This window comes from Stegodyphus dumicola, chromosome 1, assembly GCF_044657685.1.
Source record: "Stegodyphus dumicola isolate Sdum_Otavi_A_Nest chromosome 1, ASM4465768v1".
NCBI lineage: Eukaryota > Metazoa > Arthropoda > Arachnida > Araneae > Eresidae > Stegodyphus > Stegodyphus dumicola.
The window spans coordinates 230134411-230278589 of record NC_140768.1 but is presented as its reverse complement, the minus strand read 5'-3'; the positions used below and the strand labels follow the sequence as shown (position 1 = coordinate 230278589).

The 144179-nt window shown below is 32.3% G+C and overlaps 1 protein-coding gene across 1 annotated transcript; it reads left to right on the top strand.

The window, feature by feature from the left end:
• Positions 1-77185: 77185 nt before the first annotated feature.
• CSN4 (COP9 signalosome subunit 4) lies at positions 77186-143956 on the top strand. Its single transcript, XM_035359813.2, has 11 exons — positions 77186-77564; positions 77700-77782; positions 81774-81925; positions 106828-106931; positions 114261-114414; positions 116718-116868; positions 120278-120362; positions 124210-124295; positions 125943-126058; positions 133118-133202; positions 143706-143956. The coding sequence occupies exons 1-11, from the start codon at positions 77491-77493 to the stop codon at positions 143837-143839; spliced, it is 1224 nt and encodes a 407-aa protein (XP_035215704.1). The 5' UTR covers positions 77186-77490; the 3' UTR covers positions 143840-143956.
• The last annotated feature ends 223 nt before the right edge of the window (positions 143957-144179 follow it).

Below are 144179 nucleotides of genomic sequence, written 5' to 3'. Positions count from 1 at the left end.
TTCACGAAGTCTTTAGAGGATTAGAATTCGTTTTTCCCTATTTAGACGATATACTCATTGCATCCAGTACCCATGAAGAACACGAAAATCACCTTAAATTAGTTTTCGAAAGATTACATACATTTGGGTTAAGAATTAATGTTTCAAAATCTGTCTTTGCTGTTCCCCAAATCGAGTTTCTAGGCTACCTAATTACACCTAAGGGTTCCCGTCCTTTGCCAGAAAGAGTTCAAGCTATTACTAACTACAAACGACCAGAAACAATTCATGAACTTAGAACCTTTCTTGGAATACTTAACTTTTATCGTCGTTATATAAAGGATGCAGCGAAGAATCAAGCATTGTTACATGCGTATCTCAAGGGAGCTAAAAAGAGGGACAAACGTAAAATCGAATGGACTGAAGAAGCTGAAAAACAGTTTGAAACGTGCAAGAATGACCTGGTGAACACGGCACTGTTGTCTTTTCCCAATTCTGAATTACCTCTGGCGTTATTTACAGATGCTTCAGATACGGCGATTGGCTCAGTGTTGCAACAATATGAAAACTCCTCGTGGAAGCCAATAGCATTTTTTTCTAAAAAATTAAGTGATACTCAGCAAAAATATAGCACCTATGATAGAGAACTATTAAGCATATATCTTTCAGTTAGACACTTTAAGCATTATCTAGAAGGAAGAGTATTTACAATTTATACAGATCACAAGCCCTTAATATTCGCCTTTCGTCAAAAACTTGACAAAGCAACACCTAGACATGCTCGCCAACTTCAATACATCTCCCAGGTTTCGACTGATATCAAATATTTAAAAGGTGAGAATAATATTGTGGCGGATACGTTATCTAGAGTTAATGAAATTTCATCGATAGATTATGATAAAATAGCTGATGAACAAACTCAAGATGAAGAACTGAAGAGTTTGCAAACCACTACTTCCTTGAATTTCAAGCAATGTTCTCTACCATCGGGGAAATATTTGTGGTGTGATACATCAACTAAACATGTTCGGCCGTATATTCCTCAGGCTTTCAGAAAACACGTCTTTCAAAGAATTCATGGTTTATCACATCCAGGAATAAAATCGACTATGAAATTAATGACATCAAAATTCATTTGGCCTAACATAAAAAAAGATGTACAGTTGTGGACAAGAACCTGCATTCATTGCCAAAAAGCTAAAATCAATCGGCACACCAAAACAAAATTAGGTGAGTTTGAAATATCACCAGGAAGATTTTCTGTCATCCATATCGATCTCATAGGACCACTTCCACCATCTAAAGGGAATATTTATTGTCTTACTTGCATAGATAGATTTTCGAATTGGATGGAAGCAATTCCTTTAGAAAATATTTCTGCTGAGAACGTCGCAAGAACCTTTTATAGCAACTGGATTGCGCGTTTCGGAACGCCAAGTAAACTCATTAGTGATCGTGGATCCCAATTTAAAAGTGATACATTACGAGCTTTGTCCAAAATCTGTGGCATCAATTTACAACACACTACTGCCTACCACCCCTCGTGTAATGGCAATGTTGAGCGCCTTCATCGAACATTGAAAACAGCATTAAAAGCCCACAACAGCATATCTTGGACGGACACGTTACCAACAGTACTTTTGGGTTTGTAAACTATTCAACAGTACTATTCAAGAAGATACCAATCATTCTATTGCGCAAGTAGTTTATGGCCAGAGTCTCAGACTTCCTGGCGAGTTTTTCAGCGAACCAAGTATCCAGACAGCATCGGAGACTTTTGCTAATAAACTCCAGAAACAGATGGAAGTTGTTGGACCGAGACTAATTCGTAAAAATTCATCTGAACAGATATTTGTCCATAAAGACTTAAAAACTTGTTCTCATGTGTTTCAGCGAATAGATCGGATAAAAAAAACCTTTGGAACCTCCTTATGAAGGACCATTTCCTGTTATTGATCGCAAGGACAAATATTTTACTATTAGCACAAAAGGAAAACATGTTAATGTATCCCTGGATCGCCTGAAACCAGCATATATTTTAGCTGAGGAAAATTCTCAGTTGATACAACCTGACTACAGTAATTTGCAGAGACCGGACTCAAATTCGGATGTGAATCAAAAACCTTCTCTCACAGGCAGAACTATACGTTTACCTGTTAGATTCAAGGACTGACTAAATTATTTTGATAGTGGTTAACACTGCAATACTAGTTACTACCTATTTCTCCATCTTCGTAACGTAACTTAGTTACTGGTGGGGGAGTAGTGTAGTGGCCCAGTTATTGCATGAGAAATAATTATTTTTTATTTCATATATTTGTTCATGTGTTTAATTATTTTATAAAATTAACTTTAATATTTTGTTAATATTCATATTTATATTTAAATTTCTTTATGCTGAATGGCAACTAGTTCTAGTTCTGATTCATGATTGCTAGGTTTTGGTTTCAAAACGTTGCTCGTAGCGTCGCATTTCGATAGCTGGAAAATAAAATGCAATAACTTAGCTATTTGTTTATAATTCATGCTGTTACTAGTCATAAATTAATTTTAAACATTAGTAGCCAAGGCTACAGCGTCACCCCTGATCAACTTCTTCACTACTGAAGACTTTGCACTTTTATTACAAATGCATATGACTTTTCCAGTTTATGGAATTTAACGAACTTTTACAGGTCCTTAGGGGATTGATAAACATGTAGTGGTAAAGGCCCTCGGGTCGAACACTACTTAACGAATAATGATCTCTGATCTCCCCGTTGAATCACTATTATAAATGTTCGTTTTACTTTTCAAACTGTTGCCACCAAATGTTAGAGTCTTGCATTATATTTGAAGAAATTAAATAATGAAAAATTAGAGTAGCTCCTAAACACTATACCATCTGGGGGGCAAGATCTTTTTATTATAAATTAATTTTAATAGAAAAGTTATTTTAACATATGTGCGTTTAAGAAAAAAGAGCAGCGAAAATTTCCCAAAAACGCAAGCACATGAATTTTGGCAGCATAGTTTTGTCGAAAATTGCGCGATTTGACAACGTTGAAACGTAAAGCTGATTCGCTGGTTGTGTTTGCGCCAATGAACAAATGTGTTATTTACCGTGTGCTTTTCTTTTTAAAAGTTCCGAGACTTCAATGGATATTGATGCGGGTGATGAAGAAGAACGCTTCAAAAGGCTTGCTGTGTATGTTTTCACTTATATATATATTTTTTCAAATACACAAAATATTGGTAAAAGTTTACAATTGGGTGCCCCTTGTTTTTTGGCGATTCTTTTTTTGATGCCAAGATCGGCACCAGGAAGGTACAATTTCTTGATGGTCGCTACACAAAACAAAAATAAGAAGTCAAAGAATTGTACAGACTCTGTGTCCATGAACACATTGATCTGTTTTCACTTAAAAAAAAAAATCCTAGAATTGCACAAACTAGGCATTGCGCACTGCCTTAAATTTGCCCATGTACACATCAATCTATTTTCATTTAAATAAAATCAGGAAGCTAAAACAGAGTTAAAACTATCATGGTAACCAGAAGTAAGGTTTCATCGCCAAAATTTAAAAAAGTTGTCGTGAAGCGAAGGGGCACTCAGTTCTACACTAGAGCGAAAATATTTATATTCGTGATCTGTTTGTATGTAGGAATTCAATATACAATTAAAGTAAAATGTTTGATATCCAAATGTAATCGAATATGTGTAGTTTCCTAAAAAAGTGCCAGAATATTTAAATGTGCGAAACTAAAAGTATAAAATGTTAGTTTCCTTGAATTATGCGTTTTCTTAGTCTTCATTTTACAATAAATCCAGATGTTAAGTATAAGTTCAAAAATAGGCTGACTATATTTTCGTCATGTCACATGTTATATTAAGTTGACCATTATTCTTCAGAACCGTATGTTTAGCTTAAAATGCTCGTTAAAAATGGGACAAAATGCCATAACGCACAAAATACCTTAGATGGAGCTCACACTGTAAATAAACTAGAAACTCTTAAATTTGTTATTAGTTTGCAAGTAGAAAAAGGGAATTTTTTAGTAAAATTTTTGGTGAATCTTCGGATTATGGTAACTTGGCGAAACTTTGGCGACCATCCCTGCTACAGCAACCTGCTAGTTTTTTTTTTTTTTTTTGGATGCCATTTTGTTTTCACGAAGTAAAGCCATGTTTTATTTTATTTTTTTTTTTTACTCAAAATTTTTTCCAACAATCTGCTAGCCGAATTACGCTTATGCTAGAACTTTTATGGAACAAAAGTGCTTAATCATGACGAAGATTAGGTGCGAAATTGGGAGGAAGTGTAGAATCGCCCACTGCTTGCTGCGTTTTTAAGAATTGCATATACACGATATCTATGTACACATCAACCTATTATAACTTAAAAAAAATCCCAGAATTGCACAAAAATGGCATTGTGCACACTTTGGTATTGCGCACACAAAAATGACTTTATCCATGTACACATTGACCTATTTTCACTTAAAAAATAAAAATTAAAAAAAAAAAAATTACAAAAATCCAATTCTTCTTACTCTTGTAAAAAGCACCAAACAAATAAGTGGGCGATTCTGCACTTTAGCAGCGAAATTGTTTCTAAGTGCTTATTAGCTAAAATCCTGTTTGGAATTTTCCGGAAAATGTCACATGACATGTCTCATGATCTCTCATTTCTCTGAGACAAAATAATCTGTGATTCGAACTGTGTACTTCTCAGATTATTGCTAAAATCCTAGCTAGTAACCTTTATCACCTTACCAAAATGTCACCAAACTACCTGTTACCATGTTCCAAAGATTAACCAAATTTTTGAAATGATCTTTCTGAAAATTTCTAAAATCATGTATTTAACAGCTTTTGACACTATAACATATTTTCTGAAGCAGGGCAGAATTTGAAAGGTGAAACCTCTTGGAAAACACACAAAGATGTCTTGTAGAATATAATACAGTATTATCAATTAATTACATAACTGCTTTTCTCTTACTTGAAGCAGAACTTTACTAATCTTGTGAGATATTTAGTCCAAGACAATTTAATTATAATATTGGGTACTTTTCCGTTTCGCCGGCGCAAATCTCGCCAAGCAGACTTTATTGACAGCAACATACAGTATACACATAAAAAATTTAACCAATGTTAGTTTTAAGAATTTTTTATTTTGAAGGCATAAGCATTTTAGTATGGTTTAAAATTTTGTAAAAAACCAATAAATAAAGACAATAAATTTGTAAAAAGACATTAATTTAAGAATTTACTTTGCTTTCATCCTGATTCGCCGGTTCATATTACGTGACCCCAAGTGATCTTATCTCCTGTAAACTACGCTACAAAAATATAATTCTCTCAGTAATTATCTACATTAATTTCAAGTTAAATCTTATGGAATACAAGTTCAAATGCAAGAATTATTTTAATTCGTACGAATAGCTTACTCAAAAATTATGTAAAACCGCAGTGCTTTACTTCGCTAGTGCATTCTCATTAGATTTGATGAATTTAACCCTTGATTTTCCTTTTCTATATCTTTGCGTTCAGGTGAGTGGTGTGATTGCATCGTAATTAATTACCGCGAATGGTCTTAGGGCAAAAAATTTAACTATCTTGTAAAAATTCTATGTAATTGTATGTCAGTATTGAAAGAAACAATCAATCTGATAAGAAATGGCTGCGACTTGTTTTGAAAATGAAGGGTAAAAGTTTGCCAGCGAAGATATTCCGTTTGGCATCAGTTGTACCATTATTGGCGACTTTATCGTTTGTGCCGGCAAAACGGAAAAGTACCTAATATTATTTTTCAAACTTAGGTATATTTATATTGTAATAGATGAGTAAGAATTAAGGATACAGTGGATATTTAGCTGAAATATGCTAATCAGCCTAAATGCTACTATTTATCCAGTAATGTTAAATATTTAGGAAGAGAAAAATTTCCACACTTTTTTTTAATAATTCAGGATCTTTATTGATTATTTATAATGGGGATATTTCCATTCTATTTTATTTCTTTCTTCCTGTTAAATAGTCTTAAAATTTGTTTTAATTAAAAATAAATAAAAGTTGTAGATTGATAGAAGCTTTCCGTAATGTGAAACAACCTTTCCATGAATACGTTTTTTCCCATAATGTTATGCAATTGCAACTTTAAAATATTAGATTATGTTAATTAAAATTTGGGTAAAATCCTCTAAGAGCCCTTGGCGACAAACTGGGAGAGTGCAGAATCACCCACTGCTCCGCACGTTTCTCAAAATTGCCAACTTGAAAATAGCAAGTAAAAAAATTGGGGTAGAGTAGACTTTAAGGTACCCCTTGTATTATGGTGAAGTTGTTGTTTGATTTATCACCAAGTTGTTGTTTCATTTATGGTAGCCTGAGTAGTTGAATGTTATGGAAACCCTATTGTGACATAATCGGGTGCATGATTCTGGGAAATTTTGAATCATGGGATGTTTTGTAAGCGTTTTTGTGGTGTGTGTTGGTTTGATTCTTTAGACAGTAGAATGGCCGAATGTAGTAAGATTAATTTGAAGTTTCTGTACAATTTGGAGCAAAAGGGAAAAAGAGCTTTAATTGACTGGTGTGTAAATGTAGGTTTACTTAGTAGCCATTATAAGTGTTCTGTATGTAGGAAGGATATGCGTCTAGTCGAACGTAAAAATCGTTTAGATGGATTTGAATGGGTTTGTAGGAAGAAAAGTTCAGATGGTCACTATGTGAAGTGTTCGATCAGAAAGAATACCTGGTTTGAAAAAAGTCATTTGAGTATGATTGATATTTTGATTTTTACGTGGCTCGGGGTGTACGAAGCGAACTCGAAAATCATGGTAAGTGAATATTTGCTTTTGGTAGTGCTTAAATATATAACATGTTTTTTCTTTTCTATGTTATTTTATTTTTTGGTTTAAAATGTATTTTATTGACATTTTGCATTTTTTTCCCCTATATTGTAGAATTTGGTGCTCCTTTGACTTTTTAAGTGTAAATATATCAATGTGTACATGGACAAAGTAAAGGGAGTGTGCAATGCAAGTTTGTGCAATTCTGGGATTTTTTTTAAGTGAAAATAGGTCGACGTGTACATGGATAAAGTTAAAAGAGTGCACAATGCCATTTTTGTGAAATTCGGGGATTTTTTTTTTTAAGTTAAAATAGATCGACGTGTACATGGATAAAGTTCGTGAAATAATGAAGTATTTATGACCTAAAGGGTATCAAAATTTACAAAAAAAAAAAAAAAAAAAAAAAAAAAAGAAGCTTAATATTGATTTGTTTGCCTTATTAAACATTTCTCTCAATGCAAGTTGTTTAAGTTGCTCCGTTTGTTGCGCTAATACATTCTCTTTAATTCTGTAGACAGGCATAATCCTTTGCTTAGTTACATTGTTGAAGTCCTGTAACTGCTGTTTCGAGAATTCCGATTAATTTGTCAATCAAAATTTTCTCGTTGTCAGTAACTTCTCTGTCACTTTCTTCACTATCAGTAGCGTATTTTCTGGATCTAGAACTATACTACAGATTTCGCCATTCATTAATTGATTGATGATTGAGAAGGATTGTCATCACAATGAAAACTTCTTTTATATCATCCTCATTTATTACAGCTTGTCCACATTTCTTTACAAAATCCGTTAATTGGAAAATTTCGCCTTTGTTTTGCTATATCCGAAAACCTTTAAAATTAGTGGCTATCATCATCAAATTTAGCTATCCTTCACTGTACATATTTGGCTATGCATCATGAGCTTGGCGACTAACGACAAGTTGTTCTGTTAAATTTTATCTTGCTTCTATCACGCACTGAGACAATTATGCCTGAATTATATTAGTTTTGTTATTTATCATACTTATGTCTATTTCTTTCACGTGCTTAAGGCTTATTAGAGTTCTGAATAAATAAATTCCCACATATATTTCAGCCTTATTGAAGGCCGGCGCTAGATATCTTACCGCCTGATGCAGTCTCTGTGGGTCCTAAATTCTCCGAGTCTCTGCAGCCATACGAGCCCTGGTGCTGGTTCTGGGTTTATGTGAATAACAAATCAATTATTCTTAATTCAAATAGCCATAAATTTAATCTTTGAGTCTATGAGTATCATCAACAAAATCTATTTTTATCACATGGAAAGAAATGTTTGGTAAATGTTTCCTCGTAAACATTTTTTTAGCACATTTAACTTAAATCTGTAATCATCGCCAAGCGTAATGTCAACATATAAGGTTACCATACACCTTTATTATTCAATTACTAACAAGAAAAATTGGGTACTTTTCCGTTTCGCCGGCGCAAATCTCGCCAAGCAGACTTTATTGGCGACAACAGACAGTATACACATAAAAAATATTAAAAAAATCTTAGTTCTAAGAATTCATTTTTTGAAGGCATAAACATTTTAATATCACTTAAAACTTTATAAAAAGCCGATAAATAAAGACAATAAATTTGTAAAAAGACATTAATTTAAGAATTTACTATGCTTTCATGGTTCAAAATCCTAATTCGCCGGTTTATATCACGTGACCCCAAGCTATCTCATCTCACGTAAACTACTCTACAAAAATCTAATGCTCTCAGTAATTATCTACATTAATTTCAAGTTAAATCTTAATTTGGAACACAAGTTTAAATGCAAGAAATATTTCAATTCGTACGAATAGCTTACTTAGAAATTATGTAAAACTGCAGTGCTTTACTTCGCTAATGTATCCTTATTAGAATTGATGAATTTAACCCTTGACTTTACCTTTTCTATATTTTCAGCTTCGGGTAAGAGCTGTGATTGCATCCTAATTGACTTAACTACTGAAAATGGCCTTAGACATAAAACTGAACTATCTGATAAAAATTCTATGTAATTATATGCCAGTATTGAAAAAAACAATCAATCTGATAAGAAAAAGCTGCGACTTGTTTTGAAAATGAGGCGTAAAAGGTTACCAGCGAGAATATTCCTTTTGGCATCGATTGTACCATTATTGGCGACTTTATCGCTTGCGCCGGCAAAACGGAAAAGTACCAAAAATTGTTTAGGCATCGCTACATGAGTCATTACTGAAGTTGTCATGTTTTGATAAACATGCGGTGATGAAAGGAAAGTATAATAAATAATGATTCCCAAGGTTGGCGTCAGATCAATGATGTATCTATGTGGAATGTTTCAGTTTGAGATGTGTACCATAAAGCGGATACGCAGGAATGAAACCAAGTTACTGATCCTGATCGTACACATTTATGCTAAAAGGTTTGTTTCTTCAATAACAATGTATTTCATTTAGTGTCAAAGTGAAATTAAGAATTGGCACACTCCAGATGTTTTATTATGCTCGGAGGGGGGTGGAATCAAATGTGCATGCGTAAAACCTAGGAGAAAAATGTTGTTGGTGGTTTTGAGGTCCGGATTTTAGATCATTTCGGATAATGGACGTCTGGATTTCAGACTTTGTACTGAATTTCTTATTTATTTTGATTAATATAGCAATTGGATTATATGGATGATCTTTAACTTTGTTAGAGATTTCTTGCTGGTAACTTTATGCTTTCTTGACTACTGTTATTATAATGACTTTTGAAATTGCTTGTTTTCATGAATGTGTTTGATTGATTTAGAAATTCTGAATTTTCATCCACAGAGAACCCGTTGGCGCCGTTGCTGTTTTACTCGCCAAGTTCACCTATGGTTGATGGGCGTTGGTTATGAGATATTAAAACACATGGAAGTAAGCCGCGTAAACATGATATTTAAAGAATATAATCAAAGTAATTAAAGAATAAGTAACATAAATTCACGTTAGCAGAGAAAACAATATATTAAGCATATGAAAGTGAAAATTCAAAATTAACTGGTTAAACACGATGCACGAAAATAAATTTGTATTTAATTCAAGTTAGCACAGAAAACAATATGTAAAGCTTAATGGAAGTAGAAAAATCATGTAATATTGAGCTTTGTAATAATGACCCTTTTTCTTGGCAATTTCTTGGGAAATTGAGATCTGTCTTTGAATATCTTTCAGTATTATAAAATTCCAAAATATTTATGTTTTTAACAGTGCAGTTTCTAAAGAAATTGTGAATTTACGATTAATATCTTCATTGCATAATTTTAAAGTACTTCCAAAACTACGATTGAAAATCCATTATGATCGCATAAATGAAATGAATAGATATTCTCATTTAAATAGAAACTTAATTGCAACTGATTACATAAAAGTTTTTTTAGTAATAAATTATATTCTGCTCTGACTTATTTTTTTAAATTTTATGTATATGTTCATGTATTGCACGAAAAAACCAACGTATTAACTTTACATTTGGCATATCGATTTTTATTAAGACTTGCTTTTTTGCATGTAACCAGGGTTCATAGCGGTCCTTATAAGTGCTTATAAGTCCTTATATTTGAAAATAAAATATAAAGGCCCTTATAGGTGCTTACTTTTTCTTTAAAGCCCTTATTTTTTTGTTTTTAGTGCTTATTTTTTGCTTTTAGTGCTTTTTTTTTAATGAACGCGCTATTTTCCCCCTACCAAAGCCGAAACTAAATAAACAACTTTTCTTAATATTGAATGTCAGGTGGTGAATCATACTCCCGGAAATAGCTTTTCCCCCTTTCTCTGCATTAACATAACCTTTGGTGCGCACAAAGAGTACAGACAGGTGCCCGTCGTTATATTGGTCAAAGAATTGCGAAAGCAGTAGAAGATTTCGGTACATTCGGCATTCTTTTCCTCTCACCCAAATACTATACACGTTTAAATTTCTATCCAGATCTTAATAATTTGCATTCTCGTTCCGCTTGGTCAGTTCATATTTGTGTTTATTATGATCATTATGCTTATATTATGAGTATATGTATGAATGTTTATAATAACAGTTGCAGTAACTGCTGAAGTATAGTAAACTTCCAAAAATGGTTGTATTTTAACACAGCGTTTTAGGAATAATACTCGGAATGGCTTAAATAAAGGGAAAGTAATCGAATAGTCAAAATAATTTAATTTTTTTTGGCCAATACATTATATAGTGCGAAGATTGGGAGGTTCTCCCCTTTCTCCGCAAAATCTCAAATATTGAAACTGTTACAAGTTCGCTGCAAAACAAGCAACGGACTTTTTTTTTTTTTTTTTTTTGTCACTTTCCAATCTGGATTGAATAGGACTAAAAGTTCTGCGGTCTACCAACCCAAGCGAAGAATGATTCTATTGCGGAAATTTAACGCCGTCTGTTGAAAATTAGAATGAAAAACACCCCAGTTACTCATATTTAGTTCTTTATTCTCCCAATTTCAGCAGCTGTTGATTCCGATTGCGTAATATCACGTAGGGAAGAATTATGGCACACGTATTGTGCAATAACGTTTGCGATATTTCGCAGAGATAATTAATTAATTAATTTTGATGTTCTGTTTGAGATTTGTTTATGAACACTTAAAAGAGTTTTACTGTGCTTGCTAAGCAGAATATTTTTCAGTTCCATTGGTTTATTTTTATATGATTCACATATCAAAATGTCAAAAGCATTTATTTAGCGGAAAAATCTAAAAAGTGGCTACAGTCAACCCCCCCCCCCTCCGCTCCTCTTTTTCAAGTTACGCTCAACTGTCCGAATATTCGCCAGTTTCCAAGTATGCGGCTTAGTTAAGCTTTTACTGTTAAAGGATGACTGCATGAAGCAAATTTCTGTCTTCTGATTTCAGAAATGTTCCTCTTTTTTACTTAAATTACTTTGCTTGCAATATCTGTTAAGAGAAAACTGATATACAATGAAAATTTAGAAAATATTCAGAATTTAGATTTAAATTATTTAAATATTAATATGAGTGGAAAAATAAATTGTATTTATTATTAGGTTCCAAGCAAATACAATAAATATGCCTTATTATTATTTATTTTCTCTATTTTGAACTGAAATTTCATCATTAAATCTTGTAATATAGTTTAGTTCTGCATAGTTTTTTTTCTTTTCTCTCATTGTAAACTAGTTCTGTAAATTGAACTGTTATTTAAAATTTAAAGGGAAAAAAAAAAGTAATTATTTTCCATGGTTGAGGTAATGCTTATTCGCTCTTAATAAATACTGCATTTCTCATATTTTAAATTACAAGTCTAATTAAGGTTATGCAGTTGTGTATAATGTCATTAGACAGGTGCTTATTTTTTTTCTTAAAATGTGCTTGAAAAGTGCTTATTTTTTTAACTAAAATGTGGCTATGAACCCTGTGTAACTCATAACGAGAACCAAGGAATATATCATTTTTTGTGCACTGCTTTGCAACTGATATACAGCTCATCAGCAGCTAAACAGTAAAGTGACTGAACTCTGGTAATTTAGTTAGCCAAGCTAATGGGCAAGTTGTATGATTGTTTTCATGGTATTCCCAATATGTAACGTGGATTCAAACCAGTGTCCTTCAGAAAGACCTCCTTGAAGGCATCTTTTCTTTTAGGCAGATATCTCTCCCATGCTTTTCCATAATTTAAACAAACCCAAATGATGTATGCTGCTAAAAATTTTATTTAAAGTCCATATTTAATAACATTACAAAAATTGCAAATATGGTCCAAGTTAGATCATTTTTAAATGCATATATTTATTTTAATTACACTAATTGTATATATTTATTATATGAATATTTTAAATGTCCATTTTATCATTAATTATTATTAATATATTTATGGGCAACTTTTCTTTTTTGATTGTTCTGTCCAATGTATCCTTGATTTTAATTTCACATTTAAATTTTCACACCATAATTTTATAAGTCTTCTGAAATTTAGTCACAATTTCACTCAATTTAACCGCGTAGTTCACAAATGCAGCATAAAAACTATGTTAATATCAGTCACCAAGGATGTATGGATTAGGTTTTTCATGCATAACCATGAGTTTTTGAGTATCCATAAAACTATTCTGTCATTTTAGAGAATCAATAATACTTTTTATTTCAGTTTAATCATCTCTTTGTGTGTCACACCTGAAATCTTCTCAAATGTTATTGTTTTGTTTATTTCATGCTTATGACTGCATAAGAAGACTTAAGTGAAACAAATGTGTCACAAGCAGTGACACTGAGATGTTATTTCACATATAACTGAGAAGTACAGCACTAATTAGCACTGTAATTGTTAAAGAAAGTATCCTGGCTTGTAAAAAGCTTCGTTGCATGTAATGTGAACTTAATAACTTTATCATTTTAAAAATAAGAAGGGTTTGTGTGTACTTAATTCAATATACAAAGCATGTGAGAGCTAGCTGAAAAAGGAATGCTTTTGTGAATATTTTCTAGGGTAAATAGGCTCATGGAAAATCACGAAAATGTCACAAAATTCACAAAACACATACGAAAAAAATAACCTGCACAACCAGCTCGTTTTTCAGGATTTGAGCCGAGATTGAACTACCACTATTCAGCCTTCTTAACCACTCGTAGGACTAAATATGTAATATGTAATATCATGTAATCAAAAGTTAACTATGTGTTGTGTAACAGGATTGCTTTCTCAAGTATCGAGGTAGGAAATACTTAATCTATTCTTTTTTTTAAGTGTTTGGTCATGGTATTATTCATTACATGTACTTTCCATAATTCATATAGAATATTAATATTTCTACTACAAGTGTCTTTTTTAAATTTTTAAGTTTTTTGCTTGTTGATATTCTCAAAATTGTATCTGATAATTAGTATAATAGGTATAAATACAGTAGACATATATAATCGATCAGGAGTGGCTAAACTTTATGTCAGTGAGAACCACAACTGCATATTTACATCATAGGTGAAGTAGGTTTCAGACAGCAAGAAATGTCGATTCCAAACAATCATTCAGTGACAGTCTTAGTTCAATAAGAGCCATGTGCCTGTAATAAATTAATGAATGCATGACTTTTAATACATCCATTTTACATAAACAGTTTTTCAATGTTATTTTTATCAATTTACTTGTAAACAGTTTAAAGCATTTTATGTTGAAACAACTGCCTGTCTTTCATAGTATATTTGACAGTGCCAATAATTTTCAGTATTGAAATTCTATTCAGTAGCATTGTTAATAAAACTTTTGAAGAGTCATTTGCACTTGGATTCATTACACAAGTAGTGGTTTGCTAATTTTGATGACTTTGAGTATCCATAAAACTATTCTGTCATTTTAGAGAATCAATAATACTTTTTATTTCAGTTTAATCATCTCTTTGTGTGTCACACCTGAAATCTTCTCAAATGTTATTGTTGGAAAAGCATTAACAATATATTATCTGGTTAAAGTTTTAAGCCATAAATATTGTTTTTCTCATAATTTTAGATGACCATACCAATAATAAAAACATTACTTAATTAATTATTTAAAATGCATATTTTGGCAGGTGATGAAGTCAAAATATTTTATCGGTTGGAAACCTCATGGTTCTGTGTGCTTAACGCTACGTTAACAGCCATGTTACCAATTATCATTAACCCCTCTCCCGCCATATTTTCTTCCACAAACTAGCATCTGTCACCGAAAACTTCCTTTATTATATGAAAATATTTCTATCTATTTGTTAAAAGTTCATAAATAATAACGTGAAAATACAAAAAAATAATAATAAATAAGTGAAGAATAATTTAAATTGGCAAATGCGAACAATGACGGTGATAATTCAACAAAATGAACGTTAGAGGAATGGTTGCAACCTTCTTACAAGCGAATAGGTTGAATCTGCCGGATTACCAGGTTTGAACTATTATCGCCAAAGTTGGCGATGTTTACATTTGCCGGGTTCTTTGCGGAAGTGTTCCGAAATTCTAATTAGATGTAAACAAATTTCATTTAATAATAATTAAATGCCGTGTAAAGCTTCAAACTTATTTTTTTTTTAACTAATACTTAAAAGATCTAACATTGTGGTTCTCAACCTATTTTGCCCTATTCCACCCCTTTCACCATTGCTAGAAGATCATTCCCATCATGCCCTTCCTTTTCAGTACTTGAAAAATGCATATATATATTTATTTAGATTGCTTTTGAACTTACTTTATAAATTAAACCAAAAAAAGTACAGAAAATGTTGGTATATACCAGGATTCGAATAAAAATAGTTTTTTATATTTATAAACCACAGCTGCCAACTCTGCTTTTTCTTCTGGTCTCCTGGTAGATCACCAAATCTCGATAAACTTGTCTCAGTTGCAACAAACAGGGCAAAAAGAATGACCGGGGTAAGAAACGTTTTTGTTATTATTTTGAAAGGAAAAATCAGTGACAAGATCTTACTTACCATTGTATCATTCATCAAGAAGCGCTTTGTGCTCGACATTTCCAGAAGAAATTTGCAAAGTTATGGAATTCATAATTATATTATTGTTAACCTCATTATTACTACAGCTTTTAATCATCGCCAGTTTAAAGAATTTTTAGTTGAAATGGAGAGCGAGTACTCAGATCTTCTGCTGAATAATAAAGTGCGTTGGTTATCAAGAGGAAATGTTTTGAAATGTTTTGCATCCTTATTAACAGAAGTTAAAGCATTACTCCTTGAAATGAGTGTTTATAATCCAGAACTAATGAATGATCAGTAGATCCAAAAATTTTATTTTATGGTAGACGTTACATCTCATCTAAATCAGCTTAATCAAAAAACTATAGGGAAGAGGTGTGTGTGTGTGTGTGTGTGTGATTATGGCAAAGCCTCGAGGGCTATCTGCCTAAGAGGAGGGATGCCTTCGTGGAGGACTTTCTAAGGGAAACTGGCTCGTTTTTAACACGTTACACATGGGGAAAACCACGAAAACGCCCATGCAGCCAGCCCGTTCGCGGGATTCGAACCTCCTATAGGGAAGAGGAAACACAATTTTTCTGATGTTGGAAGAAGTTATTTCATTTGAAAGCAAATTATCTCTTTCTGCTTAAGATTTTTGAAACAGAAACTTTGGTTCACTTTCCAAGCCTGTTGAAACATTCTCAAGAAAATAGATCTAATATTGACATTTGCCATTTCAAAACAACAGTTTTATGACAGAAGTTTTTCTCAGCAGGTTTCAGGAATTCTGAATCAGCAAAGCAACATTAGCCTTTGTTAAAAAACCTCTTAATACTAGTGCAATGGAATTGCATTTCTCTGTTTAATATTCACATTGGCAACTCTGAAATCAATTGCTGAATTTAAAAAAAAAAAAAATTATGAAACTTGAAATTTGAACATTTTAAGTGCTGATGTAGAAACATTGGAGAAAAATAAATGTGTGCTTAGTTCACAGCACAAGTAATCTGGAGAAGGAAAACATGTGGAATAATATTATTCCCGACTCATGTAATCAGCTTAAAAAACTAACGTTTGATGTTTTTCTTATTCGAGTCTACATATTCATACGATCAATAATTTTCAAGCATGAACTTTTTGTCAAGAGTAAATAGAGAAGTCATCTTATTCATGAAAACTTGTAATAAGGCTTAAAATGAAAAACAACATACAAAATGCAAACTTTTCAAGAAGATGCAAGGCCATTGTTTACATTAGTGTTTTGTTAGTCATTATTGCGATTCAAGTTTTTCAATATATTGCAATTCTCTTTTATCAATAAAATAGTATCGTTATTAAGTATAATATCAAGTTTTATTCGACATATATATATAGTTTAACTAAGACTTAAAAACTGAAATATTGAGTTAATTTTAGGGAGTGTTGTGGAGCGAAAAAAGATGTAGTGTTGAGAAAGGTATAAGATGGTTTGGACATATGCAGAGAATGAATGGAAAAAGATACTTGAAAAGAGAATACAAGTATTAATAAATACAGTGCTGAACTGTTGATAATTGACTCTGTTGACTAATGAGTTTGCCTTCACTGGCCAAAGGGATATAAAACTGAACTGAGAGCAAATTGTGTGCCATCTCAAACCTTTTCTGCTGCATGTACTATGCCCTAAAAGGCTGAATTGTTATTATGCCCAACAGTGTTATGTTGTTATATGTAAAGATTTTAAACAATTATTTTTTTGTAACTGTTTCTGAAATTATTAACTTAGTGTTTTATGTTCAGTTTCAGCAGTTTTCTTAGTGTTGATTAAAGAGTTACTGTTTATTACATTTGCTATTCCTTATTACTGCACTAAAGGCTATGATTCTGTATACATTAATTAGCAGCATGTTTAAATTCTTAGTTAAAGGTCTTCAATTTAGTTTCATAATTATTTATTGTATACCTTCTTCATATTCATCTTAAATTTCAGAAGAAATTTACTTCCCAGTTTAGTCCTTTGAAGCAACTTATATGTAAATATTGTATAGCATATTCTGTTATGTACTGACTATTGAAATGCATTTTTATTTCTTTTTTGCAGGACATTTTGCAGTTTGAAGTCTCTATGTACTACTGAGGTAAAAAAATTCTTTTATATCTAATCTGAAAATGAAATATTTTTTCATAGGCAATAAATTCAGTTCTTGACAACTGCATTCTAAATTAGAATTTTAAGCACATGTGAGAAAACAGGAAAGTGCTTTCCAGTATTTAATTTTTAAAAAAGTTGAATTTTTATTTTCAGAAATCATCTTAAATTTATTTAATAAAGATCATGGCAAATGATTCCAAAATTTTTGGTGCATGTTTTACTTGTCCCCAGAACTTTCTGAGTTGTCCTGCTGTGGATAATTTCTACATAACCACTGAATTTCTGTGATTCTGATTAATTCAGGCTCCTAAGAACTTGATGTTTGTGTCATTATTTGATTTTTAGGAAAGTGATTATTCTAAACCTCATGTTTATAAAAAAATTTACTGTAGTTTGAAAATATGAGTCTTGGATGATAATATCAGCGACTCTTTTAAATATAAGCTACAACTTGCTTAAAAGTATCTTATGCAGTTAATGCCACTAGATACCTTTCAACATAAAAAACATCTTCAGAATTATTTTTATTTCTTGCATTTGCTGCAAACATGAAAGAAAAGAAAAATCTTATAATTAAATTTTGTTGCTGTTAAACATTTCTGTAGTAGAAGATAAGCATGTTTAATTTATAATACTTTTTATGTATTGTTTGACATATTTAGAAGTATTAAATATGTATATGATGCACAATTTTGAAATCTACAAAATAAATTTTGTTGTATATAAAATTTAATTATAAATATTGAAGTAAAATAACAGACAATAACATTGCAAAATTAAAAATTTACTCTTACAAACACTTCAAAAAAGTGAGAATAAAATGCATTAAAAATTTAAGCAATATTTTTTATAATTTAAAAAAGTATCTCTTCATATAGTATTAATAAATACAGTACAAAGTTCGAAATCCGCACTAGCCGATTCCGGATTTGGAAAGCCCCCCACAGGATTTGGAAATATCCCAAATCCTGTGGGGGGCTGTAAAGTAATGTTGCTTTCTTACATTAAATTCAAACAAATAAATTTGTAACAAGTTTTTATTTTTAAGCAATAATATAATCACCCTCGTTATCAGCAACCTTTTGCCATCTAGTATGCAGATTTCAATCCCAGATCAATAAAAATCAATTGGTTTTTGAGTAAAATATCTCAAGATGGCATTTTGGACATCATCAAAATTTTGAAATTTTTTGTTACTAAGAAAATGTTGTAGGGATTGGAATAAATGGAAATCCGAGGGTGCGATATCGGGCGAATATGGTGGGTGAGGCAGTACCTCCCACCCCAATTCATTATGTTTTTCCAGTGTTCGTCTTGCACAGTCGTGTTGCAGAATGACGCCTTTTCCGTTGACAATCGCCGGATATTTTCCAATTAAAGATTGGTTCACTAGATCCAATTGTTCAGAATAAAGGTCTACATTAACAGTTTTTCCAGATTTCAGGAATTCAAAATGAACAATTCCACGAATACTCCACCAAATACCCAGAAGTGCCTTTTCGGGATGTAAACCCTTTGTAACCCCTATTAAAACTGCCTTTTGAGTTTTGGATTATCATATAGGACTTATTTTTCTGTCTCCACTAATCAAGCGATCAAAAAATGGTTCTGTATGGTGCCGTTGAAGCAATACATTGCGTGTGATGGATAGGTTGGCTTTGTTCTCTTCGGACAGATTATGGGGGACTCAAACACCTGCTTTGCTTATTTTTCCATTCTGCTTTAAATGTTTTTGGTCGACCAAGGTTGGTTAAGAGTGTTTGACAGTTCCTCGATTGTTTGACATTGATTTGCGTCCACTTCTGCCCTTAGCATGTTGTTGTCTATCGTTGTTGTCGACATGCGTAGAAACGACATTACTTTTTGGTCCCCCTAATAATAGATCATCAATTTAAATCTGGTGAGATGGCATGCAGAAATTATACAATTAAAATTATGAAATTGTAATTTATGAAATAAAGAACAATTATGATCTAAAGGGTATCAAAATTTACAAAAGAAAGCTTAATATTTGTTTACTTTATTAAACATTTCGTTCAATGCAAGTTGTTTAAGATGCTCCCACAAAAAATTCAAAAAGTTCCTTTTTCTTTTTTCTTGTGTCATATACAGTGGACTTTCCAATGCCATACTCCTCACATAATTTTAAGACGAATATGCCTGTATGCATTTTTTGCAGCAATTCCACATTTTGTTTAATGGACTTCTAAACATGGTTTCGCTTTGTAGATCCCTTTTGTAACTCCAGAATTGGAAACTCTTTTCGACATAATCGAAAGTTCAAGCTTAGTTTTTATAAAATTTCTGTAATAATAACAGTCTGCGAAAATTAATAAACTGGGTCAAATTAGAAGGTCAGGGAGCAGCGCAGTCTGCTACATTAATTTAAAATGCCTTAGAATCAGTAATGATAATTTTAGCCTAACTTAATAGCGTGTGTTATACGTTATTGGCTATGTATCACAAGATTGGCAACGAAACCCAAGTGGTTTCGCTAAATTTTGTCTTGCTCCTATAGCGTTCTGAATTAAGCCTGAATTGTAATAGTTTAGTTTTTTACTATACCTACGTTTATTTCTTGCACATGCTTCAAACTAATATGAGTCCTGAATAAATAAACTCCCACATATATACTTAAGGCTTTATCTAGGGCTGGCGCTTGAAACCGCCTGGTATCGCCTCTACAGGTCCTAAATTCTGCTGCAAAGCGCTTTTGTAAGTTCTAAATTTTAACCATGCCTAAACTTTGGATCCCAGTGCTTTCCCTAAATCATAAATACTTCTCATCCCTTAATTTTGACACTCGGTGCTTTCCCAAATTCCAAAAATTTCAACTTCCCTAAATTCTGCCGTCCAATACACACATATCTATAGTGCAGGACGGGTTTAAAAATTTTGCTTTTAATTTTTAGCCTATTATTATGTTTTTTTTTATATGTATGTATATAGGCATAAATAAATGCAACAAAATAAAGAACAAGGTTATAAGGTATTTCTCCCGCCTTCCTAGCATCCCTTCGTTTTTCTGTTGAATTTCCATAAAAATTTCAATAGAGTTTGTAAAAAAGGTTAAAAACATTTCTCCTAGTAATTTCCTCATGGTTTCTTTTGATGTAAAATCATTATTCACCAATGTCCCAGTGGAGGGTGCATTAAGATGTCTAGAAACCAGACTTCGCGAATTTCATTTCTCTTGCATCGAAATTGAGGAGCTAATTTCTCTCCCTCAACTCTGTTTGAAACAAACACATTTTGTTTTCCAAAATAAATATTACAAACAAACTGAGGGATTAGCCATGGGAAGCCCCCTCAGTCCCATCCTGGCTGATATCTACATGCATTATTATGAATCAAAATTGTTTGAAACTTTAAACTTCCCGGCATGGTTCCGCTACGTAGACGATACTTTTAGCCTGTTTGAAGGTAATAAAGATGATTTAAATAAAGTTCTTTCAACAATGAATTCTATTGATCCCGCTATTCAGTTCACTTTTGAACTTGAGACTTGCAATTCTCTTCCGTTTCTCGACATTCTGGTCACACGCAACACATCCAACTTCAGTACTACAGTTTACCGTAAACCTTCATCGGTTTGCCTTCCACCACACTTTAAATCATGTCATCCGACTAAACAAAAGTTAGCTTCATTTTATTCCTATGTTTTTCGTGCTCTTCAAGTTTGCTCCTCCAAACTAGCCCTTGATGAAGAACTAAATTATTTAAAAGCAATAGCTATTGACAGGGGCTTTTCACCCAACATTATTAATCAAGCAGTTAAAAAATTCTCATCTGAACACACTAAAAGCCACACTCTTATTTTAGGAGATTATAAAAATTCTGTTGTCATTCCCTTCTTTCCATCAATTAGCTATAAAGTTGCACATATTTTGCAGAAATTTAACTTTCGGGTTGTTTATTCTCCCATCAATAAAATTCCAACTTCTATACTCAAGGTCCCCATTCCGGATATGAATTCGTAAACACACGAAACGTTAATAAAAAAAAGACAAAATAAGTTTTTTAATTGCATCTTAGTAAGAAAAAATGAACATTGAGACGATGAACAGAGAAAAATGTATGCCAACACTTAACGTCGTATCAGGAGTTCTAGGCGTATAGTGCTATACTGCTTTTATAATTTTTGTAATTTTGTTGTTGAATTATGCGTGGCGTAAATGCGAAGAAAATTATGCTTAGCAATAAAGTTAAAAGAAACAGAAAATAGGTTAGTAGCAATGACTCTGACAGCAGAATGGTGGACTGCGAGCTGCGCGGATGCGTTGAATTGACTTATTCTATTTCCCGTCGATAGCTATATATCATAATAAAATAACACCACACACATTACAGTTTCAATAAATTTATTTTACATAGCGACTCTCTGGCGCTACGTTTCACCTTACAGCCTAACATATGAATCGCAACTTCCAATGTACCACAAAATCGAGTTTTTCACAGAAAACATTTCAGTGCCGATTCCGGCGGCGCATGCGCCATTAGCCAAGATTCCGCTCTGGCGCCAAACATTTCTCAGCTAATACAAAACATGCGTGAAAAAGCTCAATAAATATTTTGGGCTGTCGTCAAAATCTGAAACCTTTCAGCCGTTTATTTTTATTTTTTCCATTTTCAAGTGCAGCATGTTTGCGTTTCAAAAAATTTGTGCTTAAGTATATTTAAATGCTCATTACGTAAAACAACTATAAAAAAATTTCGCTGATGCAGCGGACAGAAACAGAAAGCGTTTTTTGTTATTTGGGTTTTAACCCGAATCATGCTTTCTATAAAAACGTTTTGGTTTTATTTCCCAGTATTTGAGTTCAACAAAAATGTTTTATGTTTGAAACAGAAATTAAAAAAAAAAAAAAAAATTGCTTGCTAAATAAATTATGCGTGTATATACAGTTAACGCATCCCATGTACATACATAGATGGCTTTAGCGTAATTATATGTGAAATTGTATTTGTATTTTTCTGTAAAATATAACATGAAAGACTAAAGAAACGAAGCTTTGTCAAAACAGCGAAAATACAGGGTCAAGCCTATGTAACATGGAGAGAATGTGTATCTTGCTAACCTGGCGAGGTATCACCAAGCTGGACACGGTTTAGGCGACTTTTGCTCGGTCCACGTATGAATTGTCGTTGAATAAATGTAATTAATCCAGATATATAACTGTGATCGTACCCGGCACTAATATGCTCCCCAGCAATTTCTCGGTGGCCGTAGGAAAACTAAATAAGACAGCAGTTTAGGTTTGGCATAGTTCAGCGCGAGTTCGGAGCAATGATGTATTTCCGAGTTAGCTTCGGATTTTAGATGCGCTTTGCACTGCGTTGTTTCTAACTAGGTTTTGTACACAGATGCTCAGAATGTCCGTATTCTTCACAGGGTATGATGTGTTTCTTTGGAGTCTATTTTTCGATTTTCAAGTTCACACTAAACATGTTGTTTAAATGATGAATTTCTTAACCTGCTGATTTTTTCCTTAGTTCAATAAGGGAAATAGGTAATTTTTCAAAGTTATTTTTCTACTTCGCCTGAATTGTTTAACTTTTAGTGCAGGATAGTTTCTTCTTTCTAAATCATTTTTTATGCTTTCCTCTGACATCGGTTTAGGAAGATTTTTTACAATAATCATAAGTGGTTTCTTACTCTCCAGCTGGAATGAATGATAGGGGATATTCTTGTCTTTAAGTATTTCAGTTGCATTTCATAGTCTTTAATGGTCTTCACGTTTACATACAGTGACTGGGTTTCCATTTCAGCTTCGAATTCATCCAAACAAACATTGCTTACAAGTTCACGCACTGCCATCCAATCTTTTTCTTTCTGAGATAAAACTCTTTCGGCGGGGGGCGATTTCCTCTTCTGTTGCTCCTTCTGCTTCTCGGTTCTGAATATTTTGTAAAGTTTAGAAACGATTTTCTTGCGGTTTTTCCATCGGTTTGGCGGGTGTTGGTGCTTTTGCTGCCTTCTTTGGTGGAATTCACGGTTCCGGTGGTTGAGTCATCTGCTCTCAGTAGGATTTTCGGGGGCTTTCATCACATATTTTGGTGATACTGGATCATTCTTCTTTATATTTTCAAGGAATGCATTCGTCTCTGCACTTTGATTGCCTGACAAGGCTTTCATAATTGCTTCTACTCCATATTCTTTAATAATCCGCTGTACATTCTTTGACTCGGTAGCATCCATTGTTTTGAGTCGTGTTACTTCTCTCGTCTACGCATCTGCTTTCGATTTAGAAGATTTCTTTTTCTTTGGTAATCTTTCATCTTTCTGGAAGCTGTCTCGTCGAGGATTCGGCTGGGATTCTATCGATCTCGTAGATTGTTCGGAATCATATTCATCATCAAAGTCAGAGAATGTCCTGAAAAGCACATTTTCTCGTGCACCCGAAGGTAACACTGCCAGCTTCAAACTCTGAGAAATATTTCTTATTATTTGCCGATTACTTGTACTGCTATCGAAAACTAAACTCTCTGCTGATTGTCAGTTTCTAAGTATAAAGACGCAACACAAATATTCCACATCTTAATAGCACTAACGGGATCGCATACGAAGAAATTGAGAAAAATAAGTCTGTACCAGCTCATTGCGCATCTGAATTTTACACTCACAACATATCCCCCTCAAACAGAACACCCTCAAACAGAACAAGTTGTGTAATTACTCAATATACAATTCTTTTCAAGAACACATATGAACAACATCCCAGTTGTTAAGCCCTCGGATGTGATGATATATATCAAAATAATAAAAAATCGCAAAGGTACGAGATGGGTTGACTGTAAGTGAATTTCATGGCTTTTCCGATGTGGAACGTAACTAAGAGCCAGTTCGCTTTACAAAGGATCTCAAAATGTCATCTTTTCCCTTACAGAAATAACCACAACGTGTTTTGCATAATCGAACAAATCGAATCGCTCCACAACTGTGGCCTTTTTGTTCCAAATTTGTTCACGAAGACTTTTTAGTAATTCAATGTAGTAGTATTGATTAACAGTCTCACCACTGAGAAACCATTGAATCATGATGTCAATCATGATCTTCTTCCACAGAGTCCCTTACACCTGAAAACCACTTATGCCATTCACAGACAAAATTTCATTTCCATAAGCCTCGGTTAATAATTGAAATGTTTCCTCTGTGGCTGATTTCTGAAGTTTCACAAGAAACTTGATGTTAATTTGCTGTTCGGTGTTTATATTAGACATTTTTCCGGCGGAATGCAGTCACGTGTTCACTCAAAGACGAAGTACTCCACAATGGTGTCCTTTCGGTTAAGTCAAAAACTGGTTGCATGGATAGAAGGTGTGGTATGACGTCGCCAAAACAGTTGTTGCCAACTCCACTCTGTTTTCAAGCTACTTAGTTAGTCTCGTTTTCTTTTTTGTGTGTGTGTGCTACGAAGGCGTTGTATTTCGTGTGTAATATGGTATGTGTATTTGTGAGATGTTCCCGGATTATTGCTACAACCGACGAACATTACTAATGTCTTAACTTAGGAGATATCATTTTGATACTAAAAATTGAGCATCATTTTCTCTTAGCTTAGGAGATACTATTTTGAAAGTAGATACTTTTTGAAGAGAGTGTTTGTACTATTTAAGCAGATAGAAAGGGCAATAGCAGGATGAACACCTATATAGGATGTTATGGATCTGTATAGTATTGAGTAATACTTAACTATTCAATGTTAATATTTTAAATAATTATCACCTGATGTGTCTACTTGTAGCATTAAGATATGAATAATTAGTATGGCTTAACAAGAATGCCATTATTCTAAGCGTTATTAGCTTCTTAAATATTTAATTCTTCTCCTTTAAAATTTATATTGCGCTGAAGGTGTGTGTCATCACAACATAAAAAGAATTACTTTTCATGTAAAAGCGTAAAGCCAGAAGACAAACATCACAGAATTCCTGTCCCTTCATTGAAGCTTATGCTCCTCTCTGTCTGTTCTTTTCAAAACCTTGAAGAATTTTATCCTTAAATATTTTGTCAGTAATTGTTTTTCCTGAAAGTCGTTTTTCTTTAACATTTTCTTACTGTTGCCATTTATCATTTGCGAACTTTATCTTGCTGTAACCACACATGTGAAAGCTCTTGGATTCCAGATGCCGATTTTCTTAATTAAAAAGAAGTTAATTAAACCTTTTTTGTTTAATTATTTCCATCAAATTGCTTAACATATAGTTCAAAATGCTTTATAAGTTGCACGAGGTTTTCTGATCGCAATTTACAGTTAAATATTTTTTTTTATTTCTAGAAGATTAAAATTTCTGTATTAAAATACATATTTTTAATCTATCTATCTATCTATCTATACATACATATATAAAGAAGGTGACACTCTTACATACAGAAGCACATGCATTTTTAGACTTTCGAATTTTCTGAAATGCAAAGATATGCAGATGCCTGAAAACTAAATTTTGCCGTTCGATTAGTTGCGAGTTTTTTTTTACGTCCTTGCAATCTCCATCTGAAGTTACATTCGTTCATAGTAGTATTATTCCTATATTTTCCGGAATAAGCTTATTTGGAAATATTTTATTTCTAAATATTTGCTTCTGTCAAGTTTTTCCTATTCACCACTGCATCCAGAGTGAAGCTTGTTATTTGTTTTACCCATGATCACAATGGATATTAACTGAATTCCACTGATAATTTTGACTGGATTGAGAAAGAATAAAAATAATGTTGAAAACCGTAGCATTGGATATAATGAAAGGAGGAACCTGAAAAATGTAACATTACGACTTTGTGACTTTACTGCAAGCAGTTCTCTTCCAGGAACAAAATTACATCAATTTTATACACAATTACCGCTCGCTGTGCCACTTGAAATTTTGTATACTAAATTCAGCTTTGCTCAATTCTGAAATGAGTAACTGCATCGAGATACTGAATTTTGAAATAATAAAGCTCGCTTGAAGAAATTTAATAGTAGTTTCATTCGTAAACTACTGATAAAGAGGAAGTCAACAATACCGACATACGCCATATGCAACATATCCATCTTTCACAATTAATCCAGTCTCCTACTTTTAGATAAATTTTTTTCAGCTTTATTTGAGATAATGGTTCACCCCATTATCTCAAATCTATACAGTGTAATTATTTTTCCATCAATGAACAAGGAAGAAAAGCTGTTAGTCTAAAAGGAGGCTTTAAAATTAATCAGCAGTTATAGCAGCTAGTGTCTTTTATTTTGCCATCGATAGGTCCTTTGGTTCCCTGGGTTAGGTGGTCATTAGCCAATTAGATCCCCGTCAGTGGAATCAATAAAAATTAGATCTAAGTGCAATGTTTTCCAGTTAAACAAAGACTTTGCGAAAAACTGCTAAAATGTTGACATTGTTATTTTTTCTTAGTTGAAGAAACCGTTCTCGTTTCGCATACGTTTCTGAAATATTTCTCTAGATCATGATTTTCCAGCATTCTTATGAATTCGTACACTTTGCGCTGAATGGAGTATAGTCGGCACTAAATTTTCCAATAAAAGCTCAGAAACATGTTGCTGCTAAACATATTGTTTATAAACATATAGAAGAAAATCCCCGACCTCGCATCGTTCATTATTAAATCACCGCTTTGCCTCTAACACGCAATGCAGTTTCATTGAAAAACTGTTTCATCTATTTCGGGTTATGTTTTTGCCAAATGTAGCTAAATTTTTATACAACACAAATTGAGAGGAAAACTGGTTTGCAATAATTTGTTTTTCTACCAGTAATTTAATAGACTCCCCGTCCCAAATTAGTACCTACACTTAGGAAAACATTATGATGTCAGATGGAGGCAACTCGTACAAAATAACCCATCTCTCTAAGGAAAAACTTTGTAGTCAAACTTTTCTTCCCCGAAACTTGGCATGTAATCCCGAAACTATATTTTCAGGGAGATTTTCCTTAAATATCAATTAAAATTGATTTATTTGCGATTAAAGTTATCTTAACTTGACATTTTCACTCTCAATTTTTACTTTCCACAACTGTAGCACTTATTTTAGAACACATTTTCGGCGCGAATTTACAACTATCGCACTCTGTTAAGACACGCCCCATTTAGTAAGAACTCTACCCAAGGACCTTATGAGAAATAGACTAATCCAAACAGGTTTTCTCCCTCGTCTGACGCGTTGTCGTCTGTCACCTTGATAACATTCGGAGGAGTAGGGACGACTTGCAGAAATTTAACATTGGTTGCCTATTGCAGCGTGTATAATTGTCAAGAAAAAGCTGGTTGTAGCGCCTCATTTCACAAATCAGAATTTCTACATATTTTTATTTTTGAAATTGAGATTGATTTTTAAAAATTTAATATATTTATCATGCATAATTAACGCTCCAAATAATTGTAAAGCTATTGCGTGCTTTCAGGGCTGGATATTTTTTTAGCTTTTCCTATGCTGTAAGGAAATTTGTAACTACGTCTTTTAGAAAATAATATTTTAAATCTGAACTAATAGAAAATTTCAAATAACCAATTTTCTCCTGCAATTTTTATGCTTTTGATTGCTGTAAATAAGTAAAAAATACTAAAATATTTAAAAACGAATTTTTGAAAGTTTTGTTTAAAATTATAAATTGTGCTGTTTTTTTTTAAATTATAGATGAGAATTATAACATAATTTCTATAAAGGAATTTTGTTTTAATTATATTTCATAATATATCTAATCATAAACACTTTTGACTCCTTAAACATTTTTATACACTTAATTCTAATATTAAAATTGTATTTAAACATAATAAAGAATTTTACTTGTATTTTATAATGATTATTTTTTTATTTATTTTTAGTTCTGCAAAGGTTTTTTTTTTTTTTTTTTTTTTTTTTTACTGTTAATTTTATTTATTAGCTCAAAGGTGCGGTAGCCTAGAAAGGCTGTTAGTTTCGAAGCGGCATTTTGCGCTGTTTTACTATAAATGTCCATGTCTCATTGCAAATTGTTGTTACCAAATATTATCGCCCTTCATTATATGTAAAGAAATTAAATAAGGAAGAATTGCATGAATACATGTATGTTTCTCACACTGTGACAAAAAGGACAGTATCTAGAGACATCAAGTTTTGAATAATGTAATCCTCCACCCGAACGGACGGCCGAATTTCGAATTTATTTTAATCTATTTCATATTTTGTAAAACTTTTACGAATTTTTGATTAACAAACTCAAGGAGTTCAGAGCGAGCACTGTACGGAAAATAACAGTTTTATCTCCAGTGCGGAAATTCTAAAGTAATGCTGTTTTCAAATGCATGTGGTTTACGGGCAAAGAACATGATATTCAATAAATATAGATAACACACAAAACGTTAAAAAAAAAGTTCCTTTAGGGCGTAATGTAAAATCTGAGTGCTTCTAGATTTTATTTTATCTTTTTATTTTCCTTCATTACACTCAGAAAATTTTATGCTCCGAATTTTATAAATTACTGAAATAAATATTTCACTTTAATGTTAATAAGTTAATGATGACATAATCAAATAAATGATTGTTTTGTAATGTTGTTATAGTTTGGAAAATCACTGCCTGAAAATGGTCATTAAATTACAAAAAAAAAAAAAAAAAAAAAAAAAAAAAAAATTAACAGATCTTGTTCAATTTTACCTTATTTATTTCAAAGGATCACGTACTATCAACCTTATTTAATTTTACATTATTTGTACGAAAAATTAAGTTCATAAATTTTGTGCTTAGAGTTTTTACCGTTTTACCAAAGTAAAGATGTTTGTACAAGAATTACGAGTGAAAAATTGCGCAAAATGCAGTAAAATGTGCTTTAATGAGATATATAAAATCCTATTTGGAAAAAATTGTGTCTTTCATAATCTCATCACTATACAACGTATCACATTTAATAATTAAAAACAGTTATGTGATACACACGCCATAGGTTTCAATGTTAAAGTAAACCAGATCGTCCCTACTGTTTTTCTCGGGCATGTCGGTGACGCGCCCCCCCCCCCACTGGGTTAGTCTATCTCTTATAAGGTCCATGCCCCCAAATAAGTGTAAACACAAAGGCGGTGCGTAGGCTATGGGGGTGGTGGAAAATCTTCTGACTTCCATATTTGAAATGGTTAAACTCCTTTATTAACAAAGTGAATGGTTGTATGTAATATATATAATCTATAAAAACCGGATTTGTAAATAGTGAAAGAATACGATTAGTCATTCAAACTGTGAATAGTTTTAAACGACTCTTAAACTTTTTCCCACTAAGTATAAAATTAATTTCGGAAATATGTGAGAAACGTTTTTGAATGAAAATAATTCTGGAAGGGACATTTGTCAGGTATATAGGAATATTTCCTAAATTGTAAGTCTGATATCCCAATTAATATTAGTTTGATAATCTCGAATAACTATTTCTGATTGTCACAGTGCAGTTAGGGAGGAGCCTTGCAAAACAATAGCATCTTTGAGAGATGATATTTTATGAGAGTTTGCAACCAATGGAGGATTAATAGTTTAATAATTTTTTTTTTATCGTTTGGACTATGAAGTCGATATTTTAATTTTTTCCGTTTATAATTATGTTATTAACTACATCAGTTTGAATTCATTTTCATTTCTCATATTAAGCAGTGTCATGAATGAACGAACTTATTCACTATTCGACAATGCAAGCATTTAATTTTCTACGTTTTTTTAAAAACTTTTTTATAGGAAATTATGGTATTCATTAAACGTTTTTGGAAAACGTTTGTTAATATCTGTCTGGAATTTAGGAGAATGGTAAGCACTACTCTGACGCCTATAACATTAACGTTTATTTACATTATTTCATATCGAATTTCACAAACAGATAATGAGTCCTTTTTCTTTTGGATTTCATGGTGACTTAATATTGCCACTCCAATTCAACTTAATTTTATCAAAAACCATATGATGACGCAATAAATCAACATGATCGAAACAAAACCACATAAGTAGTTTTCCTGTATATGAAATTATCAGTATTATAGATACTAATAAACCAAGTTTTATGCCGCTATTTACATCAACATCCACTACGTTTGATATTTTATTTCAAATTCTTAATCTTTAATAATTAAAATCTTGCCTTAGTATATATATATATATATACTGTTACGAATTTGCTATTTAAAAAGCTAATGTTAGTTCAATTATAAATTAAATGGTTTTATTTCTCGCGCAGTGCAGCGCGTGACGAATATTAAAAGAAAGCTAAGCCGGAAAATTGAAAATACAAGAGCGCGTGCATTAAATAAATAAATATCTCTTTTTGATTTCGAGAAAGTACTGGAAAATTCTAGCGCGTGATTTTAAAATCTTATAAAAGGAGGAAAACATCTCAGTTTGTAGTAGTTGCTTAGTTTGTTGTTATTTAGAAAACTACTGTTGTTGATTGTAGCGAATTCGCGGATTAGCGTTCTTTAGCTGTTTTGAATTACGTTCTATTGGACATTTGAGTAGTTAAAAGAAAACTACTGTGAGATATTGTAATACTGCGTGATAATTTGAGAAAATTTAAGCATTTTTGTTGTGATAATAATAAATTTTTTGTTCATTTTTCATCGGACTTGTGCATTCATTTCATAACGAACCCGTACGCACGCAACAATTTTTGGTGTCAGGAGTGGGATTTGAATGCCAATAACAAGAGCGATGGAAGAGCAGTTAAGGCAATTGATAACAGCCTTTGCCTCGTTTAAAGAAGAAATGAAAGAAGAGATGAAATCTAGCCAAGGAAAGATGGAAGGGGCCGTCAACTCCGTTAAGGAAGAAATAAAATTGGGCCAGGAATCTGTTAAGGACGAAATGAAAGCCGTTCAAGCTGGTCAAGAAAAGATTGAAGCAGGTCAAGAAGAAATGAAAAGAGAGATTACCTGCATAATAGAAAATAAATTTGAAGCTATGGAGGGCAGAATTGACGCAGTTGAAAATAAAGTTGGACATATTGAAGAAAAAGTTTCTTCCGTAAAAGATCATATTGAAGAAAGAGTTTCTTCGGTGAAAGAAGAAATAGAAGAAAGAGTTTCTTCTGTAAAAGAACATATAGAAGGGAGAGTTTCTGCTGTGGAGGAACGAATTGAAGGAAGAGTTTGTGTCGTCCAACACCAAATCGAACAACAAATTGATGAGAGAGTTTCTGCAGTTGCCAAAGAAATGGATACTTTAAAGAAATTTGTAGCGTCGGCAGGGAGCAGGAGTGATGATTTTAAATTCTTACCAATGCCTGCTCGTCCACCTCTGAAGCTATCCACATATGATGGGAAGACCTCCTGGCAGGTGTATAAGACACAATTTTCTATCGTTTCGGATGCGAATGGATGGGATTCCCAAACTAAGGCCTGTCATCTCGCCGCTTCTCTGAGAGCAGACGCAGCGGATATCCTGCAGACACTTCCAGAAAACCAAAGACTTGACTGCGAAGCTCTATCCGGCGCATTGGAGCTGCGCTTTGGCGAGAAATGTTTAAAGGACTACAGCAGGCTTCAATTAAAATCCCGTCAACAGAAGCCCAACGAATCACTCCAGGAACTCGCCACGGATGTTGAAAGGCTGTCCCACCTCGCATTTACGGAGTGCCCGAGAGAAACGAGGGAAATTCTGTCGCTGCAATATTTCATCGATGGCATCCGGGACCCTGAAATACAGAAAGCTCTGCGAATGGCAGATGTAAAGGATGTAAAAAGCGCTCTGTTGTACGCCGTGAAATTGGAGGCAGCCCAGCAAGCAACTCTTAGGGATCGCTACCCAGTCAGAGCTGTGCGGGTCCACGACCCAGGGGACCAATTGATGGCTCGTTTAGATGATTTATCCAGACAAGTCGATGCTTTGATACGGAGTAGCAGTGAGAACAAAGTGGCTGTAAGATGTTGGAGATGTGGTTCTGAAGGTCACCTACGACGGCATTGCAGAACACCCCAGGGCAAGGATAATGAAACGGATGAGTTGACAAGACCAGTGAATGCTTTAAGACGGAATAGTGGTGAAACAAAACCGACCCTAAAGTGCTGGAATTACGGTGTTGAAGGCCACCTACGAAGGAACTGCAGAACTCCCCAGAGCACGGAAAATAAGGCATACGATTTAAACAGACAATTAAATGCCACGGGAAGGAAAAGGACAGACAAGAAACCAAAGTGCTGGAACTGTGGAGCTGAAGGCCACGTACGAAAGAATTGCAGAACACCCCAGGGTACGAAAATTGAGACAATTTCTGAACAACGACGCAGGAAACAAATTAATGACCATATCAAAGAACGGAGGTTGCCAGATAATGAAAAACCCTGTTTTAAAGCGCTTAAGATCTCTATAGTGAGTGGCAACAATAACGGACTGTCCATCAATGGGAATATCGATGGAGTTCCTTGCAATATGATCATTGACACAGGAGCTAATGTTACCATCATTAGGAAAGATTTAGCTGAACAGTTTAAAGATAAACTTATTTGGACGCCATCCTGTGTTACCCTTCAGACTGCGTCTGGTGACAAGATCGACATAACTGGGAAGTTAAACGTAAACATCACGTTTGGAAGTGCCGCCTACCATCACACGGCATATGTGTCGGATATTACAGATCCATGCATACTCGGATTGGACTTTTTAAGGAAATACAATTTTTCCTTAGATTTCAAAAACAATAAGCTGCTTTCAGCATCTGATGGCATGACTATCCATCCTGAAAAGGGATCCTCGCCTGGAAATGTCGACGCCTTGTCCGAAAGATCGAGCTCGGGAAGCTGCCGAAATCATACCAGGGTCGAAAAGAAACTCAAGACTACCAGCTATTCTCCATCCCAGAAGCTCTTCGGTCGAGACCTTCGTCTGCCTTGTGACCGTCTGTTTAGTCGCCCTACGGATGCGCCTTCATCGCCTGAGGAACACATCCAAGATGCCCAGGCCCGGTTTGAGGGGATGCACCGTTCTGCACGAAAGCGAGTCTACTTGGCGACGGAGAAAATGAAGACCAGATGCCACGCAAGAGCTACTAGACATAGATCCAACAAAGGAGACAAGGTGTGGTTGTGGAACCTAATTCAACGAAAAGGACTGAGTCCTAAATTACAGTCACCTTCGGATGGTCCATATACAGTGCTGAACACGAATGACGTCGTGGTTCGGATCCGTGAGTCTTCGAACTCTTACGACAGGTTAGCTTATTACTATGGCCATAGTACATAATGTAAATAATTGTAAATAGTATAAGACCATGGTCCATTTTGTTTTTAAATGTGTATTTGATTTGTATTTGATAGCATTAGATTTGTTTTATTTATTGCATTTATTGTTCATGTTGTTTATTATTGTAATATAATGCTTATTAATGCATTTATGCCACAGTTGTAAGTTTAGCTTCCTATCCAGGGATTGTACTGCCCGGGACGTGCAGTCCTTGGGAAGGGGGCAGTGTTACGAATTTGGTATTTAAAAAGCTAATGTTAGTTCAATTATAAATTAAATGGTTTTATTTCTCGCGCAGTGCAGCGCGTGACGAATATTAAAAGAAAGCTAAGCCGGAAAATTGAAAATACAAGAGCGCGTGCATTAAATAAATAAATATCTCTTTTTGATTTCGAGAAGTACTGGAAAATTCTAGCGCGTGATTTTAAAATCTTATAAAAGGAGGAAAACATCTCAGTTTGTAGTAGTTGCTTAGTTTGTTGTTGTTTAGAAAACTGCTCTTGTTGATTGTAGCGAATTCGCGGATTAGCGTTCTTTAGCTGTTTTGAATTACGTTCTATTGGACATTTGAGTAGTTAAAAGATAACTACTGTGAGATATTGTAATACTGCATGATAATTTGAGAAAATTTAAGCATTTTTGTTGTGATAATAATAAATTTTTTGTTCATTTTTCATCGGACTTGTGCATTCATTTCATAACGAACCCGTACGCACGCAACAATACTTACAGTTGTTTTGCTTATATTTCCGTAATTGCATATTTTAATTATTATTCTACTGCAACCTCACCTCAAACCAGAACGGTACTTTAAATAAAGTGTTCATTAACATCTGTAAGTTGATATCCAACAACGCAAAGTCGGAGACGGCAACACAGGGAATTTATGAAACCAGGAACCTATGGGAAGGCGCATTGGACTTTAATATTAAATAAACAAATTGTATACTCTTTTTGAAAAACAAATGTTGCCCGTGCATTACATACCAGTTTTTTCCTGAACTTAAGTGGTATAAAAATTTAGTTGCTTTTCTTTACAACAAATTTTAGATAGCTTTAGAAAATTGTTTCTAATGAAACTGCGTTGTCTTTTAAAAGCGAAGCCGTGGTATTGTAAGGTTTTGTATTATACCTAGGATATTTTTCTGAATATTTTAACGGAGAAAGTTTGTTCCAGGAGGACAGCACCCTATGCTCCAGTTTTTTTTATTCCGTTCACGGGGATCAAACAGGCTGATGAGCACCTAACCCAGTGAACCAGCTGCTCTGTCGATGGCGAAAAGGAAAACACTAACTGCTATAACTGCTGCTGAATTTTAAGTCTCATTCTGCCATTTCTACCTCATGCTTGTTCTTCCTTTCTTATTGATGCAGAAAAATTAAAATCTATAGACGTGAGATGATGGGATGAATATAAAGCGGAATAATATTACCTAAAATAGGAAGGCTGGATTAATTGCGAACGCTTTCTTGAGAGATGTGTTTTGTATAGCCTATGCCCGTATTATTGACATCCTCGTTAGCAGTGAATTTACAAATGAATCTTTTATTAAATATTTTGAAGATTTCTTTACTGTTTCCCAATTTAGAATCCCGGCAGAGTTATCCATTGCAGAATTTGACAGAGCTGATCTTATTGTATAAAATTTCAAGTGGCACAGCGAGCACTAATTGTGTATAAAATTGATGTAATTCATTAAATTGATTTTAATTATTATAAAGGAAAGATTTTAATTTGCAAAACGCGCATAAACAACTATATAAACAGATGCCGTGAAATTAAAGTGCACAATAACTCTATGTAATCAAATTCGACAGTATCGGGTTGCCACACATACCAAAAATGCAATCCTAATAATTATTATTCCTGAATTTTAAACTGGAAATCTAACGAACGGTAATGTAAAGCTTGTGTTTACCACACACACATGACGCACGAACATTCGGGATGCCAGAAAAAAGAATTGTTTGAAAATTTTAAAAAATGTAGATAAATCAAATTTTACTATTAGACAATAAATACATTTGAGAAGAATATAAAGAGCAGATACAACAACCTTTTTTAAAAAATTAGAAACAGAGCTAAATATTACTTCCTCGAACCTGAACTGATTGAAGAACTGTTTTGGGACTATCAGAGAAAGTGCAAAATTAGTTACACTAAAATAAAGTAGTAGATAGACACGAATCAATTAGAAAAGGAAAAGTATAAAGAATAAAATTATAGAGAAAAGATTTTAATTTGCAAAACGCTCATAAACAGCTATATAATTTGAGGTATCACGTGAAATCGTACAGGATAAATCTATGTATATTAATTCGACAATATCGGGTTTGGATTCTGGTCAGATTCAAATTTCAGTTTTAGTAAGGGAAAAATTTGACGGCGAAACACCCAAGTGACACAATTTTTGGGATCCGTTTAAAACTACTATTCACGATAACGAATTGTTAAATGATGCAGAATAGTTTAATTACTTAAAAACATATTTAACACGTGATGTGGAAACTTCCGTTGGAAGTCTATTATTGATTTAAAAAAATTATAAAAAAGCAGTTGAGTTATTAAAATTGCGGTTTCGGAGGAAATAATAACAGACTAATCCACGAAACACATTCTTAATAAATGTAAGATATTTGGCATTTAAACCATAATGTTCAGCACCATGTTTTTTTGAAGAAACACTAAGTATAGGATGATCACTTTCATTATGAGGAAGAATCTTCATGAATTCTCCATTCAATTCTCCACAAATTAACATCAGTACTCTCTGTCAGCTTTTACAAAACCTCCTCCATGTGATAGACTGCCAGTGTTAACTAAGGTGGAAGGAACAGACGGGGCAGGCTATTGTTCGCCTGCTGATGTACAACCTGAACCTCTGGGGTTGCATTATTATTATAAATATTTTCATTATTCAAAACATGATATTATTTACTACTTTCAATAGATTTAGGTATAGTATGAGTTTTAAGCTATGTATCAGTTTAATTTAGCACTATCAGAATCAATTTTCCCCGAGCTGGGTAAGGTTGACTCAGCCTTTCTTCCCAGGAGTGGGTCGATAAAATGAGTACCAAATTCGCTTGGAGACTAAACCACCGAAAGTCCTGCAAAAGCTGACCACTTGTCAGGGGCATAGATTAATTCCCGTTGTAAACCAGAATATGCAACCAAAATATCAAAGCGTAGCGTGTATCTTCACAAAACATATTTCTATTTGTATACTACATCTAATAACATATGTAATTTAACATGAATAAATTGCTTTAATGTCTTTGGAGTTATTCCATAACTTAATTTCTTCAAGAAGAAAGAAGATGCAAAGCCTAATATACCGAAGATGAAACGTATTTTACTTGAATATTCCTGCAATTTTTCCGTAACTTAATTTTTACATGAAGAACAAAGATTTTAAGCTTAACTTACCAAAATGCATACCTAATAATTATGCTTGTATTTAAAAAAATATATATTTTAATAACGAGCAGAATCGTTACTTGCATCTGGATTTTAAACTCGAAATCTAGCGAATCTAACGAAATAGTTGCCACAAAATTATGATTCACGAACATCCGGGATTCCAGGAAAATAGAGTATACGAAAAAATAATTGCTTGAAAAGAAAAAAAAAAAGAGATAAGTTAAATTTTCCTGTTAGGTAATGAATACACTTGCGAAGAATATATAGAAGAGCACGGAGCTACGAGCAGCTACAAAAAATTTATTAACAGAACTAAATATTACACCCTCGAACTGATTGAAGAAGTGTTTTGAGGACTATAAGAGAAACCGAAAAATTAGTTACATTAATATAAAGAAGTGGAAGTCAGACGCGAATCAGTTAGGAAAGGAAAAGAATAAAGATTAAAATTATAGAGAAAAGATTTTAATTTTCAAAACGGTCTCACCTGAAATTCAAGTGCAGGATAATTCTATGTATATTAATTCGACAATATCGGGTTTGAATTCTGGTCAGAATCAAATTTCAGTTTTAGTAATGGAAACATTTGATGTCAAAATACCCAAATTACAAAATTTTTGAGATCCGTTAAAATTACTTTTCACGATATCGAATAGCTAAACGATGCAAAATAGTATAATAACCTAAAAACATATTTAACAGGTGATGCCGAAATTTTCGGAGAAGTTCTATTATTGATTACAGAAGATTATAACAGGGCAACTGAGTTATTGAAAATCGGACTTTCGTAGATAATAATTACAGCCAGACACCTCTATATCTAAGATTACACAATCTCACACCACGCAAATACTCGAAAGACATCATGTCATTAACAAAATTTTAAGACCTCTTTATTATGATATATAAGCTTTGCCCAGTTTCGTATTGAGACAAATGCGTATGGATACATTCTTCTTCCCATTTTAATTAGGAAGTTATCAGCTGATATAGCCTTAGAATTTAACCGATTGCATGATCCCGACGAAAATTAAAGCAAAAGACTTGAAACATTTTAAAGAAAGAAACTGAATTTAGAAAATGTGTATTTCTTTTAACTGGATGGAGTTCGATAATTTTTATTAAAAAAGTACAGATAAATATTTTCGCGCAATCAAACAAAATAAAGACAAGGTCGTATTACAAGAAAATAAAAAAAATCTAAAGAAAGTTGCAACGACTGCAAAATACGTTTACTTCCTTGTTTTTTATAATAAAACAACTACTTACCTGAAAATTCGCTAAGAAGCTACAATCTCGGCATGAATATGTTTTGCTTTTACTGAGATTTGTATAAGAAATGATACAAATGGAATTATAATTCAGCCGTATTACTGTTGGATGACTTCTAAAAATTTTTATTTTTAGTTCCCTAGGGCTTCACGAGATGAGGAAATATAATGGACTGGTTCTCTCAAGTATGAAACTTTACCTTTCAAGATTTGGATTTTCTCAACGCCTGTGATGTCTGTGCTGTTTCTTCTACTGCCGTGTTTGTCCTCTAGAATTACCACGTGCTGAACTTTTTAACGTCATGTGCCTTGATAGCTTTGTTTGTCACCGAACCAGAAATATCCCGCGATATCGCGGTAATATTTATTTAATTCGGTTCAGATCATAAAGTAACGGATCATTTCTCAGATGACTACAGCAAATCTAATATATCGCAAGAGAAGGATATTCTTAAAAGAAATGGTAATTATTTTAAATGTTTCTTGTGTTATGAAAAGTTCCCTGTTATGTTGAATGCAATATATGCCATAAAAGACAACACAGAGGAGGAGCTACATGAAAATATTTCCAGCTGTAAATGATTCTTTATATGAACAAGTAGATCCCGTTAATAGCTCTGAAAAAGAATTTACGTCATTAATGCCGGAAAAAGAATTTACAAATTGTAAGTAAAGTGTTTTTCTAAAAATATTTCTGGCATTTGTTCTTAGCACAAGAATTAAAATGAAAGTACGTTTTTTACTTGACTCAGGAAGTCAAAGAATATTTGTTCGTAGAAATTTATCAAAGAAATTAAATTTGCCTATCTCAAAGAAAAGACAAATTACACACTTTTGGTAAGAATACTGCATTGAATAGTCTAAGATATAGGGTAAAATTGCAGTTATGTAACATCGAAAACCAAACTAAATGTTTGTCTACTCAAGCATTATAGATTTACCTGAAATTTGGGATGCTTTAATAAAAATTCCTAACAAACAACTGAATAAAAAAATCTAACATTTAAATATTAATTTATCTGACTGTGAAAATGATGAATATAATAATCGTAAAATTGGCATACTACTTGGAAGGGATTACTTTTGGGAAATAGTTTCCAGTGAAACTAAACGCTTAATTTTTCCATGAATGCTAATAGGTATACTGTTGGGATGACACTGACGTCTAGTCATACATTCATGTTTAAGCCTCAAACTATCATTGATTGGAGTTTTCAACGTTGCTCTTAAGAAAGGGTTTGACGAGGATAAACTATCGTCGTGACAGTTAAAAGCGTTTTGGGTATTAGTAGTCCTAGGTATGCATAATAACTCCTCCTTCCTCTGATGTCCACTTCTTATGAAGAAGCTCTTCGAAATTTCGAATCAAGTTTGACTTTTATAGAAGGCCGTTATGGAGCACAACTTCTTCGGAAACATGATTCTGGTAATTTTGAATACAATTACTATACAATAGAAATACAAAGAAATTAAGGATTGCTTCAATGCTTCTTTCGCATCCACCTGAAGCTGTGCCACTAAACGAATAGTTTCATCCGAGACCAAAACGTAAACACAGATAGCTTAAAATTTATACTAAATTTCGAATTAACAGAATGGCATTTATTTCTGATACTGAGAAGGCATCTCTTCAAATTAGTATAGTATAGACTGATCGTGGTATTGTACGTTTTCTGTAGGAAGACAATTTACCACATAATATATCGGATACTGAATCCAAAATCCTATGAATGACTGTGACAAAATCCTATGAGTCCTGTTTGGTATTACTTCCAGTATTTTTTCTTTTAGCTGCTGTAATTAAATTCCACTTCAAGCTATTAAGTATCCGGATACTTGGTTCATGTTAAACGAATCGATGCACTTCGACGATTCCTTATCAGGAACTCCGAATGAAGAAGAAGCTTTCGCAAGAACTAAATAAGCAAAGCACATAATGAAACGTGGAGGAAAGTTTCGAAAATGGAGATAATATTTCTGAAAACTTGTGGGCTTTTTCTGACTTTAGAACTAGTACATCCGGCAATACATTTATTTGATCAAATGTATTAGAATATTACTGCATAGTCAAAAGAACGTTTTGAAATTTGACGTCAGAAACTTATTAAACATTTATTAAATTATGATGATACTAAACGTACAATAATAAGAAAGATTTGAAGAATATTGGATCCAGTTCCTCTTACTGTCAGACTGACACTGAGTTTCCAAGAACTGGAACAAGGAATTCATTGGGTAAAGATTTACCTCAGAATCTAAAGGAAAACTGGAATAGATGCTATTCCAAATTACAACTCCTCAAAGAATTTTCATTTCAAAGAAATGCTTTCGATGAATGGGGGGATGATCGGAGATGCATTGCATTTACCAATATTTTGCAATGCCATGTCCGGGGCTAAGGTGAAATAGTGTATATCAGATTTCAACAAGGAAAGAACATCTGCACAAGTTTCGTGATGAACAAAATCAGAGTTTCTGCTCTGAAGAAACTCATTAATGCTACCGAAATTAGAATTTATGCGTGCGGAGATTGCGGCCAGTATTGATGATTACCTAAAAGACGTATTCAAAGTGAGCAATATTTTACTTTGATCCGACGCTTCCATTACATTGCAATGGATGAAAGGTACGACGAGTGATTCAAAACCAACGGATAACTGAAATAAATAACGCACCAGTCCTCAGAATTGAAATCGTAGTAAGAAAACGGAAAACACAGTAGAGACTCAGGAGAGAAAAAAAAAATATTTCAAAATTAATGAAAGATGTTAAGGGTTTGCAAGGTACTATGGCCTCAAGGTAGTTTAAGTGTTGTCAATTCAGAAGACTTGAAAACAGAGAAGAAAACTACAGTGCAAATTTCATGTAATGCCACGTCAGTGGAAGAACCAAGACACGATATTGAAATATATACTAAATTCCCAAAACTTCATAGAATTGCAGCATGAATAAAACACTTTATACATACTGCAAGAGAAGTTGGTGACAAGAAAGGTCTCCTAGCAACTTTACAACTGTCAGTAGAGTAATTTATTGGTGAAACCTATGCAGCAAAACATTCTGAAGACGAAACAAATTAATTGTTTATTTATCAGGCAATAGCAAACGTATTAATCTTCATTGAGTTTAATCTAGAATTATATAAAAACGAGCATAGAACGAATTACATGAACACATACATAGGGGAAAGACTACATTTTTGAAAATGTGAAATAAAAGAAAAACACCTCTGCTTAATTCCTGGAAGAATCAATTTAGCGGATCTCTTAACGATAGACGAGCAGAATGAGATACTACATTCAGGAATAGCTGACGCAGTGGCTGAACCACGGAGCAGATTTTGGATTCTCAGAGGAAGGCAAAATGCTAAATTCTTAATATAGAATGCTTAATATGAAGGCTTAACAATGCGCAAATACTTAATAAGAAAACGATATAAGGTTCGTCCTGCAGTGCAAGTTAGAGCTGGGCTTCTAGTAGACTGTGTTCAATAATCTCGTTCATTAGATGAGACTGCCATTCATTTCGCTCAACACAGAAGGGATGATAATCGTTATAGCATTTAATTCGTAAAACTGTTCAGTAAATGGAAACCCTATAAAGAGGTGGATGTTTGTGAACGATTTTAAGAAGTAGGATCTTCTATATTACAAACAGTTTATGTATCGCATACCACTTTTATTTTGGATTTTTTTCATTGTATATGTATGTGTGTACGTATAAAATAATATATATATATATATATATATAATATGTATGTGTGGGATGGCATCGTTCATTATAATCGGATGACGCGACAAGCTGTGAGAAAACATCTTTTACTTTTCCGATGATAGAAGTCAGACGATTCTGCCATTAAGACGATAATGCGACTGAAACATGTTTACGTGAAAAAGACGGTCGATTCTCTTCGTCTGTAAATATCATCTATGTAAATTCATCCTTCTACACATGTAATCATTTTGTAGTTTGTAGCAACTATTTGTTTTTACATTAAATATTCAAGTTATTTGTAAATTCGACCAGTTTATTAGCCCCTAGACAGCCACAAAAGAAGTAAGTTTACAGACATCATATTCCTAGATAGTAACTACCGATTCTACATATATCTGTGTGTATTAATACAAAGTGAAAACTGTTCCAAATCTAGTTCAAACTATGCACAGAAATCAAATTCATATTCAGCACGGAACGTACGATAAAATAAAATCTCATAATACAAGATAAAGTAAAATCGAGAAGCACAGGGACTAATTGCGTAAAAAGACGCAGGTTTCAAGCTGTATATTTTTTATGACATCAGTACCTGTGCTTTTCGAATTTACTCTATGTTGTGTTGTGTGATTTTATTTTATCTTACGTTCCGTGTTGATTCTGAATTGGATTTAATTGCAATACCATGTGTTAAAAGATATAAGGCATATATAGAAAATATACAAATAAAAAATATTACAATACGTATAAAATAGTTCATACACATACAGATAAATTGCAAAATAAAAGGCAGTTCCAAATCTAATTCAACTATGCCCTGACAGCTGCATCTTTTTATGTAAATTAGTCCCTTTGCTTCTCGGTTTCATTTTATCTTTAATGGCATATTCCGGGTTGATTATGAATTCGATTTAAATACTTCACCTTTATTTTGGAGTATATAGGCATATATAGAAAATATTGTTGCGTGCGTACGAGTTCGTAACAGATTGAATGCACAAGTCTGATAGATACTAGGTCAATAAAATTTATTCATATCAAATGAAATTCAATATCTATGGCCGAAATAATATTCATGGTAATCCAAAAATATCGCAGCACTTAAACACAGCAAAAAGATCACTTACAAAAATGCAAAAGAGCAAGGATCGCAACAGGCATAATTACCCAGGGGCAGTGGGGAGTTATATAGCTAAATGCAGCATGAATCTTTGAATCCGCACGTGAAAGCAATCTCGACACCAAGCGGATGCTCTGACTGTCTTAACGAGCAACAGAAAAAATCTTCGCGGATCGCCATTTGCCCACTAAATACTTTAACTTGTGTAACTTTCCAATGGAGGTTTTAGAAAGCGGTCCTCAACTAAACATAATTCAGCTTTTGAAAGCATAAATCAATTGTTTTTTCAAAAATATTAAAATCTTCACCACGCTGCAAATCAAACATGTGATTTAAATTTATTTTAGTTTTTGTGGTGAATATACTGAAGAAATAATTTAAGGACAGAACCTAGCACACAAATTAATACAAAAATAGGATTTATTCGAAAGCCACCGCTCTGTCTTAAAAAGACAAAGTAGTTTCATTTAATACATTGTATGCTATCCATTATGTACCTCAAGCATGTACGAAAAAACTGCTGAGTAAGAAATTTGTTATATTTTTTCTCATAACAATATTAATCTCAAATTTGAAATATTCTTTTAAAAATCCATAGCATCATCGTATCGAAACCTGTTTCAATTTCACATGTATTTCACGAAGAAATGTCAAATTTGAAGTACTAATTTTCCTTAATATTTAATACTCGAATCCATATAAGCTGCATGCATTTGTTTTAGCAAAGTGTTATGACAGATTTTCTTTAAAAGCTATAGGAGACAAATGATAATATTTCTCGACAGTAGTGCACGAGAATACCATGTATTTGTTAAGAAACAGAAACGAAGTATTTGTGAGATTTATTGAACATCCAAGTCTCAATTTTAATAGTTTTATATTATTTTTCTCTACTAGTCTTGTATAGTTTAAGTGTCTCAACTGGGTATCGAAAAGTGTGTGTGAAAACACTGATCTGCATTATGTTCCTACACATTTTTTCCTTAAATTTAGTGTTTTTTATATCAACATGTCTGTAGTCAATGTGTACGTTGTATTAATTCCGGAAGTTCCCTGATTCTTCAAACATGAGTATACAAGCAGCAGTGAAAGTAAACAATAATTATGAAAATAAAGTATTCTACAACGATTTTTAATGCCAAGTCATAAATAATCAAACGAATAATTTGAAATCTCTGAATAAGTTTAATATCACAGTTTTCAGATTTTCAGAAGCGTTACTCATGTTCGGTTTTAGTGAGAATCAAAATAATATAAAATTGGATTCAAAATTGTGAAAATCTTGAAATTACAAATCCTTAACATAACAATTAGTATCATAATAATGCTAATTAACTGACGAAAAATGCATTTGCTGGCTCTGTAAGATTGCTTGGAAGGCCTCTAGCTTCAGACCACTAGCTTATAAGATTACTGTTTTTGAGCAGAATGATACATTAATTTTTAACAGAGTTTTAGTGTAATAGATCATGGTATCGATCTATTAGACTTTGCTGTAATTTGAGCTCAAAGACCAAATTCATTTTGTTAATCCGTCACAGCTCAAACAGTTCGGTAACCTAATCTGCGAACTATGTTGGCTTGAGATGAGTAAACCCTCCTAGAAAGCCAGACTATTTGTGAAAACTGCATCCAACGTCTTACATTCAAAATTACTTTAACCTGGTGACGAATTTCTGACCTAATATTTGCTGCAAAATATATTCTTTATAAACATATAGAAGAAAATCCCCGACCTCTCATCGTTCATTATTAAATCACCGCTTTGCCTTTAACACGCAATGCAGTTTCATTGAAAAACTGTTTCATCTATTTCAGGTTATGTTTTTGCCAAATGTAGCTAAATTTTTATACAACACAAATTGAGAGGAAAACTGGTTTGCAATAATTTGTTTTTCTACCAGTAATTTAATAGACTCCCCGTCCCAAATTAGTACCTACACTTAGGAAAACATTATGATGTCAGATGGGGGCAACTCGTACAAAATAACCCATCTCTCCAAGGAAAAACTTTGTAGTCAAACTTTTCTTCCCCGAAACTTGGCATGTAATCCCGAAACTATATTATCAGGGAGATTTTCCTTAAATATCAATTAAAATTTATTTATTTGCAATTAAAGTTATCTTAACTTGACATTTTCGCTCTCAATTTTTACTTTCCACAACTGTAGCACTTATTTTAAAACACATTTTCGGCGCGAATTTACAACTATCGCATTCTGTTAAGACACGCCCCATTTAGTAAGAACTCTACCCAAGGACCTTATAAGATATGGACTAACCCAAACTAACCCAAACGTTGCCGGCTGTCACCTTGATCACATCCGGAGGAGTAGGGACGACTTTCAGAAATTTAACATTGGTTGGCTATTGCAGTGTGTATAATTATCAAGAAAAAGCTGTATGTAGCGCCTCATTTCACAAATTAGAATTTCTAGATATTTTTATTTTTGAAATTGAGATTGATTTTTAAAATTTTAGCATATTTATCAAGCATAATTAAAGTTCCAAATAATTATAAAGCTATTCCATGCTATCATGGCTCGATATTTTTTTAGCTTTTCCTATACTGTTAGGATATTTGCAACTACTTCTTTTAGAAAATAATATTTTAAATCTCAACTAATAGAAAATTTCGAACAAGCAATTTTCTCTTGCAACTTTGATGCTTTTTATGGGTGTAAATAAGTAAAAAGTACTAAAATATTTAAATACTAATTTTTGAAATTTTTGTTTAAAATTCTAAATTATGCTGCTTGTTTAAAATTATAGATGAGTATTATAGCACAATTTCTATAACGGAATTTTATTTCAACTATATTTCATAATACATCATAGTGATAAACACTTTTGACTCCTTAAAAATTTTTATACATTTTATTCTAATATTGAAATTATATTTAACCGTAATAATTAATTTTGCTTGTATTTTATACTGATTATTTTTTTAAATTTATTTTTAGTTCCTAATAAGATTTTTTTATTTACTGTTCATTTAATTTATGAGCCTAAAGGGGCTGTTAGTTTCAAAGCGGCATTTTGCGCTGTTTTACTATAAATGTCCGTGTCTCCTTGCAAATTGTTGTTACCAAATAATATCGCCCTAAATTATATGTAAAGAAATTAAATAATGAAGAAATCTGCACGAATACATGTATGTTTCTTGCACTGTGACAAAAACGACAGTATCTAGAGCCATCAAATTTTGAATAATGTAATCCTCCAACCGAACATGGGCATCTGGATGGCCGAATTTCGAATTTCTTTTAATCTATTTCATATTTTGTAAAACTTTAACGAATTTTTTATTAACAAACTCAACGAGTTCAGAGCGAGCACTGTACAGAAAATAATAGTTTTATCTCCAGTGCGGAAATTCTAAAGATATGCTGTTTTCAAATGTATGTGGGTTACGGGCGAAGAACATGATAATCAATAAATATAGGTAACGCACAAAACTTTAAAAAAAGCTTCCTATAATATAAAAAATATCAGATCTTGTTTAATTTTACCTTATTTATTTCAAAGCATCACGTATTATCAATCTTATTTAATTTTACTTTATTTGTACGCAAAATTAAGTTCATAAATTTTGTGCTTAGATTTTTTACCGTTTTACTAAAGTAAAGATGTTTGTACAAGAATTACGCGTGAAAAAAATGCGCGAAATGCAGTAAAAAGTGCTTATGAGATAGATTAAATCCTATTTGGAAAAAACTGAGGCTTTCATAATCTCATCACTATACAACGTATCACATTTAATAATTAAAAAGAGTTATGTGATACAAACGCCATAGGTTTCAATGTTAAAGTAAACAAGATCGTCCCTACTCTTTCTTGCCGACATATCGGTGACGCGCGCCCCGCCCACTGGGTTAGTCTATTTCTTAGGTCCATGGTATCAAAGCGTTGACTTCTCTGGCTAAATCATCTAAACGAGCCATCAATTGATCAACTGGCTCGTGGACTCGCACAGCTCTGACTGGGTAACGATCTCTACGAGTTGCTTGCTGGGCTGCTCCGAATTTCATGGCGTAGACTAAAGCGCTTTTCAAATCTTAAATAACCGCCATTCGCAGTGCCATTTTGTATTTCAGGGTCCCAGATGCCATCGATGAAAAAAATGCAGCGACAGGATTTCATTTGTTTGTGTCGGGCACTCCGAAAAGGCGAGATAGTACAGCCTTTCAACATCCGTGGCGAGCTCCTGAAGTGTTTCTGTGGGCCTCTGTTGTCGGGGTTTTAATTGAAGCCTGCTGTAGTCTTTTAAACACTTCTCCCCAAAGCGCAGCTCCAACGCGCCGGACAGAGCTTCGAAATCTAGCCTTTTTCTTTCAGGAAGAGTCTGAAGGATATCCGCCGCGTCTCCTCTCAAAGAAACGGCAAGATGACAGGCCTTAACTTTGGGATCCCATCCATTGGCTTTTGCCACTGTAGAAAACTGTGTCTTATATACTTGCCAGGAGGTCTTCCCATCATATGCAGAAAGCTTCAGAGAGGGACAAGCAGGCATAGATAGCAATTAAAAACATTCAGAATTGTTTCCTGCCGTCGCTATGCACTTCTTTAGGCTGTCAACTTCTTTGGCGACGGCATCAAAAACCCTGTCATCAATTTGTTGTTGGACGGCAGAAACCTTTTCAATTTCTACAACTCTGTTTTCAACCGTGTCAATTCTGTCTCCTATAGTTTCAAATTTGCTTTCTATTATGCATGTGCTTTCTCTCTTAATTTCCTATTCGCCCACTTTCATTTCTGCTTTAACAGCTTACATCTTTGCTTGAAAGGCTTCCTGTGTCGCTTTAATCTCTGCTTTAACAGATGTCACATCTGCTTTAACATAATCTTCCATGTCTTCTTTAAATGATGCTTGGCCAGCTTCCATCTTTTCCTGGCTAGATTTCATCTGTACTTTAAACGAGGCAAAGGCTGCTATCAATTGCCTCAACAGTTGCTCCGTCTCTCTTGTTATTGGCGTTCAAATCCCATTTCTGACACCAAACATTGTTGCGTGCGTACGGGTCCGTTATGAATTGAATGCACATGTCCGATGAAAAAAAAAGGAATAAGATTTATTATTATCACAAATAAATAAATCAAAACTCTTAAATTTCCTCAGATATTCGTGCAGCTTTACAATATCTCACAGTAGTTACCTTTCACATACTCGAACGTTCAACAGAACTTAATTCAAAACAGCTAGAGAAAGCTAACCTTCGAATTCGCTACAATCAACAAAAGCAGTTCTCTAAACAAACTCATAAAACAACAACCAACTAAATAACAACAACGAAGTGAGAAGTTTTCATGTCGCTTATATAAGCTTTTTAAATGCGTGAGAACTTTCTGGTATTTTCTCGAAATCAAAAAGAGATATTTATTTATTAAATGTTAAACGCACGTGCTCTTGCATTTTTAATTTTCTGGCTTAGCTTTCTTTTAATATTTGTCACGAGAAAACACTTCACGGAGAATAAAACAATTTAATTTATAATTCAACTAGCATAAGCTATTTAAATACCAAATCCGTAACAATACTTTTGTACTGTTTATTGATCCTGATTATGATGTCGTTTGAGCATTTTAAGAACTTTCAAGGTTCTACGTAATCAGTCAACAACATTTAACTGCGAAGCGCTTCCTTCTTAAATCTGTATCAAATTAGTTTATAAAATCCAGGGTTTGCACAACCTTAATCCACACCGATTTCTTAAGGACTCTTCCACAGTAATCGCACTATCTAATGAATTGTGAATTCAATGATCTTATCGCGCCCAGAAGCTGAATACTGGGTACCCCAAATCTATTTTACTTTCACTGCATTTTACGTTACCATATGTTCCTGTAGGCACTTTTTGATCATAACCTATACTGTTACGAACATTTTAAGAGGTTAGTTGCATAACCTGAACATTTGGGCATTAGGTGCACCTAATTCAAGTTTTTTGCATCGGTTTCTACCTGCGAGTGCGATGACGTCCCGCTCTGTAAGTGTATTCATTATTACCTGTATATACTGCTGTAAATATTTATATATTTTACACACGTTTTATTTAATTTGATAGACGATTTTGGTTTGGTTTGGTTTATTTAATTATGGCAAAGCACACTAGGCCTATCTGCCTAAGGGTGCCTTAGTGGAGGACTTTCTAAGGAAAACTGGCTCTTATATACGTTGCACATGGGGAAACCACGAAAACGCCCATGTAGCCAGTTCGTTCGTGGGATTCAAACCTTGGACTGAACTACCAGTGTTCAACGACTTTGCCGCTCTGGCGCTGGTGGGCTAATTTGATAAATACAATTTATATCTGTCCTGGCCTGTAATGATCTGCGGTCCCCCTTCTACCCTTCACTGCTACTCTTCGGTGAGGCACGCTCACGAGCACATGACCGTCAAGTGGCCTTCGTGCCTAATTTTTAAGCTGCCGGGAAAAGTCCTACCAACTGTGCGATATCTCCTTCATAAAGTGAAACCTGGAAATGACCGTTACTGTGTATACGAGCCAGTTTCCCTTAGAAAAACCTCGATGAAGAAACCTATCCCTCCCCTTAGGCAGATAGAAAAAACTATCACTCCTCAGATAAAAAAGAAAAAAAAAAAAAAAAAAAAACTATCCCTGTCTGAGGAAGGATGTTAGCCCTCGAGGCTTTGGGGTAATTACATAAACATGATCCTTGTGATATGCCAGTGGTAAGAGTCCTTACGAAATGGGGCGTGGCTTAACAGATTGCGAAAGCTGTAAATACGGGTCGGAAAATTTGTCCTAAAACACGTGCTACAGTTGTGGAAAGTAAAAATTGAGAATAAAAATGGCAAGTTGAGATAATTCCGGGATTACATGACAAGTTTCGAGGAAAAAGAGTTGGACGACGAATGTTTTTCTTAGAGAGATGGGTTATTTTGTAGGAGTTGCCTCCATGTGACATCATAATGTGTTTTTAAATGTAGCTACTAATTTGGAATGGCGAGACTATTAAATTACTGATTATAGAAAAAAATATTGCAAACCAGTTTTCTCCTCAATTTATGCGGTATAAAGTTTTAGCTACTTTTGCTAAAATAACCCAAAATAAAACGGGAAGTGTATTTTTTTTTATGAAACTGAGTTTCTTCGTGGAGGCAAAGCAGTGGTTTTGCAACGGCAGTTGCGACAGTTCGGAAATTTTTCTGATTTTACATGAATTGCGTATTTTTCAGCAAGATACTTCGGAACTTTTGTTGGAAACTAGTGTCGACAATTCTCCATGCAGTGTGAAGTGTTCGAATTCATAAGAATACTCGAAATCCCCGATTTAGAGAAATATTTCACAAACGTATGCGTAAAACAAAACGTTTTCTTCAACTAAGAAAAAATAGCAATGTCAGCATTTCAGCAGGTTTTCGCAAAGTCTTTTTTGCCTGGAAGACATTGCACTAAGATTTATTTTCTATTGATTCCATTGATGGGAATGTTATAGGCTAAAGAACACCCAACCCAGTGAACCAACAAACCTGTCTCTGGCGAAATGAAAGGCACTAACTGCTATAACTGCTGATTAATTTTAAATTCTCCATTTCGACTAAGAGCTTTTTATTCCTTGTTTATTGATGCAAAAAAATACACTGTATAGATTTGAGATGATGGGATGAACATAAAGCTGAAACAAATTATCTAAAAGAGGGAGACTGGATTAATTGCGAAAGATTCCTTGGGACATGCGTTGTATATTGCGTATGTTGGTATTTTTGACTTCCTCGTTAACAGTAACTTATAAATGAAACTTCCATTAAATTTCTTCAAGAGTGTCTTATTGTCTCAAAATTCAGTATCTCTGTGCAGATACTCACTTCAGAATTGAACAAAGCTGAATTTATTATATAAAATTTCAAGCGGCAGATCGAGCAGTAATTGTGTATAAAATTGAAGTAATTTTGTTCCGGGCAGAAATTTGCTTACATTAAGAAAAGTAGCAGTATTACATTTTTAGGTTCCTCCTTTCGTTATATACAATGCTACAGTTTTAAAACATTATTTTTCGTCTTTCACTTTTCAGTTAAAATTATCAGTGAAATTCAGTTAATATCCATTGTGATCGTGGGCAAAGCAAACAAGGAAAGGTATCTTCACTCTGGATGCAGTGGTTAATGGGTAAAATTTGTCAGAAGCAAATATATAGAAATAAAATAGTTCGAAATAAGATTATTCTGGAAAATATAGGAATAATACTCCTATGAACGAATGTGACTTCAGATGGAGATTGCAAGAACGTAATAAAAACTCTCAACAAATTGAACAGCAAAATTTAGTTTTCGGGCATCTGTACTTCTTTGCATTTCAGAAAATTCGAAACTCTAAAAATGCATGTGCGTCTGTATGTAAGAGTATTACCTTGTTTATATATGTAATATACACATACATAGATAGACAGATAGATTTAAAATATATATTTTTAATACAGAAATTTTACTATCCTGGAAATTAAAAAAATATTTTAAATGTAAATTACGTTAAGAAAACATCGTGCAACTAAAAAGCATTTTGATCTATATGTTAAAGCAATTTGATGGAAATAATTAACCAGAAAAAAACTGCTTTTTAAGAGAAACTTTTTTTAAAGAGAAACTTTTTTTAAAGAGAAACTTCTTTTTAATTAAGAAAATCGGCATCTGGAACCCAACAGCTTTCGCATGTGTGGTTACAGCAAGAGAAAAATCGCAAATGATAAAAGAGACCAGTAAGAAAAATTTAAAGAAAAGCGATTTTTCGAAAAACAATAACTGACAAAATATATAAGGATAAAGGTCATAGAAGGATAAGATATAAGGATATAAGGATAAGATTTTGAAAAGAACAGACAGAGAGGAGTATACGTTTCAGGAGTTCTGTGATGTTTGTTTTCTGGATTTACGCTTTTACATGACTAGTATTCCTTTTTTTTATGATGTGATGACACATACCCTCAGTGCAATATAAGTTTTAAAAGAGAAGAATAAAATATTTAAGAAGCTAACATCGCTTGGAATTATGGCATTCCGGTTAAGCATACTAATTACTCATATTTTATTGCTATAAGTATACACATTGGGGAATAATTATTTAAAATAATAAAATTGAGCAGTTAAATATTACTGCATATTATGCAGATCCACAAATTCTTATATAGGTGTTCAGATTGCTATTGCCCTTACTATCTGCTTAAATAGTACAAACACTCCCTTGAAAAAGTATCTACTTTTAAAATAGATTTCCCAAGCTAAGATAAAATGATGCTCAACTTTTAGTATCAAAATGATATCTCCTAAGCTAAGAGATTAATAATGTTCGCCGATTGTAGCGATGATCCGGAAATATCACACAAATACACATATACACGATCACATCGATGACATACACATACACATCCACGCCCTCATAGCGTACATACTTAGTATTGAATTGTAGGTTAAGGAGAGATAAGTATGACTAATGAATACTCATATGGGGTGTGACACAAAAAAAAGCGAGACTAGCTGTGTTCCTTGAAAGCCAAATGGTGTTCTAATGTCGCCTAAAAGGTTGCAACTTTTAATTGCAATATCATGTTTCTAGACACGGTAGAAAGTTGGATAAATATTGTATTGAAGAAGCACACAAGTCTATTGATCAGTGTAGGTCGCTTGACAAGTCTCTTTCAAATTATTTAACAGATAGCAACCGATATCTAAATTAACAGTGCATTTGTTTTCTAGGAACTTAAAAAAAGCCACTTCTTCACTATCACATTATCTGCTGAGCAAAACCTTTTTTTTTTTTTGGGGGGGGGGGGTGTAGTTTTGATTTATCTCTGAAAACTCTTTTTCTTTTCGACTCAACCATTTTTCTTTTCGAGCAACATTAATATAAAAAAAATCCCCCCCCCCTCATTTCTAGCCACAGTGCGTGACTCCATTTCGTTTCGAGTGAACAATGAACTGCAAACTGATGTCCTCGTTGACGGCTTTCAGTTGTGAGTTCATGCGGAAACTACAGCACGAAGAAACTTTCTTATTCAATCCAATCTGTTGCTATTCACTGTGCAAAGTGAAGTCTCTCCGCTGTTTCTAAAAAGGTAATATGTGAATTTGGCTTTCTCAGCATCTTGAATTCATTGTTTTCCACCTCCCTTAGTCGACCATTTTTTGTTTTGCCCTGAATATTAAAATCTTGATACCGAGATTCCATTTTTGGCACCGATATTCGCTGAATACTTCCAAGGCATACTAAAAAGAAGGAAAAAAAAAAAAAAAAAAAACAACTTCGATTAGGCTTTCGTAGCATTTCCATGCAGGCGAAACTCATAGAGTATAACATGATAAGCATACAGCCTATGACATCTGATGTAATTTATTTATGCATAAAATTAACGCAATGTTAATTCAGTGGAGATGAGAAAGAAAAGGCATGGTACCAACACTGTGAAAACATGCAAAAATACTGATTGAAAAAATCATTTAACTATGCATCCGTACACTTGAATTTCGACAAGTCTAAATTGCGCATTACTGTGCAATCATCTGATATAGCTTTTATCAACTTCCTTCATACTCTAGAAACACTTTTTCAACCGGATTCATTCTGAGCATCAGTTATAAATCCTCCTAGCGATGGTTTCGAGACTTACAAGAAAATTTCGGGGGCCTAATTTTCAAGAAATTTTATCTTAAAATTTTTAATTTGGGATTCCTGACTTTCAGAGAAGAAAAATAAAACAAAATAAGTATAATAACAATAATTTTTGCTCATTTGACAGTTTACGATTTTTCTAAAGTAGTTATTTCCTGCCTAACTGTGCATGTCAGTATGCTCAGTTTGGTAAGGGAATAACTTAATTACTTAAAATGGAGAATCAGTTGTGAGTTATGAGAATTAAACTCAATAATTCTGCTACTATGAGCTTTAATAAAGTAAAGTATCGTAAGTACCATTGGTAACTGTTTTAGAAAACAAAATTCGTATTGTTAAGTGCAACTGAATACTATCTTATCTACCTGCTATCACATACAACTGGAGGAAATACACTGTTGAAAAATGAAATTTTTGAAAGTCCTTTTAATTTCCAAATTATGTAGAGTCTCAGTTAACGCAAGCTATATTTTATAAGACGTTCCTTAATAGCGAACAATTCGTGAGTCCTCCGATACTCGAAGCAAGACGCCAATGTAATCCCGTTTAGCGGTCACATTCTGATAACTCACAGATGCCTTGATAACGCAAGTGCCTGCTAAAAGCGATTCAGCTATATCTATTGATGTTACTGCAAGGACATGACCATGAGTTTTCGCTTTTTATATATAAGTGCTATAGAGCTATTTTGGGGCAAGAAGCCATGCCATCACCTAGATTTGAACCATGCATCTTCTGACTACCAGCCAAATGTGCTACGAGTTACATCACGAGGAAACACACGAGAGAAAGCGAAAATTCCATATCTTCTTCCCCACTGAAAAGACGACTGGAGAGAAAGGAAAGAGACTTAGTAAACTAAATTCAGGGCAGTGATGCGTTATCCTATACTACATTTTAGTCGGGCGCCACTGAAGGGCTATTATATCCTTCGGATCAAATATCAGATATGCCTTGACTGAGATTCGAACCACGAAATTTCCGATTGCTAAAGGAACGTACTGTCACTTTTTCTACAACAAGACGCACTGGAGAAGACGATAATTTCTTATAACAAAAGTTGAATATAGAAAGTTAAAAGAAAGTCCTGGAGCAAAAATAAGCTATGTATGATTATGGAGTTTGGAAACACTAGAAAATGTATTATTTTACATCAAATCGATTTTAACCCAAAACGAGAGGCTCTTCTTCCTTTTTGATATTTTTGGGAGTAAATACACAATCTCTTTAGCAGATAAATCGAGAAGCTGTTCATGTCCGTTAAAAAGTATTTAATAAAATATCGGTAAACTTAAGACAAATATTATTACTTTATGAATATAATTTAAAAAGTTAAATAAGTAAGAAATTATTTAAAATTTTCCATTATTCTCCCAATTTAATATAATTTTAAATTATATTTTTCTGCCTCTTTTTTCCGCCTAATTTTAAAACAAGTCCTTTTAATTCAACTTTTTTTTTTTTTTTTTTTTTTTTTTTTTTTCCAGAATATCGAGATCCTCTAAAATATCCGAAAGAGAATCTCGGGCTATAAATTGATTACTAATTTAAGAACTCCTGAATATCGAGAAAGAAAAATGTCAACGAAAACATAGTCACCAATATTCCAGTGTACTTCACACTTTCAATTCAATTCATTTACAGAATTTTTCATGATATGGTATACTGTTCTTTATCTGCTCTGAATTATAAAATTCTTTAGTTTGTAGAGACAATAGGTTATTTTGAAGCAAGAGAGATGAAAAATGAGCAATGCCCTCGCCGGTATACGAACCACGGACCTCTCGAATACGCGCCGAGTGTGCTGACCATTACACCACGAAGGCGGGAGAGATACCTTCTATACTCCCCCTCTTAAAGGGCTACTGGGGATTAGGGAAAACAGTTACTAAATCCTGGTGGTGGAAAATTATCCACCAGCTTTTTTAGTTTGGGCGCCACTGCAGAGACATTAGGTTATTTCGAAACAGGAGACGTGAAAATGAGCAATGCCCTTGCCTTAACTCGAACCACGGATCTCTCGAAATACGCGCCGAGCTTGCTGGCCATTACACCACGAAGGCATGCTAAGAAGTCGGGAGCAATACCTTATAAGTTATTAAAGCTGAAATTTTATATTTTATGATACATAGACCCCTCTTACAATTTTTCATTGAACAGGTAATAACAATTTTAAGGTGAAAAAGAATCTTCTTCCAGTAGGAAGTAAATCCGAGTCGTTTCCTTTGCGTAACTTGCTTTTGTTATTAGTTAAAACTGTTCTCGTAGACTGGGAGAGAGAGAAGTTTGGGACAATATTTCAGTGTGCTGTAAAAATTAATGCCCAGTAATTTAATTATGTAAAATTAATTCCAGAAATGACAAAATTAATTGAAAGTAATTTTTGGAATAATTAGCTGTAAATGCTGATGGCCAAGTTTCATGTATTGATCGGCAGAAATCAGGATTTATGACCTCATTAAGACAGGCTCTTTTTTCTTTTCCATCCAGTACTGTTTGATGATTTCAGAGAAATAAAATAATGAAACTCTAACATTAATGCAAAAAGTTACGTTTTTGAAAATAAAAAGTTCAAAACTTAGTGTAACGTGTAAGATAAATAATTTCAATCAGCTATTAGCAAGGAAACAAAATACAGTAGAACTCCAAATTTTTTAGCCAAATTGCTAAAATGTTTTGCTAAAATTGAACAAATTGAACCCCCGCCCATGTGGATAAGAAACAACTTTATACAACTATAGTCTTTCCGCGAAGGTTTCCTTTTTTATATATTAAGTACTCCGCCATTAGGAACTACAAGAAAAGGGTGGGATGCCGCGTGGAGGACTTTTTAATGGAAAATGGCCAGTATGTTTTACCCGTACACATGGAAACCGGTAAAACGCCCATGCAGCCAGCGCATTTGTTAACACTCGGACCTCGAACCGGACTACTAGTGGTCAGTTTGGCCGCTGACCACTGGTAGACCCAAAGCTTTCCTTTCACATTTAAAACTACAAATTTCCAGGCCTCTTTCTAAAGCGTTTTCATGCAGAGAATTCAAATGCTGAATTAGTACCTAGTCAGTAACGTCCGCCAACCGCCTTAAGCTTAAATGGTTGGCATGAATACATGGATGGTTGATACAAGAAAGTATTTAATAACACTATCACTATTTGTCTTTTATTATGATATGGTTTACACGCCTTAGTCCAAGCTTCTTCACAGGTATCTTCTGAAACAGGAATCTGTTTAATTGATTTCGCTGCATTTTCAAACACCAAGCCTATAAGATTACAAAATTTTTGAATTTTAGGTAATGATAGATTGTTATGCACTGTTGATAGAAATAAATCCTTAAATGAAAAACCATTCTTGATAATTTCCTTGAAAAGGATTAATATCTATTTAATTAAAAAAGTTTTATAACAATTTTTGTATACTAACGCAAGAACTTTCTATAAATTTATCTAATGCGTTTTGGTAAAGTACGTTAACCGCATAATATATTTCTTCAAATTCATCTACCTCAGAGTTATCTTCACTTAAGCATATTCTTCAGACTCAATTAAATCATTACCAGTTCTTTGAATTCTAATCACTTGATCATTTTAGACAAGTTTTCAGTATATGCACATCATATTCTAGTTAACAGTGCTTTAGCCAGACACGAATCTTTTTAATAGTCGTCTGGTTCATTTTGTACAAAAAGTAAAAGGCAATGAATCGTCAAAAAATTATGAAAAAATTTTCAAACTTCTCTGTACTCCTATTGGACATTGCTGCTTTGAGCGCCTCCTGTTTGTATGCCAAATTGTAAGCCTTTGAGTGAAATTTCACGTGTAACTGCTTTACAATACAAAGAATCCTTAGTGCACTTAATATCATAGGCACACAAGTGTATTTTAAAGACGCCATACATTTATTAAATTCCAAGAAGCCTTTGAAAATAGTGCATTGGCGGCACTGAGGCCTTTCTTCGAAGATGATCTCTTACGGGTGGGAGGTCGCATTCAGCATTCTACGTTAAAATATAATGCTAAACATCCATTAACTATTTCATCTTCTAGTAGACTGAGTGAACCTTTAATTAAGTAATATCATATTACATATTTACATGAAAAGCCTACAGTGTTCGATCCCAGATATAAAACGAACACTTCTTCTAAAGCAATGAGTAATTTGCCAAAATCGAGAATGCAATTAGAAGGATCCTTTTTCAACTATGGTATTGTTTATACGAGACAAATAGCCCTGAAATTTAGCAAACGAGGCATAAGGACTATCAAGAGTTAGTTATGTTGGATTATTCGTTTGCATGGCAACAAAATCTGTTCACCTAAAAGATGTATTAGATTTAACTACAGATTCTTTTATTTTTGCATTGAAGGGATCCGCTGCGCATAGAGGTGTACCACAGCACAATTCCATTTATTGGACAGAAGTGAAAACTGCATGAGACAGCGTTGCAGGAATTCAGAAGAGTTCAGTTGGTTCCTTCTGGGTTTCCCACACTTCGATGCTGTATGGAAAAGTGAAATTAACCTCTTCGTTCCCAGCGTATCATACGGCACAGTCCCACCCCCGTGGTTTTCCTCCATAGTTTCCAGTTTCTCTCCCGTGGGTCCACCGTATTAAATGTGATACGGGAACGATCCACTGTATCATATAGCAGGGGTGGCCAAGCTCCTTGATAGTCCAAGCCATTTTCAAAATTTGAAATTTTTCGCGAGCCGCAATTAATATTTATTTAAAAGGTATGCAAAAAAGGTATTAAAAATATTTTTACAGAAATTATATTTATTGAAAACATATAAATAAAAGTGCAAACTATGTGTATTGAATTTAAATGTTAAAAATTAAACACATTTATTTTACTTCTCTTGATAATTCTTTAAAATTTGGTGAATAATTGATAACAGCACTTTTCAGTAATTCTTTGAGATGCTGGTTAGTTAATACGGATTGGTGTTTGGATTTCACGAATTTTAAAGTGGAATAAAATGATTCACATAAATACGTTGTTCCGAATATTGAAATAATTCGACAAGCAGCCTCTTTTTAATTCAGGATACTTCGATTCTATTACATATTCCAAAATTCAGGAATCGGCGTCGACTTATATTTTAATTGTAGAGCTTGATCTTCTTGTATCTCTATTAATTCTTTCTTTTTCGGTCATAATTATATTGGAAATGGAAAACTCATCTTGAATTATTTTAATTTCAAATGGATTCAGAAAAAAAATCAAGAGACGATTTAAAATATTTCAAGTTCTTGAAATCTATTTTGTAATTCCGTCAATATTCCTTCTAGCTTTTTTATATACTCGTTGAGTTTTTCTTGTTTAATATTGGAACAATTTTTTTTTAATTCGTGGAAAATGACAAAGTGTTTTATTTTTAATGTCCTGTTTAAAAAGTTGTAATTTAGTTTGAAAACTAAATATACACTGTAAGAAGCCAGATATTATCTTTCCCCTGCAATTGTAAATTCAGTGTTTGCAAATATTCCATGGCATCAATCAAAAATAGAAATGCAGTTATCGGATCAAACAAATCTACAAATAGATTTAATACGTTGTAGCTAGATAACCATCTAACAATGGAAAATAATTTAATGTTATTTGGAAGTTCTTCGCCCTTTAATTCTTCAAGGAAATTTTTGAATTGTCGATGATTTTTTGCATTGGTGCGAATGTAATTTACAATGTGTAACACTTTTTTCATAAAATCAGGATATTTTAAATATTTTGTAACGAGATGTTCTCTGTGAATTATGCAGTGAATCGGTATGAATTGTGGAATTTGAGAATCATCTCTTAAAAGCCCAATAAGAACGATTTGTTTACCCAGCATTGTCGGAACTCCATCAATTGCAATGCTATCAAGTTTGTGATGTTCGGAGGCCCCAACTTGTCCGCAACAGTAGTAGTGACTGCTATGAACTGGAAATTACACAAACTCGTAATAAGAGTTTAATCCCTTTTTATTTCACTTTAGAAATTACAGTTGAGTTCACTTGACGCTCACAAACTACGCCGACCCGGCGGTTAAACAAAAATAGAAAAGTACAACTAAAAATGAATGACAGGATGAATAACTAACGAAGTCACTATCTACGAGGCTCTATAATTGTAACTATCTTAACCGCGTTCTAAGATACAGCTGAGATTCAGCAAACTTTCTGATTAAGAATTTGAAAGATTCAACGAACTGTCGAAAGAGGCGCACAGGCCGAAACGCGCGGTTTTTAAACTTTCTACCAAGCAACCTTCAAGCTCGTGATTCAAAAAGCATAGGTGGGAGTACTACGATTTATCTCGACTGTAGCTTAAAGGCGGGAGTCGTAGTACTACGATTTATCTCGACTGTAGCTTAGGGGTCTAGTCTGGACACCGGTCGAGATCGAGATCGGAAAACCTTAAAGGCGGGAGTCGTAGTACTACGATTTATCTCGACTGTAGCTTAAAGGCAGGAGTCGTAGTAATACTATTTATCTCGACTGTAGCTTGTGCCTCTCGAATTTAGCTTGCGCATTTATTTAACTGTAGCTAGCGCATTACATTTGTATTTAGTATGTTTCGTGGTTTGAAGCTGTTCAAATTCTACTTACAGTAAATTTTGAAATCCTTCAATATGGTTTCACGTGAAAATAAAGATATATATGCAGACGATTCGATGGACATTGAAGAGCGACAACTTGGTACATCAAATTCGGCACCACGGACTCCCCGATATAAAATTGATTCGCCTGGACGTCTTTCGCTAGACATCGAAAAGCACAAATCAATTCGGATAGAAAATAAGTACAAAAAGCTATATGCACAACGAAACTGCGTAGTTTGTGCGGCACATAAAACAAGAAAGTTAACTTGCTTCAAATGCGAGTTTTGCAATGCACTTCTTCACCGTGGCGAGTGTTATCAACATTATCACACTCATAAAAAATACTAGATTCTTCTCATAAATATGTACTTTAAAACATTTTTTGTAATTAGTGTTTAATTCTTTTTTAATATTTCTTGTAGTTTTAAGAGTTTAAATAAACTTTTTTAAGTCTAAATTTTTTTATGATTACACAAAATATCGTCCGCTCTAGGAAGAAAAACGAGGCGAAGCGGTCGTCACGTTACCTAGCATACTTTCGTCAAGATCCCCCGCCTTTAATGTGTTAACTTGGACGGCAATGAAATTTGTTACAACGTTGCACTTACTCTTTCATATTTGTTGTCAGTAATTTAAAAGACATTTTGAAACAAATATATTTTTTAAAAATATAATAACTCAAAAATGAAAAGGAAACTCGGGTACATTTCTTGTCATATAGGATACGCTGAAACGGAATGTTTTATTTCAATTTTAAATGTGTGTAAGTTACGTCAAAAGGCTGCGAAAACTTACTGAATGGAATATTTAGAATGTTAGAATTGTCGTAATGAATATTGCAGTAGAACACAAGTTATCCGAATCAATTGAGACCAGACCCCTTTCAGATAATCAAAATTTCGGATAATTGGACTTTTCCGAAGAAAGGGTCTGTGTACACTTTAATTAATTACTGTATGTACTGTATGCTGAAAATGGGAGAAAAAAAACTATTTTTAAAGAAAAAGAGGTTTTAATTAATTAAAATGAAAGACAGCACTTTTATGTACGTGTTATATAGCGTACTGTTAACAAGCGCTGAAAGTCGTTGCTTGCTGAACATCTCGGTCAAAGTAAGCTGACGGACACCGTGCCTGCGCTTGAAATTTCTTAGCCAGCCGTTACTTGCTTTAAAGGATGAACAACTAAGCTTCTGAGCTAAGATCACAAAGAATCGAACCCGAGATTGGGTTCCCATAGAACGTTGCTGCAAAAGCCACTTCAAAACGGCATCTTCTAAATTTTTGCTTGTTGCTGCCTTTATTGACTTTCTTGAAGAACTTCCATCTTCGTTTTCAAGTAGTGAGACGAAGTTTAAAAGTGAAGGGTTTGCTCCTTTTAATGCATGAAATCGTTGATGGTCCAACACTACGTTTTCCTCTTAATTTTTTTCTTAAATTCTGAGAGCGATTCGTATAATCGGCAATTTGGATAGTCGGAATTGGGATAATTGTAGTTGTACTGTATTTATCATTTTATTCGACGAAAGTTGAATGCATGTTATTAATCTAGAAACCCTTCACTCAGTGCAAACGGCTTAAGATTTTTGCAGATAAATGTGACAATAGGATATTATAAGTATTGATATTTAAATTCTCAAGTTTATTACTTCATCATTAAACAGAAATAAATTAAATTTACTAATATAATTATTATTGCCAATATAGCACTTTAATATATTCTGAATTTTTATCTTAATTTTAAGTATTCGGCTATTTTATTAGAATTTTTCTGGGTGCTACTTTGGTAGACGGTTGCACGGATTTTGACGATTTTTTTGGGGGGCGAGCGATACGACTTATGGTAAAGCCATTGCTGGACAAGTTATTTATTTTAACCGATACTTTTTGTCATTTTATTTTAAAAATAATGCGTTTTATTATGCATAAATTGTTTTAAATATTATTTATGGCTTCTAAATATTAAAAATAAATTTAATTTTGCATTTTTATTTGAAATAAAAATTTTGTTGTTTATGATATTTTATATAATTTTATGTTGTGGATGATGTAATCAATGACGTCACCTTACTTAAAAAGTAATTGGCTTTATTAATATCTATACATTTAATCTAATGTTTTAAACATTATTTATGGCTGTTACATATTAAAATACAATTTAATTTTGCATTTTTTAAAAAAATGATTTTTATTATGAATGATTATTTAAGTAATTTTAATTCTATGCGCGATGTAATTAGCTCCCTGATTGGTTACTGTATATTTGTGCATTACCGCGCCATTTTAAAATTTTATTATTCATCTCTTCGAATTCCTCAGATGGAATGGATATGTCCGTTTCGAAGATGAATGTTGTTATTGTTAATTACCAAGAATTATTGGTATCGGAATAAAAAAATTGCCCTTTGAGACCTTATTTTGGCCAACCTGGCTTTCCTAATCAAAGATTTATTTATAAATTGTTACAAGCGTCAGAGGAAATTTATATTAAATTTTTGGAGGAAACCTCGCTAATTTCTTCTTCAATGAAGTGCGAGAGATGTGGATCACAGATAAAGATTTTTTTTTTTTTACTTATCAACATACGACAGGTAAAATACTTAAAAAAAATTAAGTACATAATTTTCTTTTATTTTATAATTGTATACTTCAATTTTTATTAAAAAATTAATACGTTTTCAAAAATTCCTAAGATATTTATTGCCACATATATTTTAATGTTAAATAATTAAATCCTATAAAACTTATTTTAAAGGATTTGAATGTAATATTTTAATTCTGTTAAACGTTGGTATGATGTTTTAAATTCGATATTCAATTTAAGTAATATTTTAATCCAATTAAATGTTGGCGCAATGTTTTTATAGCGGTGTTTTTATTCTATTATATGAAAGTAATAATTTAACCTTATTTTAGCATTTTATACTCTTAGTAAATGTATTCATTTACATTTGCCAGCCATCTTAAAAAATAACGTTTCCAACAAAAAATTAATCCATTATTTTTAACGATATTTATTCTTTTAAAGTTTCGAATACTTAACTATATGCGTAAAATATGTAAAAACAGCATTTTTCAAGATGGCTGACGACTGTAAAAACCGCGCCAATGTAAATCGCCCAAAATCCGTCCAACCGTGTACCAAAGTAGCACCCAATTCCCAAATATGAAAACGAAAAACCGAAACCATCCCCAGTTAGAAACCAAATACACTGCTCGACATTAAAAATGCAACACCAAGAAGGACTGGTGAGAAAGTGATGAAATTTGGAAAAAAGACAGAGACAGCAAACAGCAATAAGTGATCTTTATTTCAAGATGATAGTCAGAATACAGAGCGAGAACGGTGTCAGTAGGATGTAAGACCACCGCGGACAGCGATGCACGAAGAAACACGGCTAGGCATAGAGTCAATAAGAGTGCGGATGGTGTCCTGAGGGATGGTTGTCCATTCCCTTTCAACCATTTGCCACAGTACGTCTTCTGAACGAGGCAGGGGCAGAATCTGCAAACGGCGTCCAATCACATCCCGCACATGTTCGATTGGTGACAGGTCAGGAGAGTACGGTGGCCAGAGAAGCATCTGTATACCTTGCAAAGCATGTTGGCAGATGCGAGCACTGGGTGGCCGGGCGTTATCCTGCTGAAAAATTGCATTAGGCAGCCCTTGAAGGTAGGGGATTGCCACCGGCCACAGTACATTATCTAAGTATCGTTGCGATGTCATAGTGCCCTGAAAACGAACTAGAGGTGACCTGGAATCGTAGGCAATAGCGCCCCAAACCATCATGCCACATTGCCGCGCGGCGGGGGGTTCCACAGTTATTTTCGGATTAGATCTGTCTCCACGTCGACGCCACACATGTATGCAGCGACTGTCACTGGAGAAACAGAAGCTTGACTCATCTGAGAACACGACGTTTCGCCATTCTGTCATCCACATCCCTCCAGTCCGGCACCATTCTAAACGTTGGCGTTTAGGCTGCGGGGTCAATGGCAGTCTTCTTAACGGACGCCGTGAGTGCAGGCCACGTTCAACCAATCAACGGGAAATGGTTCTGGTCGACACGGGAACATCCAGGGTATCTTCCACATGCTGCAAAATCGCGGTACAAGTGACTTGCGGGACCGCCACAGCTTGTCGGCGGATGCGTCGATCCACGTCTGCTAACGTCCCTCTGGCTGCACCTGCACCCCTCCTTCTTCCCACATTTCCTTGTTCCAACCAATGTTCGCCATAGCCGATGCACCGTGCTCGCATCCATGTGGGTATCAGCTGCGATTTGACATAAGGACCAACCCGCCCTTCTCAGTCCGATCTCCATACCCCTCGTAAAATCATCTATCTGCTGGAAGTGCCTTCGTTGACGGCGGCCTGGCATTTTCTAATATTACACGTATCCTCCGGGACAAAAACCAACTTTCTTCGATAATTCGTCTGGCAGAAATAACGACACGAATATTGCCCATTCTGCACGTTCCTTCCCTTATATCTTATTTCATGTGCGTCGGAAAGCTGCGCATTTCACATCATTCGCATAACTCAGTGACGTGCGTCTACTCTAAAATTTGCATAAATTTCTGGCCACTCCTTCTTGGTGCTGCATTTTCAATGTCGAGCAGTGTATATTGAGAACATCAAGGATATCGTAACAAGTAATTCCGCTACGAAATATTCAGAATCCAAAACAAGACTTCTGGATTTATTTAAGGAAAGTGAAAATATTGGAATTAAAAACTTATTACAGGAATTGATTTAGCCAACTTGAAATCAAGTGAATTATTACACAAATTAATATCTGCTGCAGCATCAGGTGTGTCTTTAATTTTAATGAAAACGTTATTGTTAGAGAAATTTCCGGATTCTATGCTTAATAGAATACTTGCTAGTGACGAAAAATTACCCAAGCTGGCGATCATGGGTGATAAAATTTCAGATATAACACCTTATAATGAGATTTGTGGTGTAGCTACAGCTAGTAATTCCTTGAATACAGGCCTGTTAACGAAAATTCAATCCCTTAAACCGCGAGTTGCCAAAATGACTGTTCAACATCGAAACCACAATTTCAAAACAACTCTCAGTCCGGCAGACGATCTCGCAGTAGTTCTAGGAGAAGATTTAAACCTGAAGAAAAATATTGTTTTCATTATTTCTGTTTGGGTAACAAATGTTCCATAGTGTCGCAAATTTCGCCTATTTATAAGAGATAAAAAATCGAAAGTGCGTTTCTTAGTGGATAGTGGTGCAGGTGTTAGAATTTTTCTCTCATAAACAAGACAAACAATCCGCAGATTTCAAGTTGTATGCAGCGAATGGTACCTGAATGGTATAAAAATATTATCAATTCATTTGGAATTTAGGCGTGAATTCCAATTTCCATTTATAGTGGCCAAAATTAATAAAGGTATTTTAGAAGCAGATTTCCTTAACAAACTTAAATTAATAATTGATTTGCATGGCAAGAAATTGATTGAAAACTCAACTAAAGGTACCTGGTGAAGTTGCTTCCATCAGTGAAAATAAAGATATCGTTAGAGTAAACCATTCGAAAAAATTTCCTGCTCTTCTAAAACAATACCCATTCTTATGCAAACCAAATTTGGCCTTATCAGGTTTAAAACATAATGCTCCTTACCATATTATAACAGATGCTCAACATGTGCATTCTAAAGCAAGACAGTTTGATCATCGAGACAGTTTGAAAGCTTGTAATAGTTAAGCAAGAGTTCCAATTCATGTTAGAATATAACATAATAAGACCCTCAAGTTCTCAATGGGCAAGTACTCTTTGCCCATGTGGAGATTATAGGCAGCTAAACGATAGAACAATTCCTGACATCCTATTCCTAGTACTGATATCCTATTCCTAGTACTGAGAACTTTCATATTCTAAAAGGTACAAATATTTATTCCAAATTAGATTTATATAAAGCTTACTATCAAGTGTCTATTGCCGAAGAAGACAGATGTAAAACTGCTATTATTACTCCGTTTGGATTACTATACGAATTTAATGTAATGGGCTTAGGTTTGAGAAATGCACCAGCAACGTTTCAAAGATTTATAAATACAGTTCTTTCTGGTCTACATTTCGTTTTCCCCTACTTATATGAGATTCTGATAACATCTGCTGGTGAGGAACAACAAAGAATCCATTAGAAGCTAGTGTTTGAAAGGTTAAATGACTATGGATTCCACATTAATTTCCAAATCAATCTTTGGCACACAAGAAATAGAATTCTTGGGTTATTTAATTACTCCTCAAGGATCACGACGTTTACATGACAAAGTCCAAACTCTTGTTAATTACAAACTTCAAACAACCGTTCACGAACTCAGAACATTCTTAAGTCTTATTAAATTTTTATCAGCGATATCTGAAAAAATGCCTAAAAAACCAATCCCTTCTACATGACTACCTTAAAAGAATAAGGAATAAAGATAACTGGAAAATTCAATGGACAGATAAAGCTAAGGAACAATATCAGCGCTGCAAAGATGATTATTCAATACAACACTCTTACTATTTCCGAATCATGAACTACCTCTGTCATTATATACAGACGCTTCAGACTTGCCGATTGGAGCGATACTTCAACAATTTGAAGATAAGGGATGGAAATCTATTTCATTTTATACCAAAAACCTAAACGAAGCATAAAAGCATTACAGTACTTAGAACAGAGAGTTACTCGTAATTTACCTCTCCATCAAATACTTCAATTTTTTATTGGAAGGAAGACCATTTAAAATATTCACAGACTATAAACCCATAACCTTTGCATTTAAACAAAAGCCAGAAAAAGCATCACCTCGTCAGCTTTGACATTTACAATACATCTCTCAATTTTCAACTGATATACAATACACAGCAGGTCGAGACAACATCATTGCAGATACTTTTCTAGAATTAAAGTTATTTCTTTGATCGACTATGATAAAATTGCAAATGAACAAATTATGGAATAAAAATTGCAAAATTTGAAGACGTCAGCAAGTTTCCTGGACTTCAAGTAGTATTCACTACCTTCTGGGAGGTCTTTGTGGTGTGAAACTTTAACGATTAATATCAGATCATGTATTCCTGACAGTTATCGCAAGAAAGTAGTTCATCAAATGCATAACGCAGTCCATTCTGGCATTACATCACCTGTAAACATTAAGTCACCTAAATTTATTTGGCTATGTATCTGTAAAGATGTGACGCTTTGGTCTCGATCTTGCATAACTTGCCAAAAGAGTAAAATTAATCGGACACAAAATCAAGTTTCAGTGCATTTCAACTGCCTTCAGAAAGATTATGTGAATTGCATATTGATCTCATTGGACCCCTACCGCCATTAAATGGGAATATTTACTGTCTCACCTGCATTGATCAGTACTCTAACTGGATGGAAGTGATTCCGCTTAACAACATTTCAGAAGACGCAGTTTCCAAACCATTTTATTCTAACCAGATTTCAAGATTTGTCTCTCAATCACGGATCGTGATGCGTAGTTTGGTTCAGAGTTGTTCAACACCACATCAAAAATTTGTGCGCTAAAATTGTAACATACAATGGCTTACTATCCTTAAGATAATGGGAAGCTCGAGCGCCTCCATAGATCTCTCAAGACCGCACTTATGGCACACAATAGCCTGGCCCGGAGTGAAACACTTCCAACTGTTGTTCTTGGTCTACGCACAGCTATGCAAGAAGACACTGCATACATCATTGCTCAAATGGTTTATGGACAAAATATACAATTGCGTGGAGAATTTTTCCAAGAGAGCACAATTCCTACACTACCTGATATTTTTGTCAAGCAGCTAAAAAACTACGGAACAAATTGGACCAAGAACAAACAGTATCCGATAAATATATCTAGAAAAGGTTCGTCCCTTAAGAGTTGAAAACAACAGTACAGGTGTTTATTCACAAAGATAAAAAGCAATCAGAACCTCTTTATGATGGTTTTTTTCAGGTGGTTGACAGAAAAGAAAACTATTTTACTGTAAAAATCAAACACAAAGATGTTACATATCTATTCATAGATTAAAGCCTGCATATTTCTTGCAAATACCAGGCATTACTGCGAAACAATCAACAAGGTCAATAAGCCAATCTTTCAAAACCTCCAACAGACGTGCCTCCTAAAATTAAAAAAGTTTCCTGCAGAACATTCGCATATAGGACAGGCAATAAAACCCCGTAGGATTTCCGAATTAGCATTTACATATATCTATATTTTTTGTAAATATTGTATTTTGATGGTAATAATATGCTATACAGTAACTTAGTTACTGGGAAGGGAGTACTGTTGTGGCTTGAACTTATACCGGAAATTTTAAATAATGGTTTATAACATTTTAGCATTGTACTTGCTCTTTTTTTTTTTTTTTTTTTTTTTTTGTTGTTGTTTTTGGAATGGCAAAGAAAAGTTTATTCAGTTTTGTTGTTCTAAAAAATATTGTTTTATGGTTGCTAAGAGATTTAATAAATATTATTTTTGAATTAAAAAAATGTGACTTAAAGTTATTTAAAGAAACGGAATTCTAATTATAAAGATTAATTTGAAGTCAGGAGCCAATAGATGATCAGAAAAGCATAGCTGTCGAACTGGTGATTGAAGCGTAAGAACAATGAAATACAACATAGAAGGATCAGTTCAAATTTAAAGAACTAAATAACAGTTTAAAAGATAAACCATTCCTAGACAAAATGCAAAAGTTTAAGAAAATAATAACCAATACAGTCACAAAATTTTATATATAAGAACTGTATTCTCTGGTCGTTCTGGAGGATGACAATGATAATTTTCTGGCAAACCTAATTGTTTACAGTTTTTAGGACTTTGCTCTGACGTAAGGAGGTTAGAATACATGGAGATGTCTGCCCTCCCCGCAGTCCAGTGAAGCCAAACAAAAAGGGGAAAACATGCCTTTAGTAGTCGTGGCTTAGATTGAAGTGCTCTAGCCACATCCAATTTTATTCCTGGTAGTCGTATATTAAGGACCGCAGATTCTTCGTGCCCTCTTTCCTTTACTTTTCTCGCCATTTAATTTTATTTCCACATTATGTAATTGCATCCTGTCATTAACGAATGCTAGGATTAAATAATTGTGAACACAAAACAGTAACTAAGTACTCAAACTATAAATTGATTATACTTTAGTTATCCTAAGTATATATAATTCTCAAATTTTTGATGTTATGAATATTTCTTATGTTTCGAAAAAACGTAATTTGAATAATTAATGTTAAAAATATGTAAATGTTACGTTGTTATTTTTAAAAGTCACACAACAAATGTGACTAAAAATCAAATCCTGTTATTATATATTTATTTGATCACAAAATAAAATATATTTAAACACATAAAAGGTAAGACCTGTAATATAATATGATCAGACATTAAAGTAAAGTGTTTTCTTTTCCATAGAGCGCTGACCACTCCCCCTCATAGGCGGCTAAAACCCGCTGGGAACTGGAGAAATTCAACCAATCAGAGAGGACCGTTGCGCCCGGAACTTTTGGCATCATTTTTCGATCGCCAAACGCAATTTTTGTGGAAAACTGGTATACAAGAAAGCACTTGTTAACTTTAAGGTAACTTGTTCGTACATCTTGGGTAGAAGTAGTTTATTTGTTTTGCTTATTTTGTGCTGATATGATTTAATATTTAGTACGCTGATATGATTTAATATTTAGTACGCTGATATGATTTAATATTTAGTTTAAGGACGATAAGTGAAGTATGTAAATCTCAATTTCGAAAACAAATACAACTTCATAATCTACTCAATTTGATACCTCAATACCGAATAACTTTTTGATATACTTTTAAATAAAGGGTGAAAATAATAATTGATAAAAATTACTGTATTGTGAAATTTCTTGGCTGTTAGTGTATTTGAAAATGCTTGGTGATATCTAGGTTTTTATTATTTCATGTACTCTAAGCATCGTGAAATTCAATAAAGAAAATTATTTTGAGAGTATGTCTTTTTTTATTTAAACTACTTTAAATTTTTAGAAATCTCTCTTTTGTGTATTTTAACGTATGTAAAAGTTTACTAACAAAAGCTTTTACTGAAATATAGAAAATACAATTATTATTCAGAGAATCAATATATTAAAATGCTGATGTCTGATAACTCACAACATAACCCAGATAACCCATAATCAGCTAACCCAGTATCTCTCAAAAGAAAAAAATAATTGAAAAATTAACATGAAACTTTTTTATGCATTATTTTCACATAATTCTATTTCATTTCATTGTGTTACGTAAAAATAAAGATGTAATTTTTAATTTTAATTTTTAAGTCTTGCAACATTAGCACAATCAAATAATTTTTCTTCTTGACGAATCTGGGGAGTAATTTACACTGTATGTGTTGCTATGTACATGATTTTCTTGTTAGGCCTTTTCTGAATAATGTTCCATAATTTATCACCTTAACTAGTCTCCAGAGTTTGTAATTATATACTTGTATTAGCAAATCACAGAATCTTTAATCTGCAATTTTAATTTCATTTTTTTACAATTTCAGATGTCATGTATTAATCTCTAGCAGGAATTCTGTATAAGTTTTCTTGAAATACCATACATTTTCTTTTTTTTTTTTTTTGTGTAAATAAAATATTCCAAAAACAGCTACCACCATTGGATGCCTCTTATTTTTATTTTGTAAGGAGAAACAAATTGTATACAGTAGCCTACATATCTGCTGCTTATGTTCCTTTAATTTGCCATCATTTCTGATTATGGAATTGTGGCGAGTTTTCATAATTCTGTATTTTTTCAGTAGCAATGTAAATATGAAAAACTAAAATTGTTGATTTTTGAGAAATAAATTTTTTCTAGTCTTAAACCAGAGCATGCATAAAAATATGTCAGTTGATAAGAGAATGTATAATTTTTTTTTTAGTTCTGTATCAATGGTAGTAAATGAGAATGTTTTCTTATTTGCTTAATTCATTATTGCAAATCATGAAAACAGTATCTTCTTGAGGGTAGAAGACTCATGAAGTATATTTAAAAGAATATGACTTCTATTTATGCGACACATAAGAAATATCCCATGCAACTAGCCTGTCCACCAGCGTTCAAACTACCAGTGCACCTTAGTCTTATCCACTCAGCTGCTGATGATTACTAATTATGGATGAATACTAATTATGGTAATAATTTTTCTCAGTGTGAAAATTTTGTGACCATTTTATAGAAGGTTTCTCACTCTAATCTGCTCCAGAATCTTCAGACGAAGTTATCATTACATGATATATCATCACTTTTTTCTTCATATCAAAACTGATTGTGAAACTACATTTTTTTTTTTTTTTTTTCATTTGGAAACTGTACAAAAAGGACTCTGTTTATAATTGTTTATCTCCAAGGAGATTTACTAAATTAACATCATTCAGTTTATTATACCATTGTTGTATAAGAGTCAAAAATGGCTTTAAGACAAATGGGTGGTATCTGAGTATAAGTAAACATTTAATTACATAATTAACATTCATTTATTGTTTTTACAATGGTTTACACTAATGTTATGTTTTCTCAATATCTAATATGTTAAACAACAAGTTTATTTTGCTTTCTTTAAGTTTGTTCCTAGGAACCAATGCTATATTTAATGTGTTAACGAAGTACTGATGAAATGTTAAATTGATAAAAACAACTTATTTGTAGATAGAAAACAAACAACGGAAATTTTCAACTTCAGGTTATAATTTGTGATTATGCATATGATCCATGTGGTAAAAATATTTTTAAATGTAGTATTAAAAAGTTAAAATTTACAGAGTTTAAGAATTTATAAAAAAATATTCATATTATGCAACATAAGGTGATGCTTTGGTCAATATACGAGTACATACATTAAATTGTGATTTATCAACCTAAATAAATTTTTGATTAAAATATCTAGTGGTGAGCTATTAAAATATTAACAAAGAACGTATACTTTATTTTATAAAATCAAAATACCAAATTATAATTAAAAGTTTTAATTTTTAGAAAAGCAGAAAACATAAGTGTGCATAAAAAAAACATGAAATAAGAAATATGGAAATTATATAAAATAGCAAACAAATTTCCTGATATGCACAATTTGTACCAGAAGATGCCACTCACTATTTTCTTCTCTCACCTAAGTTCATCATTTGGAAGGTTTTAAAAACCAAGTAGAGATTTTCAAAAAGTTTTTACATTCTGCTAAAGGTTTCCCCATTAACATTATCTTTAAATATAAAATTTTTTGTGAGTCAAAGAAGCCTTATTGTGGAAATACTTTTTATCGAACTTAAAGTTCGTTTAGCTTCATCTCTGTTAACACCAATAGTCTCCATAATAACTATACCTTCCTAGACACTATTAGGAATTTCATTATGCAGTTTTCATGTTAACCATCTCGATGAAAATCCCAAAATAATTTATTTATATTTTATGTTTTAATGTTTGTTAATGTTTAATGTTTAATGTAAGTTTAATGTTTGTTAAAGTATGGTTATAACATGCCAGACATGTGTTTTTTTCTGGAATAAATAATAAGCAAACAAAGAGAACATGGGGTTTGCAATTGCAAGACAAATTGAACAAAGGACTCATGTAAACTTCACACATGTTATCACTGAAGATATCACAATAGACTTTTTGTATCTCATTTAATGTTGCACAAACCTAATATTACTAATACTAAAAATAAGCTAAATAGATTTTACTTGTATCTATCTATCTATATATATATATATATATACAGTCAAAAGTCTTTAATCCGGACTCGTCGGGACTTCGGCGATTCCCGATTATCGGTTTTTCCGGATTATAGATCATCAATTTAAATCTGGTAAGATGGCATGCAGAAATTATAAAATTAAAAACATGAAACCGTAATTTATGAAATAAAGAGCAATTATGATCTAAAGAGTATCAAAATTTACAAAAAAAAAGCTTAATATATATTTGTTTACTTTATTAAACATTTCTTTCAACGCGCGCATGCGTAAAGTATACAATACGCATAGTCAAAATTAGATAATTGCAACCAGAAAACTCTTTGATGTGTATTCGTGATATTTATAATGACGAGGAATTTGATTTAAATCATATCAAAGACGGAGTACATCGAGATGAAATACTACATTTAGTAAGGAATTATAAGCCGAAAAAAATAAAAACATCTGCCCCGAAGATAAGGATAGTGCTGACAAATCAACTTCCAGTTCATTGCGCGCCGCGACGTTTCCCCACACCCCAGCAGAGCAGCGTGAAATTGATAAACAGATTTCGGAATGGTTAAAAAACAAAGGATATGCCTTTATCCAATTTTTGCAGCAATTCCACTTTTTGTTTGATGGACATCGAAACATGCTTTCGCTTTCTAGATCCGTTGGCAGCTCCAGCATCGGAAATCCTATTTGACATAATCGAAAGTTCAAGCTTACTTTTATGAAATTGCTCTAACAGTCTGCAAAAAATAATAAGCTGGATCCAATTCGAAGATTAAAGAACAACGCAATCTGCAACATTAACTGAAATAGATAATTAGATAATTTTAGCTTAGCTTATACCGTGCGTTTAATTAAATTAAACGCGCATGTGTAAACGCATATGCGCATGCGTAAAAGTATTATGCATATGCGTAAATGCATATGCGCATGCGTAAAAGTATTATGCATATGCGTAAATGCATATGCGCATGCGTGAACGCATGCGCAGAATGTTTGTAGCTTTGAGGTCCGAATTATAGATAATTCCGGATTATGGACGTCCGGATTAACGACTTTTGACTGTATGTATATATATTATCAAAGCTGTATTTGAAGAAACTGAAATGGAAAAGCTGATTTCCTCACACAGAAAGAGTAGCTTACTAAGTGCATTGGATTTCACGTTCTAAAGCTTTTGATATATTTAATTTGTAGATTTTTCATGCAGTCATTGCAATTATGTAACGGAAGAACTTGGAATGCTATTTGAACAAATCCACCTTTGATTCCCAAGTTCTCAAAAACATAGATGTCACAAAATTCAAAATTTTGGCACGTTAAAATTTTGACAGGTTGACTTTAAAGGTTAAAATAAACCAAAAAACCTTAGACTGATGCAAAGTTTGAATAATTCTTATCAATTTCGAAGGTTATCTGATATATGTTCTTCAAAAATCTAGGAATGAAAAACTTCTTGAATTTTTTAGTTTCCTGAAGAGGGACTTATATCAGTTAATTCTGAAAAATGACATAAGATTTTACGTTAAGCTGATATTTTTGCCTTACTTTAATTTTACATGGTTTTGTCAGTTAAAAATGACATACTTTTATCTGCTCTTGAATGACAGAAACATTAATTTTTTCTAAACCATGGGTTGTATAAAGTACTTTGGAAGTACATTTAAGCAGAATAAATATGTTTCACAGAAGATTCATAAGTATGTATTACAGAAATATAAATTCTAATTGCATTGGAAGTTTATAGATTTGAATTAAATACTTACAAATGTCTGATATGTGCATATTTGGTTATATGGTACCTATTCCCATACTACTTGATAAGAGTACTCTAGCTGATGTGTTTGTAAAATATCTACGAGACACATAACAATTTCACTGGCATTTCGTTCTCCACAGCCATAGTAATCTTGTTTGCAGATAAGGTATAATATTGGGTACAAATACTTCGATTTTCATTTACCATTTTATGAAGATCATCAGACCAGGTAAGCTGAGCAAAATGTGTCCAAAATCATATTTATTAGGATATAAACCTAGCTACCACTCATGGGCTCTTTTTTGGATAATTTTGAACATTATAAAGATCTTCACATTTTACACTCCTCATGTTATGCTACTGACATTTTTTCTAAAGATCTATTTGTTACATGCATTATCCTTCCCACATGTTATGTTTGTAAAAGTATTGCACCTAATCTTCTGTAAGAAAATATTGTTTTGGGAATCAAATATAAATCAAGTACTTTAACTGAACTGACATTCAAATGTAAAAATTGGAAGACTTTATTAATATATTTTGTACGTTTTTTATGTGTTGAAATCGGGAGAGAATTCCAGATTTTATTTGATACACAAAACAATTAAAAAAATTACATATTAACCTTTTCAAAAATACAGTATATTATATTTGAGATTTGTGCTATCAATTTATTCAATGTGTTACATTTCTTAAAAAACAAACATCACACAAAAATGCAATACATTTTAGAAAAAGTTAAATTATAATTTGTTAGTATCTAGGTACCTTCTGAAAAAAAGTATATAAGCTTGTGCAGTGGCGTAGCTAAGGTGGGGCAAGGAGGGACATCTGTCCCCGGGCGCAGCATCCAGGGGGCGCCAAATTGAGGGTACGAAATTTTAGAATAAAGTGTTTTACATTCGTGGGAAAGAGAAAGGGGCGCAAAATCTCCAGTTGTCCCCGGACGCTGAAAACCCTAGCTACGCCTCTGAGCTTGTATCTTGTATCTTTGTTGGCTAAATCTGGGTACCTAATATAAACAAACAAACAAACAAAAAAAAGGGGGGGAAAGAAAGAAACAGTGGCGACTCTGTTAGTGATAATGGCGCGCGGTTGGCGAGTACAATACAAGTTTACAGAGTCGCCACAATATCTTCTGCACAGGAAAACTTGAGAAAGCCTTTTTCACGTGCATTTTTTACTTTATAATAGAAAATTAAATGCTCTCTGTAATTTTCAGGAGTGCAAAATGAAGAGAAATGTCCAATTTAGCAAGTAATTCTTGCGATGCAACATTGTACATCATTTTTGCGAGGTCTGGCTAGAAATTTTATTATACATTTCACGTGAAAAGCCGCCGAATTCTCCATTTTCACTCCGTTGTCTTTCATAGAAACAAAAGTTAGAAAATTATTACAAATCAAAGCGAAAAAGACGTCATCAAAAGGTACGAAAAGTGGAATATGAGCAGAAAATAAATCCAAAACAAAACTTCAACTGCTGGCATAAAAATTGGTCGTAAAAAACAGTCTCTGGCGGTGGCTTATTCTGATTGGTTGAATTTCTTCAGTTTCCGGCGGGTTTTAGCCGCCCGTCTCCCCCTCAAGCTTGTTTACTTACCATTTTGCCATCACATCTAATTTAATTACGAATATCACTTTTATTTTATTATGAAAAGGTAAATCTTAGAACTACATATGTTTCTTCGTGTACGTTACACAAAGAAAATACTCAAACTCTTTGTTGAAGGCCATTCAAATAGACATTTCGATTATTCTACTTTTTATGCACGTTCAAAAACATTCTTTTACATGGAAATGAAGTCGAAAATGTAGACATTATTTCGCTGTAACAAGTCAGTGCCTTTTAAGCCTTTCACATCTTTGCATAGAAAATCATAAAACACACTGAGAACTTGAAACCAGCTGACGTTTTACCTCACTTCGCTTAGCAAGGTAATCATTTTCTTGCCCTCACAAGGCGTGGCTTATTTCCTTCACCCGGCTTCACTTTCTTCGTACCAAGGAGGTTAGAACAGAAGGAGTGAGGGTTCGCAGTTTCCTCCACTATCGGGGAATGAAACTCCTAAACTAAACTAAATAGGTTACATTAAATAACCTATTTTAAGTCCTCTTTTTTCACATCTGGAAAGAAAACCACATGACATTGTGATATTTTTGACATAGTTGTCATATTACATAAAAAAAGAAAATTAACACTTACGTGTGAAAAATAATGCCCGGAATTTTTTTCGAGAATCTATTTGTGCATTAATATGCAATACAAGCTGACATGCTTCAAAAAGAAAAGAAAAAAATGTTGCAATGACAGACTTCCTTGCACAAGTCACGGTGATAACAGGAAGATGGCCGCTAAGCTTCACCATTTGAGTTGAACCTTCCCTCCTTCTATTCTAACCTCCTTGCTTCGTACTGCAATAGCAGAGACGCCATCTCCATGTATTCTAACCTCCTTGGCTCTGACGCTTTTAAAGCTGCAATATATGTGTTTTTACTGCTAAGAGTTACAATCTCATATTTGTTTTCCTAAATTGAAATTATGCTTAATATTAATTCGAACTTTTTTCCAAAAGGCAAAAAGACATAGCTTAACTGTCTTAGTAGCGTTTGTTTGTGTCGTTGTGAAGAATTGTGAACACAATCTGAAATCTGTGAATCCTGTGAAATCTATCTCTTATTTTTGGATTTTTATCGGATAAATTTTGATTTAGCTTCAGGTTTTTCCATATTAAAATATTGTTAATGGCGACGAATATACGGCAACAGTTAGCCGCTCTTGCAAGTTTAGGTGGGACACCGAAAGATCAAGCCGATCGGTAAATATACTTTTTTTCCGAAATTGTTTTTGCTAATAAACTAGCATGTTAATATAGTTAAATGTTTTTTTTAAAGATTTAGCGTAATAATATGGTTAATTGTTATCATAAAATATTTACCTTTTTTTTAAATAGGTACCGTAGTATTTTGGATACTATTGTAAAGAGTAATGACAGTAATGAGCTGATCGAAGGTCTTAAAGCATTTGTTGAAGCAAGTAAGCTGTTTTTATTTCCATATTTAAAATCTGGGATAAAAAATTTCTTTTTATCTATTCCCCCCCCCCAGAATTTTCGGTATTTATTTGTTTAATCGGTCACCGCATAAGCCGGTTGGGACATTTGAATTTGCATATTATAACTGATGTAATTAAATCTGCCGGTTTTGAGTACTAAGCACAAATGAATAGTAATGAATTGATTAATGGGTTAACTTCCGATTCATTGTAGTCAAACGAAACTGGCATAAAAAAAAAGCATTATGAGAAACAAATGTTTAAAACATAGGACTACAGGCAGCATCTTAACTGAAATAGCGAAAACTTTGGGCTATTGAGATTTTATAATAGTACTAAAAAAAAAACAGTATTAAATAACTTTGAAAGTATTGTAGGATAAATGTTTTAATTTAAGATTGAAATTTTTTCAAAAATAGGAAGAATGGGAATATGATATTGTAAGTGTTATTAATCTGCCTAATTAATAAGAAACAGGGTAGTTAGTGAATGAGAGATTCACAGTTTTTCTATATAGTTCATAGATATGTCAGCCAATGTTAGTAAGATCTGCGTTGTGTAAAAATTCTACAAAGGTTACTTAAATTATCATAGCTTTCAGGTGCTTTACCATGAAGAATAAACATCTACTGCCTGGTAACAAATATGTCAGCCAGTGTTGGAATGTCTGAGCTAGATGAAATGCCTAAAATATACATTAAAAAAATTCCAAATTCTTCCCTGAAGCTTAAAGAGACAGTTTTCAGGATGTTTTCCTGTGAAAATATTTGTCACCCCCTTTAGGGTTTGTTATTTCCTTTTTGTTTGCTCACAACAGGTCAATGTGTGAGAAATATTAGTTCAGTTTTTGCTTCAAGATTTTACAAATGAAGCCTTTCATGACAATGATTTGAATCATAAATTGATGAATTTAAAAAAAAAAAAAAAAAAAAAAAAAAAAAGATATTTTCTTAGTTTATGGGACTATTATGGCAGATGGTGAGGATATGGAAAAAAGTACTGAGAACTGTAGCAAGAATAATTGGACTTAAAATTTTCTGAATGGGAAGTATCCTTTTGATGGCACCAAAGTTTGCTTTTTCCTGAGTGCATTGTTCACCTTTTCCCTACTTTTCTAGAAATAACTGGTAAAAATATATTTATGGGTACCTCTTGGCGAAAATTTGTGATTTTTGGCGTTACATGGACATCGAGTTTGTGCAATTCTTTGACTTGTTATTTTGCCTTTGTGTAGCGGCTTTTTTTATGCCAAAATTAGCCCCTACACAAGCGGTTAACAAGAATTTTGAACTGATTTAACACTTTGGATGAGTTGCATCTTTCCATAACTGTTGGCTAATATTACACTTTGAAAAAAGGCCAGTGTTAATAATATTTTAAAAGATTTCCACTGAATTGTGAAATGCACCATTTTCGCAATCCACTGTCTTTGCTATGATAGTTGCATCCAAAAAAATTTCTCTCATATTTGAAATATAAGGTATATATAGGTACTAAATCCAAATAAAATGCATATTAAGGTTCCAGAAAATTAAAAACGTTTAAAAACATCAAACTTTCACTATGGTATTCATATAATTAACACGTAATAAAAGAGCTAACCCAACTTCAACACGACTTCAGCAAAACTTTCATATAACACACAACATGTACATATCTCTTTAAATTACATTATGTGTATTAATTTAGCAAATTTCAAGTTGTCTACCAGGTGCTAATCATCATGACAAATTGTCAAATAATTTAATTTGTGTGTCGCTTTAATTTGTGTGTTTGAGATTTGTTATCTATTATTTCTAAAATGTAAGGGTAAAAGTATATTTACGGTTATCCCTTGGCGATTTTTGGCGGCAAAAAGACAAAATAACAAGTCGAAGAACTGCACAAACTTGGTACCCATGTACACACTGACCTATTTTCACTTGAAAAAAATCACAGAATTGCACAAACTAGGCATTGCGCACTCCCTTGACTTTATCCATGTACACGTCAACCAATTTTCACTTTAAAAAAAATTGGAGAATTGCACAAACTTGGCATTGTGCACTCCCTTGACTTTGTCCATGTATATATTGATGTATTTTCACTTAAAAAGTCAAAGGAGCACCCAAATCTAGATAAAAATATTTATGGAACATTCAACTATACTTTATTTACCATAAATGAAACAACTTGGCAGTAAACGAAACAACAACTTGGCGATAAATGAAACAACAACTTTGTGATAAATGAAACAACAACTTCGTGATAAATGAAACAACAACTTCGTGATAATACAAGGGGTACCCTCGGTGGCATAGCTAGGATGGGGCAAGGGGTCTGTCCTCAGGTGCACCATCCAGACGCCGCCAAATTGATGCTACAAAATTTTTTAATGAAATGTTTTCCCTTCTTGCCACACAGAAAGAGGCGCAAATTCTTCTGTTGTCCCCAGGCGCTGGAATCCTAGCTACGCCACTATGCACCCTTTAGTCTACTCTAACCAATGTCAGTTATATAGTTAAAAGGCTTTTTTTTTTTTTTTTATTTTTTTTTTTAAGGGCTGTACATGTTAGTACAGTAAAAGTTCATCTATCCAGAAAGCTCGGGAAATGCCAAATGCCAGATAAGTGAAAATTCCAATAGTCGAGTGTATAAAAGTGTAATTCACAATAGAAAAGCAAATTAGAAGAAATTTCTGGTCTAAAATTATGAAATATAATTGGCTATCATCGTGAATATGAAAAGTTTTATCTAAAATTTATAATGTAGTTTACATATAACATACCTACCATTTTCCCTTACATATAACATACTGTGAAATCTTACTGTCTGATGTGTAACATTAAAGAATTTTAAATGAATTTTATGCATATTTTTACCTAAAGATGCTCTGTTTAATTTGCTTTTATTTAAAAATCCTTTGAATTTGTTCTAGTTATAATTTATCAGAAAAGAGTAATAATTTTGTTAAAAAACAAACAGAAGAGAGATTAATAATTAGACAGAATATAAGCTATTAGAAATTTAGTAATGTGATTTCAATCTTGTGTTATCAAATTTATCAGTGGGATTAAGGAAATTATCTTAATATTGAACTTGAAGTTATAAACAATTTTAGATTAATTTTTACAAATAGTCCACAAAACACAATACATATCAGTTAGTAAGTAGTGTTTAGAAATAAAAGAGGAGTAGGTAGAGTTTGATGAACTGAGCCTCTTTGAGAATGCAGATTTGATTTTTACAAAAATTACCGAGAGGTGTATTTGGTTCCACTGTTTCCATGGAGGTGAAGAGGAATTATTTATCTTTAGGTTAAAAATGACGGGATGCTTTTGCTTGCTCTTACAGAGGTTCTGCATCTGTCTCTTTTTACGATGAAAACTGATGAGGCAAGTGATATTTTTTTTGAATTCTTCTGTTCTGTTGTTTATTGAATAACCAATAAAACCAAACTGAAGAAAATTTTGTGTTGTGAAGTCATGCTTATCAGTTATTGACCCTGAATCACATTGTTTGGCAACTGTGCATCATACAATGGCTTAACAAGTTTCATATTTACTTATTTTTTCAAGGAAGGAGGAGTTTTTAAAAATTTTTTAATATTTTTTAAAAAAGTTAAAAAAGTTTTAAAAATATTCTGGTAAGTTTAATACAGGATAATTGGGCTTTTACTGTATAATACTACTATTCTCATTCCCATTATGAGATTTATGTTTACTGTATCATTCATTTGTTATTTCTTTAAGATTTTATAACCTTACATGCTGTTTATTTAACTTTAAGCAGTACTTGATAAAAAAAAAATTAAGGTAGAACTTTGAAAGATACATATAAAATATTCAGATATAAACAGATAATAAAGGGAAACATTTGCAAACCAGAATTTTTTGCTCTTTCTCTGAATTAATATTTAAAAAGTTTTTTAACAGGATCTTGACAGTAATTTTATACTTTATTTATATTTTTATTTTATTTTATTTTTTTCCAGTTGTTAATGAAAATGTAAGTTTAGTGATATCACGACAGCTTTTGACTGATGTTGGAAATAACTTAATGAAGTTGCCTGATGATGTTTCAAGAGTAGTATCTCATTACACTTTGGATAAAGTGCAGCCACGTGTTGTTTCTTTTGAAGAACAGGTTTGTGATATTATTTTCAAGATAACAGTTCCATTTCAAAAGACCATATGGTACTTTTCCGTTTTGCCGGCGCAAGCGATAAAGTCGCCAATAATGGTACAACCGATGTCAAACGGAATATTCTTGCTGGTAACCTTTTACGCCTCATTTTCAAAACAAGTCGCAGCTTTTTCTTATCAGATTGATTGTTTCTTTCAATACTGGCATATAATTACATAGAATTTTTATCAGATAGTTCAGTTTTATGTCTAAGGCCATTTTCGGTAATTAAGTCAATTAGGATGCAATCACAGCACTTACCCGAAGCCGAAAATATAGAAAAGGAAAGTCAAGGGTTAAATTCGTCAATTCTAATGAGAATGCATTAGTGAAGTAAAGCACTGCAGTTTTACATAATTTCTGAGTAAGCTAGCTATTCATACGCATTGAAATATTTCTTGCATTTAAACTTGTGTTCCAAATTAAGATTTAACTTGAAATTAATCTAGATAATTACTGAGAGCATTAGATTTTCGTAGAGTAGTTTACGTGAGATGAGATCGCTTGGGGTCACATGATATGAACCGACGAATTAGGATGTTGAACCATGAAAGCATAGTAAATTCTTAAATTGAAAGCATAGTAAATTCTTAAATTAATGTCTTTTTACAAATTTATTGTCTTTATTTATAGGCTTTTTATAAAGTTTTAAGCGATATTAACATGTTTATTCTTCAAAAGAAAAAAAAAAAAAATTCTTAGAACTAAAATTTTTTAAATATTTTTTATGTGTATACTGTATGTTGTCACCAATAAGTCTCGCCAAGTCTGCTTGGCGAAATTTGCGCCGGCGAAACGGAAAAGTACCGACCATATATATATATCTATAAACTTAAAGTATCCAAAATTAAATTGAAATCAAAACAAGGCCTGTTTTTGGCTTATTACTATGTTTTCCTTTATATATATATATGTAATTATTTATATAACATTTTGCAGTTATATGGTGATGTTCTACACTAATTAGTTTATACGGTACAACTCTAACATACGCCCTAATTTCACCAAATGTGGCGATATGTGTTCTGCGCTGGTTTTTGGCGCGATTGCGTGTTCTATGGCAACCCTGTTGACGTTGAAAAATCTTTCGCTAGAGCTCGTTGGTTCATCTCTTTGTCTGAGAAGATGGGAGGGAAAGATAAAATGGTAGTTGTTGAATTGAAGTTCGACAAAAGGAAATATGATTGTTTCTATTCTGTTGAGGGGTAGTGGGTATTTGGAACTGTGGAAAGAGGGTCTGGCAGATTATTTTTAATGGCAGTGCATGATAGAAGTAGGGATTTGTGATTTTATTTATTTGTGAACCATAGTATAAATTTTCTGGATAGTGTGTCTGGCTGTCATGTAAATACGATAGTGATTACGTGGCGGCATGTTAAAGGCGGTATGAAATTAATATTTCTGCTATTCGAAAACACATTAATTCATGGTAAGTGCATTTTATTTTATCCTTGTTCTTATTTTGTAGAATGTTATGTTCATTGGTTCTTTAGTATGAATTTCTGTCGTTATTGTTGTTTTTTTAAATTGTTTGAAATTTATTTTAGTTTATTTTGTTGTTTAGTGTCTAGACTGTACAATTTGTAGATGTTTTTTAAAGTTGAAACAGAACGCTGTGTACATGGTATTATTTGAAATTTGTTGTTGTTATGTTATTTTATTAAAGCGAGGAGTGCGTAGATCGTAGATTCCTTCCTTGCCTAAATTGTGCAATTCGTAGAATTTTTTTAAAGTTTAAACAGGATGCTGTGTACATGGTATTCTTTGAAATTTATTGTTGTTATGTTAATTTATTAAAGTGAGGTCTGCGTAGTTTGTAGATTCGTTCGTTGCCTACATTGTGCAATTCACAGATGTTTTTTTAATTTAAAACATGTCGCTGTGTACATGGTTTCTTGTCAAATATTTTTGGTTAGAAACTTTACGTTTTTGCTATCTAAATTTTTTGTTTTTGTTTCGGATTTTTAGCTAAATTGCGTGTTCAAAACGTAGTTTTTGCATGTGCGAAAACCACGTTTTTGGAGACATTTTAGGCTAAAAGTTCAAAATGTAGACAAAAAATTTAGATAGTAATATGGCAGCGTGAAGTTTCTCGCCAAAAATATTTGGTGACTTGAGGGCGCATATCAGAGTAGTTCCGTTTATACAATTTTCAATCGTTTTTTTTCTTTGTATTTATTTTTGGTAGACTATTTAACTTGAGTCATATGACTAATAATGTTTGATGTTCCTTATATCATCATAATTTTGATATTTTTAATGCAAATAACTGAAATTATAAATGTTTTCCTAAAATTCATGTTATAAACATGTGAAATGTTATAAACATATCCTATTATATTTACACTTGTTTTGGGCAAAATTCTTCACTGAGGTTTTATCGCTGTGTAAAACATTGTTCTCGTTTTAAATTTAAACTTGTTTAGATGTATTTAATTTGATCTTTTGCCTTTCTCTTATAATTTTATAGCTAATTATTTTTGTAAATACAACAGTACAAAGTCTGAAATCTGGACTCGTCGGGACTTCGGCGATTCTGGATTTGGGATTTTTTCGGATATTAGATCATCAATTTAAATCTGGTAAGATGGCATGCAGAAATTATACAATTAAAACTATGAATTTGTAATTTATGAAATAAAGAACAATTGTGATTTAAAGGGTATCAAAATTTACAAAAAAAAAAAAAAAAAAAGCTTAATATTTATTTGTTTACTTTATTAAACATTTCTTTCAATGTAAGTTGTTTAAGTTGTTTCCACAAAAAATTCAAAAAGTTCCTTTCTTCTTATGTCATATATAATCAATTTTCTAATGCCATACTCTTCACATAATTTTGAGACGGATATGCCTTTATCCATTTTTTGCAGCAATTCCACTTTTTGTTTACTAGACATCGAAACATTGTTGAGCTTTTACTTATCCTTAGGCTGCCCCAGAATTGAAAACTCTTTTTGACATAATCGGAAGTTCAAGCTTAATTTTTATAAAATTGCCGTAATAATAACAGTCAGCAAAAAATAATAAGCTGGATCAAATTAGAAAATTAGGTAGCAGCACAGTCTGCTACATTAACTGAAATTCATTTAGAATCAGCAAAGATAATTTTAGCCTAGCTTAATAGCATTCGTTATACATTATTGGCTGTGTATCACAAGATTGGCAACAAAAGCCAAGTTGTTTCGCTAAATTTTGTTTTGCTCCTATTGCGTACTGAATTAAGCCTGAATTGCATTAGTTCAGTTGTATCTCATACATAAAAACCATGCTATAGCCAATTTCTTGCATCTTTCTAAGTGATACAATTTCATGTTGTTAAAACTAATGCATGTCATCATCCTCCATTGACAGCAAATTGCAAATTTAAATCATTTTTTCATCGATAGAACAAGCAAAGAAAGGTTCAATGGCTTCTGTAAGAAAAGCTAAACCTAAATGGTTCATGGAAATTATTTGCATTCTGTTGATAACTTTGCAGTTCCTGCCACAAATCAGTAGTACTAATGTGGGGAAAGGCAACGACCATAGTTGATAACACACATTTATTATTATTCACAAACATAGATTACATTAGGATTACAATTAATGAAATAATATACGAGTGATCAAGCGACATCTGCTCCGCTCTCCAGGTAGTCCTCGTCTTCTTTCGCAGGCAGGAAACACATGCTGACGCAATGCATACGTCACACAGTAGGGGATTAGAGAATATCATGACATAACATTTCCCACATTCGGCCATCATGGCCAGACAGGCAACCTCGCCTGAAGCAACATAATATATCATCAAATTTTTAAAAAAATTATTATAATATAGTAATATAGGTATGAAAAAAAATAATCTGTAGATACAAAGCTGAGGATACTTACACAAATGGAGGGGGGGGGAGAAAAAAAAAAAAGATTAAAAGATTAAACACTAACTACAGCAGTTATTCAGCACAAGTGGATGTTTTGGATGGTTCGTCGAAAAAGGCACACATTTCCACATCATATGTGTCATTTTGTTTGAGCTTGATGACTTTGTAAGGTCCGAGAAATTTCTGTTTGAGTTTTAGACCAGGGCCAAACTGAATTCGTTTGATTGCCACGAGGTCATGAAGTTGAAATTTTTGTGCCTGTTTTCGTCGCAAATTAAATGTAGGGCGATTTTCATCTTGCACTTTAGAGATTTGCTGTTTTGCGTCCTTATGGAGATCGTCACGTTGCTGAATGAATGCAGATTTAATCTCCTCGTCGATTAGAACAGCGATGTTGACGTCGTTTTGCGATTTCATTTTAGTCCCAAAGAGAAGTTCAAAGAGAGTGGAATTGATGCTATGTTGATAAGTTGAATTAGTAATTTGTTGCACGGCGGAAACATTGAAAGTACCATTTTTCAGGGTTGGTTGTAGAGAGTTTAGAAAGAACAGCAATAATAATGGAGTTCAAACGCTCAACTTGACCATTCAATCATGGGAGGCCAGCTGTAATAAAAACGTGCTTTATTCTCTGTGTGTCACAATAGTTTGCAAATGCAGTGGATAATCCATCATGATCAGAGATGATCCATGAAGGATTTCCGAAGACTGATCTTTAAGATTCCAGCCAACTGATAACTTCATCTGCGTCTGTAGACTTTGTCGGATAAAGCCACACAAATTTAGTAAATGAGTCTATAACTGCCAAAATATGTTTCTATTTCTTTGATGTGGTGGCAAGGGGACCTAGGTGGTCGATATGGTATGTGTGCAAGTGTGCGTCGTCTTTGTCAATGGAGGGCAGTAGTCCGTCTTGTTTGCCACACTTTCGATTATTGAGGATGCATGAGCTGCAGTTATGGATACACCGCTCAATTTTTTCTTTCAGATTTGGGATAAAATATTCTTTTTTAAAGTTCTTGAGTGCGGATAACGACGAAGTGGCCTCGTTCGTGAGCTGTTTTAATGACATTTGCCTGCATATCCTCAGGCACCACAAGTATGTCAATGCAGTTGACGTCTTCGTACAGGAGATTGTTCTTAATGAGAAAGTTATCATATGAAAGTGTTGTTTGAAGGAGTGCTTTAATAGCCGTAATATGCTTGTAGATTTAAAAATTTGGGCGTCTTGAAGTTTATCCAAAATGTCATCAATAAGAGGAAGAGGAAAATGATCCTTAATTAAAAGTCGATTAAATTTCCTATAATCGATGCAAACACGGGGTGTACCATCTTTTTTACGCACCATGAGAACTTGACTGGCATATGGAGATGAACAAGGTTCAATAATTTTAAGTTTCAACCATTCATTTATTTATTTGTCAACAATTTCCCGTTCAACAAAAGGAAGGCGTGTAGGAGGGTGAAAAATCGGTTTATCATCGGATAGAGTGATATTAAGTTTAATATCTGTCGTTGTTTTATTTGGGGTATAAGAATTCAGAAAACATTCTGCGCAGCACGTGTTTCTTTGGAAACATTTGAACCAATATCAAAAGCTGGAAGATCGTCATTTATTGCAAAAATGAAAGATTCAGGAGCAGTTTCAAAGCATTGCTCGGGAGGTTTTGAAAAATATATACTGCCTGGTGTAATAGTTAATTTAGCATTTTTAATTACGTCACATCTTACAATAAGAGAAAATTGCATAGAATGATTTGGAACAACTCTAATATTAGCCGGAAAGTCCTGGTTATAAATGTTGATAATGGTTTGAAAATAGCCAATAATAGGAATTTTCGAGAATCCGAAACCAGTTAACACTCCAGAATTATTTGAAAGTGGTGGGGAACCTAGTTGAATCCATGTGTTTTGGTTCAGTAATGTGACCTCACTTCCAGTGTCAATTAATCCAGAAACTGGGCTATTGAGTATAACGACAGTTTTACACATATTACCGTAAGAGGTTTATACTGTGTTTACTGCGGCAGGTGGAGTTGAAAACTCATTTGGAGTAGTGGGGCGGCAATTCATAGATTTGTGTCCAAAATGACCACAAGTTGGACACTTTGGGCCAAGAGAACAATTAGGACAGGACCGTGAGAAGTGTCCTGCCTCATTGCAGTTAAAACAAGTTTGTGGTTTAGTTTTAGATAAACCAGTATTATTAAATTTCGTGTGTCGGGTTGTTGGTCTGAATTTTTCCGTCCAGTACCACGTCTGGGGCCATTATACATATTTTAAAAATTTGATGGATGAGAGATATTTGTATGTCTAGTCGTAACTACAGTTTCATAAGTGCGTACCTTTTCCTTGAATTCAGAATATGATTTTGCACCATAGAGAATAATTTTATCGTATGGGGTACCTAGTATTCCTTGAATGGTATGCTGAATGACAGAAGCCTGGTCGATAACACTGTCACCACGATTCGCAATTTCGCGCATTGCGATAAAACATTGCATAAAGCTTTCATTCGAGCGCATTTTTCTTCTTTTGAGTTGTTTATGAATTTCAATAGACGTAATTTTATCGGAGAACTCATTAAGTAATACTGTTTTAAACATTTCGTATGAATTGAGATTCCGTTGTGAAAACAAAAAAAGTTTTAGCAGTAACCACAACAAGTCGTTTCGCAAAAACTAGTTTTTGCTGGTCGGAAAGATTTGGGAATAATTGGAAATTATCCTCTATATTGTTGAAAAAAGCACGGACTGAATAGGAATCATTGCCTGAAAAGTTTCTGCAAGTGTTTGAAAGATCTCTCAAAACAAACCAAAAGTCATGACTCATCTTGTGAATCTCGTTGCTCGCCGTCAAAACACCGGAGCGACTCGAATTCAAATTTATTACTTCCGCGTCAGAAGAAACAACCCGATTTAGGTTTGGCGCTGTGGAGGGAGGGGAAGGGGGAACAGAAGAACTTAGACCTACAGGCGTATGTGTTTGAAATTGAATAATCGTCATCGGATAAAAAACTAACATCTAGGGAATTGTAAAAATCGGTCAGATTAGTGAGAGCATGAAAATTTTTTTCACATAAAACATCTTTATTAGTGGAAGCTTCCAAGTGCAATAAATTAGCTACCGATATAAAATCTGATAAAGAAAAATCTTTTAATAGAAGTTCTTTAAGTTTTGCCAGATCGAAACAATCTGGGAATGCGGTAAAATTTTGCATTCTCTTTCGCGAAGAATGATCAAAATCGGAATATCCGAGCATGGTATTAAATAATTTAATAATTCGTGTTGTGCCATATTTAAGAGAATTAGCTGTCAATGGGTTATCACCTAATTTTAGGGCCATAGTTCTTTAAACAGTAAAAAAGGACAATATGAGTATGAAATAGGGTATGTATGAATGAGAATTAAACAGTATAAACACGCTAATAAATTATGAATGAATCAGGGAAAAATGGGCCTACCTAACTTCGGGGCAGTCCTTATAATCCAATATATTTCTTGGCCAATCCAGTGTAATCCAAAATCGAATGTCGATTTAACGTCAAAAATCAGAAGAATGGTCAAGTATCATGTAACATCATTCACATATGTCGTCCAGCTTGAAGAATATTAAATAGTCATAAAGGCAAGTCTTCATTCACATACGTTGTCCGGCTTGAAGAAGAATATTAAATCGTCATCACACACGGATTACACGTCTTCATTCACATACGTCGTCTGGCTTAAAGAAGAATATTATATCATCATAAAGGCACGTCTTGCCTTTATTAGCTTTCTGAACGTCTTTAGTGATTGCTGGTGTCTAGGGTTTGATTAACGCATGCACAAAAGGCACAGCCAAGCCCCCAAAATGTGGGAAAGGCAACAACCAATCATTTATTACTATTCACAAACATAGAATACATTAGGATTACAATTAATGAAATAATATACGAGCGATTGAGCGATGTCTGCTCCGCTCGCCAGCTAGTCCTCGTCTTCTCCCGCAGGCGGAAACACATGCTGACGCAATGCATACGTCACACAGCAGGGGATTAAGGAATATCATGACATAACATTTCCCACACTAACATTTGGCAAGAAAGACATACTTTAACCCTTAGCCTGTTGAATTCTTTTCTACAAATATCTTTAAAACTGTCACTAATTTTTGACCCAATTCCCTGTAAAATGTTGCAAAAATAACACTAAACTTTTGAAAATGCTAGTTAATTCTTTTGTTAGTTGTTGTCTTCCCTCCCATAATTTTAGATCAAAGATTCTGCCTAAGTGAGATATATTGCTCCATAAACAGTAGTGTCTGCGAGCTATTAAGAACACTTCAAATGAATAGCTAGCTAATTCTTTTGTTAGTTGTCTTCCCTCCCATAATTTTAGATCAAAGATTCTGCCTAAATGAGATAGATTGCTCCATAAACAGTAGTAGCTGCGAGCTATCAAGAACATTGCAAATGAATAGCTTTTCTCTGACAGATCGTGGGAGTGCCATAGGGTAAATGTTCAGTAAGTGTTTAGCTCATCAAAGTTTCATGAGTAGAAGATTTCAGAACTACAAAACTTAAAAGCTTTTTTCCATTCAGCTATCTTATTTTCAAGCAAATTGCTTTTAAAATCTTAAATGCAGTAGAATGGAATATTTATGTTAAACTGTTGTATATGCAATAAATCTGAAATATTAAACTTCGGTTTGTAAATGTATTCTGGATCGAGAATTCACACCTAGATTTGAATTGACTTAATATTTGCGAATGTAAAGAACTGAAAACGTTAAATCTTCTAAATTCATTTGAAATTTAGACAAGGATTATCCCAGAAGGGTTATTAATTTTGTTTTGGCATTATGCATTGGTTAACTATAAAAAATTTTAACTAAATAATATAAACTATACTATAAAAATTTCACTATGAAAACATTTTTAGTATAACTCACTTTTATAATATATTTTAAAAATAATACTATAAAAGTCTGAATCACTTTTCAAATCACTGCCACCAAACATTAGAGCCCTGCATTATATTTCAAGATGTTAAATAATAAAGAAGTTGCATGAATGTATGTATGTTTCTCGTATTGTGAAAAAACAATGGTACCTAGAGATATAAAATTCTGAATAATGTAGTCCTTCACTCTAATATGGGCATCTGGAAGCCCAGATTTGGAATTCTATTATTTATTTCATATTTTGTAAAATTTTAACGAATTTATTATTAACAAACTCGATGATTTCAAAGCAAGCAATGCCAACACTGTATGGGGGAAAAAAAAAAAAAAAAAAAATTATCTCCAGCGGGTAAGATTGCATATCAGAAATTCTAAAGAGTTGCTCTTTTTAAATATTTTGTGATATTGCTGTTGAATTGAATTTTATGGTTTAAGTGCGAAGCACATGATATTTAATAAATAAAGGTAACACATAAAATGTTTAAAAAATTCTGCTTTGGGCATAATATAAAATCTGAAAGCCTTCGGATTTATTATTATTACTTTGTTTCTTTAAGAAGTTCTTAAACTTGTTAGTGATTGCTCATCGCAAGAATACAGATGTTCATAGATTTTCTTTTCCATTTTTAGAGCAGTAATTTCACATATTTTTTAATTTCATTTTTTCAACATCTGTTTACTGGATGTTTCGTCTCCTGTATCTTTTAGCTTTCGTCATGTCATGCCCTCAGCAGAAAATTACATTCCAAACCTAGGTAATAAATTCTTAGGCAGAATGTTGAACAAAGCATCAAAGGAAAAACTAATGTCCAATGGGGGGGGGGAATTGTAAATTTTCAGTAAAGACAGTTGGGTTAATGCTTGAAAAACTCTTAAATACTTAACACTCAAAGACAATGAAAGACAGTTTGGCATGAGACGTTTATAAATTCTGGTCTCTACTATATTAATTCTAATATTTAAATTAATTATAGCAGAAGTAATAAATGTGTATAGTTCATTCATTGATCAACATCTTTCATAATCACTCAAATTAAAATTCTTCCCTTTAATAAAACAATCGTTTTAAGACAATTTCTTGATCATTAAAGAATACAAAATTGTTCATTATTTCTGTAAAGCTCTTCAAAATATCATGCATTCAAAATATCAATTATTCATAAAATCAATTATTCAAAATATCAATTATTCATAAAACTGATATCATTTAAATTTGGTTCAGCAGGGAGAACCTTATTAGATTTAATTTTTAAAACAGTTTTTTCCCAATTTTAGAATGGCCACAAGCACTGAGACTGAGATCTCATAAAATTTTATTTGCAAAATGCTATGAAAATAGTATATTCGCTCTCGAAAATCCATACTTTGTACGTTTCCCTCATACAGCATTTTAAATACAATGAGAGTAAGGATCTTTAATCGTCTAGTGGAATGCGTACTTGAACTAAGAAATTTAGTTCTATTGTATTCAGATTGCCCTATATAATATTAGTGATTTTTTGTGCATAAATTTAGAGCATATTGTGATTGTATTAAATATAGCACATGCGTATATCTCATGTTAATGAAGGAAATAATTTACCATATTTCAAATTAATTAAGAACAGGAATAGACACGAAGGAAAAGAAGAGCAAACGAGATTGGTTGCAGTTCTTATTATGGATCTGCACCAGGCCGAAGGGAATAATTATTAAAAATCAAACATTCACGACAAGTGTGGCTGAGGAAGTGAATACTATATACTTCATATCGCTAAAAAGACTTTAAAAAAAATAAAAGGAAAAAATATAGTACTTATAGTTTGAAAACATCAGATTACCACCCAATACTTCAAGTTCACCACTGAAAATTAAAAAATAATACTAATAAAATTTAAGCTTTTACTTCCTTCTTCTTTTAAATAATAATGCAGTCTACTCTTGTCAATTCATAAAATTAAATATATTCTATTTACTAATAAAACCAAATAAAATAGAAATAAATAAAACTCAAATCAAACAGAATTTCAATTTTATGAAATCCAGCGATTGTTTCTGTACTTCTATATGGTAAAACTGTTATAAGGAGAAAAACAACAAATTATTAAAAACATCTACTAGAATTTAATTAATTTTTTTAAAAAAGTATCTATGATCATTTATAAACATCTATGATAAATAAATAAATCAGGCAATGTCTATAAAAAACATCTATGATGTATTTCAATCTATATATTATTATAAAATAATAATCAGCTGGTTTATTTTTTTTGGGGGGGGGGAGATGTAAGATGATAGCATACATAAAAGGATTTTAGGCAGTAAAGGTAGGAATTTTGCAACTGACCATTATCATAAGGTATTAGAAACCTATTTTATTTATGACACTCATAGTACAAAGAAACACTTATTGAAAAAGTTGCTGAGAAATCCAGATAAAATGTCATTTTTGAATTATTTACTTTTGCTGTATTGAGCAACGATTTTTTAATACTATTAAAGATAAATAAAACGTTTTATGCATCGCAGAGTCATAACAACATGCTCTCGAATTTTTTTTTATTGATAATGTACAGGATTTATCGCTTGATGAAAATATTAACACTTCTTTCCAGGTGTTTAAAGAGTAGATAACAGTACAGCAAAATTTTTTCCATCTAAAATTAATTTATTAATTATTAACATTATCACGAATGTTGCTGATATTCTCCTTTGAAAGAATACATTCCTGACCAGGGCTGAGTTCATTCATGAAATTAAAATATCATGATTAAACAGATCAAATATCAAACCACGAAAACCTTCAGTTGCTACTGATTTCAGGATAAGGGCAAGCTTTTTAACAACCTTAGCAAACACGATGAAGAAAAGAAATCAAATGTTTTTTAAAAGTATAAAATATATGAGAAAATAATTACCTAATCTGATAGTTCCTTCAATTGTCTTATAATTTTTATGAAAATCATAACAAAAATGTTTGTTCTTTAAAATAATCCCTACACATTAACAACAACAAAAAAAAAAAAAAATATATATATATATATTTTTTTTTTTTTTTACTGTGGCAACGTGTGCAAAAGAGGGATGCCTACATGAAGGGGTTTCAAAGGGAAACTGCGCGTATCCTAGTTACACATGGGAAAACCTCAAAAAGGCCCTTGCAGCCAGGATTCGAATCCGTATCGAACTATCAGTGTTCAGCGACATTACCGCTGTGGGTTGCCTTTTTTCAACAAAGGACTTTTGGCAAATAATTCTCCTTATGTATTATTTTTCACACAGTTTAAATATTTGATGCTCTTATTAGGTTGGTTTGGTTTGGTTTATTTAATTACGGCAAAGCACACTAGGACTATCTGCCTAAGGGGAGGGATGCCTTCATGGAGGACTTTCTAAAGGAAACTGGCTCGTATACACGTTACACATGGGGAAAAACACAAAAAGGCCCATGCAGCCAGCCCGTCTGCAGGATTCGAACCTCGGACCGAACTACCTGTGTTCAGCGACTTTACCGCTCGGCCACTGGTGGGCTGATGTTCTTATTATTCTATATATTTCTAAAACTTATGTAATAAGCAAATTTCATTAAATGTTTAGTTTTTATGATTTTTATTATCGCTTTTCACTACTGCATTTTATATCTCTGTTTTCAAGAAAAGTGCTGTTTAAGGCAATCCTTATGGTAGAAAAAAATAAGAAACATTTTTTTCTCTCAATACAATTAAAAAATGGTCCTATTTTGATCTGAGTCATAGCTAGGGTTTTCAACACCTGGGGACAGCTCAAGATTTTGTGTCCCTTCCTGTTTACTTAGAATGGGAAATATTTAATTATAAAATATTGTAACATCAGTTTGACTCCCACTGGATACTGTGCCCGGGGACACGTGTCCCCCTCGCCCCCCTCTAGCTACAGCCCTGATTTTGGTGAATATAAAAAAAGAGTAAAGGAAATCTGCAAAAGATCACTGCTAAAAAATACTTTAATTATTTTGTAAAGAAAGTAAATATTTATTAAATAATCAGAAATTACTCACGATTATCTGAGTGTGATGAAATTATTGTTAGACAACTAAAGATGTAGATAAAAGTTGCTGGTTTGGGCAATTATTATAGTTATATACAAAATACTAAATATTATTCTCATGACTTTATTTTGAAAGTCACTGCTTTTGTTTTCTTCAACAGATAATTAATATTATCTGTCTGTTGAAATATCTATTTTTCTCACAAAAACTGCAGTGTTTCGAATTTTTTTTAGCTCTCTATTTTATACTCTTAATGCTAGCATAGTATTTGGAACTGTAATGGAAAACAATGTGAAAATGGGTGCATTAATTTTACTTTTCAATCTTATTCTTTCATAAGCATAATTGTTTTCATACAACTTTCCTGATCATTTACAGAATCTATGCTGTTAAAAATGTTTTACTGTGCCTGATTTACTTTGCATTATCTTTTCAATGAAAGTCACCACCCCAAAATACATCTATTTAACATTTTAAAACTGTTACGAGTTTGAATGTTTTTAGAATTCTGTGAATAAACAGAAACTCTTTTACGAATACCATTACTTATATCGTGGTAAGCATTTTTGTTTTGGATGAAAATGTTTTGGAAAAGCCATGAGTAAGACATTTTTATTGATAGTTTACTATTTTTTCGAAGCCTATCATGCGCAAAAGTACGATTAGCTTTCAAAAACTACTGTTGATCATTTCTTTTATTTTTCATTAAATGTTAAATTGTAAGAGAAGACAGTTTGTAGCTGATATGTTATCAACTGCCATTAGTATATTACGTGTAAAAATTTTCTGCCACATTTGGAAACAGCTAAAATTTATCATAAAAACGTACAGTACAAAATCCTTTACCCGGAATGATCTAAAATCCGGACCCCAAAACCACCAACAAAAATGTTTTTCTCGTAGGCTTTACACATGCACATTTGATCCTTTTCCTCCACACACAATGAAACATCTGGAGAGTGCCAATTCTTAATATCACTTCGACGCTAATGTTGACATTACGTTTGTCGATAATTACAGATTTAAGTTAAATGCGCTAAAAAATTTTGACGGATAATTTACCCAAAATTTCTTTCCCTATGCTAAAAATAGATTTTGTTGATGATAATCATAAACCCAAAGATTACATTTAGGGCTATTTGAATTAAGAATAACTTATTTGTTATTCACATGAACCCAGAGCTAGCACCAGGGCTCGTATGGCCGCACCAAGTCGCAGAATTTAGGACCCACAGTGACTGCATTATGCAGTAAGATATACAGCGCCAACCCTCAATAAGGCTTAAGTATATATGGAAATTTATTTACTCAGAACTCTGATAAGCCTTAAGCATGTGCAAGAAATAGACATAAGTGTAACAAATAACTAAACTAAATTAACCCATTGCCGGTTTTCACTTTGACGGCAAAAACAGACCAAAATGTCTCACAAAAGTTTTCACTTTTGTCCTCAAAACGGGCTTGCCTCCAAGACTCAGGGTGTCTCAAAATGGTTTTGCCTAGAGCAAAAACATTTCTTCCCCCTATTCGTTTTCCGTCTGTTAAGCATTCAAGAAGAGAGAGTTGTAAAACTGAAGTGTACTCAAAGCTTAGATCCTCCTAATTTTCCCCTCGGGTTATTTGGGACAGGGATGAACCATAAAGCCTTCAACTTGTGTTCTGTAAAAACGTTAGCCCGTGTCCCTGACTTATTCTATGACTGAGGTGTTTGTATGAAGCAAAAATTAAGGATTAGAGTTTCTACGACGTTTCAGAAAGATAGCCTTTCCTATTAATCTAGATATTACAATATAAAGCAACAAATATTTATATGGAAACCCTACAATAATATTTAATTTTCATTTTAAGCTTCTTATAACCACATTTATGAATGCAGAAGTCTATTATACGATTATAGTTCCATTAAATATTTGAAATTAAATTCTGTAGAGATTTTTGTGGAAATTAAACTATATATTAAAAAATGTTTCCTGCGAACTGATTGGTTGTGTAAAGTATTATTAAGTTGGGTCAAAAATAAAATAAAGGCACTTATTTCTGTTCTATTATTTTACTTATTACTATTGTTCTATTTAATTTATCAAGAAATATAAACATATCCCATTTCTTTCACGATTAGTAATATTGTATCTTCAAAATTTTTGTTATAAGAAGGAAATATTTTTTACCAAGTTGGATGTCAATTACGTCAAATTATATGCATTTTTGTTTTATTTATTGGTTATTAATAATAAAGCTTCATCTTAAAATCGTTCAGTCTTTGATTCATGCCTAATTGCTACAAAAGAAATGCACAATATTGTCATTCACGTTGAATAATTGTTAAAAGTTTCACAAATGTCAAATTTATTAATACTACCTTTAAATTTTTAAGTTCTAAATTAGAACTGCATTTTAACTTTCACAAGGATTGCTGAGGTATTTGTCTATGAAAATTTAGTGAATTATCACAGTTTTAATTCATAAACTTAAAATTTTAACTAAAAATTTAATATTCTATAATGTTATAATTATTCAGTTTAAAGCAACCTTTTTTATTACAAAATAAAATGTTATATTATTAACAACTTTTAATAAGCAAGCAATCTTAATGCCATTGTTTAAATATTTCAGTGTCAGTTGCTGTATAAATTTGAATGAAATGATCAAAACATTTGAATGAAATGATTTTCGAGTTTCTTTCCCTGCTACTATAAGTTAATATACAACTTTAATGTACATTATAAACAATATTTCTGTTTGAAAAATTAGTGACAGTAAACTTCTAGAAGCTAGAGACTATGTTTTAATGTTAAATGCAAACTTCTTTCCATCACGTTCACGAAATATTAAATTTTGAACGTTCCAGAGAAAGTTAATATGAAACATTCTGCACTTATAATAGAGAGAAGCTTATTGTCCGCGTCAAGTTGCAGTTCATGGATATAAAAACTCTCCAACACATAAATAAATAGTGGAAAAAATACGAATTCACGTAGATTTTATGTAAAGTAACATCGATTGATCGACGTGTATTTTTTGCATTGAAGAGGGGGAAAAAAAAGAAAACTGCAGTTTTTGACACCATTAGGAGTCATACATTAAAAAAAGAGATTCTTCTGTCTAGTAGAAAAGGTTATGCTATTAGAATATGACAGAGTAGATGAGGTCTATTTGCATAAGATGAGGAATGCTTTCGTGAAGGATTTTTGTAGGAAAACTGACTCGTATTCGCATTCCACAGGTGGAAAACCACAAAAACAAATCATGCGCTCAATATTTTCGCCTGGGATCGAATACCGGTTGAACTACCAGTATTCGGCTGCCACAGGTAGGACCTTAACACTTACAAAGAGCCTTTCGCTTAAGAACTGTTTATCACCTCTTTCCTTCCCCGATGTTAGGTTTTTGTCGTTATTAGGGGACGTTGTTTACTGTTGTTTGATTTCAATGAATAAAGGCAAATCAGACAAAGCCTCTCAACCTGAAAGATAAAATGCCTTCAGGCAGGATTTATAGGAAACTGGTTCGCGTTCGTTTCATTCATCAGGGAATTGCATGCATCCGAATTTTGTTTACGTTTCTTTCATTTAGCTCAAAACATACGAGGACTCTCTATTTTAAGAAAAGAATGTTTTGGGGGAGTACTTTATAAGGGTAAATTACTTGTATTAATGTTACACATGGAGGGAAAATCACGAAAAGGTCTGTACAGTTAGCTCGTTCATCAGTATTCGGAGCCATATTTAACTACTGTGGTTCAGTGTCCTTAATCACTTGTGTTCTAATGGGCCTCATGAGCACTGTATTTTCGTTGATCAGGCTAATTTATGTCAAAATCATACGAAATTTACCAAAATTTAAAAAACTTCTTTCTGACGAAATATTCCAGTAATTTTGATTTATCTTAAATTTCGAAATGTGTCAGGTTCCTGGAGTATGTGTACATGTGAGCATATTACATTTAAATTTAGTCATTTTAAACATAAATCAGATAGCATATCTTTTATGTTACATTGAGTAATCTTCAGTGCTATGTAATTAATTCCCTAAATATGAAAGTATGTGAAACTTAAATTAACTATAGCAAATCATTCCATAGAAATATGCTATGCTTGTATTAGTCTAGAAAGGATCAATTATGCATAATTATTGTATTATGCATGTCAAGTAACAATTTGTTAGCGGTATAGATATCATTAATTTAAAGGAGATAATTACGATATGTGTGGCTTTTGTTTTAGCTCAGTTTTGCTCCCGTTACTTTTGAGCTAAACATATCACTTGAAATAAATTTCTTTCTAAATTCATAAGGATATTATTAACAATTCTTCTTTATAAATATAAAGTTTATCCTTTATTATATAAATAATTGAAATGCTTAAATTTGACATTCTAATAAATATTTTATCTTAACTTTCTGAAAATTGAATTTCTTTTAAAATGTATAAAAATGAATTAAATCCTTAATTTTTTCCAGTCTTATGATAATAAAATTTTAGAATCATCAGTTTACATATCCGTATATATTATAAGAAAGTATCTCATTCTTTTTTTGAGGGCTGTTGTGATGTAAATGATAGTAGATTGGACTAGCAGTCGAAAGGTCTGCGGTTCGTATCCATGAGAGAGCATAGAAAATTTTTCGTATTTTCTCCTCAGAAAAACAGATTGTATGGAAACGTGATAGATAATAATTCGTGAACACATGAATTAGGCCGACAGAGTCTCGTGCTTCTTGTCTTTCACCCTATAAGTGAGAAAAAAATAAGGAATTATGCCATTCTCCCAATGTTGCTACAAATGGATGTTCTTCCAATTAGAATTTGGAAGACTTTGTTTGTAGAAGAATAATGACAGCCCTGCTGAATTTTCGCATTTCTTGCTTCGAAAAAAATCCAAGGTCTGCCTATTATTCTGCTTTTCGCAAATTTTTCAAATTTACTTTTTGTGGTATCGTTTTTCCATTACAGTATGTTGATAGGTGAAACAACCCCGTAAAATGTTGTTTACATAATTTACATTCAAGTTACTTTGAAACACAATTTTCGGAATTAAACTTCCTACATACGGGTTCCCTCTTTTTTAATACTTCTAGTAAATTTATATTAAGAGATAATATAATCAATATTTCTTTAGTAAATAAATTATTATTATCTTACTTTGTGCAAGTATTAGAAAAACTTGTTTTGAGCTAAGTAAATTTTAGATCATTCAACATTATACCTTAGAGAGTATATCTTTTCTAGTAGATTTCGTATTGCTTGAATTTTGAGGGAAAAGGAAAGTCCAGATTTCTACAAATTAAAAGAAAAAAAAAAAAAAAAAGAATGTACTTTCCTCCGTTCAGTGCTGCATCTCTTTACTGACGAATTAACAATAATAGATAGGCTGTTTTCTCCCAAAAGTTCAGCCTTTGTGTAAACGATTAGGGGAAACCGGAAAAGAAATAAAATAATTTTTTCACTCATGAATCGGCATCTTCAAGAAGCATCGACTCCCAGTGAGTAAAAGCGACCATCTGGGAAGATGTATTTTAGCATAAAATGGTTTGGAAATCCAAATAACATTAATTTAGAGAACTTTTTATGGATGCAATATATAATTCTTAGATAAAAGTATAAAAGTAAGTAAAAGGGGGTGATGTAGGGTGTTTTTCGCTACTTTTAATTTTTAGAATAGGGCCCCAAACATATTACTGTCAACCCTGTATTTAGATTTGCTAACTTTCTCGATAACCTACCGAGTTCAAATTTTGTACTCGGTAGCACGCGATATCTATCTTCTGAGATAGAAATATTCCACTTCTGGTGAACTTTCTAAGGAAAGCTTACATGCATTTAAGTTTACATATAGAGAAAAATCATGAAAATTCCATGCAGCTGATCTATTCCATCGCTGAAAAGCCTACAAAAATTGATAGTGTTGTGTTGCTTCAGTGACTAGATTTCTCACTTTGATGTTGGAATTACAAAGATCTCCACTAGAGGAAATCATAATTCATTATTTTTTTCACACATATAAAATCTGGTTAAATATGTTTCCTCGTTTATAAATTACAGAAGTTTTTTTTTTTCAATAATTCCTGATATTTTAAAGGAAAATTTTCATGTATTTTTTTTCTTGTAGCAGGTTTAAATAATCGTTGATTGAAACCACACTAATTTTAACTAACAATCTGAAAATGACACAAATGACGTGAACTCTTTCAGAATTATATTACTCATTAGCATTAAAAAAAACTTAACTTAGGTTGAAGATTACCTCAGAAGATTTTTTTTTAATTTCTTAATTTAGATGCCATACAGTCTGGTAATACATATCTAATAATGTATAGTAGTAATAAGTCTGGTTATACTACAGCCATTACAGTGGCCGATAAGACCGCTAAATATTAGTTGTTCGATTTGGATTCAAACTCAGACGAACGAATGCGATGGCTGTAAGGTATTTTTCTATGTATAACATGAGTATGAGCTATTCGTTAGAAAGTCCTCTATGAAGGCATCTTTCTCCTTAAAAGCAGATAGTCCTCGTGTGTTTTGCTGTATTCAAATAATCCCAACCTTCAAACTACGGCACCTATCACTCTAAATCAAGATGAAAGCTTTCTAAACAAGATTTTTAAATCGGGCTGTGGGGGTTCCAGTGGCCAATCGCTAAAACCGCTGAATACTGGTAATTCGACACGGGTTCAAATCCTGACGAACGCGCTTGTTCTATGAAAGTTTTCCGGGGTTTTTCTACGTTCAGTGTGGATGAGATCTAGTTCCCCTTAGAAATTCTCTCCATGATAGTTTCAGTCCTCTTGCGCAGATTCCAAATCCATTAAATTTTCTTTATTAAATACCATTGTAATTCTTTCTTTTTAGAGAAATTGCAGGGAAAAAACTGTAAACATCAAATCGAGTGCGATTACGAATATTTTAAAACAGTTAAAATTTTGAGCGGAAAAGTTTTTTTAATACGCTCATAAGCAACTGAAAATTAGGGGAAGAAAAAAATTTTAAATTGGCATAAAATTTTGTCGATTTCTACAAAAACTTATATAAATGCGTTTTCAAAAACTTCTGCTGAAATATGAAGAGTTGTATTTGTAAAGTGTTTATTAGTGAGATCTGTAATTATATACAGTCAAAAGTCGTTAATCCGTACTCGTCGGGACTTCGGCGATTCCGGATTATCGATTTTTCCGGATTATAGATCATCAGTTTAAATCTCGTAAGATGGCATGCAGAAATTCTAAAATTAAAAATATGAAACCATAATTTATGAAATAAAGAATTATGATCTAAAGGGTATCAAAATTTACAAAAAAAAAGCTTAATAATTATTTGTTTACTATATTAAACATTTCTTTCAATGTAAGTTGTTTAAGTTGCTTCCTTTTATGTGATAATATTTTCTCTTTAATTCTATAAAGAGACATAATTTCTTGTTCAGTTACAAAGCTCCGCTGTTCAAGTCCCGTTAATTGCTGTGCCGAGAATAACGACTAACTTGTCAATCGAAATTTTTTCGTTTTCACTAACCTCTCTGTCACATTCTTCATGTCTTTATCCATTTTTTGCAGCAATTCCACTTTTTGTTTGTTGGACATCGAAACATACTTTCGTTTTGTAGATCCTTTGGAAGTTCCAACATCGGAAATTCTATTTGACATAATCGAAAGTTCAAGTTTACTTTTATAAAATTGCTCCTACAGCCTGCAAAAAATAATAAGCGGTATCCAATTCGAAGATTAAGGAACAACATAATCATTAACATTAATTGAAATAGACAATTTGATATTTTTAGCTTACACCGTCCGTTATACATTAAACGCGCAGGCGAAAACTTATTCTGCACTTGCGCACACGCATATGCGCAGTAGTCAAGGTCTTACACGCACACGTAAGACGCCTGTGCGCATGTGCCAATGCGGCGCATGCGCAGAAAGTTTTTAGCTTTGAGGTCCGGATTATGGGTGTCCGAATTAACGACTTTTGACTGTACTCAGCTTTTAGTTTTCATAACTTCCATTCATCAGAATAAAGTCATTAAGCATAAAGGGGGGGGGGCGAAAAAGGAATTTTAAAGAAAAGATTATTTTTTAAATGACTCAAAATTTCCTGAACTAGTATAAGTAATTATGTAACTCAAATAATTAAATATTTGCGAAAATTTTGTTGACCTCTCTCGGTCTTACCAATATTTCTGTATAGATACAGAACGTAATTACATATGGATAATGAGTATCATAGACAGTGGAGGATGTAGAACATCACATTATATAATTGTGCTTGTCGCAAAAGCAGCCACTTTGATAAATGAACATAACTGTCAGGAATTGCGTATGAATGTCACATACATGCTTTATAATACCAAGAATGTTATAAAAATGACGGTTATCTCATATCAACATTTACCGAACTTTCCAAAATGTTTAAAAATATAATATTTAAGAGTCAGCAAGTTTGTTTAAAAAATTGTATGCATTTCAATCACAGTGTTTGTCGCTATAATCAGAAGCTCGTCATCGATATTTAGACTATTTCTCGATAACCTACCGAGTTCAAATTTTGTACTCGCACCGTTTACAGATGGAAATATGCGTGGTAAACCGAGTTTTATATAATTCGATTTAGAGGTCTTAAAATTTAATGTTGAAAAAAATTTTGTGCATATTTCCATTTAAAGAAGAAACTAAAAATCTCACAGATTTTAAGTTTGCATCACTTTACAGAGCGTAAAATAGTTTTTGAAATAAAATTTGCATAAAATTAATATAATTTCTGATTTTGGGCGAATTTTTAAAACTTTATACTTTTATGAGGTAAGAGGAATTTCGGAAGTAAAAAACTGTACCAAAAGGAGAAAAATAATTTGTCGTACAGATTAATGGGAATAAGAGCCCCTTTGAAAAATTCCTGTACAGTTTTATAAGAAGAATAATAGATTCTTAAATAACGAGATAAAATATCAAATCGCATTGTCAAAAGTATAAGATTTATAAATTTATCAAGAGAACCGCACGTTTGTTATTCGTGATATAAATTTGTCGAAATATTTTTAAAGGGAATTATTTAATCACGTGTTTCCAGTAAATTATATAATACATTATTTTTCTCATTTCAATTCATTAATAATTTTATGAGTCATAAATAAAAGTTTATTTTGTAAAAACTTGTTTATTTTATTCAATAATTTTTCTAAAACGTAAATTCTTAATTCCTTTTATATATACATTCACTTTGTAACTGGTACTAAATTTGTTTCCTTAGAGTCAGTGTAAGGCCTTTATCTCAAAACATCAAGAAGACTTCTCCCCGCGATAATGACAGCCATTACCCATTGTCGTCAGGGGTGCTCGGACCCTAGTCCCCTTAGGCAATGGGGGTTGGGAGACGTACAAACATATGGGCTAGTCGTTTTTGGCACATTTTTTTGCTAATACAAAAACACGGGACGATCCGTTTTCGAGGGTACATTTAAACTTACAATAATCCATAACGAACCGTTAAGAGATCTGCATAAAAGAACGAGATAATCTGGGTCAAACCTTTAAAGGGTTAAGGCTTAATTCTCTCAGTGCACGATAAAAGCAAGATAAAATTTAACAGAACAACTTGTCGTTAGTCGCCAAGCTCGTGATCCATAGCCAAATATGTATAGTGAAGGATAGGTAAATTTGATGGTGATAGCCGATTATTTTAAAGGTTTCGGATATCACAAAACAAAGGTGAAATTTTCGAATTAACAGATTTTGTAAAGAAATGTGGAGAAGTGGTAATAAATGAAGATGATATAAAAGAAGTTTTTCATTGTGATGACAATGCTTCTGAATCATCAAGCAATTAATGAATGGCGAAATCTGTAGTATGGTTTCTAGATCCAGAAAATACTGCTACCGATAATGACAGAGAAGTTACTGAAAACGAGAAAATTTAGATTGACAAGTTAATCGGAATTCTCAAAACAACACTTGAATAATGTAACTGAACAAGAGATTATGTCTGTCTACAAAATTAAAGAGAAAGTATTAGCACAAAAAACAAAGCAACTTAAACAACTTACATTGAAAGAAATGTTTAATAAGGAAAACAATAAATATTAAGCTTTTTTATGTAAATTTTGATACCCTTTAGATCATAATTGTTCTTTATTTCATAAATCACGATTTCATATTTTTAATTTTATAATTTCTATATGCCATCTTACTAGATTTAAACTGATCTAATATCCAGAAAAATCCTAAATCCGGAATTGCCGAAGTCCCGACAAGTCCGGATTTCAGACTTTGTTCTCTATTACATTTCAATGTTTATAAATATCAAAATTTACAGTGGATGGACAAAAATATGGAAACACCTTGTGAAATGCATGTTTGAAAAGAAAGATTGATTTTAATGAAACGGTCAAATAGTGTTTTGCCTTAGTATGATGTGCAAGCGTTGAAAACATCCTGCATAGTTGGCTAAAATTTGCATGTTCTTTGAATATTAGTCACAGATTAACACAAAGCAGATGTTGAATATATGTACAAGGGTTGGAACTTTAATAGTGGCAACACAGCTGAAAAAACGCTACGCAACAAAACCAAAGAATATCGCGTACACCACACCTGAATTACATACCTACCTTACCTCTCAGCAAAAAGACTTGTCCTGCCTACGTCACGCGCATGCGGAGTGACGCGAAGAACGGATCCTTGTATTAGCTCGCAGTCTAAAGTAAGTGTTGTCAGGATGTTTTCAAAACAAGAACAACGATGTTGGATAAAAATTGAATGTGCCAGAGGTCGTACAGCATGACAGTGTCATCAAGGGCTTCAAGAGGCTTGCGGGGAATCTGCATTGCCTTACAGAACCGTAGCAAGATGGGTGAAAGCATTCAATGAAGGACGCCAAAACGTGGCAGACATGCTGCGGCCAGGTCGTCCGAGTGTCAGCGATGCAGATGTGCAAGCTGTTGCCGCACTAATGGACAGTGATCACCGCCGAATGATTCATCAGCTGGCCGGACAAACAGAATTAGCGCATACGATTGTGCTGCACATTCTGAAGGAACGCCTGTTCATGAGAAAAATTGCTTCACGATGAGTTCCACATCAATTGACGGAAATGCAGAAATGGCTACGATACGATGCTGCCCGAACCCACCTGGAACGCTATGAGCGCGAAGGAGATGCTTTTTTATGCCATATCATTACGCTGGATAAGACTTGGGCCGGATCGTACCAGCCAGAACTGAAACGCCAATCAAACGAATGGCATCATCACGGGTCACCACGACGTTCGAAATTTTGTCAGAACCCCAGCAATGTGAAAGTTATGGTGATTCTTGTGTACGACTGTGATGGTGTCATCCTAACTCGTACCGTTCCCCCACAACAGACCGTCACTGCTCAGTGTTGCCATTCAAACTATCAACAAAACAGGCGCTGCTACAGGTATTCTGCGACTTCCACATCGTTGGAAACGGGTTGTACACAATGCTGGCGACTATATTGAAGGACTGTAAAACATGGTTACATGAATCACTTTTGTATTCCTTGTAAATAAATAGTTGCCACTATTAAAGTTCCAACCTTCATATTTAATGTTTATTGTTTTGTAAAATGAACTGAATTTTCTGAATTTTTTTTCCCCTTTCCAATTTATAAAATTAGGGCTTTCATAAAAGAAAAGTGGCTTAAAGTTAACTTTTATGAAGGGGGTGGAAATACCTGCAATTTCTTACCTGAAGTTCTGTTTCCTTTTGTGCTGAATATGTGTAAAGGTTAAATTATTTTCTTTTATGAGTTATCTGAAAGTTTGAAAACTGTAATGTTTGTACCACATATTTCATTAAAAAAAGTAATATTTGTCAAATAGAACAATGTCAACTATAACTAAAAATTATATAAAAAATTGTGATATAGAATATTGTAGAAGTCTCAATGAAATGCAAAATAGAATTTTGAAAAGGTTACTGCAAATAAAAATTAAAAAATGAGTTTATAACTTCAGATTTCTTTCTGTTGATTTGAGGAATTTTTTCTTACTATATTTTAATAGCATGCCAAAAATTAATGGTGGTCTTGTACTTACAGGTGGCAAGTATTAGGCAACACCTAGCTGAAATCTATGAAAAAGAACAGAGTTGGAGGGAAGCTGCAAATGTTCTGGTTGGAATACCTTTGGAAACTGGCCAGAAGTATGCATATAAATCATTTTACTTCTATTTCTTAATTGTTAATAATTTTATTTCTCTGTTAGAGCTTTTTTCCAGGCTTATTATTTATTTATAACCTTGCATTTAGGCAAAGTCTCTGAATTTATGTATTATAATTTAAGAGAGAATTCAATTTAGCTTCACCAAGTTTCAAACAGATGTATGCAATATTTTAATATCATAATACATATACCATAATGACATAAATTTCATTCTGTGGGTTTGCTAAGTAATATGAGGATATCACCTATCTTAAGTATGTACAATGAGTGCTCATTTGTTAAATTTCATTATCTGTATTCAAAATGAACTTTCAGTTTTAGATTTCTGAAATTTTTTTTATCAAACGTTTATGGCAAAAAATAAGTATTAATATTGCATGTATTACAGTATATGTTGCTGTAATTTTTAAATCGAAATTTTATCAAGTAATATTAAAATTGCAATATTTAGTTTTAAAGCAATACAGCCAATTGTATGTACTATTTTCAAGTAATGCTTCTTTTCTTTTTTTAACCATCTTTATTTCATGAGAATCAAAGCTCCATTTGTATTCAGCGCATTTGAATCTCAACTCATTTTTCATACTTATATCATTTAATTTTCATCAAAGGTATTTTATGCTTAGTATTAAAATATATATTAATTGAAAATAATAAGCATTAATTTGCATTCTAAATTGATATTTGATAGAAAAAAGTCTTTACTAAAAAAATCTTCTCTGTATGGATGGAAAACTGTATTTTGAAGAGAGAGAAGGTACGCCCTGAAAACAAAATTAGTAATAAATTAAAGAATGTCTTAACATGCAATAGCTCGGGGCATCTCAGAATTAACACACCTCAAACTCCAAGGCATCATTCTATGGGCTGAAATAAGCCAAATATGGCAATGAAAGTAGAAAAAAAAATCTGAAAAGTTTCAGATTTTAAATTAAATTCAAAGGGGCATTTTGTGTGTTACCTTTATTTATTAAATATCATGTTCTTTGCACTTAAACCCATAAAATTCAGTTCAACAGCAATGTTGCAAAATAACTTTAAAATGAGCATATCTTTAGAATTTTCGATGCACAGTTCTGCACACTGGAGATAAAATAGTCCCCCCGTAGAGTGTTGCCATTGCCTGCTTTTAAATTGTTAAGTTTGTTAATCAAAAATTTGTTAAAGTTTTACAAAATATGAAATCGATAACAAAACAAATTTCAAATTTGGGCTTTCAGATGCCCATATTTGCAGTATGATTATGTAAATTCGATGGCTCTAGGTACAATTATTTTATCACAATGTGAGAAACGTACATACATCTATGCAGATTCTTCATGATTTAATTTCTTCAAATATAACGGACTCTTAACATTTGGTGGCAACAATTTGAAAAGTGATATGCCGTTTATGGTGATTCGATGTAAAATCGCAAAACGAAAACAATAGTCCTTCAGGGATAAAGCCCCTTTGAACCAAAAAATCACTAATAGCTGTACATTACGTTAACTATTTAATGTGGACTACAACAGCATACATTTTGATGAACCAATGGGAATTTAAAGGAAGACAGCATATGTACTAGAGAGCATATCCTACCCGAAGACGTCTTGACAGAATTACATTCCTTCAAAAAAAGGCAAGTATATGTACATAAGGTCCAGCAGTAAACTGAGGACATTGTCTTATGCATTTACAATACTCTTGGTTTTTTTGAATATATATGCCAGTCTGTGGTATGAAACTATTCTGCTTTTACAATTGCTGGTAGCTCATAATTCAGTTATTTACCATAATGTCTACTTGTGCTTCTTGTTATTTATTTTTTATATTATATTCTGTATTAATATCTTTGTATGTTTCACATATACCAAACTTTCTCTTTCTTCAACTTGCAAATTATATATTTTCCTTGGCCTATTCTTAGAAAAAGAGATATTTCTTCAGGGAATCTGAAGCCACTGTGATGTCTAAGCAATTAGGCCATAGATAGGGTTTGGTAAAGCTCGGTTAAGCTCAAGCTCAAGCTTGATTGTTTTTCGGGCTTTCGAGCATTTGAAGTTGACATACTTACATTATCAAAAGACTTAATTAAAATAATATTTTTTAGAAATTTAAAAGAAACTTTTTCTTTACCTATACATTTATTTATGCATTTATATTAATGAAAAAATATTTTAAAATCACCAGTGCGTGTAGTGATTTATCTGATAGCTTCAACCTAATTTTGGTGCAAAAATTGTTGGTCATGGAAAATGCCCCCTCAGAATCAATCGACGTTGGTTTTATACTGTAAATAGCTTCAAGTAACCACTTTAAATTTACAGTCAATTCACCATTACTTTTTGACTTTAAAGCGGTTACCTCCCGGTAGTTTGCTGGTTGGAGCTTCTAATAGTACTCTAAGTGTTCTTCAAGAAAAGCAGCAACTTTGGTACTTGTTTCTGCTTTACTGCTTGATTTTTCATTTGATGAATTTGATGATGAATCTGGTGATGGAAATAAACGCTTCAACAAAGCAGCTGCTAGTTCTATAGATGCTTTTGATGGCGTTTTATTTAAGTTGTTTAGTGAATTCATCAAATCTGTGATGTTTTTGTTGATCCTGCTGATGATGTAAAAATCGTTATTTTCAGAAAGAGAACTACTTATTTCAGATTCTTGTTCAGTTAATTTCTCTCTTCTAAAGTTGATAGAAATATATGCTGTTCATAAAGTGGCTTGTTTTTCACCCATACCGTTAAGTGCCATTTCAATTGGTTTTAACGCCAAGACTATCGATTTTATTAATTCCAGGTTTAAATTTGTTAAAAGATGTTCAGATCCAAGTTCAATGAGTACATCCTTTGTAACGTCATACAATTTTACAAATGTTTCAAGCATTTTCAGCATTGAATTCCATCTGGTTTTACAATCCAAAGAGAGTTGTTGCTCTATCTGTAATTTTTCTGTACATTTAGACTTGAACAAATCTGAAAGCATAACAGAATTTTTGAAAAAAATTACAACTTGTCTCGCAAAATTTGTTTTCCTTGAACGATTCATTCAGTAATTCAGTTTCATTAATGCTCAAACCATTATCAACATCATCAAAATCATCAGTCTCTCCTGAACTTTCGTCTATAACTTCTTCTGTCCCTGATTTTTCTTTATAAAATGTTTTTGTAACAGTCAAATGCAAGGCATGATAAGACATGCTTGATAAAAAGCAGCTGATTCTTTTCCGAACTTGATCATAACTCTTGCTCCATTCCCAGTAGTGTATATAATATCGTGCTTAAATGATAGGCCAAAAGGTTCAAGGTACCATTCTACGAGTTTTTGCATTTTTTTTTTGCATCGCAACTTCCAAAAATTCGTACCAGTCCAAGATTGATGCTTTTTTGGCAAACAGTATGCAGATTTATATTCAGGAATCTCCTGTTACTGATGCTGTTCCATTCATCCATGGTGATGAAGAATGTCTTTGATTCAGTAATATCTTTTTTAATATCATTTTTGATTTTTTGTTTCATAGTTTCCATATGGTTATGAAAAAAGAGCCATTACAGATTTTTCATTGGCTGGAAGCGTCATACCCTTTAAGGCCAATGATTGTCGAATAAACTCTGACTGAGTGATTTGATGAATTGATAAGCCATCTACTGCAGCCATTTTTGCAACAATCTCTTCAGTTGATGTTTTGATTACAAAATTATCCAAAGATTTTGTTTTTTTTTAGCTGTCGTTTCTGCCTCTGCTTTGTCAACATCAATGTTATGAACACTGCTTAGATGACGACGTATTGTTGATTTCCACGTAAAATGGAAATTTTTTTATTGCATTCATTGCAGCATGCATAATATTGGTCTGCCATGGAGAAATGACTCCAAACGGTTGATCTTTTGTTTTTCGGCATGATGACTATTCAAGAAAAAAATAGAAAATACTATTCTAGAATATGCGTGTATTCATAGCTGTAACTCTAATAATATTAACCATTTCTTACCAAAATATTGCTAAATTTTCAACTAAATTTGTGTTGAGATATTAGTAATCACATTCTTATTGGCTAAAAGGAAGTATAGCTTTCTGTCACGTCCTATGCATTAGCTTTCTGTCAGGTCCGAAGTATTCCGAAACTTAATCCCATTCTATTTGTATATGATTTGTTAAAACATGATCTGCTTGTATCTCTGTTTGTATTTCTGCTTGTGTCTCTGTGTATTACTCTGTAATAAATGTTTGTTTTGCGAAACAAGGCATTTTCAATGTTCAACAATTTCTAATTTTATTTTTTTACTGATTTAAAAAAAATCATTATTTAATATTACATACACGTTACTACTTAAAATTAAAATTATATTGTTTCTATCGGTAAAGATTAAAAATCCTTGCATTTCTATATACTGTAGGTGGCAACAAATTCATCTCTTTACCAAAACAAGTTTCAACACTGTTCAGGTAAAAGTACTGGTAAAAGTAAAAGAATTATTTTACAATCCTTTTATTGTTTAATTTTACTTATCCATAATACAATTACAAAAGCTTCATGACTTGTGGATGGAGGAAAAGGGCAGCCTTTGTAAGTCGTGAGACCCGAGCACCAATGGTAGAGGACTGGCTTAACTCAGATAGATGCCTGTAGGCTTTATCTGGGTATTTTACTGTATATATTTATAATGGAGGAATGAAATGGCAGATATTCTGGCGAAGGAGGGTTCTGAAGAACCATTACCAGTTACCAATTCATTGACATATCTTGAACTGTATTCCATTAGAAGACATGCAGACAGGCAAATTTGGCTCGTTCCCCTGAATCATCCCTTTTATCAAGCTGATTGTCCTGGATGATCTCTTGCTGTTGATTGTGATAGATGTGTTCATACAACACTTTTCCGATTCTTCAGTGGACACCTGAAAGGACTTACTTTTGAGCGAGGTCTCAAGATGTGCCCAATTTTTTCTAAATATCAAAATGCACCGTCATCACCGGTACACATCCTTGAGTGCTTGGAGTTGTCTCTTGAGGACCTTTACAACTTTTCTAAGCTTGTTTTCGATTTTCTGAAGGTGAATGGACTCGTGGACCTCGTCTAGTATATTCCTAGACAGGGAGATTAGGAACAACAACAACAATTACAAAAGTTTTAGTTTTTATGTACTTAAAAGGAGCAGTTTTATGACACCAATAAAATGTTTCTAGGATTTTTAAGAAATGTATTAAACAAACAACATATATTAAAAATAAATTGACAAATAAAAAACATTTTGTATGTATAGAGCTCGAAAGCCCGTCGGGCTTTGAGTTAGTTACATTGTTGAAGTCCTGTAACTTCTGTTCCGAGAATTCCGAATAACTTGTCAGTCGACATTTTCTCGTTTTCAGTAACTTCTCTGTCACCTTCTTCTCTATCGGTAGCAGTATTTTCTGGATTTAGAAACCATACTACAGATTTCGTCATTCATTAATTAATTGATGATTAAGAAGCAATGTCATCACAATGAAAAACTTCTTTTATATCATCTTCATTTATTACCGCTTTTCCACATTTCTTTACAAAATCTGTTAATTGGAAAATTTCATCTTTGTTTTGCGATATCCAAAAACCTTTAAAATTAGCGGCTACCATAATCAGATTTAGCTATCCTTCACTATACATATTTAGCTATGCATCATGAGCTTGGCGACTAACAAGTTGTTCTGTTAAATTTTATCTCGCTTCTATCGCGCACTGAGACAATTAAGCCTTAGTTTAGTTTAGTTATTTATTACACTTATGTCTATTTATTGCACATGCTTATGGCTTATCAGAGTTCTGAGTAAATAAATTCCCACATATACTTACTTATTGAGGGTTGGCGCTAGATATCTTACCGCCTGATGCAGTCTCTGTGGTTCCTAAATTCTGCAACTTGGCGCGGCCATACGAGCCCTGGCGCAGGTTCTGGGTTTATGTGAATAACAAATCAGCTATTCTTAATTGCCCTAAATGTAATCTTTGGATTTATGGGTATCAGCAACAAAATCTATTTTTAGCATATGGAAAGAAATTTTTGGTAAATTTTTCCTCGTCAACATTTTTTACTGCATTTAACTTAAATCTGTAATTATCGCCAAGCGTTAATGTCAACATAAAAGGTTACCACACTCTTTTATTATTCAATTACTAACATAAAAAAAATTGTTTAGTCATCGCTACATGAGTCATTACTCAAGTTGTCATTTTTTTAATAAACATGCAGTGATGAAAGGAAAGTATAATAACTTTCTTTTCGTCACCACATGTTTATAGATTCACCAGGTTGGTGTCGGATCAACAATGTATCTATGTGGAATGTTTTGGTTTGATGTGCCAAGCAGATATGCAGTAATGAAGCCAAATTACTGATCTTACAAATTTATGCTAAAATGATTGTTTCTTCAATATTTCATTTACTGTCGAAGTGAAATAAAGAATAGGGACTCTCCAGATGTTTTATTATGCGAGGAGGGGGGGGGAATTAAATGCACGTGTGTAAAGCCTACGAGAAAAATGTTGGTGGTGGTTTTGAGGTCCGGATTTTAGATCATTCCGGGTTATGGACGTCCGGATTTCGGACTTTGTACTGTACCAGATTACTTGTCCCAGTGGTATTTCTTATTTGCATTCAGTGTTGGATGGCAAGACAGCATATGCTGTTGGCATATATGTGAATATACAATAATATTCATAGAACATTTGTTTTGTTGACTTTCTCCTGAGACTGCATACCTATTGAATATTTGCAATGCATTTTAATTTCCTGTGAGATAATAAAAACAAAAACAACCAGTATTTCCTAGTATAAAAAATTATATTTTGCATCAGCCTTTTTTCTCTGAAGAATATAATTATAAGTATCTGATTAAAACAAATTTTTTTAAAGGCTCGTTTATTTGAACCCTGTACATTGTCATTGTGTGGAGAATGAATGATTATTTTGATTGTATTATTTTTATTTTTAATTTGAAAATGCCTGTCAGATCATTTCTTTATTCTATAACTGTTACTCAAAAATAAATAAATAAATAAATGGGGTAATGCTGGTCTTTCTTACACGTGCAGTGATACAAAAATAGTTGAGATGTGCTTTTGGTATAAAGAAAAAATATAAAGTATAAAGAAAAAAATATGTAATGATTATTTTGTTATATTTTTCGTTGTGCTAGAAGTTCATTTCTGTTTGTGAATTAACAGTTACATAATGCTCTGAGATTTAGTACTATTGTTGCCATTTTCTTAATATTAGAAATTATATTGATAATGCATAGCTCCCAGCAAAAATTAGGCTGACAAATTAATGTTTTCTGTTATACTTTCTTTAGGCAGTATTCTGTGGATTACAAATTAGACACATATTTAAAGATAGCTCGGCTTTATTTAGAAGATGATGATCCTGTTCAGGCTGAAGCATTTATTAATAGAGCATCTTTATTACAAGCAGAGTCAAAAGATGAGCAATTACAAATATATTACAAGGTAAATATAAAATTAATATAACTTTTCGTTTATTATTATTATTATTATTTAAGATTGTCATAAAAAGGGAGGAGAAAGGGTATGAAATAGTAGAAAAAAATATTTTTAAAATTTATATTTGAAAAAAAAAAGGGGGGGTTGGGGGTATCCTCTTTAAAGGAAGAAAATTGTGATTTTTTTTCCTTCCCCCTTGAGCTGTTGCTCTTTTAGATTTCAGATATATATAGTAAGGCATATTAGCTTGTAATCACATTATTATATACACTGTCTATTATCATGGAGTATATTATATTAAAACATGTAGATATTTATCTGCCTATATACTCAAGAATATTTTTACTTGTATACTTTAAGTGATCCTTGGAACTTTTTCTCAGTCAATCACCTGTAGTTTCAGACAATTTTGGTCTTCCCAGAAGTAGTCTTTTTAGAGAAGCTGGCTGTCATCAGTTTGCATAATTGATTTACCCCACCTAAAGTTCTTGGAACCTTAAAGAATAATACTGAAGTAGAAATGCAGTGTATTGGTTCCTCAATAAAATTTCATAATGAAATTCTAAATCAGTTAACAATAAATATTCGCTGAGTGCAAGGGGAGCCAAACTCATGTTACAAAATTTTAGAATTAAATATTTTCCATTCTTAGCAAACAGGAGGGGGCACGAAATTTTCAGCTGTCCCTGGGCACTAAAAATCCTAACTACGACTCTGGATTTATTTTTTACTTTACTTTCTCAAATACAATGAATGAAAACTGTTTTTAAATACAAAAAGCAAATGTTATATGTAAAGCTTATGTCCAATAAAACATCAGCATAAAACTTAGAGCATAAATTTTGCTAGAAATTTTTAAAATATCTTCTAATCATTCAATTATATGTGCTTACTTAACTTTCTTCATTCATTCATCATTTTCCCCCTTAATACAGATTCAAATAGTTCAATCATTTGATTATTTCCTAAATTATAACCTAATTGTTTTAATTTTTTCAATGGAATTTATATTTTATAAACAATTATTCCCATCTTCCTAGATTGTCCATTTGTATGTAATTCTGCTTTCAGTTTAAAAGTTTAGTGCTTTTTAAATGAATCTAAACTGCATGAATTATTTACTATTAATAGTGATTTTTTTTTTTTTTAACTCCTGAAGCATTGATGTGTAACATCACTGTTCCATTTTGTTTTACCTTTTTTAATATTCACATTTGAACTTCTGAATGTTAATGTTTTTATAGGGTGTTCAGTGTTTCCAAAGCTAGGTTTATTAATGTTCTTGAAATTATATTCCTTTATTAATGGAAATAAATGTTGTAACCAATTTATTGTATCAGTTTGTGCTTCTGGAAAATGGGAAAATTAGTATAAATAGTTCAAAACTATTAAAGTATATTGTGTAATAAATGAGCCTATAAAATAAATTACATTGTGCTGAGATAAAGATAAAAATGTCTCAATTTTAATATTATATAAAAGCCCTTTTTTCATAAAGAAAATAGCTTTCTGTCAAAGATACATTTCTTGATTTGTATAGCGAGTAGGAATATTTTAGGCTGATATTACAATTAAAGCATTTTTGTTGGTGATAAATAAATGTATTCCGTGGTCTATATCAGATTAAGGAATGGTCTTCATGAGAATGCCATAATTGTCGGTACTAGTGTTTGTTTATATTCTCAATAATGGTCACTTTTTAGAGCTGATTGTCATAAGAGTGTTCACGGTATTTGAATCATAGTTTTATCTTTAGTCATATTAAATGTATTGAAATTTTGAATTGAACTATTACAGTAGTGTGCATTTTTTCACTATTACCAAAAAATCTGTGTTTTATATTCTTTATCTCATATAATTATAAAACAAGGAAATTGTTGTAATTTTTATTTAGTTGTAGATGAGAGTAAAGATAAGAATGAATTTCTTGTTCATTCATTGTTATAATTAATTTTTATAAGGAAAAAACATTATGAGTGTTTTTAATTGAACTCCTTTTTTTAATGGGATTTACAGCAGCACTTTTTTGGCCTCTCTTACTGCAGGATATGTATAAAAAAGGATTTTAGTTTGTTGCATTTGCTGTGTCAATTGGTTTCATGAGTTAATGAAATTTATTAATATATTTTAGTGAAATTTATTTAAGATTTTCTTGATGCATCAAAACAATATTAATGACCGTAAGTAGAACTGTTATCATATATGCATGTGTAACCATGCAATTTGTTTCTAAGTGTGTGAATAAAATTTTATATATAAACTGTTATATTGATTATTACAATTATTCATAAGCATTGTAATGTTTTTAGGTTTGTTACGCTAGAGTTCTAGATTACAGGAGAAAGTTCATTGAAGCTGCTCAGCGGTATAATGAGTTATCATACCGCACAATTATACATGAAGAAGAACGAATGAGAGCTTTAAAAAATGCTTTGATCTGTACCATTCTTGCATCAGCCGGTAAATTATTTATGTTTTTTAAAGTTTAATGTTATTTTTAGTTTATATTTCCATTATTTTCATTCACTGAAATGTATTAAGCAGTAAAAATGTATGTTTCTGAAACAGGTCTCTGATATTAAAGATAGTAATCATTAAAGCAGCATCTATCTTATACTCTAGGGCACATAATATATTATGTTGATTTTTAATCAACATATTGATGAATATATCATGTTTCTAGAATGTAAAATATATGCTGCCCATTATAAACATTTAACGCCCTATTATGATACTCTCAAACACTCTCAAAATTTGTCACTGAATTTCAGTTCATTTCAATATAAAAAGATTAAAAAAGACAAAAAAGATTAAGATATTTAAAAGTGATTTTAAAATATTTTTTGCATCCCCAAAATTAAAATGTATCAAATGACACTAAAAAATTAAAATATATATTTTGTAAAAGATTCAGTGGTCTTGCTTTTACTGTACGTTAGTTTTGACTCATAATGGGTCACAACCAAAAAATATCAAATGAGAATAAAAGTCCATAAAATTAAAGATTTTTTAATATACAGTGTTATTCAGAATTCCCTCCTGGGTTTCGAAGTGCTATAGTAAACAAGTAATAATAATAATAAAAAAAGTTTTAGTCAATTCCTACTTAGTTCAACAAAGAAAAATTTTATTTTAGTTACTTTAAATTTGTTCAGTGAAGTAATAATGAAACAGCATATCTTAGTTTCGATAAACAGAAATAAATAAGTAGGAATTGACTTTAATATGTGAAAAAAACTGTATTAACATCAAGTGTCATCCACTACAAGTTTAAAAAATGTATTTGAACTTGAGTGGATGAATAAAAAGTATTTTATTAACGATTGAAAATTTGAACAAGATATAGGGAGAGTATAAGCTACTAGTAGGAATTTAAAAATCCAATACAGAAAATAAGAACATTTGAAAGAATACAGAAACAATTCAAGTTTTATTTACAATGCTTACTGGTGTTCTCTGTGTGAACTGTTGGTCACGCGGCATACATCAGTGCGATAGTCCAGTTCCTGCCACTCTCTAATCAACATTATTGACAGCACGTGCAATCCTTTCACCCAGTTCAGCTAAATCATGTGGCAAGGGGGGTATGAAAACTTGGTCTTTTACATACCCTCATAAGAAAAAGTCACAAGTTTGTTAAATCAGGCGAGCGTGTGGGGCCTTCGCAAAAGAGGTACATAATTTTCGGAAGCTCGCCCAATCCAAAGATGAGGTAAATGTTCATTCAGGTACTCACGTACATCACACAGAAAATGGATAGGTGTTCCATCTTATTGAAAAATGAAGATGTCATCCTCATGTTCCTCTAATTGTGGCATTAACCACAATTGTAGCATATCCAGGTACACGACACCAGTAATGGTCGTCTATGTAAAAAAAATGGTCCATAGTTGCGTGAGGAGGTGATAGCGCAAAGTACGTTAACTTTTGGGGAATCACATTGGTATTCCACACTATAAAGAATTTTCGGTGCCAAAAATGCGTAAGTTATGGTGCTTTACCATGCTGGACAAGTGGAATGTTGATTTGTCACTAAAAATAATTTTCTGCATTAGTGTTTCACGTTCTTGGACATTGATGCAAAATTTTGCATGAGAAATGCAATCTGACAGGTGCAACTCTTGCCGCAATTGCAATACACAGATTTTTGCGTAGAATCTGCCACACTGTTGGTTGTGATATCCCCAATTCTTGGCTTGCACGAACGATTGATTTCGTCCGGCTCTTCAACCCTGTACATCGCTTACGGCTTGTGCAGATGGACTGGGATGACCACTTTGTTTCTTATCCCACAGGCATCCTGTTTCTTTGAACTTCTGGTACCACACATGAATTGTTTTGTTACTTGGTCTTTGGGTCTGATATTTCGTATGAAATGCCCACTGAACCAAAACCACTGATTCAGATTTTGAAAATTTTAAGACACGAAAGGATTTCTGTTCGCCTGTAAATGCCATTTTTATTTACTCATTGCCTTCAGTCTGCCTGCTACCTGCCTTTTCACTGCCAGTGCCGTCTACCGTCAACTGCTGACGATAAAACTTGAATTGTTTCTGTATTCTTTTAAATGCTTTTTTTTGCTGCATTCATCTTACTTTTTTTTTACTAAAATGCTTTGAAACCTGGAAGGGAATTTTGAATAACCCTGTATAATCCGTTTTCAACCCCCCCCCCCAAAATGGGAGACTAAGTGTTTCACCCCTGTAACATTTAAGTATATTTCTATTGTGACCCCCCTGCTGAAAGGGGCATCTTTTTCTGGTTTTTTAATGTAAAATAGAATGATTTTTTTAAAACCCTACAGACTCAAAAAAAGGGGGGATAGAGAAGATTTAAAAATATACATAAAATTAAATAAAATGGGAACTCAAGAGTTCGAAAAAATGTATAGTTTAAGATTTTTCTATTTCATATGTATATTATCCATCTAACATGCCTTTACAGTTGAATATATGATTTCTTTTTTTAATTTTCTTAATTGTTGTATGATAAAGATCTCTGATATTTTTTAAGAAAATGCTCTTTTTCTTCATCATCAACTTCTATTTTTGCAATGCATGAATCTCCATATTTAATTTAAATTATTAAATAAGATCAGATTATTTCTCCCAGGATTTAAACTTTTCAGTTTTAAAGTTTTAGAATAATATCCAAGTCAATTGAATTTCTTCCATTTATTAGGAAACACTTTTTAAAAATGTGTTTATTTATTTAGGATATCTATAAAACGAGAATGTATAAAGTATATCATTACATCTTAAAAACAAATCTACAATGTGATCATTATCTGTGCATCATAACCTTTTTGTAAGAATTGGTATAATGTGTGTAAATTTTTGGGACTGTAGTTCCAAATCTTAAGTTTCTATAGCTGAAGGAGAGGAAATGATGAAAGGAAAATGTGCTCATGCAACCATGGATATCTACTACAGATTTGAACCAGAAGCCATTGGTATGGCAGCCAGCTTCTGCTAACCATTATACCAACCATGGCTAGTTATTTTAGGTGATTAGAAGTTGGATTGTTTTGAGAGCTGGAAATAATATCACTGCAACCTTAAAAATGATATAAATTTCTCTAGAGGTTAGCAGTGAAAAATAACTATGTGTGTGGATTTAAGCTTTAAAATATTAAACTTTATAGCTAAATGCCTCAGTGTTTCAGAATTTATAAATTTTACAGTTTTTTAAAAATTTGTTATTATTACCCATTAGTATTTTTACTGTTTTATTAACCAAAAAAACTTTTTTTTTAAAATTCTTTTAAAGTATCTTTATGACATATGAGTTCCATATTACAAATTTGAGTATGAAAATAAAGTTTGAGTAGAAATATTGAATTATGTTAAATTGTTTTTATTATTATTAGGTCAGCAACGTTCTAGAATGTTAGCTACTTTATTCAAAGATGAAAGATGTCAACAGTTGCCCACATATGGAATCTTAGAAAAAATGTATGTACAAAAATAATTATTCCATTTCCTGTAAAATTATAATATACTTTTGTTAAAATGTAATGCAGCAGTGAAAGGGAAGATAATATGTACATTTTCTGAAATATTTTGCAACCTTGCATGCTTATAAAAATTGTTAAATTTTGCTAACTATAAATGTTTTTGTATCAATTGAAAGAAAATTTAGTACTAATTTTTATGGAAAAATGTCTAAATATTTATATTATAAAAATAAATTATAATTGAATAATACAATCATGATTGATCTGCATTCAAAAATGCAGTAGTCTTATTAATTACCTTTTATTTAATGTTTCGTCTCTCAATCATGTAAGCTTTCCAGTCATATCAAGTTTTCTGACTAGGACAAGACTGATTATCAGATGTGAACAATGAAATGGCTTCTGCTGTGAATCATTATTTGCATGTTTTTGTTGTGTGTTATTTCTTTTGAGGTAATGTAGAAATGAATAAAGTATACATAAAGAAAAGAATAGGAATGTTAAAAACAGTTTAAAAAGTTCTAGTAATTGAATGAGTAAACATTGGAAAGAAACTGGATTTTGAGATTAGGGTTATCTATACTGTAATTTTTAAATTTTTAATTGTCATGTTGCATTCCATTATGTTGCCAAATCTTTATGCATGCAGTCTGACAAACTGCCAATTTATAAGTTTTTATTCTATAATGTAGAAAAATTATCTTTTGAATTATAGAAATATTTATTATGATTGCATTTTTATGTTTAAGTTTACGTCTCTCCATAAAAATTTTAATGCAGCTCGTAAAATTTATTAGAAATGAATTAATTCTCACTTGAACATGTATTTGGAATTTTATTTTTTTTGGGGGGGGGACATTGCTATGGTCATTGGGATGTTGCATGTTTTCATCTGCTTCTGCATTTAAAACAGTCAATAACATTTTTTGGGGGGGGGGCATCTGAGAGAGATTTGTGTTAATCGCTCTCAAGTTGATAAGAATTTTATTCAAAATCTGTATCAAACTAAAGTTCGTTCCCCCTTGTGCTTTATTTTTTGTTTTTCCTTCATAATTTCAAAATTAAAATAGCTGATTCTGGACTTATAAAGAGTGGTTAACATGTCCAGCTAATATTCAAGGATCCATAGTTCAAATTCTGAAAGAACTTAGTTAATATTTTACACTTTTCAAAATAACTTATGGTTTCCATTCAGGCATTAAAGTAATGATCACTACAGTAATGATAAATTTTCATCTTTTAGATTTTTTCAACTGGGTTTGGTACTTGTTCTCATTCACCATCTAAGTGAGAGAGAATGTAAGGAATTATTGCATTCCCTTGGAAACTTTTGCAGGGTGGTTATTATTCAGTTAGAATTGAAAGATTCACAATTCAAATCCTTGCAAAAACACAATTGATTTTTCACCTTTCTTGCTCTGAAAAACCTAACACTCTCTATGCAGTTAAGTAAAACCATTTCATCAGCTATGCTTAATTAACCAAACCAAGCCTACAATAGCTGATCATTAAAGTACATGAACAAAATTCAATAAAAAAATATTGAAGCTTTTATTGGTGGACAGCTTGCTTTAAAGATTTGCATACCTATCTTTTATATGGTGCAGAACCATTTATTGGTAAAATTTGAATTTTCTCTCAATTTTTATATTTTAGTTACCTCCCCCACCCCCTCAAAAAAGAGGTCTGAATTCTTGCCATTCATTTTGGTGTCAACCACATCCTAATTATATTTAATTAGATTGTATTATATTTTTAAGAGTTTTTATGAACAACAAAAAAATATATACAGGGTGTATCAGTACAGCGGTGACAAACTTTCATGAGAGATAGAGTACACCTAGATGATGGGAAATCACATAACAGTGCATGGTTGGAAACGCTTTCCTGGCATGGTAGTCATGACACAAAAAGCAAAAAATCTGATGTGTACACCACATGACTTCCTTGTATTGGAATATTAAATTGAAATATTAAATTATACGCATTTTTTTCTTGCATTTCATTTAAACTTATTGGATTGGATAAAATCTACTTCGCCGACAGCGCATAAACCACAATAGAATAAATGCATTCTTTAAAATTCAGTATTTGTTTACCATAGCGACACTCTGGTGCTAGATTCACTTAACAGGATTAATAATTATATAACAGTTAACTTATATAATAATTATATAACTGAAACTAAGTTAACTGTTATATAATCCAATAATTATATAACAGTTAAGGTATATATTTCGTTCATATTATAACTCATAATGCACAAATGTTATATCATTTAAAGAATAGAATTATCTAATCATTGCCACATGTTCTATTCAAATACTATAATAAAGATAGAATGATGTATAAAAGAAATTAAGCAAACAAAACAAAAAAGAAACAGTTTTTCACAGACGATTGAGTATTTCTCATTCAATTAATTCAGTTTTCACTTTGCGACAAGGCAAAAATACATAAAAACTCAAAATATCTGTATTAAAAATTATGAAGTAAATCTTAAATACTTATTTCCTCGAAAAAATTCCAGAAAGGATTAAGCATGATTTAATTGGCAATAATAAATGAAGGCGTTATTTTTGTGTTGCGAAGCTTAGTCTCTCTAGATTGGCAACAAATCTACAATTCTGCTGTTTCAAATGTAAACAAATATGTCCGCCATGTTATTTAAAACTTAACCGCACTTAAACAGCTTTTAAATTGTTGATAATTGTATAAATATTGCTTCCAGAATTACGAAAGGCATAAAAACTTTAACCGGAAGATAAAACAACATAATTCAATCATTTTTAAAGCAAAAAATGTACAATTTACAAACATTTAAGAGTAAATAAATTGAGATCACTGAGCCGGGTAATAGAGTGGATATATATATAAATATATTTATATACGTTTGGTGTGGCCGATTGCAACCAAAATACGAGGTGCACATCTACATGTTATAGCAGTCCTATATACAAAATTTCAACGTTCTGAGGCTACTCATTTTTGAGTTATGCAAGATACGTACGTACGTACATATGTTCGTACAGACGGCACGAAAAATTCTCTTCAGAATTAATTTTAAAGCAGTTTTATAATTTTTTAAGGTAAAGAGTATTTTATTCTGTCCTTACGTACAGATATCACGCAAAAACATCGTTTGATAGCGGTCAAAAAGGATATTTTCGTTGAAATATGCTGCCTGAAACTTTTCGTGATTACAATACTTCTTTTTTACTTCGTACAAGGAAGTAAAAAGGAAGGACACAAACAGTGAGACAAAACATGTTTTATTATTTTTAGTGCAGCAGAAACCTACAAATAAGAATAAAAACAAACAACAATCATCATTAAAGAAGGTGTTTGAAATTATGACCCCAACCGTGATGCAGGCTTCACTTCTCGAGCGCATGGAAGATCTGCATCACGAAGGGAAGATGCATGACACGCGGTTCCTGCATCATGGTCCAGGTCATAATTTCGAACACCTTCTTTGATGATGATCATTGTCTCTTTTTGTTGTTTTTTCTTTGTTTTTGCTGTACTATGAATAAAAAACATGTTTTCTCACCCTGTTCATGTCCTTCTTTCTTGACTGTTGTTTCGTCACTACTATGCTAGGAAAGCATTTCCAATCATGCATTAGTATGTGATTTTCCATTGTCTAGATGTACTCTATCTATCTTGAAAGTTTGTCGATGTTGTACTGATACACCCTGTATACAAATTAATTTAGTCTAAATTGAAAATCAGTATATTTTAATTGAAAATAAATGTAGCTTGTATGTTTTCTTCATACATGTAGAAATCTGAATGTCATTAGAAAATAATGAATATTCCTTATAATTAAAAAATACATATAGGTATCTAGATAGAATAATCAGACGAAGTGAACTACAGGAATTTTCTGTCATGCTACAACTTCACCAGAAAGCTACTACACCCGATGGTATAGTATTTATATATTTTACTTTTTTTGTTTTAATCTTGAAATAAAATCACTGTACCAGTGACTTTTAAATTATTCTAAATTTTAGTGCATTATGAGTATTTATGCATTAAAATACAATTTGGAAATGTCTGTATTTTTAACATTTTCTAAAGTGTCCTTTATTATAAAAGAATATTTTAAATCACCTTTAGCTGAAGACATGTTTGGAAATTCACTGACAAAGTATTGCAAAATGAATTTTGTAGATTAACTAATAATAATAATAATAATAATAATAATAAACTACTGTTATAATCACTTCAATCAATCGGAGAATACTTTTGGCCTATTAAGGAAAAGAAAGGAGTAAACATTGAAGAACTTAAGATATGGACTTTGAGGAATTAAGGTAAAGGTAACAGAGCTTTGTTTGTATAGTTGTAAGCCCTGCTTTTAATAATAGTGAAAGAATGTAGAGGAATAATACATTATCACAGTAACCAGAATTAAAAATTTTGATGCACCACCCAGACAGCATACTGGTTAGTGACACAGGCTGCCATACTGTTGGGCCTGGGTTCGAATGTTGGATGAAGCAGGGATGTTTGTCAGGTGTATGTATGGAATAGGGCATTCAAAGTACGTAGTGAGCTGAAAGTCCTCCCAAATGGTTTGGTGGTAGGGGAAGAGGGAATAGAAGTTTCAGACCTGACCCCCTGGGTCCTCCTCCTCTTAAAAATTGGAGTGGTACTGGGCAAACCCATGCTGTCACTTATATCATGCTGAAGGCCCTTGCCAACAATGAGTACAATCTTGCACTCCTTGCCACAATAAAATTTGTGAGCTCATTCATCTGATTAGATCAGATAAGTAAGAATTAGCCACAACATAAATTTTGACTGAGAATTTGGCAACTTTTGTTATTAAAATGTTTTGCTTCAGTAAGGTTTAGTGTGAAAATAATGTGGTCATGCACAGGTATAGAATACAAATTATAACTTTGATTATGTAATTCTAGAGTAAAATGAAACATATTATTAAAAAGATAAAATCTCATTGTGAACATTCATTAAGTTTTATTGTTTAGAAATGTTTATAACCTGTCATATTCCAAGATAGGGGCCTTCAAAGAATTTTTGTTTCTTGTGTACTTTTCATTATGTAGAAATGAAAGAATTGTTACAATTGACAGTTTGTACAATTACTTATTTTTAAACTAATTCAGAAGCTAAATGCAAAGTGAAGAAGAGTGTATTTTTAATGTTAATGAGCTTTTTTGGCATCAGATCTTTTTAAAAAGAGCCTGATGCATTTCAAGAGACAGTGTAATATTTTTATTTATTTATTTATTACAGCAATAGTAAGGTAATACAAGCAATACTTATTGCCATCTGTTAAATATGCACTTGTGAAGCCTGAATTTTGAATTTATTTATTTTTTATTTATTTATTTTTTTGTGCAAACATGATAATTTTTTAAAACAAATTCAGTGATTTAAAAGCAGTATAGTTCCATTGCCCAAAATAAAATTTTTTCTAAAAAAGGGGTACTATTATAGTGGATTTCATGAAAAGTAAGCAATTTTTAAGTTAAAAACATTGATTGAAAACAAGACATTTTTATTTGCTTGAACGTATCTTTATTTATAAATATGTTTTTCTTAGGTTCAACTATTTTGGACAGAGCTGTAATAGAACACAACTTACTTTCTGCTAGCAAGTTGTACAATAACATAACTTTCGAGGAATTAGGAGCACTTCTTGAAATCCCTCCAGCTAAAGTAATTTTTTAAAAAATATGTTGTATTTCTGAGATTGCTTTCTTGAAAGTTTACTTTTAGTTTTTTGTTTGCAGTCATTAACTTTACAGTATATAGTTTTTTGTTGTATCGGAATTATTCAGAATTTTTAATGTAGTAAACTTAGTTTCTTTTAGACAAATTGGTTTCGCACTTATGTTAGATCCATTTGTTAAAAATATCTTCATTAATAGTGGAATTATTGAATTTAGAAGTCCACAACTGTATGCAAATTATGTATGCTTTAGATGAGCGATTCTGAATCGGTGGTACGCAAGACAAAAAATAGGTGATACATAAAGAAAAAGTATTTTAACTATTAAATTCAAAAATTAAATACCCTAACATCTTGTTTAAGTTTTGTCTCACTTGTACTTGTACATTTATGAGATCACTAATACTTGTACATTTATGAGATCTGAGCTTTGTTAAAGGTAAATAGCCGCTGATAGATTTTAGCAAAATAATCCGTTTTATTAGCAAAATAATCCGTTTTTATTTTCACAAATATTCTTTTAGCCATAGACATAACAAAATTTGTCATAAATGATGTTTTTAAAAGGAGTAATAGAAATAAATGTGGTATTTAATTTGAAATAAAAATAAGTTTCTGTGAAAAGATAATAGTATTTTGTTAATTCTTTTAGAGTTGATCAATTTATTAACATGTCTACTTTTTATATCGCCACCATTTCCTGGCTCATATTGCTCTGTTTTCAATTAGAATAATTTTTTTCGTCTATTTTCTATCTCTGACAGCAGGTATTTTGTCTTCTTATTGCTTTGTATTTTCTGCATGATCTGAGAATACCGTCATTTGATTTTGAAGAACTTGTAACATATTGTGCATTTAAATATTTGTGAAAAAATAATAAAACAAACTTAGATTTTTCAAAATGAAAAAATGGCTAGGATTGACTAAGCAGAAAAGTGATGATTCACATGTGTTGGATTCAGATCAATCTACTAGTACTAAGAATATTGAAAATAAAAGGAACATTGTTTATAGAAAATATAATGAAAGTTATTTATCATTTAGGTTTACTTGGAATGGAGATGAAATGGACTCAACCTCAATGTGTTGTTTGTGGTGAACTATTATCCAATCAAAGTATGAAACCATCGTTTCTTAAAAGACATCTTGAGAATCTAAGCATGCCAATTTAAAGGATAAATATGAAAAATATTTTAGGGTAAAAAATATTTAGGGTTCAAATATAGTAAAAAAGTAATGAAAGGTTTTGTTACTTGTTAGAGTCATTAGGTTGTTTTGACGCTGGGGACTTTAAAAATGAGCAGTGCCCTCACCGGGACTCGAACCTGGTCCTCTCAAATATCTGCCGAGAGTGCTAACCGTTACACCATAAAGGCATGTTAAAAGACGGGAGAAAATACCTTATAAGTGAAAAAGTTTTGGAAGCTAGTTATCCAGTAAGCCTAAGAATTGCCAAGACTGAGTAGGCTCACACTACCTGAGAAAACTTTACATTACCAGCAGCTAAATATATCGTTTTAAGTATTCAACAAAAAGTTGCTAATGAACTTAATAATATTCTGTTATCAAATGATAAAGTAAGTCGACGAATTCATGAAATGGCAAGTTCCATAAAAGAAACATTCAGAAAAATAAAACACAGTGAGTATTTCGCATTGCAGTTGGATGAAAGTACTGATATAACAAACTTTGTTAAATTTTAGTCGAATTAACATTTCGAAGAAAATAAACAAAATGCCGAAGAGTATTTATTTTGTGAACCTCTTCATGACAGAGCAACTGCAAATGAAATATTCAAAGTAATTGACAATTTAAGTATTGAGAATGATATTCCCTGGAATAAGTGCATTGCTGTATAGAGTGATGGAGCTCAGGCTTTAAAAGGAAAACATTCCGGTGTTTATTCATTGCTCCATTCATCGGGAAGCTTTAGTAGAGAAATCAATCTCCGAAAACCTGAAAATCATTTTGAATCAAGCTTGTGAAAATTGTTAATTTTATTAAAAGCCAAGTTTTAAATTCAAGAATGTTTGCAATTTTATGCTAAGAGATGGGCAGTGAACATGAAACGCTTTTGTTACATTCTCAGTAATGTGGTTATCCAGAGTCAAAGTTTCAAATTATCTTTTTCAACTTCGATCAGAATTTCGAATTTTCCTCTGCGACATAAAATTTGAATTGCAAAAATGTTTATTTAGTGATTTATGATCTACGCTATCATATTTAGCTGATATTTTTAGAAAGTTAAATGAATTAATCAAGGACAAAGTGTTAATTTGCTTACCATTAGAGATAAAATAAATGAAACGATAAAAAATATTCAAGCTAATAATCAAAGAAGTGCATGATAATATTGTAGACCATTTTAGAAAATTCGGTCTTTTATCAAAGAATTACATGAAATTTTTTTACCATTTTTAGAAAGTTTTATAACCGAAAGTAATATGAAAATAAAATGAAAAATTAGCATCTGACATTAAAAATCATTGTTTTTCATTGATATATAATTTCAACATGCATTTTCCCAAGAATTACAAAGAAGAAAATTGGATTAGAAATCCATTTGAAGGAAAAGAACAACTGATTCAAATTTCCTGTGATCAAACTCTAACTGAATATTTCAAAAATAACACGCTTGTTAACTTTTTGCTAAACCGAAAAATTGAATTAAAGGCACTGTAAATAAAGCTATTAAATTTTTGCTGCCATTTTGTGCAGTCTATTTGTGTGAACAAGGATTTTCTTCCATGTTATACAGTCAAAAGTCGTTAATTCGGACACCCATAATCCGGACCTCAAAGCTACAAACTTTCTGCGCATGCGTTGCGCAGAAACCTTTACGGCTGCGAATATGCGTGTGCGCGTGCGCAAATACGTTTACGAATGCGCATTTAATGTATAACGGACGGTATAAGCTACGCTAAAATTATCTAATTCAGTTAATGTTGCAGATTGCGTTGTTCCTTAATCTTCGAATTGGATTCAACTTATTACTTTTTGCAGACTGTTAGAGCCATTTTATAAAAGTAAGCTCGAACTTTCGATTATGTCAAATAGAATTTCTGATATATATTTACTAATATGTAAAGGATCTACAAAGTGAAAGTATGTTTCGAAATCCAAAATCTGTTTATCAATTTCAAGCTGCTCTGCGGGGGGGGGGGGGGGGGGCGTCACGGCGCGCAATGAATTGGAAGTTGATCTGTCAGCACTATCCTTATCTTCAGGGCAGATGTTTTTATTTTATTTGGCTTATAATTCCTTACTAAATGTAGTATTTCATCTTGATGTACTCCGTCTTTGATATGATTTAAATCAAGTTCCTCATCATTATAATTCGCTTCCGATAGCGAAGAAAGTGACAGAGGTTATTGAAAACGAAAAAATTTCGATTAACAAATTAGTTGATATTCTCGACACAGCAATTATAGAACTTGAACAGTGGAACTTCGTAACTGAACAAGAAATTATGTCTGTTTATAGAGTTTTTGTCTACGTGTGTAGTTAGCTCTTTGAGTTGAATCACTTTCAAATTATCTGAGAATGGCACAACCAGTTCTGTGACTAACACTTGCACATGCTTTTTTCTGGTTAGTCCCTAAAATTCACATTATTGTACTTTCAATGTCTGTTGAAAAGTTCAATATTTGTTTGAAGAAAAATTATATATTTAGAAATTTCATGAATTTCTTAATTACCCTTAACAATTATATAATATTTGAAAAACAACATCGAACAAAATCATTAACTTCGTAATGATTACTTTGTAAACGAAACTAACATTTTACAAAGATTGCTACACTTGCCAATGGACAATAAAATGCACAAATTTAGTAAACATAAAATCCCCGAAAATAGAATTTAATTTTGATGAATGTTCTACAGTCAAAAGTCTTTAATCCGGAGTCATGAGGACTTCGGCGATTCTGGATTATTGATTTTTCCGGATTATAGATCATCAGTTTAAATCTGGTAAGATGGCATGCAGAAATTACAAAATTAAAAATATGAAACCGTAATTTATGAAATAAAGAACAATTATGATCTAAAGGGTATCAAAATTTACAAAAAGAAAAAGCTTAATATTTATTTGTTTACTTTATTAAACATTTCCTTCAATGTAAGTTGCTTCGTTTCATGTGATAATACTTTCTCTTTAATTCTATTAAACAGACATAATTTCTTGTTTAGTTACAAAGTTCCGCTGTTCAAGTCCTATAATTGCTGTGTTGAGAATACCGACTAATTTGTCGGTTTTCGTTTTCAATAACCTCTGGGTCACTTTCTTCACTATCGGAAGCGAATTATAATGACGAGGAACTTGATTTAAATCATATCAAAGAGGGAGTATATCGAGATGAAATACTACACTTAGTACGGATTTATAAACCAAATAAAATAAAAACATCTGCTCTGAAGATAAGGATAGTGCTGACAGATCAACTTCCAATCCGCAGTGTGAAATTGATAAACAGATTTCGGATTTCAAAACATACTTTCGCTTTGTAGATACAAATTACATATTAGTAAATATATATCGGAAATTCTATTTGACATAATCTTTCTAATCTCTCATAATCTAATAATGACGTTTCTGCCCCCCTCTGCCGCAGAGCAGCATGAAATTGATAAACAGATTTCGGATTTCAAAACATACTTTCGCTTTGTAGTAAATATATATCGGAAATTCTATTTGACATAATCGAAAGTTCAAGCTTACTTTTATAAAATTGCTCTAACAGTCTGCAAGAAATAATAAGCCAGATCCAATTCGAAGATTAAGGAACAACGCAATCTGCAACATTAACTGAAGATAACTTTAGCTTAGCGTATAACTCCGTTACACATTAAATGCACATGCGCACAAACATATTCGCAGCCATAAGGGTCTTATGCGCTCTCGTAAACGCCTGTGCGCATGCGTGAACGCGACGCATGCGCAGAAAGTTTGTAGCTTTGAGGTCCAGATTATAGATCATTCCGGATTATGGGTGTCCGAATTAACAACTTTTGATTGTACAAAACAAAACAAAAATAAGTGGCAACACAAAAATAGGTTTTACGCAAAGAAAAAGTATTTTAATTATTAAATTAAAAAATTAAATACCCCAACATCCTGGTAAAGTTTTTTTCTCTAACACTCGTACATTTATGAGATCTGAGCTTTGTTCAAGGTAAATAGCCGCTCATAGACTTTAGCAAAATAATCCATTTTTATTTTCACAAATATTCTTTTAGTCATAGAAGTAGTATAACCATTTAAGTATTATAACTTATTTTAGTAGTTAAAATGGTAACCAATTTTTAGTTTAATATTTTTTATGTGTGCATATTTAATACAAATAGCCAATAGGTTGTGCAAATGGCAAAATATATATTTTTAAATATTTTTATTGAGAACTTGAAAAATAATCATTGTAAAATGTAGTAGTAGTACTAAAGCTTTTCAGTTTTTGTTTAGATGGTACTTGTTAATCAAAAGGTTAAGAACTGCTGCTTTAGATTATCCAGAATTGAGAGAGATTATAGATACCAAAAATGGCAATTATTTTTCATTATTCCAACCATATCTGTACTTGTTAGTGTTTTAAGTACAGTGGTACCTCATAGATGTCCTATTTGAACACAAAAATTTTTGTTTGGTATACATTATTTGTTTGGAATGAGACTCGTCGTATGAGTCATGACTGCACACACTACATTTGTTTACTTCTTTGAAAACAATGCTACAACTGCATCTGAGCATCACTATGTCTGTTGCTAATGTGCAGTAAACAGCCCACACTATAACTGAATTTTCAAGTGAGTTTGTGTTTTTCCATATAAATTTTTTTGTAAATTCATTCGCAGTGAGTTTTGGAAAAGTTTATGAGAAAAGCAGGCAAGGAAGAAAATTGAAAAAGTCACCATGGAGGTGAAAAAAAGAGATTATTGAAAAGTGTGTAGATGGCTTACATATCTAGGATTTGGCTGTTGCAATATTGTTTGACGAGTGTAGTGATGTCTTTGATTGTGAAAAGCAATGAAACTATTAAATCTGCTAACATTGTGAATGGGGTAAAATCGATTATCAGACAAAGATCAGAATGTTAGAGCATGTTTAAAAATTGCTTTGTTCTGAATAGCAGAAAAACATTTATCAATAGTATTTTAGACAGTGCTTCAATGATTTATGCAATGTGTTACACCCACTGCATTTGTATTTTAATATTAAACAGTGCTGTAATAAGAAGAAATTTTTTTATTAGAATTGAATAATTAATTTCCCTTTTTCATATTGGAAAAGTTCATTTGGTATATGTACAAGGATCTTGAATGGATTAATGAAGTAAACTGGGGTACTACTGTATATTAAATTTCTTCTGTTAGTGTGAGTATAGTGGATGCCTCAGTTTGTTTACAGTTCCCCCCCCCTCCATGGATCATTGGCATTTACCTACTAGGGGAAGAGAACCTTTTAAGATTACTACAAAATTTCTGGATAATTCTGAGGACATAGCAGAATTTTTTAAGCTATATTATGGAACCTAGTTGAGAAGTATCTGTTAGAGATCCAAAAATTAGGCAATCAGACTGCTGCTACAGTTAGCTATATAGCAATAGAACTAATCAAATCATGTAGTACTCATATTGATGCCAAAATTGATTTTAATGCCTAGCATTCATTGTTCATGGTTCTGTATAAATCATTTGTATTAAAATTATTCATATATTCAGTCTTAATTCTGTGTATGGAATTTAATTATAAATGATAATTGCGATATAAATTCTGGCTGATTTGCACTAGAAATTCATGTATTTCATTTCAGTTCTATGCATAGAATTCTGAATGATAAATGTGATAAAATTCTGTACAGCATAGTATTTTTCTAATATTCAGCTTGTGCTGAATTTATTTTAAATGTTATAAATTTTTATAAATTATATTATTAAATTTTTGTAAGATCAGTGAACCAACCACAAGTTTGAGCGACTTCTTAAAATACAAAGCCCAATTTTAATTTGAAATCTTTGTTTTGCTGAGATAGTTTTGTACTTTTTTCTAGGCTGAAAAAATTGCATCTCAGATGATTACTGAAGGTAGAATGTATGGGTACATTGATCAGATTAATTCCATTGTAAATTTTGAAAGTAAGATTTATTTTTTAAACTTTATCTGTGACTTAATGAATATTTGTATCCATTGCATTTTATGTTTCAACTCATTTAATTTGCTAAAGGGGAAAAAAATCTTACAATCTGATTTTTCAGCTTAATATCTGGCATGTACTTGTAATTTCTACTTAGAAATTGTGAGGAAAAAAAAAAAAAAAAAAAGATCAACTTTTAGAAGTATAAAAAATACTTACTTATACATCTGTATTATTAAATAATGAAAGAATCTGTGTGCATGTATGTTCCGTGCAATGCGGAAAAATGGTGGTATTTAGAACTACCAAATTTTGAATGGATATGGTCCTCCGTCCAAACATGTACACTGCTCAAAAAAAAAAAGGGGGGGACAGTGCTATACCTCGCATTCTACTGGGCCGAATAACAAAATTCAAACTGCGTTTTTCATGTCTCGAAAGCGCGACTTAGGGTATATATTAGATTTATAAATAGCACCATTCTAACATAGGTATTTTTACACAAAATCGGACTTTTTCTGAAATAACATACCAATTTTTTTTCCATATTTCGATTCTACAACTCAAATTATGCCAAAATGCCAAGTTTTGTAAAAATCGTACGAGTAGTTTTTAAAATATTAGCTCTCAAAATTCTAGCTCCTCAATGTTAATTGAATTTGGCAAATATTTATTAATATCTCTTTTTACTTCCTGGTATGAAGTAAAAAGGAAGTATTGTTTTATTAAACTTTTTTGATTTTTCCTTTCACATTTCGAAATTTAGGTTCATTCCAAATAAAATTTACCCATTTTTTGTGTTTTATTTTTTAAATTTCTATTTTCAAATAATTTTTATAAATTTTTCGAAAAAAAATTTGAAATATAACCTGTAAAATTTTTACCATCATCTTAAAGTAAGTGTATTTCTAAGCATACATGCAAAAAATTAGACTTTTTTATTCAAAATTTTCTAAGATATACACGAATTTACATATTTTCGTGTTTTGAAACTTCATGACAAGTGTATTATTTTTAAATTATTCAGACAACTTAAGAGCTCTGTGTCTTACATCTTCATAATGGTAGAAAATTTCATTGCACAGCCTATGTACACTGCTCAAAAAAAAAAAAAAAAAAAAGGACAGTGCTGTATCTTCCGTTTTATTGGGCCGATTGACAAAATTCAAACTGCGTTTTTCATGTCTCGAAAGCGCGACTTAGGATATATATTAGATTTATATATAGCACTGTTCTAACATAGGTATTTTGACACAAAATCGGACTTTTTCTGAAATAACATATCAATATTTTTCCATATTTCGATTCTACGACTCAAATTATGCCAGAATACCAAGTTTTGAAAAAATCGTACAAGTAGTTTTTAAAATATTAGCTCTCAAAATTTTAGCTCCTCAATGTTAATTGAATTTGGTAAATATTTATTAATATCTCTTTTTACTTCCTGGTACGAAGTAAAAAGGAAGTATTGTTTTATTAAACTTTTTTGATTTTTCCTTTCACATTTCAAAATTTAGGTTCATTCCAAATAAAATTTACCCATTTTTTTGCGTTTTATTTTTTAAATTTCTATTTTTAAATAATTTTTATAAATTTTTCCGCGTTTTGAAATTTGGCATCTTTTTTTTGAGCGATAACGCCAAATGTGGTTTATGGATTTTTGTTACAGTGAATTGCCACAGCTATTTTTAACCTTAAATTTCAAATAAAATTTTACGGAGAATTAATTATATGAAATTTTTTCCCTCAATGATGCGTAATAAATATTTATTAATACTATAACATGAAAAGCTATTTTTTAAAAATTATGGATGATATTATTCAAATTTTTTACTATTTTTTAAAATTTCTCTCTTCCTTTTTTTTAAAAAAAAATATTTGTAAGAGTAAATTTTTATCTTCAGCATTTTATTGTCTGCTACTTTGCTTTAACTTCGTTTAAATTGAATTGTCTAAAACTGAGAACTTTTGTTTGATGTTTATTTGAATTTTATGAAAATATTTTATGACATTAACTGCATAATTTATTTCTAAACAAGCTGTTTCTTATGAAGTGGCTAAAAGAGCGGCTGATACTATCATCCATATTTTTAAAGCACTGTATATTTTTATAAAAACATAAGATTTAGAATAATCATTTTTATAAAAGTCAAATTATGATATAAACATACAACCCTCTAGAGACTAAATTAATGAAGTTCAATGGTTATGTAGAAATTATCTGCAGCTACTTAATGGCTGGATAAGTCAGCAAGTTCTGTGGACAAGTGAGAATAATTATATAAATGACACTCAACATTCTGGATTTAATTAATAACGAGGGTACAATGTTTATTAAATGAATTTAAGAAATTTTTAAACATCAAAAATCCACTCATTTTTTATCCTAATATGTATTTTTATGCATAGCATATTTTCATTATATCCTTAGAATTCTAATTTAGAATGTAACTGTCAAGAACTGAATTCTAATTATCAGTAATATAATAATTAATTATTACGGTTATGAATAAATCCTTCTTATAAAGTAATTGCAAATATTTCAAAAAACTTTCTGTCTGAATGCAAATATTTCAAAAAACTTTCAGTCTGAATGCAAATATTTTTCTATGCAACTATTTCTAATTTTATATTAATCAAAACGGCACACAATATTATGTATTTACACTTCAATTCTTACCGTCAGCTCTAGTAGAAGTTACAAATCAATTATATTTAATTAAGGAATGAACATCTAAGTTTAGAAACAGCGTATCGTAACAGCAATCCAATTATTGACGCCGTGTCTTTCATGTTAATCCCGATTGGCAAGCTACATGATTTTTAATGAGTATTCGGGTTTTGCTAGTAACTTCACTTGGAAATCGTGCTTAAACTAGGTTAGTTGGTTATTTGAACATAGAAAGAACATGGGAGCTATTTGGTTAAGATGTTTTCATAGAGAACCTTTGTAAAGAGAACCTAGAAAACTACGAAAACCAACCATGCAGCCTGGGTTAGACTTCGCAACAAACAATTAGTATTTAACAATCTTCAAATGCTAGGTAACTGGCGAGGCTCCAATTAAATCTCCCCAATTTAATATTTTATTTGTAAATATTTAAAATATTGTTGTATTCTTAGACACAAAAAGCAGAATTTAAGTTTTGTTAACTTGTTAGTAAACTACCAAGCGGTAGCGCAAACGAATATTCAATTTCTTTTGCAATAATTGTGTTCACTTAATATTCTTGGAATATGAACTAAAGAAGGAATGTTCTCGGAAGATTAAAGAAGTGTTTAAATCCAGTGATACTAGGTTTGTCTTACAAGCTCAGGATCAAAATGATTCTGCAATTGCCCGAGTAGTTAACTTGTTGGCTGTGAATTAAGCAGATGACTTTTAATCTTACGTTATTCAGTCAGAAAACGTATTCCAAATGTTTTGTATTGCATGACAATGCATCTTTTCATAATTCAATAACCAGTCGGAGAACCGCTTGTGTTCCGAAAATAAGTATGTGTACTCAATCATCCTGCATGTTCTTCAAATTTGTCTTCTTATAATTTTTTTTCTTTCCCAAAAAAGTTTTTTGACATTGAAGAGACAAAAGGAGTATGACATCTACTTTTAGAGGCATGTCAAAAATAGATCTCTATAAGCCTTCTCTTCCATTACATGTTGTGCATTCGGACAAAAAGTTGCATCAGTGTAAATTCTATAATCTATTTTTATTAACATACAGTGAATATATACTAAACCTTTTAATTTAGCTTCAGTAATTTGGAATTTTTGATGGATATGTTGTCGAAACTAGGATTAGAAGATAAGTCAAATTGAATATTTCGATAATACAATAAATTCAAGGTTGAAGTTTCAATATTTTATTTTTGGAGGGAGGGGAAATTTTTTCAGTTTTTGTCCATTATCCTAAATATATTTGCTTCGATTCTTTATTTTTTCCATAAAAGCGGAAATCTTACACATGGTATACATATAATGCATAGCTTCAAATTAAAATTTAATATTATACAGAGTGGTTATAATTAAAGTTCCACATTGAAACAGTCATAAAAGGAAAACTACTGGAGCAAATGTTATCAAATTTGGTAACCGTGTAAAGGAGTTCATGGGAATTTTTTTTTCCCGAAAAAACGGAATTTCGCCAAGTGAACTATTCTTGGCGCAACTGAGGGAAAAAAAAAAAAAAAATCGCCAACATAAACTGTTGAATTTCTCTCTAAATTTCACACCAAATTTTACAAAATTTAGTATCTAGGCATAATTTGAGTCGAAAAATCGAAATATGTAAAAAAAATGGTGTTATTTCAGAAAAAGGCCGATTTTGTGTCAGAATACCTATGTTAAAATAGTGTTATATATAAACCTAATATATATCCTAAGTTGCGCTTTCGAGACGTAAAGAACGCAATTTGAATTTTGTGAATCGGCCCAGTAGAACGGGAGTATAGAACTGTTCCCCCCTTTTTTTTTGAGCAGTGTACATCTTAGAGCCCGAATTTTTAATTTGTTTTTAATTTATTTCATATTTTATGTGAATATAATGACACAGTAATTAACAAACTGGAAGATTTAAAACCAGTTTGCTGCTATTTTGCAAAACGTAAGATACATAATTGTAAAGTTAAATCGAAAAAATCAGCAATTTAAAAATTGATTTGCCATTCAGCAAAGCTTAAAGTATTTATTTCTCTGATTTAATTGAACTGCAGCAATTTAAAAGACATGTATTGCAATACATAGCAAAGCATAAGATAATTGTCTTTCAAATTTGATCAACACTTTTGCCAAACTATTTATATATTCCATGTGCCTATGCGTTACCATTCAGCAAAACATAATTAATTTTTCTTTTAACTTTAATCTCTGCGTCTTTGATTAACAAATTAAGTGATTTAAATTCAATAAATATGGTTTTTTGTATCTGTTGTTAGTAATCACTGGCTGAACCTGTGAAATGGCACTAGGTGAACTCCTGTAATAGTATTAGTTGATTTTTAGAAACTTTTTGGGAAATCTTAGTTTTATGTTGTCAGCTAAATATAAAAAAATTAATCCTGCAAAACCTATCTACATATAAAACCTAAAACATCTAATTCATTCTATAAAAAATATTTACATCACAAAATTTATCACACAATGTACTAATTCAGAAGTCAAACAACAAAAATCAGCGTTATATTTACAAAATTTTCACAGGACTAGTTTCGATGGTTTTACCAAACCACCATCCTCAGCTGCAAAACCTCAAATGAACAAGATAGGAAATAATGATTAGATAAGATAAGAAAGCCTGGACAAGAATAAGCAAGTGGTGCCATCTGTTGGTGAAACCAGAACTAAAACATAATTTCTTTAAAGGCCGAAGGCAAATTTGGATTGGAATTAGGATCGTTAACTAGAACAGAAAGATTTTTATGAATGTGAAATGCCTCTAGAAAATCCAGGTCTTCAATGGAAGATGTTTTTTGAATAATTTTGGCAGCAGAAAAATTGAAAGTGTGATTTTCGGACCAACAATGTTGAGCAACAGAAGACTTCTGTGTTTCCTTTTTTCTAACATATGCCTCATGTTCCTTGACGCGAAATTTTAAGGCTCTCTTAGTTTGGCCAATGTAAATTAAACATAGACTCCAACTACTACGGATTCTACGTAGTTTCTACGGAAATTCATGAAAAACTACGAGCTACGAAAAGTATGGAAAAAACTACGGATTTTACAGAAACAAGAGCAGGAGAACCAGTATGCAAAACGGAACCAACTAATTCATCTGATGATTGGCTGAATACTCGTGTTATCATATATCACGTGTTGAGTGCGTTCCTAGTTTTGAAGAATTAGCCAATCGTAGATCAGTAACTCCAACCGTTAACGACTTATCAATAGTTCCACCCAATTGTCTGTCTCCCAGGTTCCTCGCTGATGCGTGTTTAGGCTGCATTCGGCTGCATTGTGTAGTTTACGGCGAGAGCTTAGCGTGTGTCTTGTGAACTGTGAATCAGGTGAAAGATTTTTAATCATAATGCTGCCTCGAACGAAGAAGCCAAAATTATCAAAGCAGAAGTTTAAAGATTCATATTCTTCAGAATTTCCATGCATTAAAGCGTCCGAAATTTCTGTGAATCACGCACACTGCAGTGTATGCAACAAAGACTTCTCAGTTGCTCATGGCGGAAAAGATGACTGTAAACGGCATGTGTTTTCTCAAAAGCATATAGAACTTGGCACCGTAAAATCTAAAGAAATAACAAATTTCTTAATAAAAGATGATGAAACAGATCCTATAAAAGCCGAATGCTATTTTGTTCGTTTTTTAATTGAACATAATCTACCGCTTTCTGTTTCGGATCATTCCAAAGAGCTTTTCAAAGCAATGTTTCCGGATTCTGCCATAGCAAAAAAATTTAGCTGCGGTCATACCAAAACTGCTGCTATTGTGAAAACGCTTGCAGAAAATACTGTTGCTGATATTATAAAATCAGTGTGCAGTACATCATTTTCTCTAAGTACTGATGGAAGTAACGATAACAATGATAACAAACTGTACCCATTGGTTATAACATACTACAGTAAAGAAAAGGGAGTGATAATTTCTTCATTGATTTCTATTTTAGAATGCACGAATAATACAGGAGAAGGTATTTTTAATTGTATAAATGAAAACTTTAAAAACAAAGGTTTAGAATGGAAAAATTGCTTATCATTTTCTTCAGATAATGCTAGTAATATGATTGGAAAGTGTAAAGGTGTAGCATCATTTATCAAAATGCATCAACCAAGTATAATCACCCGAGGTTGTCCGTGCCACCTCTTGCATATAGCTGCAAAAAAAGCTGCTGAAAAATTAATTGGCTCAGAAATTGAAATGTTGATAATAGATATATATTTTTACTTGGAGAAAAGTTCGAAACTGAAGCATAGCTTCAAAGTTGCTCAGCAAATTTTGGGACAGAATGCAAAATCTCATAAAATTTTGAAATATTGCAGTACGAGATGGTTGTCTCTTTTAGAATCTATAACAAGGATTTTGGAACAGTGGGATGCTGTGATAAATTTTTTTGGAGATAAACCAGATAACAGTGAGAATGAAGGAAAGAGATTGCAAAACATTAAAAAAAAATTTACGGTCACCGACCACCAAATTGTACTTGTTATTTTTGAAAAATACTTTGCCTTTGTTTATAACAGTAAATATTAATTTGCAACAGCAAGCTCCTTATATACATAAATTGAGAAGAGAACTTTTTGAACTTTTAATGAATTTATTTGTTAGATTCGTAAAACCATCAGTAATTTCTAAAGAAAATGAAGATGTTACTCTAACGTCTATTCGATTTCAGAAGTATAGTAAACAAAAAGAAAATGAAAATTTAGTGATTGGTGCGGAAACAAGACTATATTTAAAAAATGCCAAGTTGAATGAAAGTGAAGTGAAATCATTTTTCAATTCTGTGCGAGCTTTTTTTGTAACTGCATGTTCATATATAATTGATAAATTTCCACTGAGTGATCCATTTCTAAAACATGCTGAAGTTGCTGACATCAACTTGAGAACTGAAGTCTCATTTTCATCTGTTCTTTACTTGATGAATACTTTTCCATCCATTATTGATGAAAAATGTCTTAATCAAGTAGAAATTGAATTTTCCATGTATCAAGTAGATGATTTGAAAGAAATTGTAGATTTACGTATTGATATAGCATGGGGAGAAATTGCCAAATTAAAAAATATGAATGGGTGTATTAAATACAAAGTATTGCCTTTGTAATGCTTGCTGTCTTAATAATACCTCATTCAAATGCAGCTTGCGAAAGAATTTTTTCTATTGTTAAAAAAAATCAGACGGAATTTCGACCAAATTTAGGTCTTAAAACTCTTGAAGCAGTTTTGATTGAAAAAATAAATATGCAGGCAAATGAAGAACTGTGTTATAAAAAAACATTCTCAAAATCAGAACTTAAGCTTGCTAAGCATGCTACATATAAATCTTTGCATTCATAAATTATGCGTATTTTGTTTAATACTTATATGTATCATTCTTGGTTATTTAAATTTTATTTCCCTGTAGAAATCATATCCAGAATAAAGATATGATTTCTAGCTTCTGATTTTTTCTATGTTTAGTAGTGATTTGAAGTACTTTTTATTAGTGAATGCTTGAGGAGTTAAAAGAAAATTTCTAATTAAATGTGCATATAATTTACAAGGTATATTTTTAATTATTCAGTTTTATATGTATATGGATTTTAAATGTAATAAAATTGATTACAATTAATTATTAATTTAAAATTAATGAATGGTTAATTACAACATACGCTACGCGCACATTTTCAAAGTTGTAAAAATGTCGTTCGCGCGTTGACTACTGACAAGGTTTGCTGAAGGTTGGAGTCTATGATTAAATCACACTGGCAAGGAATCATATAAATACCCCAGGAATTCATATCCGGAATGGGGTCCTTGACTATGGAACTCGGAATTTTATTGATGGGAGAATAAACAACCAGAAAGTTAAATTTCTGCAAAATATGTGCAGCTTTATAGCTAATTGATGGAAAGAAGGGAATGACAACAGAATTTTTATAATCTCCTAAAACAAGAGTGTGCCTTTTAGTGTGTTGAGATGAGAATTTTTTAACTGCTTGATTAATAATGTTGGATGAAAAGCCCCTGTCAATAGCTATTGCTTTTAAATAATTTAGTTCTTCATCAAGGGCTAGTTTGGAGGAGCAAACTTGAAGAGCACGGAAAACATAGGAATAAAATGAAGCTAACTTTTGTTTAGTCGGATGACATGATTTAAAGTGTGGTGGAAGGCAAACCAATGAAGGTTTATGGTAAACCGTAGTACTGAAGTTGGATGTGTTACGTGTGACCAGAATGTCGACAAACGGAAGAGAATTGCAAGTCTCAAGTTCAAAAGTGAACTGAATAGCAGGATCAATAGAATTCATTGTTGAAAGAACTTTATTTAAATCATCTTTATTACCTTCAAACAGGGTAAAAGTATCGTCTACGTAGCGGAACCATGCCGGGAAGTTTAAATTTTCAAACAATTTTGATTCATAATAATGCATGTAGATATCAGCCAGGATTGGACTGAGGGGGCTTCCCATGGCTAATCCCTCAGTTTGCTTGTAATATTTATTTTGGAAAACAAAATGTGTTTGTTTCAAACAGAGTTGAGTGAGAGAAATTAGCTCATCAATTTCGATGCAAGAGAAATGAAATTCGTGAAGTCTGGTTTCTAGACATCTTAATGCACCCTCCACTGGGACATTGGTGAATAATGATTTTACATCAAAAGAAACCATGAGTAAATTACTAGGAGAAATGTTTTTAACCTTTTTTACAAACTCTATTGAATTTTTTATGGTGTAAATGTTATTGTCTAATAGAGTTGAAAATCTAGAAACTAAATATTTAGCTAATGAATACGAGGCAGTACCTAAATTTGATACAATAGGGCTGAAAGGAATACCACTTTTATGACTTTTGGAAAGAGCATATAATCTGGCACAATTCACAACAGATGGGATAAGCGAATGTTTTAAGTTGCTTGAAATGATTTGCGAAGATTTGATTGCAGTTTTTATTTTTGACAAGGCCGAAGGTGAAGGATCTTTAGGGATCGGATTATATGGTCCTTCGTTTAAGAGTTTAGTGACACCATCGATGTAAGTGACATCCATGATGACTATCTGGCCACCTTTATCAGCCTTTGAAATGATAATATCCGGGTTAGAATGAATTTCGCACATTGTAGCTCTTTCTCTCGCAGTTAGATTTGGTTTCAAAGGTTTATTATTGAATTTCACATTGTGAGCGATAAGATGCCTAATAATTTCTTTCTGTGAATCAGTAAAGTTTCAGGCTTTCTTATCTAATCATTATTTCCTATCTTGTTCATTTGCAGTTTTGTTGTTTAAATAATTAATCATATTCCTAAACTTTTTATATTATTTTTTTTTAATTCCATCTGATAACAGCAGTTCACAGCTGATGAATATTTCAATGTTCATTTCTATCTCTGATATTATTTTATCAATAATCTTTGCTTTTGAAGTTTACAATTCAGTTCATATCTTTGTTTTTATTAAATTTCACAAATCTTAAGTTGTTTGAAAAAGTAAAAGCATTAAATTTAAAAACATGATTTAAAAGTTCTTGAAATTCCTGGTCATGGTCTGTCACAAAAAATAGTTTGCACAAAGGTACATTTATAATAAAAATGCAGACCCAAACAGATTTAGGAAAAAAATTGCTAATAAAATATGAAAAAGGAATTTTTACACTTAAGATTTGTTTTCTGTATTTTAGTAAGATAAATTTTTCCCAAGTTTTGTTTTCACTATTTAGCTTTATAAGATAAGAATCTTTATAGGAAGCTAAATTGTCTGGAAGTGTGAGTGATCGCTCATAGAGAAGATTCTTTGCATTGTTATGTGTAATTTTAGTTACAAAATTTCTAAAAAGAACTATATTTTTTAATCTCTTTCAGCAAAAGAAGTTCTTCCATCCTGGGACAAACAAATCCAGAGCCTGTGCTTTCAGGTTAATAACATTATAGAGAAAATTACTCTTCATGCACCTGACTGGATGGCTCAAGCAATGGAAGAACAAATGGTGCACTAACATTTTGATTATTTAATTAAAAAAGGATATTGCACTATCTGTTGTAGAAAGAAAAAGGACTTTTTGTATCTGCTTTATCAGATAGAAAGGATAACTAATAAAATTTGCTGAACTATATGTACATACATTTTAATATTATAATTTTCTTTAATTTTGGATTAAAAGATTTTAAGCAGACATAAAAAACTGTTCAGGAGATTAAAAAAGATTTTAAAATTTCATGGCAACTAGCAAACTTTAATTAGCATTGCTAAGAAAAATCAGTATGAAACAGTTATAAAAATTTATGCATGCATTTAGTTAATAATTAGCTTAAATAAAATATGTACTACTTATTACC

Excerpts from the sequence above, each read along its gene's own strand:
- CSN4 (XM_035359813.2), top strand. The coding sequence starts at position 77,491 with ATGGCGACGAATATACGGCAACAGTTAGCCGCTCTTGCAAGTTTAGGT. Across the intron at positions 116,869-120,277 it reads TACCATTCTTGCATCAGCCG|GTCAGCAACGTTCTAGAATG; the intron begins GTAAATTATTTA and ends TATTATTATTAG. Across the intron at positions 133,203-143,705 it reads TTCCATTGTAAATTTTGAAA|CAAAAGAAGTTCTTCCATCC; the intron begins GTAAGATTTATT and ends AATCTCTTTCAG.